Genomic DNA, 139,804 nt, shown 5'->3' with positions numbered 1-139,804 from the left:
GGATAGAAGGCGGGGGTGGATGCATAGAAGGGAAGGAGAGAGGAAGGGAGTAATGGAAAGCAGGGAAGGATGGTTGGGAGGGAGGGACAGAGGAAGGCAGGGATGGATGGATGGATGGATGGATGGATGGATGGATGGATGGATGGATGGATGGATGGGAGGCAGAGAGGGATAGATGATAGGGATGGATGGAAAGGAGAGAGAGAGGGAAGGCAGGGAAGGAGGGATAGTAGGGATGGATGGTAGGGAGGAAGGGAGGGAGGGAAAGAGGGAAAGAGGGAGGGAGTAATGGAATGCAGGGAGGGATGGATGGTAGGGTAGGAAGGCAGGGAGGGAGGAATAGAAGGCAGGGAGGGAAGGATGGGGAGGGAGGGAGAGAGGAAGAGAGTAACAGAAAGCAGGGAGGGATGGTTAGTAGGGAGGGAAGGCGGCAGGGAGGTATGGTAGGGATGGATGAGAGGGAGGGAGAGGGAGAAGGAAGGAGAGAGGGAGTAATGGAATGCAGGAAGGGATGGATGGTAGGGAGGGAGGAAGGAAGGCAGGGATGGATGGATGGATGGATGGATGGATGGATGGATGGATGGATGGATGGATGGATGGATGGGAGAGAGAGGGAGGGATGTGTGGCAGCGAGGGATGGGTGGAGGATGGGGAGCCCCCGCGCCGGCCCTCGCCCCCTCCCCGTCCCTCCGCCCCCGCGGCCGTGCGGGAACCGTCCGGGCTGCACGTTTCCAGCCGCATTACGCGAACAAACGGCGGGGGCGCAGCCAAGCCCAGCCAGCGGGGCTTGTGTAACTTTGCGAGCGTGCCAGCAAGTTTAAAGCCCCTGGTCTCTCCTCCTCCTCCTCCTCCTCCTTCTCCTCCTCCTCCTTCCCTCGCTTCCAGACGCCCGCGCGGGCCGGAGGGCGATGAGAGGCTGATTGTTTGCTCCGGCTCCCACTCGCATCCCCCCTCGCCTATAAATACCGCGGAGGAGAAAAGCCGCTCCCGCCGCCTCCCCTTGGGCCGGGCTTCCCTCTCGACCTGCCCGATGGCACCGCCCGGGTCCTGCAGCTCCTGAGACCCGCTGCCAGCCCGACCCTCCCAGCGCCGCATCCCGCATCCCGGCAGGAGGAGGACCACCCCCCTCACCCCCCCAACCCCGGCCCCAGCCGTCGAGGTCTCTTCTTCGCCTGTTTTCTCTCCGTCGCCGGCGCTCACAGGGAAGCGAGGTGGGGGGGAAGATGCGTTTCTCCCCGCCGGCTCTCCTGCTCGCCCAGCTCCACGCCTGCCTCTTCTGGAGCTGCCTGCGCCCCGCCGGCGGCCAGCAGCCCCCCGGCCGGGGGCCCCCGCCGCCCCCCGCCGCCTGGAGGCAGCGCATCCAGTGGGAGAACAACGGGCAGGTGTACAGCCTGCTCAGCCTGGGCTCCCAGTACCAGCCCCCCCGCCGCAGGCAGCCGGCGCCCGGCGGCCCCATCGTGCTGCTGCGGAACAACGCCACGCAGCCCCGGGGGGCCGCCGCCCGCGCCCCGCAGCCTCAGCCCTCAGGGGCGCAGCCTCAGCCCTCAGGGGCGCAGCCTCAGCCCGCAGGATCGCAGCCCCAGCCCGCAGCCGGCAGCCGCAGGGGCTCCGGAGCTCGGCGCTGGTTCCAGGCTGGCTACCAGGCTCCCCCCGCGGGCAGCCGGCCGGCCGGGGCGCAGCGGAGCCAGGGCTCGACGGGGGCCCCGCCGCCCTCTGGCCCCGACGGCGGCCGGAGCGGGGCGGGGGCGGGCGGGATGCGGCCCCCCGGCGGCCTCGGGGCCCGGCGCGAGGATGTGATGGTGGGGGACGAGGCCTACAGCCCCTACAAGTACACGGACGATAACCCCTACTACAACTACTACGACACCTACGAGAGGCCCCGGCAGGGCAGCAGGTACAGGCCCGGCTACGGCACCGGCTACTTCCAGTACGGTAAGAGCCCTCCTTCTCCCTCCTTCTCCCTCCTTCTCCCTCCTTCTCCCTCCTTCTCCCTCCTTCTCCCTCCCTCTCCCTCCCTCTCCCTCCCTCTCCCTCCCTCTCCCTCCCTCTCCCTCCCTCTCCCTCCCTCTCCCTCCCTCTCCCTCCCTCTCCCTCCCTCTCCCTCCCTCTCCCTCCCTCTCCCTCCCTCTCTCCTCTCCTCCCTCTCCTCCCTCCTCCCTCTCCTCCCTCTCCTCTCCTCCCTCTCCTCTCCTCCCTCTCCTCTCCTCCCTCTCCTCTCCTCCCTCTCCTCTCCTCCCTCTCCTCTCCCCCCTCTCCTCTCCCCCCTCTCCCCCCTCTCCCCCCTCTCCTCTCCCCCCTCTCCTCTCCCCCCTCTCCCCCCTCTCCCCCCTCTCCCCCCTCTCCCCCCTCTCCCCCCTCTCCCCCCTCTCCCCCCTCTCCCCCCTCTCCCCCTCCCTCTCTTCCCTCTCTCCCCCTCCCTCTCTTCCCTCTCTTCCCTCCCTCTCTTCCCTCCCTCTCCCTCTCTTCCCTCCCTCTCCCTCTCTTCCCTCCCTCTCCCTCTCTTCCCTCCCTTCCCTCCCTTCCAGCCCCATCCTCTCCCCGCGGAGCCAGCGCAGCGCATCCCGTGGGATGCAGGGCAGGGGGGGAGGTCGAGGCAAACCGCTGCCTGAGACCAGAAGTTGGTACTTGTGCAGAAAGTGGAACATTTTTTCATCTAAGGAGAGTTAGGTTTCATCTAAGTAGTGCTGTTCTTTGAAAGTGAGAGATCGCGTCAATAGCACTTTTTCTTTTAAAATGGTGTTTTTTTCCGGACGCTTTGGAGATGATAACAATGGTAACGTCTTGGGTTCAGTGTGATCCTTGCTGAACAGATGTCTCTTCATCTGTAATCGCCTCTGTTTGCAGTATTTTCTGTCTTAAAGACAAGGTCACGCAGAGCTGGAGCCGGCTACATATTAGCAAGAGTTTTAACTGTTGTGAAGCTTCGTAATAACATTAAAACTGGTCCTTGGAAATGAATAGAGTGACATTTCTGAGAAAATTTATAGCCATGCGTCTAAGTGGGAAGTATATTCTGTCCCAGCTCTTGTCTGGCTGCACACGATGGATGGAGATCGCTCCCTCGTGTTGACCAGCCCTGATAAAGGATGCTTGCTTCCCAACACTCCAAAACAAGTCTTAAGAGTTTCATTTGCCGTCACTTTCATGCCTGCCCCGCTCTCGGGACAAAACCTTTGTCGTGCAGGCGCTTGCTTGGCTCCTGGGGGGGGCGGTGGGATGGGATGTGGTCTTTGGAAAAGCCGAAGGGTCTGGGATGGAAGCCGAGTATTTGCAGACGTGTCCTGGGTTGATCTTGCTGTTGTGTGGTTGGTTTGATGAACTGCAGGTCTCCCTGACTTAGTCCCGGATCCCTATTACATCCAGGCGTCCACGTATGTCCAGAGGATGTCCATGTATAACTTGAGATGTGCTGCCGAGGAGAACTGCCTGGCAAGGTAGGCATCACCCTGGCTTTTGCCTGCTCGCTGTGGGTTCTTACACTCCTGCACCCATCACAGAGGACTTGAGGACACGATGAAGAGTGGAGAAGCGAGGCTGGAGACCCCCAGGGACCCCAGCCCAGTTCGTAGCCTTCTCCTACGCGTGTGGCAGCGGGTAGCATGGGCACATAAGATAAATGATATAGCCATATTAGAGAGACAAACTGTACGTGCTCCGAAGCACCTACATTATGTGAGAAGTTTCATTGCACATTCTATTATCAGACCTATTTAAACATATCTGAATTTTGCAAAATGGAGGCGCCTGAAGTAACCACTTGAGTCTGGTGATTTTCATCTCTCTCCTCAGATTCAGGCAGATTATATTCTGTTTCATTTGAGATAAAAAAACCAACCAAACCCTATTGCTAGCACAAGTTACCACTAAAATTATAACACGCTAATTGTTTCTGGGCCTATGCCTTGTAGTGTCTCATCAGACTAAAATCTCCCTGAAAAGTGCTTGAAAGTCTTTTAACGGGTTGAAATAAAGGCTTTGCTATGAAGTTAGGTCCTGCCCAGCTGGCAGAGAGGGATTTTTCCTGTTTTGTTTGGAACGAAATCAACATAGCTGTTTTTAACCATTTTAACTTGCTTGATACCTTATCATGCAAAACAGATTTATTTATTTACCACCATCATTAATTGAAGTCAGACTTTCCAGGGTTATGCTCTTTCTTCATTTGCTGTAAAAAGAAAACATGACAGTACTTTTTATGCTAACTTTACAGTGAAGACTAATTGAAATATTCTTACTGGCATCTGTTGATTAAAATGTTCCAGTATTTGAAAGACTGTAATAACAGCTATATGAAAAAGGAAAACACAGCCTGAGGCATCTATTTATTCATTTTTTTTGCAACAGAAACAAACATCTGTTGTGTGATCTTACATACAGAGTAAGTTATTTTGGTTAACAGCAACTAGTGTAATTGTATTTTTGGTACCAGTCTAATTGTACAGCTAAGCTGTGATCTGTTTCAGAGACAGAGGCAGAAAGTCAGTGGTCAAACTCCTGCTTATGTTATTAGAGGCAGATTGGAATCTTACTCAGGTCTTGGTGTGACACCAGGCACTTCTGAGCATGACATGTGGAGTTCTTGTGCGTCTCTAATGGATGAGCTTTAAGATCTGTGCTGTCAGTTACTTCTGAGTCAATGTGTTTTGTTTTTTTTTAATGATGTATTTCATGCATGTACTTATGGCTCTTTTTTGCATTATTACAGTTCAGCTTACCGAGCAGATGTTAGAGACTATGACAATCGGGTGCTCCTGAGATTCCCCCAAAGAGTGAAAAATCAAGGCACGTCAGATTTTCTGCCCAGCAGACCTCGTTATTCATGGGAGTGGCACAGCTGTCACCAGTGAGTGAAGTGCTCAGTATGGTACCTTCTAATTACCTTTTCCACTAAGAAATTGTCACTTATAAGGTGATATTTTCTAAAACTGCATTGAAGCAGGGAGAACCCATGGGGGAACTGTGCTTTGATCAATTTTATGGTAGTGGTAATTACTCTTTATATTGCTACAAGAAACCAAATGAATATGAAGCTTATCTATAAATATAAACTCTTGGGAGTATAGACTCATCGTAAATACAAGTCTCAAATCAGTTTTGACAGTGACACTTTCTCTCTTTATTTTACGTAGGTTATAGTCCAGTTACATTTTAGTAGAAACAGTAAGTGAAAGTCCCCGTCATGTTAAATTAACTGTGCAAACCCTAAAAATGTACATTTACTAGCACGTTCTCTATATCCATCATTGTAAACAATGACCCGTACTTCCTGTCCTGAATTTCCTGGGTTAGCTCTTGAACAAGGAATAGTCTGATTGATGTGGAAAAGGGAAGATACTGAGTTGACTGATCTTATTATCAACATCCTTATCATATCGTGATACTTCCACATAGCAGTATTGCTTTAGAAATAGCAAAATTGCTGGAAACATGGCAAGGCAAATGTTCTACATTTTCAGCATTTTGGGAGCAGGTAAGACTGAAAACTTGTACCTTTTCAGAGAATTCACATGCGTCAATTTGCAAGTCTGTTCCAGCTGTAAAATAGTATAAATCTTACCTTCCTTCCACTTTACTTAAAATACAGCCCTGCTGTTATGGGTACATAAGTGATAACTTAATATTATTCTACTAAAAATTATATGAAGTGTAGGTTTGATGTAAAGGCCCTTGGAGTCAATGGAATATTTCTCTCTAGCTTCAAAGGCTTTAAGCTTTCAATTAAAAATAAGTATTATCAAACAAATCTTTAAAAAAAAAGACTGATATGACAAGTTTGTTAATCTGGTAAGGATTAAAATGCTAAAACAAAATCAAAACTAACAAAAATAGCCTCCTGCTTTAGTTACTCCCCACCCCTGAAAAAAACCCCATCACCACTACTAAAAAACCCCAGCTCTGCTGCTTACAAAGTTAATAAGTGGATGAAATTGATAGAAAGCAACTGAAATTTTCCATTTGTAGAAAAGCCCTTTCTTTCTCTACCATGATAGCCCAGCTGTTGTTATCCAGATGCAAAGCGTCTCTGATGTTGATTCAGTTCTTGGAGAGAAAATACGTTGCCTACAAAAAAAATGCATTTCTCATGATCATTTCCATGACAGTGGAACAAGCTCGTTTGGAAGTGAACTATAACTGCCTATTAGTTTGGTCAGCCATCAGGCTTAAGTGTTAGTCATCATCATCTGTGGACCAGTTTTACTGTTCTTGGCATGCATGCTTGTGAGACTTGTGCGCTCCTCTTCGTTCTCACAGTATGTTTAAGTTCTGTTTAATTATATCTTTTTCATACATTTTTTGAGCTGAAAGCATTCATAAGTAACACCAGCGAAACCCTGCACAAGGTGCAGGGATGTACTACAAATTTAGCCTTCCACGTTTGGAAAAAATGAAATTAAAGGAATAACAGGTGTTCAAGTCCACAGCAAAGATAGAACTCGCATTGTGTGATTGCAAGAAAAATGCATCATTGTGTACAGATCAAAAGCATATGCACTTTTTAAAAGGGACTACATTAAGTATAGACTACAAAAAGTTGACATGAGACAATATCTGCATTACCTATACGCGGAAGCTGATTTTTTTACAAAGACTTTGTTTTCACTAATGTTGTGAATGTGTTAGTTTGATTGAGGGCCATGGACATGTGAAAGTAAATGGTTGGCATTTTGCTAGCAAGGAGCAAACTTCCCTGGAATTTATAGTATGTAAGGTAAGCATTCCTAGTGCAACTCTAGCTAAAGGCGGTTATTAGATGTACAATTCAAATATGAACTATTTAATACTTGCTATTGTTATTGGAAAAGAGCTGAAACAGGAAATTTTGGAAAAACAGCACTGCTATGGAGCCTTTCCCTTAACAAATTGAAATCTATTATTCATTCTTAGAAGATGGCATTCTTATAGTCATTGAAAAGTAGAATATTGAAAATAAAACTTAATTGAATGGCCAGTAATAGGAAAGTAAAAAATAAAGTCTGGCCAGATCTAACAGAAGGTAGGTCAAATAGGAAGATGTTCAAATCTTATTGACAAGATCTGGTCTTTGCTAACATACCTATGGTTTAACAGACATTATCACAGCATGGATGAATTCAGCCACTACGACTTGTTGGATGCGAGTTCACACAGAAAAGTTGCGGAAGGACACAAAGCGAGTTTCTGTCTTGAAGATACCTCCTGTGATTATGGATATTACAGACGGTACGCGTGTACAGCACATACGCAGGTAAGAATTTTAGAGACAACCAAGTTTCTTTTTCCCCTTTATTCATCTTTTGATTTTTTTCTACCAATCATCTGATGACCTAAGTTATTTGATACGCTAACCAGCTCTGAAATTCTCCGTCACAGAGACCATGAAAGCAAGTTGAAGACTTATAATTCACCCAGGTGCTGCTAAATGTGGGTGTCATTAGCCTAGCATCACGGATAACTGATATTAAAACACACCACAAGTTCTTGTGGCTATATGACTGGTCAAATGAGTTAAACAGAACTCAGGACAGACTCAGCGAAGAAGTAGTTTTCAGTATTCATTCCTCCCAGGTCAGTGATGTCCTTGTTGGTCCCAGAGTTCAAAGTGAGTAGTTTATTCCCTTGCAGAGCATGTGGCTGCAAGGTGCTGGATTCTCTTGATGCTTATAGCTGCTGGCAGGCAGTTCAATGCAGAAAACTTACAGCATAGTTTTATGCATGTATAGAATGGTGTTAAAGAGAACGGCAGCCGTGTGAACATTATGATGGGTCATAAACAAAAGTAAAGCAAGGTGTTAGGGCTTATTAAGAGAATAGATAAATAATAGAATGTGCCATTATGACATTATACAAATCCAAAATAGACTCCTACCTTGAATATTGCATGGAGTTCTGGTTGCCATCTCTCAAAACTGCTACAGAAAAGCTTAAAAACCCAAACCAAACAACCCCAGGAAAAGAAGGATGATCAGCAGTGCAGTATGGCTGCCACACTAAGAGACTTTATAGACTATTCTGTTTGGAAAACCAGAAATACTACCGAATCTTGAATGGTTCTGGATGGAAAGAAGAATTTGTTGATATAAACTGTTTCTCACAGTACAAGAATTTAAGGATATCCAAAAGAGCTGTCAGTAAACCACTTTAAAACAAAAAGGAGTGCTCTTTTGATGTGAATAAAGTATCCTTGCCATAGGATGTTGCAGAGTCCAAAAATCTGATAGTATCCCATGCCTAAACACAGTTAAATGCCTGGTGGAAGGAATTTGCCTGGCTGGAAGGCATTACACATCCCATTTCCTATTTTCTTTTCTCCTCAAGCATCTGCTGCTGACCACTATCATAGGCACGACACTGAGTTTGATGGATCTGTGGTTTTACTCAATGTGGCCATACTTATACATAAACTTGTATCCCTTATTCTGCAGTTTGTAATACAGGAGGTAGTTATTTTATTACAGAGAAATGACAGCTATGCTTCACTGGATGACGTGTCCATGTTTGAATTTTAAATATAATGAATGATCTGCAATGCATAAAGGCTTTGAAGAGGTTTTATAAATATCTTTTCCCCTTTTGTAGACCAAGACATCTAACTAAGCAACATACATATTTCACAGCTGGAGTATTTGTGTCACTAGAATCATGGCTGTGTCAGCGTTTCCGCTCAAAGCCCATATTTCAGGGGTTTGTAATAGGACTGTAAAACTTTCCTCCAGCCTCAGACTTGGCACATACTTGTGAGAGTCTTAGCTGATCACCAGCTGGGTCAAGAGGGAATTCCTGCAGGACTTGGGTTTTGTGCGCTCTGTGTGTCGCCAGAACGGATCAGCTCTGCCTAGAGCAATCTGTATTGGTTAAAGGCACCAGATTTGAACCACTGATACGTTCATATATATGGGGATTCTTAGTAGTGTTATTCACAGAATCACTAGGTTGGAAAAGACCCACAGGGTCATCGATCATATTAACAGCAAATAAATTTTCAGAAAGGATTCATCTGGAAGAAAGACTAAATTTTCAGTTCTCTCCAATTCTTGTGTCACTATTTGCATGAAGAGATGCCATTTCTGTGCAAAATGCAATGTGAAAATGGCCCTAGACTCAGTTATTCAAAGATGTCACTTTAAGAGAACATCTCTAGCAAAAAATTGCATCACTCCTAAGGGCAGAGACAGGTTCCAACACAGAGATCAGGTTGGTACTGAAGGACCTCAGAAACTATTTACTTGAGGTCTGCAGGTATCTAGGTTCAATCTTTGTTCAGTTTTCATTTTATTTTCACCTTTTGTAAATAAGAGTGACTGACAGCAGCATCTGTATTTACATAAAAGGAGTACTGTAACAAATGATAATAAATTACAGATAAAATACAAGTATCTTAGTATAGGTGTTTCTTATGCAGTAGTAACACAGTGCTGTCTGTAAAAGTGGTAAGTCAGATTTGTGTGTTTTAGTTTAGATAGTCAAATAAAATGCCATTAAAAGATAAGCTTCATTTCCTGAGGTAATTTTCTTAGTGAAATGCGATAGTAAATTTCAGTCTGTGTGTCCTTAATGTCTACAGTGCTACTATTCCTAATAAATTTTTGACATCCATTGTAACTCCATTTCTAAGGGACTGAGCCCTGGCTGCTACGACACTTACAATGCTGATATAGATTGCCAGTGGATTGATATTACAGATGTAAAACCTGGAAATTACATTCTGAAGGTAAGGGTATTGGGAGTAGGGAGGTTTGGGTTTTGTTATATTGTTTTTTTAAAGAAGCAAATCATACACATATATCCTTTTGAATATAAGTTGTCAACTCAAACCTGGAAGTAGACAACATTGTGCTTTCTCCTCTTAAGGTGAGCGTAAACCCCAGCTATTTGGTGCCTGAATCTGATTACTCCAACAATATAGTACGCTGCGATATACGCTATACAGGCCACCATGCATATGCCTCTGGATGTACAATTTCACCGTAAGTGCATTCCTTTGTCTTTGGAAATGTTTTATATTCATAGTACTAAAGGCAACAGATTTATAAAACTAAGAGGTTTACTTTATATTGAAAAAGTTAACTTCCCACCATTAATTCTAGTGATATCAGTACCTTTAGTATGTTGTTCTTGGGTTTCCGATCTTGCGAATTCAAAATTCAGATGCTACTTTTCAAAGGTCTTTTTTGGCAGGAGTGATGGGAACAGTTGCTTTGCTGTTGATAGCCGTGTAGCTTTCAAATCTTGACCTCCAGTAATTAAACTATGTCCATAAGGCTAGCATAGATTTTCAAAAATTATTTAGGCTTGGAAAACAATTCTGAGTGAGAATTTTGCTCTTGCAGCCATGCCATCAGGATTTTTATAGCAGTATGAAAACTGCTGCTACTGTCCGCATTGTTAGATAACTACCTCTGGCTCACGTCATCTTTGTATTTGCACTAAAGCCTTTCTGTGCTCATTCAGTACCCACATGTAGCATCCACACAGAACTGTTGAGCAGTTACAAAGCTCTTGAAGCAATCTGCAAAATCCCACACGTGTGTGTTACTTTGTTGCTGCTGCTGACCCAGCAGCAGTTCTTCCAGACACACTCCATCTACAATTGAGTTCTTTTAAAGCTTAAACAATGCCACAATTATGCCTTTCCCCCCAGCTCCAGGAAGGTAAATTAATTTAATTAATTGTCTGTTGCAGCTTAGCATCTGTGAAACACACACACATAAAGCAATCAGGCTTCTGTAAGACAGAGGTGTGCAATTCTTGGTTCAATATATTAGTTGCTCATACAAAATCTTTATCAAGTGGTTTCATTTGGATTGCATAATGAATGAGCGTTATAGAGGTTCATGTGAAAGAAATTCCAGAGCAGTAAATGAAAAGTAGAAGAAATGACCAGTATAGTCAATTATAACAGAATCAGTGAAACAAACATACTGCATTAATGTGACTATTGCTTAATTAGCCTTCAAAATATGAGTTCCTGACTTCATATTAGGAAACAGGTAGTTAAGTGAGGCTAAAATGAGAAACATTTTTTTATGCCAATGTGGAGATCTGTATTTATAATCACACTTTGGTCAGAGACACATTAAGTTAAATGGCTTCAGCAAAATCCTCTGTTTATTCTCGCTGTGTGGTGGTCAGACTTGCAACAAAGAAATGAACGGGCATCTTGCAGCATGTGAGTGAATCTGTGGTAGGAGCTTTTAAAGCATTTCTTTGTAAAAGGACTGACTACTTCATATTTCAAGGAACGCCGTTCCTGCTTATGTTTGCGTGGATAGAAATCTATGCTTTGTGCCTTTTACTTCTGTTCTCCCCGTCTTAGCTCTGTAAATGTAGCAGGAAAATATATTCTTGCAGGAATTATCAGGTAAATATATTCATGAAGGGTGAGGACACAAAATCTCTGTTATTGTTTGTTGTTGACCTGCACCTTCAAGCTGCCAAAAGGGTATTCAGCAGATAACCCTTTTTTTATCAGCTTGGTTGCCTCCATAACATTGTTTCTTTTCTTTCCACAGATATTGAGAAAGACGCAAGAAAATGGATGAGACTGTGCCAAATGTTTTGAACTGAAGTACCATTATATAAACTTCAATAGGATGTAAACACTATAGAAACAAAACTAAGGAACATACACACATACACCCACACACCTTATGTGATTTTGAAGCACTTCTGCTGCTTCTCAACCAAATCTGTAACTGGATTTTAAGCATTTAAATTGGCATTACTTTTGTTGTTATTGAAATGTGTGGAACTGGTGATTCATGCACAGATACTTTAAATTTTGAAAATCTAACTAACTCGTAAAAACATGAGCATTTCTTAACGCCTTAAAATTTGGAGTTTAGATGATAATAGTGGGAATACTACTGGTGAATGAGTTGAACATATTTTAAAAGGTAGCAAAAATTTATGTAAAATTAATTAAATAATGCAATAGAAAGTACTAATGTCAGCTATCTCAGAAAATACCAGAATGAAAAAACAGTTTAAGAGTAATGCTCCAGTATCATTAAAATAAAACTTGCTAGGACACGTTAATATGAATTAGAAAAGTATGTTCAGTTTTCAAGGAATATTAACATATAGCAGAGAAATACATATATCTATATATCTATCAGTTATACCCCTGCAAGAAAAGTTACGTTTACATTTTTAATACGTTAGAAGTTCTTCCATTTTCTTAAGTAAAAAGCAGATGGGGTTTTGAAGGAAGACTTCCATCTGTGGAAATGAATTAAAGAACTTAATCCACCTTTCTATGTTCAAGAGATTTTTCAAGGTGGGGCTTTTAAAAGACTTCTGCAAACTTAGTGTGGATAAAAATAAATACCTGTCAAGAAAAGGGCTCTTGGAAACGATGAAGAGACCCTGATGTAGTCATCTGTGAAAAACATCCAACTTGAAGAGATTAACCATCAAAATAATACAGACGATTAACTCAGGTGGCACCACAAACAGAAGTAGGTGAATCTCTAGCAAAGTACTTTTATCGTGAAAAAGCCTATTACCTGCTTCCCCCTGAAGTACTGTATTTGACTTTTTAAATTTATATCTCGCTATTCAGCCAGTGAAGTTGAAAATATACTATCTACAGAAGGGAGAACAAAAATAAATGTATTTAACATCCTACTTTAGGCTGTTCAGGAAACAAATACACCATTTTCAAGGGGAAAATCTTCCTGCCTGAATTAAAACTTTTGCTGAACTGCTTATCTGGTGCTGGGTATTCCGCTCCTCCTCCCATCCCCAAATTATTTTGCTTTTGCAGTGCACCCTGCTGTAGGCTACAGTAGCTGTGATTTTTCTTTTCATTTTTTTAAAACTGTGAAATAACATATCACAAGGGGATCTGGTGGTTTGTTTCAGAAGATTTCTGATAATGTAAAATGAAGGATCTACTTTTGAAACAGGGGGAGCCTAGAAATATTGATTGGTATTGGTTAAGTTTAATCAGCAGTTCAAAACACCTAATGAAATGTGGAAAGCTCGGTGTGTTTTTTTTAAAAAAATTGAAACTAGATGTGCTATTCAATATAGTTAAGAACTGAAAAATCTGAGGAGTACGGAGAGGTTTTATTATCACTTGAGAATAGTTCAGGCAGTATGGGTTTAATTTGGAAGTTGTATGAATTATCGTAATATCCTTTAGAGATGAGCTGTTTCTTTACTACATGTATTTAAGCTTATTTCACGGTTATGAAGTATTTCCACCTTAATGATAACTTGGTTACAAATTTGCACAACTGTCTCGGTAACCCAGTGACTTCTACCCACCACTGGGAGTGGTGCAGAATGAAAACCATTTATTCCTGCAGATCCCTTTTAGTTTGCTGAGAGATGCATTTTAGCAGTCAGTCGCCAGTATGGGCAACGAACAGAAGCAATATTTGGAAATTAGATTTATTAGAAAGCCATTTATTACATATGTCTGCAAAAAAAAAAAAAAAAAAATCAGGGTCTGTTTTAAAGTCTAGGCTTCTGAAATCTCAGCCCAAATAGTTTCTAAGATTAAAAGGTCTTAAGGGATGCGAGCGCATTCACCTTTCTACAGACTTAGGTCAAAACTAGGGTGAAAGTCCTGACAGCAGCTTGGGCAATGGACACAAAAGCTACTGTAGTGGAAGCTCGGCTGCGGGCACGGGCTGCTTCCCGGGTGAGAGATTGTGTGCTCATACCTCGCTGTGCCTGATGCTGAATGTGGGGTAAGAGAGGACTAACTGGACACACAGCAGGCACAGGAATTGAGCTTATCCTTCTGGTTATGAGGCAGTAACCTGCTCACGTGTCTATACCCAAACTCCTTGCAGAACTCCACTGAAGTCAGCGAGAAGGCAGAGGACCTTGGGCATCTGTGTAGGGAGAACGAGTTCTAGTAGTGGACTTAGTCCTTTCAGTGGGAATGGCCTGGTTCGGAAAGGTGTTGAACGCCATAATATTGGGGATATTGTAGCTACAAAAATGTAGCTTTTTTTTTCCGTAGCAAAATATTGTATTTGTTTTGAAATGTTTGTTAAGCAACATGACAGTGATGTAAAATAGCACAAAAATTGCCTAAGATAACATGATAACATGAACAGTCTATTTTAAAAAAGAAAGGATTTTAGGATTAAAAAAAATGAAGGAATGTGACTCTTAACTTCCCCTGTTCAACTATAGTAAATCATTATGCAGTAGAAGTAGAAGAGTTTATTATATAGCATGTGTAGTAGTTCTAAATAGGGGAGTGCCAACCAGTATTTTCAGTATCTTGGTTCTGCAGTTTTGACCCAGACACTTTAACTTACTTTTTTCATACTGGAATATATTTACGGGATTACGTGCATTTTTGTTGGAAAAAAATTTATAAAACCCGTTTTGGTAAAAGCATGTTTTATACAGCAAATTATTGTTTAGAATACTTTTTTAGCAGACATTGGGCTTATTCCCATCACATTTGAAAGGCATCTTACCATTGGTCTTGGTGGGAGCAAAATCAGATCTAAATTTTTTGAGAACCTTAGTACCAATTTGCTGTTTTGGAGTGTCAAATTTTGCTTTGAAAAGCCAAATTGTAAAAATGTGTGTGAAGCAATTACCTCCCACATTTCAGATCTTTAGATAAAATTGCACATAAGGAACATATCGTATGCCAGGCTCATTACAGGAGGGGTTTGTTATGTATTTTTTTTAATCCTGAAATACATTTGATATTTGCATATTTCTAGACAAAAGCATAACAAAAATGACAGATTGGTCACCAGTGGAACCAACATATTGTGTAGATGATGTTTTTGTGTTAGTAAAAGTCTACTCGTTTTCTCTCTGCTCCAAAGTTTACTATGCAGCGTTGAATGAGTGCAAACACCAAGTGTACCTTCCTATAGTCATTCATGCATTGTCTGTGGTGTACTCATTCAAAACCAGCAGGGTGAATTTCATAAATGAGACATCGAAAGGTGGTTTATCCTGTGTCTCAAGTCTATGCCAATATGGCATTTTCATTTTCTCCAAATCCTAAAAGGTGCTGAAAGATTTTAACTTGAATTAAAACCAAAGAGTATGTTATTGGGAGGTTTTTATTATGCAAGTAAATGCTACAGATACAGTGAAAAGCCACTTGTTTTGCAACTTTTTTGAAGGTTTTTCAGTATTTCCTACTCTTTTCTTTCAAGAGTCTTAATTTCAATAACTTTTCATCTTTATCTGAAGAGCTCTAATTTATAATATTCAGGCACTAGCTTTGTATTCTTCATTGCACTTTCATATTCTTGTGTTACATGCCCGTATTATGGTTGCAAGTTTATGTGAAAATGACTTGAATAAAATGTTTCAAGCGTTCTACTTGTCGAAGTAGTATACTTAAGGTGTAGGCCAGATCCATCTCTCAGTGCAAAAGCTGAAATTAAAGTTATTTTATCTACATGAAAATAAGGAAGATTCTGTTGTGCTGACATGGTCTTGGAAAAAATGTCATGAGTTAGAAACAAAGAAAAAATTGCAAAGCATGATAAATTACCTGTCACATTACACAAGGGTTCAACACGTGGAGGCCTAACAGGATGAGTTATGCTTCACCTGGATAAAGATTTTCTTATATCATTCCGGTAGGAACAGGAACTTGGAAACAACTTTCAGAATTTTTGCACCAAAACCTTTACTTTCATGAAAAGAGCATTGGATCAGTCCATGGTAGAACGTCTATGCACTCTAGAAAGTTGACTTACACATTTCATGCTCTGTTGCTCCAAAAGCATTTTATCCTTTGCTCTTTACATTCCCTGAGTACAAACCAGTGTCCTGCTACCTCTTCAATCTGTATGCTAAACTGATGAAAAGGCTGAATTGTGAAGCATCTCTCGCCCTTTACTGGGGATTAATTCAGAACAGCACAGTTAAGAACTTCACAATTTTCACTCTAGTAACAGTTTGTCAATGGCACTCTTGACTTTGAGAAATGCAGTCAAAAGTGATACAATTATCTTTTAATACCCATAAATGTAGGAATATTTTAGATAGAATCAATGTTGTCATGATGTTTCTATATTTTAACAGAATTATTCCTATATTATTGCATATTAGAGCTAAGAGCTTCAAGCTGAGAATTCCTGCAAGGGCTATCCCTACAGCACAGAATGTAGTGTGGATCAGAATCAATGCAAATACAAAAAGGCAGTAAAAATGCATAGTTATTGCAGAAAGTATGTTCAAATTTATTGAAAATAAAGCATCTCCTACTTTCCAAGTACCTTCTACCTGCTATACTACTGTCTTATATTCACATTAGATCACCTGCCTAGTATTACAAATGTACTTTCTGTTTACAGAGTAGTCTGTAACTGAATTTTCATTCAAGCCTGATTTCTCCTGACCTAATCTATCCATAAAAACAATCTACTGATGAGGATCCAGCTCTTGTAGTGTATCAATTCCAACTGACTTCCAATCTATAGTGTCTGGTTTCACCCCAGAGAACAGCAATTAACATAATCACATTTATATCCACTTTATCCCTCACCCTAAGCATCATCATAACCATATTAAACTTTTGGTTTGCCCAAATCAACCCTGACTCAGAAAAACTTTCCCCACATGAACGTGGCTTCGTTCCCCTTTTATTCCTTTTTTTTTAAAGATCACATTTAAATTAATATTGACTCTCTTAAAAGATAGTGAAAAATCTGAGATTATTTTACCAGTAATTCTGAAGTGACCATCTGAAAGTGGTCTAGTAGGATCTGAGGGTATCTGCCCTTACTGAGAACATTTCTTCTATGGTACTAACCTGGAAAGCATTGTTCTCAGAGTTTATTTTTTATATCTAATCACCACTGCATGAAATAACTTTCCCTATCACTATAAAAATAAATTGGTAGTGCTTTGTGAGAGGTCTCTGTCTAAACAGTATTACAGATACGAGTTAACGTTCTGCATATACTGAAAACATTGTTACAACGAGGAAAAAATATTCTGAGCTTTATCAACAACCTTCAGGCAAGTTCATTTGGCTTATCAGTTCACAAAAATTTGCCAAGTTGCACATAAAAAACATTATCAAATCTCAACCATCACTACTTGTTTTATCGTGCTTTAAGGCTGCGATCCAGGTGAGTCACTAAGCACCAGCTAGAAGTAGTAGTAACCCATTAAAAAAATGAAGCAATGCCAGTAAGCTAATCTCTTTGCTCTCATTCATGTTCAGCCTGTGTTATCTTTTTTCCTTTCTTCAAAGCAAGAGCTCAGAAGTGTTTCTGAAGATGAAAAAAACATGTTTTGATAAGTCAGGCTTCCTTCAGAAGAATTTTGTGGCCACAAATTGCAGCAGTAAGAATGGAGTAGGAAACTTGATCAAGTGCCAGGATAAACCAATGCTCCTAGATCTCCAAGCACATGCAAAGAAGTACTTCAGAACATAAGCTCTTAAGAGTTGGTTTTTTTTTTTCCCAACCTGCTTGAAATCTTTAATTTTCTGGTCTTTAATGTGAATCAACTGTTAAAAATGTGTGCTTATCCACTAAAAAAAAAAGATAAGCTGTTCATGAAAAACTACTATAGCTGATGATACCAACTGAAATAAATTTTTCTTGCCTTTTACTGGAACCAGAGAAGCCGCATACCAAACGGTTGTGTGGCATAGTGTTTGGCTAGAATTTACTTATTTAGTTGATTTCATTGAATCCTAGAGTGATTTGGGGTGGATTTGGGATGGAAGGGACCTTAATGATCATCCAGTTCCAAACCTCCCACTAGGTCAAGCTGCTCAAGGCTCCATCCAATCTGGCCTTGAACACCTCCAGGGATGGGGCAGCCATCACTTCTCTGAGCAGCCTGTGCCAGTACCTCCCAACCCTCATCAAGAATAATTTCTTCTAAATGTCTAATCTAAATCTACCCCCTTCCAATTTAAAGCCATTCCCCCTTGTTCTATCACTCCATGCCCTTATTAAAAGTCCCTCCCCAGCCCTCTTGTAGCTCCTTTCAGGTTCTGGAAGGCTGCAATAAGGTCTCCCCAAAGCTTCCTCTTCTCCAGGCTGAACAAGCCGGACTGCCTCAGCCTGTCCTCATATGGGAGGTGCTCCAGACCTCAGATCAGCTTCATGGCTCTCTTCTGGACCTGTTCCAACTGTTCTGTATTCTTCTTATGTTAAGGATTCCAGAACTGGACACAATGCTCCAGATCAGGTCTCATAAGAGAGGAATAGAGGGGCAGAAGCACCTCCCTCACCCTGCTGGCCACGCTGCTTTTGATGCAGCCCAGGACACAGTTGGCCTTATGGGCTGTGAGTGCACGCTGCCAGCTCGTGTCGAGCTTCTCATTATCCAGCACCCCCAAGTCCTTCTCTGCAGGGCAGCTCTCAATCACATCATCCCCCATCTTGTACTGAAATTGGGGATTGCCCTGACCCAGCTGTAGGGCCTTGCACTTGGCCTTGTTGAACCTCATGAGGCTCTCACAGCCCCACTTCTCCACCCTGTCCAGGTCCTTCTGGATAACATCCCATCCTTCCACAGTAGCAACTGCCCCACTCAGCTTGGTGTCATCTGCAGACTTGCTGAGGGTGCACTGAATCTTGCTGTCAGTATCATTGATGAAGATATTATATGGCACTGGTCCCAGTATGGACCCCTAAGGGACACCAGTAGTCACAGATCTCCATCTGGACTTCAAGCCATTGACAATAGTCTTTGAATACGACCATCCAACCAGTTTCTTATCCACCAAACCATCCACTCATCAAACCCGTATCTCTCTAATTTAGAGAGAAGGTTGTTGTGGGAAACCATGTCAAAGGGTTTACAGAAGTCTAGATAGATCACACTCATCGGTTTACCCGAGTCCACTGCTGTGGTTACCCCATCACAGAAAGCCACTAAGTTGGTGAAGCCGTGCTGGCTGCCATCAATCACCTCCACGTCCTCCATGTGCTTTAGCAGAGCTTTTAGGAGGATCTGTTCCATTATCCTCTCTGGCACAGAGGTGAGGCTGACAGGTTGGTAGTTCCCAGGGTCGTCTTTTCTACTTCTTTTAAAAATAGGCACAATTTTACCATTGCCATGACTTTTCAAATATCATGGAGAGTGGCTTGGCAGCCACACCAGCCAATTCCCTCAGCACTCTGGAATGCATCTCATCAGATCCCATAGACTTACGTATGTTCAGGTTCCTCAGGTGGTCAGGAACCAGATCCTCCTCTACTGTGGGAGAGGCTTTACTCTCCTGGTCATCATCTTGCTGTCTCATGACCCAGGAGGGGTGAGGAGAGCGGTTAGCAGTGAAGACTGAGGCAAAAAGTTGTTAAGTACCTCAGCCTTGTCCTCGTCTGTTGATACGAGGTCACCATTCCCAGCCATCAGTGGGGGTATGTTCTCTTTAACCTTCCTCTTCTGGCTGACGTACCTGTAGAAGCCCTCCTCGTTGGTCTTCACTTCCCTTGCCAAATTCAGCTCAAGCTGCACCTTGTCCCTCCTGACCTCATCCCTACACAAACGCGCAGTGTCCCTACACATCTCCCAGGTTCCCCGTCCCTGCATGCACTGCCTGGGCAGTTCCCTCTTCTTCTTTAGTTTAACCAGTAGGTCTCGACTCAGCCACACTGGTCTCTTCCCTTTCCTGTCTTATTTCCTGCATCAGGGGACTGAGTGCTCTTGTGCTTTATGGAAAGCATCCTTAAATATTTTCCTGCTCTGTTCCACTTCCTTGTCCCCAAGGACTATGTCCCAGGCGGTCCTACTGAGTAACTCCCTGAAGAATTGAAAGTCTGCTTTCCTGAAATTTAGGGTCCTGGCTATACTCTTCGCCTTTCCCATGTCCCTCAGGACACTGAACTCCACGAGTGCGTGGTCACTGCAGCCCAGGCAACCTACGATCCTATTGTCACTGGTTTTACCTCACACCCCAATAAAAGGAACTCAGAAAGGCACTTAGAAGTCAAATATTTTTTAATGGACAAAGACTTTTCAGTTTTCAGCATTCTTCCAGAAAGTGCAAGGCAGACATGTTGCAGCACCCAGATGTATCCTGCAGGACAGCAGTATTAAAAGACACTTTCTCAGTTCTTCAGACTGGCAGTATTATCAAAGGACAGAGATCACAATTTAACAGAACAATATTTTATTGCTCTCCAGAAAATTTCATAGCATGCATACTACTGATTAGCTGATAACACATTAATGAATTACTGAATTCTACTCAAGTTTAAGAACCTCTCACTTTTTCTTAGCTGAGATGTAGTTGAAAATGCAGTCCTAGGATTATCACCTCAGTATTTTGTATTCTCCCCTTTCTCTTGACGTCCAAGTCCTTATGTGGTGTGAAGTACATTTTTAGACAGAAAAGTGCTCCAAATAATCTGAACTATTCCTACAGGGCACAAATGACAATCCTAAAACCAATTCATTCACTGTAGGGTGTATTTCATAAATGATGGCACTACACAATGGGACTTATGAACCAACACCCATAGAACCATACATTAAGCAACAGACAGCACAATGAATAAATGAAGCAATTTTCACTATTAACAGCTTTTAAGTTTCAGCAGTTGCTATTTTATAGGTTGCAAAGGGTTAAGGACAGTGTAACAAAAATACTGAAACAGCAGTTGTTACTTCATAAGAAAACAGCATAGGATGCAAATCTGCAAAAAATCCTTTTAAAAAAATCTTAATTTACATATACTCTAGTCATCAAACTTGATCTTTTTCCCTTGGAATGCTGTAATTTGAGACATTTGTTTCCGGCGCCTCCTGCTTGCTTCCCATGATGGATGAAGAGGCTGCTCTGAATATGCTTTCTTATTGTCGTATTTCGTACCTGCAGCTTTTGCAAATGGTTGCTTCTTGAGCTGTGGTTCCTTTTTAAGAAGAGCTGTGCAAGAGGTAAAAAACAAAGCATTACCTACATCATCAACCTACATGACAACATGCTAAAACTACCTTGAAATTGCAGATATTTACAATAATTTCTTAATTAGTAATGGGAAACACATTAATCTGAATGTTCACAGCAAGATTTCCTCATCTTGCAGCCTAGTAAATTGTCTCTTGGTAGACTGCAGATAGTTAAGATTTATTATTACTGACCACATTCAAAATTTGTGTAGACAAATATTCAGCACAATTTACATTTTTTTCTACACAATTAACCAATGAGATATTACAAAATGTAACCCAATATGACTGAAATTATATTCTTGATCCAAAACGGAACCATATGCTAGAAATGAAGGAATTACTCATGAGATAAATTACTTGTTAAATATCATGATCTGACACCTTTACCTGTGTACAGGTAACACTAACAAGAAGACTGATGGAAAAGCATTATCTTGTGTAAATCCTACTTTAAGTATTTCTACCATTCAAAAATAGGGAATAGCAGACAATATCCACATACTACTATGAAAGGTCAATAATTTGACCATTTTAACAACGAATGCCACAAATAGGTGCCACAAAACTGAAATGAAACAAAATCAGCCTATCATGATTAGACTGCAGAAGCAACAAAATCTGAAGAGGTTTTTACTCTTGCAATTTTGCCATGTTAAGTAATACATACCTGTTCTTCCATTTTTGGGAGGCTGGTCTTTAGTATTTCTAAAAATAAAAAGAGAATTTCAGATTTTTCAAGAAACTTGTACGAAGACAAAAACACAAGAATAAAGAATTGTCATCACCAAAGCACTTGTGCAATGACTTTTCAGGCATAATGTGCAGAACCATTACATAGTTTCCTATTTGTTAATAGTGAAGTAAAAATAGAAGCAATTAGGAGTGATTTAATTTGGTTGCAGGTCTGGTTAGGAATCCTAAGTGTATTTAATTGCTAAAGTGAATATGAAAAATAAACGTCAAGAAAGCACAAGAAGATTGCAGAGTAGTTCATGTGAAAATGTTCTAAGCTGTAATTGGCTGAAATACTCCTTGTTTGGTAAAGGCTACTAAAATCACAACAATTTCCATTACTGGGAAGGATGGAGAGAAAGGAGAACATAACAAAGGGAAAAGGTTTACCTTCTGTTTTGAGATTTCTGATTAGAGGTAGACAAAGAACTGCAGAACACCGATTCCAGCTTGCTTGCTTTTGCCTGTGGCTTTCCTTCTTTCCTGATCAAATCTTGTGCTATCCCAGGCACTACATCCTTTTCTTTCATCACTGTGTTCTTCTGAAGTGTGTCCTTTTCTTCTGTTGAAGGAACATCACTAACTGCTGATGGTTTTTTATTTCTTTTTACTTTCCCAATGAAGAAATCATCATTGCTGTCACTGTCAGAATCTGAGGACTGGTTATAAAACCTCTCTTCAGTACTGTCATCAAAGTACTCCTCTTCATTAGATTGTTCCAGGTCACTATCATCCATGGTTTCTTTTATTGCATTTAATTTGTTCATGCTCATATTTTCTTTCCTTTTTTGATAGCCAGGTTTCTTTCTGGTTTTATTCTGAGTGACTGCTTGCATTTCTACTGCAGGAAATGAAGATTCTTCTGGCCCATACGCTCTCTCCATTTCCACAGTTTTCTGCCCAGATTTACTCTCACAAAGTTCTTCAGCCACCCTGTCAGCTTCTGTTCTCACATTCTTTTTTGTTCTGTGTTCACATCTTTTCTGGTTTTGAGCTAGTTTAAGAGTTTGGTCATCCAAATTGCTGTTGAAATGTTGCTCTGACTTAGGCTGTTCTTCTGACTTGGCCTTTTTTGAAGAAGTTTCTTTGGCCGAGTTCTTTCTTGCATCCTTGAAAGCTTTTACAGCAGCTACCCAAAAGGCAGAAGAAAAATCTTTTGTTGCAGCTACACTGAGTTTACATCAGTTAATATAATAAAACATTTCTGCAAGTAAATATGTTGTAGAAGTAAATATATTTTGAATGTCCTTACCTATCATTTACTAAACACACAGGACAAGAAATATCTTAGAGTACTTGACAGGAGTGAAGAAATAATCTGAAATTATTACCAACTGCATACACTGTGCAACTTGCGTTTAACTGAGGACTTCTCTTTCGGCAAATAATCTGCAGCTGATAATCCTGATAATTTAGGGCACCACTTTGTAAAAACTTCAAACAAATAGTAAATTGGTCAGATACACTTAAATGGGTATTTGACATACTCTGTTATTAATGAAGTAATTTTCTGACATTATTACTACAACTTGATCCATTTTAATATCAATCTTAGTTGGAAGATCTGAGTTTAACGAGAACAAGAGGTAACCTAAAGAACAAGGATAGATTTCCTAAGCATTCTGGAGACAGTTTACAGGGAATTTTAAGGGAGTAATTTCCAACTGACTTTACATTTGCCTTTGGAAAATCAGTTGCAATACTCCTTTTACCTTTTTATCTGCAGCATCATGCTCATTGACAGTTCGTTCCTATTGAGTTTACAGATACTCCATTATATCAATTCAACTTCTGGAGTTCTCCCTGTGGAGATGGACCTGGAGGTCCCAGTGGATGAGAAGTTGAACATAAGCTGGCGATCTGCACTTGCAGCCCAGAAAGTCAACCACATCTTGGGCTGCAAGTGTTGCCAGCAGGTCAAGGGAGGTGATTCTACCCCTCTGCTCTTCTCAGGTGAGACCTCACCTGGAATACTGCATCCAGCTCTGCATCCTGCAGCACAGGGCAGACATGGATCTGTTGGAGCAGGTCCAGAGGAGGGCCACTAAAATGATCAAAGGCTTGCAACACCTCCCCTGTGAAGAGAGGCTAGGAGAGTTGCGGTTGTCCAGTTTGGAGAAAGAAGAGTCCAGGGAGACCTTATTGCAGCCTTTCAATACTTTAATTAGTTTATAAGAAGATGGGGAAAAACTTTTTAGCAGGGCTTGTATCAAAAGGAGAAGGGGTAACAGTTTAAACTAAACCAGGAGATTTTTATACTAGGTTTTAGGAAGAAATTACTTCCACTGAAGGTGGTGAGGCACTGGAACAGGCTACCCAGAGAGGTGGTGGATGCCCCCTCCCTGGAAACATTCGAGATCAGGTTGTATGGGGCTCTAAGCAACCTGATCCAGTGGAAGATGTCCCTGCTCACTGCAGGGGGGTTGGACTAGGTAGTTGTCATGGTCCCTTCCAATCCAAACCATTCTATGACTATGACTCTGAGCCCTGTTTGTCTTACATGCTGTATCTTACAACGTCATATGGGATGTTGTCACATATAAGCCCATTTCAACCAATATAAATGGCTACAAGCTCATGACGCTTGATTCACTGTAGGTAGTTAAGGTAAATTACAGGATCATTTTGGGTTTTTATTTACTTTTCTTTTTATACTGATTGTTCATATTAGGAATATAGCAGAACAAGGTAACACATCAGTAAGCTACTAAAGTAATGAACAAGTTAATATATTTCATACCTTTAAGTTCAACAAATTTGGGTTTCAAGATGGGATGTGTTGCAAGTCTCGCAATGGCTCGCTCAGTTGCAGTACAGTCTGACTATACAAAATAAATTCAAAGGTATGAAGTCAGTAGAACAGTGAATACTTATACAGACCTCTGTCACTTATGATACAATGCATATAATGTGATTCTGGGCTATTAACTGAACAAGAAGAAAAGCTTGAGACACCATAATATTTGAATATTTCTTATTTTATCATGTGTTACTATCATCCTAAAAAAGGAAAAATCTGATTGCCCAAACACTGACAGAAACTAACAGACATGTAAATCTGCTATTTCCCAGGTACCTAAAAGAGATAAGAAGAATTTTGTTTTAAAAGCACACTAGATAACATCTTTCAGAGCTAATACACTGATTTGAGATTAATAATTTCTTACATGTGCAAAGGAAATTCACGAACACCCTGAACATTGTATTGAGAGAAGGCATTCTGCATGAAGGAATAAAGCAGCTTGCAAGGTGAGCAGTACTGATGCCAAAAAAGTAGTCAAAATACATAGCAGATATTGAAGGAATATACATTAGATGTGGCTAAGAGACAAAGTCCAACCTGACCTTAATGACAAACAACCTTGGTTTTGATGAGGTAGAGTACTGGAATTCTGCAGATTAATTCAAAGAACAATTATGATCTTCATGCTTTAATTTTATGAAGACAGAAGAAAATAGTAATTACTTCCATTTCTGACTTCCTTTTTTATATCTTAGAAGTCACGGGCATGACATATTGTAAAAAGCATCTCATTTTCAGGTTCTTGTCATCACTCTGCTTAAAGAACAAAATGAGGGCCATAAAAGATTTTTTGAAAGACAGATTTCTTTTTTTTTTTTTTTTAAGGGAGGGAAACGGGGTTTAACAGGCTTGTAAAATACAAATTTAGCAAGAAGATTTCTTAAAGCCTATAGTGGAATTCTCTGGGAGAAAGGAGAAAAGACACACCTTCTTCCCTTCCTCATAGCAGTACTGTAATGGATAGATGACTAACTTGTTGCTATCTGTGATATGAGCTGTATGCTACAAGAATTACTGTAGCAGAAGCCACCCAAACCAATAGACGATGAGCTGAGCCTTGTAAAGAAGCAGGCAGGTGCCTTGTGACCCAGCCTGAGTTGGTTCAGGTGCCCAACAACTCCAGACAACACACTGCCTCTGCTGTCCTGGCAACGGATGAAGCCCAAGTCACAGGTACGTAAATGGTAGGATAATATGGGTGGAGACCGTACTGTCTCTGCCCTGGGATAGAATTTACTTTCTCCATAGCATCCAAGATGGTGCTGTGTGGTGGACTTGTGACTAAAACATTTCAGACGTGGTAATGGACCAACATTAGTCACTGCTGAGCAGTGCTTGCACAGCATCATCGCCTTCTCTGTATTATCAAGGCCGCTCTGCTGTCCCGACAAGTAGGCAAGAGGGATGGGCAAGAGGTTGGGAAGGAAACACATCTGGGAAGGCAGAACCAAGTTGACCAAAAGCATATTCCACACCATATCAAGTCATGCTCAGCAACAAAAGTTCATGGAAAGGATAAGGAAGGGCAGGAAGTTTGGTTATGGCATTTGTCTTTCCAAGTAACCATCAGATGAAATGAAGCCCTGCTTTCCACAACATGGCTAAGCATCTGCCTGCTGATGGGAAGCATTAAATACACTCCTGATTCTCCTTTGCCTGCACACACAGCTTTGCTTCACTTGCTGAAGTGTATTTATGTCAAGCCATGACTTTTCCCCACTCCTGCTCTTTTGATGCTATCCCCATCCAGTGTCCGTGGGGTGAGTGAGCAGCTGCCAGGTGCTTAGTTGCTGGCTGGGCTCAAAATGTGGCAAAGACGCTACTTAATGCATCAGCAACGCATGTTTAAAGTACCTGATTTGCTTGATGTAAGAGTGCTCAGTGAGGAATCTTTATTTTTTTGTATGCATATTTTTTTCCAGCAGAATTATGCTACTTGGCATAAACAGTTATGTATTCATTGGACTGAGACAGATGGACACTTGATGCTAACTACAAGTGCAAGAAAGTAATTTTCAGTGCTTCGGTCTGAGAGAAACAGAGCAGAAGACAACACTACAGCTACAGCAGAGCCAGTACTTCTAAACACAGAAACATTAAAGCTGTTTTGCAAAACATAAATCTTGTTCCTCAGCCAATGTAAAGCAAATCCCATTTCTATTTTTTTTTTGCTGTAGTTCTAAAGCTTACAAAGTATACTCTGGGTATGTGTCTGCTCATATTTCGTGCTTGAAGTGCAGAACATCTGGGAATTCTAGTTCTTTCCTTTCTCCTCAAGTCTCTGCTATTACAATGTTATTTCTTGAGGTCAAGAACAACTGGAAAAATGTTTTCTCTATAGACCATCTACAGAACTATGAACACTGGCCATAGGAGATGGGTCAAAAGACTGGTCCATTTCCAAGGGCCACAGGCTGTCTTACTTTCAGGCCAGCCTAGCTCAGAGCACTCAAAATTTGAATTTTGATCCCCATGTGACAGTGCTGCATGCTGCCACCAGATTCCTGGGACAGCAAGCTCCCATTTCTGAAGATCAAACACTATTTTCTTTGGAGGTTTTCCTATAGCTGGAAAATCTATTTCTGAACTTAATTAATACACTTTTTCCCTCAGCTACTTCCTGTGGCTTTTGAAAGAATATACCATGAAGTTCAGAAAGCAGCAGCAGCTTCTGTGCAACATCTGGTGTCCTTTAATTCAACTATTTATAGAAAGGGTTTAAGCACATACATGCCGATCCATATGGAATAACCACATTTTTTCCTTATAGCAAAATGCTTCACAAACACTACTCACTGATAGACAGTAGCCATCAAACATATAATACTACATTCACATTCTTTACAATTCCCCATTTTCTGTTTTTTTTTTGGCTTATGAGCACATGCAATGCCCAATTTATTTTTCCTTAAGTATTTTCCAGTATATAAAATCTTGGCAGAAAATAAAACTTAACAAAAAACCATCAACGTTCCAGCAAGAATACCCTTTCCCCCTCCTCATAATATGTCGAATTATGCAGACAATGGAATTGTACACATCTATTCTAACATGTTCATGCTGCTACTTGTATTAGATTGTACATTCATTTTTTCATGCCAGAATGCCCTAATACTTTCCATAGGAATACTATTCCTCATTCAGTTTATAACTGAGGCACTACAAAGTGAACAAAACAACTGAGATGGTTGTAGTCACATTTTTCAGTTGAGAAACAGAGTCTCCACAAACTTTTTATTTTGGTAGGTGGAGCATTATTTTCTGTTTAGAGTATTAAGGACATCTATCGATCATCACTGCCATGTTTCATTAAACTTCATGTGGACATTTAAGTGAATTAACTGTACTAATCTCTATATTTTCATATCTCTTAAAATAAAAAGAAACCCAGATTGCATAAACAAGCATTCTTTATCCTCAACAGGATGGACAGATAAATGCACAAATGTAAAAACATAACTAGTCAGTTAGAGCATAATAAAACAGCAGTTGTATAACTTACACACCTGCAAACACACACGCATGCAGCACACAAGGGAGACAAACTTTGAACAATGTGGCAACAACTGGGTAGAGAATGGGTATTATGATGCTTGCCAAGATAAAACCAGATTCACAATGGCGTTTCCAGATGTGCTGGAATAGGGGTAAGAAGAAATATGAAATGGCTTTGAGAGCTGGGTAAAAAAACAAAAGTCAGGGAGAAGCTGTGTGGGTAGCACCTGGTTCATACAATGCAGGTAATAGACTAAGAATGAGAAGCCGAGTGTCTCAGGACTTCGAGGGAGATGCGATTGCAGGAGTTGAAAGGGATACCTTGTTAGCATACCTGAGACAGTAGAGCTTTGGGAAGAATTACAGGGCAGAAACCTGGGATTAATTCAGGAATATGAAATGGTAGGCTTCTGAACACTGTTTCATCCTGATTATTCTTCCTGCTCAAGTCTCCTTTTGTTTGTACTCACTCTGCTAAAATTATAATCCGTAAAAGGAAAGAAAGAGGTCTTACTTCTGTTCTTCCAATTGACATTTTCACAGAAGGAGATTGCCTTGATACAGGTCTCACCAGAAGAAAAGAGGCTGCTGCTGGAAGAGTATACTACTACAATGACTACTACTAGAATTTCACTGGAGTCAAGGAACAGTGCTCCTAAAATGGTAATGTTCGGTGATCCTGCACCTTTCACTTTAGATCATCTCTTATTTACTTACAATAATGACATTCAAACGGAGAGAGTTGGAAACCCCAATGACAAGTATGCAGTGCACTGCAAAAGCCATGACACAAAAAGTAACCTTGAAGTATACTGTACTCAAGTTTCTAAACTAACTGGAAGTGCAGTTTATCATAAAGTGTAACAACAGCCTGATTTTAAGGAAAAAAAACGGCAGAGATAATACTAACTAGGGCACGCACAAAAAAAAATTTAAACCAACAACCCCCAGATTCTGGGCCAAACCAAGATGTCATACTTTGCAGCAGCTCAGTAGAAGAGCCATCTCTCCACTAAAAAAACCCAGACAACCTGCTAATCCACACGTTCTTCCAAGGGCTCTAACTAGTTACAGCTGTCCTTTGTAATAGCAGATGTGGTTAATATGGAGTCACAGGGAGGCTGAAGGTGCCAGATCACGGCTGTCACCCAAGTCCATCCCATGACCTCATACTGCTTTGGACTAAGACTCTCCAGAAAACTTACTTCAGACTCTGAAAAGCTGCTAGTTCTCCCTCTTCCTTTATGTCCGAGATACATACAGTGTGTGATTTGCAGCCACCAGACATGAAGATTGTAGTAGGAGAGTCAATCGAAGTTTCCAGATGACACTAAGCTGGGTGGAAGTGTGGATCTGCTGGAGGGTCGGGAGGCTCCAAAGGGATCTGAACAGGCTGGACCGCTGGGCAGAGTCAAATGGCATGAGGTTTAACAAGGCCAAATGCCGGGTCCTGCACTTGGGGCACAACAACCCTGTGCAGCTACAGACTAGGAGAAGTCTGTCTAGAAAGCTGCCTGGAGGAGAAGGACCTGGGGGTGTTGGTTGACAGCGACTGAACAGGAACCAGCAGTGGCCCAGGTGGCCAAGAAGGCCAATGGCATCTTGGCTTGTATCAGAAACGGCGTGACCAGCAGGTCCAGGGAGGTTCTTCTCCCTCTGGACTCGGCACTGGGGAGACCGCTCCTCGAATCCTGTGTTCAGTTCTGGGCCCCTCACCATAAGAAGGATGTTGAGGCTCTGGAGCGAGTCCAGAGAAGAGCAACAAAGCTGGTGAGGGGGCTGGAGAGCAGGTCTTACGAGAAGCGGCTGAGAGAGCTGGGGGTGTTTAGCCTGGAGAAAAGGAGGCTGAGGGGAGACCTCATTGCTCTCTACAACTACCTGAAAGGAGGTTGTAGAGAGGAGGGAGCTGGCCTCTTCTCCCAAGTGACAGGGGACAGGACAAGAGGGAACGGCCTCAAGTTCCGCCAGGGGAGGTTTAAGCTGGACATTAGGAAAAAATTCTTTACAGAAAGGGTCATTGGACACCTCCCTGGCTACACAGGGAGGTGGTTGATTCACCTTCCCTGGAGGGATTTAAGGCACGGGTGGACGAGGTGCTAAGGGACATGGTTTAGTGTTTGATAGGAATGGTTGGACTCGATGATCCGGTGGGTCTTTTCCAACCTGATGATTCTATGACTTTATGATTATTGGTAGCCTTTGTGGCAGCAATACTGTCTCTCAGCTCCTGACAGCAAGGACTGTTGACTCTGTCTCACCATGATAACAGGAGGATGGATCAACTAGGGGATGCAGCAAACAAGTCGCTGCTGGATGTGGCAAGAGCTTAAAGGGAGTGGTTTTCTCAAATACAAAAATAATAGACATCACACAGTATCCAAAGGGTAGAAATATCAGCGCTAAATGCTTTAGACTCTGCTCAGGAAATAGATTGCCAATACTTGTCAGATATATAATCAACTTTTACACAGTTTTCACTCAAGCTTTTCCAATTTTCCATGTAGCATCAATATGCTGGCACAGGTGTTATAAAGAAGTAGCTAGTGAAGCTTAATAGCAAGACAGGTGAGAAGTTCTTACGCCAATTTCTTCTGTATTGATCTTAGTAAATCATGCAAGTTCTGAACAGATTTTTTTTTATTAGACTATATAATTTGTTTAAAATATACTGATAATGAATTTCCAAATAGAGCTAAAACCTATGTCCTAATAGATCTAAAACCTTTGGGAAAATCCCTCAGCGGGATGATGTCATGTAACAGAACGATAAAAAAAAAACCCTAACAATTTCTTACACGATATCAAGATACACAAGCAAACCTGAGGTCTCCCTTGGCTTCTGGTTTATTTTTTATATTCTTTTCAACACTTGCCACAGCTTATATTAGTTTACATTGTTTTAGGTTATTGTGGTAATTCAACCATGGAAATATATGGATATTGACTTTATTTATCTTGCAAACATTATGGAAGCTGGAGACTTGTAGCTACATGGGGTACTCTGAACAATCTCTTTGCACATCTGCAGAACCGCAAACAATGGAAGGCAGAGGTCTGGAGAATCTGCTGACGCTTGCACTGATGGCAGTAGCACTACTTTCAACTCATTACTGACTTCTGCAGACTCTTCAAACCAGAATCAGGGAGAAGCGTGAGATTCTTCTAAATACCACCATGGTGTTTACACTGCCCTAAATTCATGTGTACGTCTGGACTAAAGCTGTTCTTTTCCCCATAATTTGTTCACTTAGATTTACCTTCACTCCTACATCCAGCTTGGCCCAACTTTTACCAAAAAGGAGTATGGAGTATGTACTTGGATCTATCGTTGTCTCCTTTTCTTTTAAAATGAAAATTTCAAAATAGGCCATAAATTCAACCAAAACCAGACTTCTTGCTGGTCTTTGCTGCATGCATGATAAAAAATATCTACTATCCAAGTATCTGAAAAAAATTAAAGGCTCTAAGAAGCCTAGCACTTTAAAAATGTTAGAAAACCATAACTTTATTATAGAAGCATCAGTTGGGCTTCTCTGTATTAACCTGTCCCAACTAATTTAGCTAACTATACAAGTGTAAGGTGCATGCTTATTTTCCAGACTGTGAAAAGGTCAAAGAGAAATGGAGTGTTTCATCTCAAACTACCACAGTGATCTACAGCAGAGTTTGGCATAAACCCCAGACCTGCCCAAGTACAAATTACATACTTAATCTTCTACTAGTGCTTTCCTTCTTCTCTTTATGCATAAAATAATTCTTATGATTGTTTCAATAAAGAAAAGTCAGAGTAAAAAAATCCATGATAAATCAGGCATGGATTTTTAATTATCTCCTTATGGAGAACAGGGTCAACTCTAGGTGTAAGTCAAGACAGCAAGACAGTAGGAAAACTCAAAAGCTGCAAACTCTCCTTCACTTCTTCCAGGGCTAGTAAGAATATGCATCTATAATCTCCTCAGTTTGGCACTGCACACAAACAATGCACAAATTTTTTAAGACAGAGGACGTAAAGTGAGCACTATGCCAACTTTCCCCTCCCCCAAGTCGTGGCATTCTAACTTACTATGAAAACCAACACTGAGAACTTTGATGGCCTTTGAGAAAACATAGAAAGATGCTGAACATTACTTTATGCTGCGGACAAATGTGTCTATAATGCAGATGAATTCCCAGTGGAAAGCAGTTATGTAGAGTGTAACCCCCATATTAGATTCTAGATAGACCTATTAAGAAGTATCTGTAATGTAAAAATATTACACAGTTTGAATTACACAGGCAGTACATTTAACCACTATAAAATATGCAGAGTTCTGACTGACAACAATGTAAAGTCCAGTACATAAAACATAACAGTATGAACGTTACATGACTTTGCTTTTTATATATAGCTTTGTATAAAATTTATGCTTTTCATAACTTTTGACATTTGCGCAGTTGAGGCACAGTATCACTATGACACATATGCACCTTGCCAAACCGAACAGAAAAAATTTGGCGCATAGCACAGTAAAATAAAAGGCACTAAGAAAAAAGAACACTAACCAAAATGACACCAAAAACCCCAAACCAAACACTGTCCCCACAACCAACATCAGGCAAAAGACAATCACATTAAGAAAGTAAACTGGAAAGCAAAATATGATTAAATAGAAACCCTGGAGCAAAATATGTACTTTGGGGGAACAGAAACAAAATGCATCTTGATTAACAGGCAGTGGCTGTGAACAATACAACAAGAAAAGTCTTTGCCACAAAATTCACATAGACTTCTTCAGAGAGTATAGTGACATTTAGAGGAAAGGTCATATATAAATTAATCTGACAAACACTATACACCAGAACTGAAAATACAACTGATTTTTGAGAAAAGTTACGTTGGTAGATTTTTTGCTCATAACTGGCCATGTAGAATGAGCATCTGGAGACTCAGAATAGCCAGAACAGGGAGTTAAGCTGGCCAATGTCAAAATGAAATTTGAAACAACCACTACTTGAGAAAACAAAAATTAAAAAAAAAATTATTATTTATCCTTACTTGTTACAGAAACGAGCGCAGAAACACAAAAGTAACCAACAAACAGAACTGTCCGAGTTCACTACAACCTGACTGCATCTGAGCTCTCAAGATTCAACAGTGCATCATGGACATGTCTGAAGGCAGAAGAGAAGCAGATGGTAGCAAATACACTTGCAAGATATAGGGATAAGCTCTACATTACTGCAACTATTTAATGGGCCAAGAAATTCACAATATTTAGTCTTTCTGGACTGAGATATCCACCTGTCTCCTTATGAAGCCAATTTCTTGACGGAACTCTGTACTGAAGTTTGAGGGATGCGCTTTGAGACATCCACAACTTCTCACTGTAAAACTAATAATTATCGCTTGTCAGACGCACCCTGATACAACACTATATGTATTAGCACACATGAAAGACAATTTATAACAATGAATGCAGGCACAGTTCAGGTCTTTAAATTTAAAATGGATGTGAAGCTTCAAAACTAGGTAACATTTGATAAACAAGCTCCAGTTCAATTGGGACTATTTCTGATAATGTATAAAGTAAAGGTAAATGATTTATCCCTGCCAACAAACCCTGTATTGTTCAGGCCTTCACATTTACAAGTGCTACTGCTAGGGAACACACTTATATAAAATTAAAGTATTGTCAGGTCAATGTCTCCAGATAAAACATATTTATGTTCAGAGCACTGCTGAAGGAACTAAATATGAGAGCCAAGCACTTGGAGGCACAGATGACTTAAAGACTTGATGAACACAGCACTCACTGATCAGCGTAGTCCATGTTATAATATGTTATTCAAAACAAGACAGAATTTCTTGGCATACCATGCTGCAATTTTTGTGCACAATTGAAAACAGATTTCTTTTAATCTATATATTTTCAGCCACTCTCTGAAAAAGACAATGGAAATACAAATTCAGTTAACTGAAAAACTATTAAAACATCTGAGATAATCATACCAGTTCTTTGGCATCAAAATGCACATTTTCCATCATTAAGTCTATTGAGGGAATATATGTATTCAAAACTTAGTCTAATGACAAACACATGTCAGATATACAAGGAAGCCCTGATATTACTTGAGCATATCAGCAGACGATAGATGTAAAAATAAATGGAAATCCTAGATGTTCACATTTTATAGCAGCTATTTCACCATATTGCACACAGAACAGTCACCTCTATGCTTAGAGGCTCTCAGGCATCTTCTAGGCCATTACAGAGCACCTCCCATACCAGGACTGGGTGAGAGAGTTGGGATTGTTCATACTGGAGAAGAGAAGGCTCCAGGGAGACCTTATAATGAAATTTCAGTACCTGAAGGGGGCCTACAAGAACGCTAGGGGGGGACTTTTTACAAAGGCTTGCAGTAATAGGACTAGGGGTAATGGCTATAATGGCTAAACTGGAGAGGGGCAGATTTACAATAAATGGAAGAATTTCTTCACTATGAGAGTAGTAAGGACATGGCCCAGGTTGCCCAGGGCAGTTGTGGCTGCCCCATCCTGGAGGTGTTCAAGGCCTGGTTGGAAGGGGCTTTCAGCAGTCTAGTCTGGTGGGATGTGTCAGTGCCCATGGCAGGGTGGCTGGAATTGGATGATCTTTAAGGTTGCTTCCAACCAAAACTGCTCTACGCTTCCCATACTTTCTCTTGCCCAGTAATCTTGCCATAAAGGGGCAATATGCTGTAAACTTATGCTCTCATTTCAACAAGCTGGAACTTTTCAACGTAGCTGGTCTTAGCACCTACAATCATTGAAATCTCAACAAATGAGGTATTTTTTTTCAAAAAGAATTCAAAAAATTCAAGAACTACTGATTTTTTCCTTCTACAGCTGAGTTTTAAGAAGTTCAATCAATAATGCCTCCAGCACTTTTCATCTAATTTTCCAGTGTTAACAGACTCAGAGGCTTCAGACTGAGCTGTAAGAGCCCTTCTAATTCTATATCTTCTTTTTGTATGTTTGTTTTTATTTTTATAAACCTCAACTCCTTAGTTCTGATTTGGAGCACTTTAGAAACCAATTTGGGTAGGAAAAGGAGGAAGAAAAAGGAATGGTTTTGTACTTTATTTTTATATGATATATAATAAAAAACTGATAGACTTTCATTTGCAAAAATAAAAGGAGCAAAAGACAACAGCAGCTGTTTTTCATTTTTGAAAATATCAGGAATGTCAAATTTATTCTTTTCTGATTTTGTAATGCAATTCTGAGTCACACTTCAAAGCATATATGCAGAAAGAGCTTTTCCAGTTAGTAATGTGAGTCGCTGTCAGTCTTTAACAGAAGTGATTACAATTGTTTATATAACATTAAAGACATCTTAACACTTTGAGTTCTCTAAACAATCAAATTAATGAAAGATTCCAGCTGATGTATGTTCTACCTTACGTTCTCCATCCTTGCACATTTCTTCTGTGTCAACTTTATGGTGCTCCTCAAAACAAGCCCAAGAGGTAATGAATTATGGCCACCTATTCCTCAGTGCTACAAGGATCTTGGTTTCTCACACGCAAAACAACCTCATTTGAAGTCAATGCTTTTAAAACTGCTTCCACTAATCTTGGTTGAAATTGCTCAATGGGTACCAAGAGGATTAGCAGATAGACAGATGTCAAGACAGGGAAAATATTTTGTTTTCTCATTTCGTTAATCATATCCTTCTCCTTGGTCCTTCATGTGGATCAGCTTTATAAACAGATACATAAACAGTACAATTAAAAGATTCTGTCTTTAGTATCCAAATGAATCAAGGGTAGCTGAAAACTCTCACTATTAATAATATGTCCTAAATCTGCAGCTTCTCTACTCTCATTTAGCATTTTCTGTTCAGCATCATCATTCTGACTCAAGGCTGTACCACATTGCTGGTACCAAACTTTTATGACAGTTAGAACTTCCATTGAAAATGTTTCTTAGAGCTTTTCTTTTCCTGCAATATACTTGTGTTGTTAGACTTAAAATATAGTGCTTCGCAACACAGTACCACTCTTACACACATCCATCCTACTCAATTATCCTTGTAAAGATAGTACCTTTCATTAATTATCTTGAAGACTTGGGGGAAAGAAGACATCTAATTGTGATGATGTTATACACCAGATATTCTACTTTCCTCCCTTTAATTTTTTTTTCTGTTCAAGGATTGGTATGGAAGCATTCATAATTTACACCCTTTCTAGCTTAGTATTGGTGCTGCCAATCAACTGGCACTGTAGGCCATCTGATTTACCTTCACTATTTATTGGATCAAGCTGTTCCCGCCCCGACTTTTAAGAGACATCCTGAAAAGCAGCCACATGCCCCCTGTTGGTCACATCATTGTGATTTAGATATTCCTCCATGCATATCATCTTCCCTCTGCTTTTAGTTTAAGTATTCTTTTATATCCTGTAAAATTTCCAGTGCCAGTAGCCTGATAGAATTTTAGTTATGATGCAGCTTATCGTTCCTATCTAGCTTACTCATGTCCCAGCGGTTCCCCAAACATGTAAATCTCTCCTTTCTATACCATGCTCTTACCCATACATTGAGATTCTGTACCTCTGTTTGCCTCTCATGAATTGTATGCAAGACTGAACAGTATTTTGGAGGATACCAAGGAGATTCTGGGCATCAGTAACTTCTTCCTTTATTAAAAAAAAAAAGCCACACCAACCAGCATTCCTTGAGAACCTCTTGAAACATCACATGTTTTCCTGCATGTTCTTCAAGGAAAGCATAAACCCAAGACTTGTAGCACTGTCATCTATTGATCCCATTACAGCTCATATCCAGTAAGATATTTATACACATCACATACTAATTTAAAACAGGAATGGAAGTTTAGAGTTGCTTGTCTTTTATGACTACTGTGATACAAATCTTTCTGGAATTGTGCATGTGAAGCACCATGTATCAGAGCATCACTACCACAGGCATATCTGAATGCAAAAACACTGCTCTTCCCCATCCACCCCTTTGTCGATTTATGCTGTCACGTGTCAATTCACGTGTCTGAATCATCTAGATAATCCAGGCCTAATATTGCATACAAAAATGTGAATCAACTCCTTCTGAGCTCTATTGGATTGCTCACATCCTGGCCTAACACAAAATAAATGAAATGGGCATGTTCAATTCAAAAGTGATCACGTCACTTTTGAGATCGAGCCTTGCCAAAGGACAGGAATACACTTCAATAATCTTGAACCATCAGTTCAGTCAGGCAACAAAACTAAGTAATACAGCTTCACAGAATGCAAATGAGTGGTAGAAATACCCTTTTTTTGTGTCAGATATAAACAGAATACCTCTGTGAAAAATTTTCAAAGTTACTAGCAGTTTACTTCAGTACTGAGCTTTAAAAAGGATTCTTTCCAGAATGGACAAAATCCAAGCTATAATTAAACTGTGATCACTGCAATTGCTACGCTGCTATTGAAGATGACAGTGACCTTGGTCTAGTCCATCTCCTTTCTCTCAAACGGTGACCCTACTGACGCATACATTGTGGTAGCCTAGTTTGAATACCAACAGGTTAATGGAGAAGAGATTTCCAAACTAGGCTGGAGAAAATAAGGAGAAGAGAGAGAGAGAGAGAGAGAGAGAGAGAGAGAGAGAGAGAGAGAGAGAGAGAGAGAGAGAGAGAGAGAGAGAGTGTGTGTGTGTGTGTGTGTGTGTGTGTAAAATGAATGGCTAATCAAAGGTGGGAGGGCAATAAGCAGAACATTGAACAGGCAGGAGCCTGAACTCTCCCACTGGAAACCTGGGAAGGGACTCATACTCTGGGCTAGCAGACAGATGGACAATTTGTGGGGAAGCATGTGAGAGAAGCAAGAAGAGTTGTCAAAAATCAATAGACTTTGTTTCATACTTAATTTGCAGTTATAGCAGTGGATTCTAGGCTCTGAAATGTAGAGGAGTACATATAAAGACATGCTAAACAGCTCACAGTTCAAGAGATCAAATCTGGAAGATGAAGAACCTTCAGGAAAAGAAAACAAAAAACAGCCACACAGAGAAAGCATTTACGCCTGAATGTGACATTCATCACTGAATGCAAAATTCTTCACTTCATCAGTAGTCTTAGGAAGACCACAGACATTCCTGTTTAAAGTTAACATCTGGTGTTTGACATGGAAAAGTCTCAGGAAACAGTGGTTTCATACATTCAGTGTAACTTCCATTCAAACAGAGTCAAAACACTCAGGACAAAAAGAATTCAACCCTGCAACACTGATTCCCAGCATCAAGCCAATTATTTTAGCCTGTGTTACAGGAAATTGTAATATGAAATTAATGCAACACATTTCCAAAAACTGAAGAAGTTGACAGATGCAACTATTACATAGAGAAAAGTATATATGGTATCAACTATGCAAATGAATACCTTTATTTCTATACTGAAATAAGAAAGGAACAGAATTTTAATATGTAGGAAAATAAATGAAGTATTATTTATTATTCTCAGCATAAACACATTGTTAGAGAATGGAAATACCTTTATATGTACAAGGCAATACATTCATTCTGATGCAAAAATACAATAAAGTTTATAATAGTGTTTCCAATAATTAATACTTAGAAAGAGGGGCGAGGAGGAGAAAAGAGACGGAGATTATTAAGATAACAGATAGGTGGTCATTAAACTACTAAATTATCACATATTCTTCTTATAATTATGCTCTATCATGTAATTTTAAGATAAGTGCAACAATCAGAATTTAGATTAAAAAAAAAAAAGCGCGTTAAGTTTTTCAAGGATGCCTTAAAAACACCAGCCATTTGCCCTCACATTGCAAAAATCTAACACCAAAACAACAAAGTGCAAAGAATTAACAAGGATATTACACAAAGCTGATGGACTATCACATCAGTATTACACAAAAGACTGATTCATACAGTAGTCTCTCCCTATGGTTTATGGATTGCAAACAAAATATTTTCATAAGCAAAGAATGTTAAAAATCCACATAAGTAATTATGTGGTTATGTTGCTATTAAAGACACCAGCATCAGAAACAGAAGTTTTATATCAATTAGAACATCTATCCTAATCAGAATGTTTTTGTAGTAAGCTGAATTCTTCAGGGGGACTTTGGGGAGGGAGGGGAAGAGAAGGGAGGAGGTTGTGGAAAAATCCCCCAAAGCCCAAATGAAATACAGCAAGTATTCTGAGCTTGATCCAAAGCCTTTGAAGTTAACAGAGTCTTCAATTAAACTGCAAGAGACTTTGCATCAGGCCCCTTCTAAGATTTAATGCATTTCCTCAGATTAAATCCACAGAGAATACAGAAGTTTTGCTTTTATGTATTTTCCACTATAAAGTAAATTCTAGAATTCAACTAAGGCACAAATGCACATTTAGGATTGTCAGCTAAATTATATACCTTTATATTTTTCAAAGCTAGAAAATACAGAATGACTGTTCCTCCTGGGATGCAGATGTGTTTTATCTAAAGATCTACTCAATTCAGAAATTACACTTTCCTTTCTTTCCCTGTCACACAGTTGAATAGTATTAGCAGTATCAAGTTTAGAATTTCCTTAATAAATACGTGTATTCACTACAATAGATGTTACACATTCATTTGTTGTGTAACCACACCTCGTATGTTTTAGTGTCTTGCAATAAAAGATTACCATCTAGTGATGGACTCCAAGGAACCTGATGCTCCAAATAATTACTTAACGACTATTGTTAATTAATGCCTCAAAGTAGGTACCCTTTCATAAACTGTCTTTTAAAGATTGTTAGTGTAAAATATATATGCAGTGTAAATCTACAAGCAAGAACACGGAACAACACAAGCACTGTGACTATCCTATCCTTGCACTGTAGACTGATAAGCAGACTAATCTCAGGCCATCAACTGCATAGCTTAAAATGAAACTGAGAAGTATTATTTTCACAACAACAACTTCAATAACATCTTCATCCTTTTTGTTCCTGTCTCTCCTGGGAAGAAATACCTTTCTACTCCTTTCTCATGTCCTTCCTTAACCCTACACCAGAGATTCAGTGAATTCATGGAGAAGCTTGAGAGGTGAAACGTGTGAAACAGCAGAACTCTCATTTGATAAATTAAAGAAACCCTTTCCTTATAACTGTTAGTATTTTAGTGTGTTCCGCAAGCCCAAATTCATTTCAGCCACACAGGTGAAGAGCCATAGATTCTGAATTCACTCACCCCTGAAATAACCCCTGGACTTTAGCTGCAGCATAACTGCCTTTGGGTATCTGTTAAACATAACTGGACCTGAAGCTAGACAGCACAAATATCATCCCTCCAAAATCGTGTTAAGTACATCAGGCAGCTTAGACTTTTAATGATCAAAATCATACCGTGCACCAGGCTGCTCAGTCAAACTCTGGCATATCTGTCTATAGCTATACATGAGCTGCCTGAGATCCTGTTTCTAAAGTCTTTGAATTCCTCTTAAATTCCAAACAAGACAAAGTTGGTTCCTGAACATGAAGCAATCCAAAATAAGCTCACCAGGACTTACATTAGCAACAAATGCTTCTAAGAGCTAGTAATTGCTTACATTTCTGGTCTGGAAGAAATTTCTCAACATACTTAAAAGTTGTGGCAAGCTTTTCAGTAATCTTGAGACTCAGAGGGATGTGGCATGGCCCCAAGAAACTTTTACGGTCACAACATACTCAAAATTTGCCACGCAGAATCCTCTTTGCAGGCAAGCATCTACATAATAAGTACAACAGGGCTGAAGTAACAGGTGAAAATACAGAACTAAGTAGGAAAAGGTGGTGCTTTTCTCAAGGACCACAGATTAGAGCTCAATGCAAAAAAGCGGAAAGCATGCTACTAAATGCGAAGATTGTATCTGGAGGCAAAAAATTGAGGATATATTTATCACCTGTGAGTACTTCTGTGAGTATTTGTTGGTATTTCTGCAAGTCAAACATGCTGACAATAATGTATACTGGAACTCTATTCTTCACTCGAAGAAGAATGCAGTAGTTCTTTCCAGTTTCCATTCCACTCCAACCCAAAATGTGAAAGTCACTGATTTTGAAGAATAGAAGCCATATTATTTAGGGTGAAAAAGATGTATTTTAACTTAAGGAGAGATGGCACTCCAGATTGTTGCTTGTAGTAGAGAGTTCCATTATGCTGGACCAGAATTCTGCTATTCTCAGTGTTTAAAACACAGTTGTTGTTTTTCTCTCATGTCCTATATGGCAAGTACTTACTGGAAGAAAAACTAAATGAGATGCTACAAGAAGGTAGTCAGTAGCTGTTAGCACTCGTGCAAAGGTAACAAAACTAACCACAGTTATGATGAAGGTGCACGCAGGCAGATCAATGTCTCATTTTCTGGACAAAAGCACAGATGAGACATAATTTCTCTAGCACCATAAAAATATCAATGCTTATTAATTAACCTATCTACCCTGCCGATGTTAACCAGCCTATTTCACCCTAAACCTAGGTCAGCAATAAGTTGAAGATAACAGTTAAAAACTTTGTCAGTTTCTAAGTCTGGTTCCTGCTTGTAACACACAGCATTTTTAGGATTAGCTTCTGATTTATAACTTTGGTGGGCTGGAGCACAACACTAACAAACCAAGCCTCTCATAACAGTTCAGGTACATATGCTGTAAGGAACACTTCAAAACGCAATCACAGCTGGAAATACCAATTTAAAATAACATTAAACAAGAAAGCTGTCACATTTTCTAAAACGTTACTAATGTTTTGTTGCCAACAGTACACAACTGCGTACAGAAAGTACACAAAAACTTAGTCAAAACCTAGAAAATGCAAGTTTCATTTTTCAACAGCTGTAACTAAGCACTAACAATATAAAGTCTAGTTAAAGTTGCATGGCAACATTCTTTACAATTTTTACAACAGAATTTATCACCTATTGTTAGCAATAGTGCCAGTAAAATTAAACCGAATTAAAAATACAAGAGGAGGCTGAGGGGAGATCTCATTGCACTCTACAACTACCTGAAAGGAGGTTGTGGAGAGGAGGGAGCTGGCCTCTTCTTCCAAGTGACAGGGGACAGGACGAGAGGGAATGGCCTCAAGCTCCGCCAGGGGAGGTTTAGGCTGGACATTAGGAAAAAATTCTTCACAGAAAGGGTTATTGGGCACTGGCAGAGGCTGCCCAGGGAGGGGGTTGAGTCACCTTCCCTGGAGGTGTTTAAGGCACGGGTGGATGAGGTGCTAAGGGATATGGTTTAGTGTTTGATGGGAACGGTTGGACTCAATGATCCGGTGGGTCTCTTCCAACCTGGTTATTCTATGATTCCATGATACTTCAGCAGAGGTGCACTGACTAGATCACCTTTAAAGGCCATTTCCAACTCAAACCATTCTATGATCTAAAGAAGAACCTATCACTGCCTTACTTACAGTAACGTGGTAAGCTCCAGAAGATCTTTATACATTAGAAAAGGAAGACGTTTTGTCATGAAGCTGATAACTTGCGAATTCACTTTGCAACTATCATAAACTTAATTGCTTATTAGCAACCATCTGTATAGTAATATTGACAGTTGAATCATAAGAACTCAAGTTAAGAGTGCCACCTGCTAAACACTTGTACAATTTTATTGATGCGACTGAAATCTATGAAAACTGTTCTTAAAAAGTATGCTTACCTTATTCTGAAAAATATATGGGGAAACATAGCAATGAAACATAAAATCTCAGTCGGCAGAAAGAATTAAACAAATATCTTGACTACATGTCCACTATGCAAAACTAATATTCAGCATTCCACAGTGAATTAAAAACAGATTGCTTTTTACCAATGAAAACAAACCTATTCTGAAAATGAAAACAGCCACAGGATGTTTTCCTTCAAATATTTTGAAATTCAAGTTAATGAAAAGGTAAACAGTGTGGTCTGCATTTCATGTGACCTACAGAATATTGCTAAGGATAGAAAATAAATTATTTTTTTAATTGTATGTTTAATAACTACCTCTGGAAAAAGAAGAATATATTGGAAAACGAACGTTTGCTAAAACACAGAAAGGACGCCTTCTTGATTTGGGCATAGGCTATGGCCAGCAATTAGCAACCAATAAGTTACGATGGCTTAGCCACCGCTTGTCAAAAATACTGTAATAATTAATGAACATGTTCTATTATAATAAGGCTAAAAATCCTCTATGGGTTTAAAAAAGCACCCATCCATAAACTTGATTTGGAACACGGGATCCACTCACTACAAGGTGCATAATTAACTGAAAAACAGAATCATCTGCAGAAAGTAACAGAAATAACAACAGTGCAAAACCTCCAAAAAATTCCAAACAGATATTACCTGTTTTCAAGAATTATTGCTAAATGAAAACCTATTTGAAGCAAATACGTAAAACACACAGTGAGTCATGACTATGAATACATAAAAAATAATGTGACAAAACAAACTAGTAAGATTAATAATATTCCTTCTATATTCTTGGCAATGAGCTTGTCCTCTTAAAAAATAAAATTCCAATTGTAAACTTGTAAAATTCTTTAAAACAATAGCATTATTTCATTTTGGGGCTACTATACTTTATGCCCCCACATTTGCATGAGGCATTTGAATTCTTGGCAGAAGAATCTCCTAAAGGAAGTGACAAAATGTCTTAGCGTTTGAATTTAGCATCCCTCTTCAAGCATGAAATCCCTCTTCATGCATCCTCACACATCCAGAACCTTTACTTCAGCACCATTCTAACGTAACAGTAACCAGTTCATGACTAACTCACCTTCAGACTGGAAAATCTTGGTCAAATAAATTTAAAAGAAAAATGCTGCTTTTCAGCTACATGTCTGTATTTCCATGACTTCTTCATTACACTGCTCTATCATTGAAAGAAGGAAACACAGTAAGATGCTTCCATCCAAACACTGCTCCAGCAATGCCAAATTCCTATGATATTTTCCTATTAACTTCATTATGCTCAGATGAAGCACAGAAATCCTGGTGCACACTACGCTAATAACTGAAGCATATCATACAGAACTGTGCTTTGCAACAGCATAGTTATATTGCAAACTAATGATGCCATTATAGAAGGAAAAGACACAATTCCACCTTAAAACTTGGACTTTCAACATTTTAGGTTTCAGACTCCCTCTGTGGACCCCTGCATGAACTTAGAATAATGTGGAAGAAAAAATACAATTCCCATGTATTGATATTTTTGATTCAGAATTGCTTTCTGGCACCACTTCTGCTCTGCATCTCTTAAAACAGTACTTCACTCTTCTTTTAGTGTTCTGTCTGGTCTCAACCTCGACTGTTTATTTCAGCAAGTACCCTCCCATTTGTATGCCTTTATTCAATCTTTTACAGACATCACTAGTTAGAGATTTAATGTTTAATAATGGAACATTAGTGGGCTTCAGAGGAAACACTGCACTGAAATTAATGAGCCACGGGGGTGTTAAAATTCCACCCTTATTTCAGGCTTATGTTTGTTATGTTTTATTAACATGTGGAAACTTCTTTCTGCATCTAAAAGCATTTAGAGCCTTTTTCCAACTGTTGTTGAAACCTCAGATTATTTATACTAACTGAACCACGTATATGTACACATATATAAACAAAACAAATCTATTTATAAAGACTCTAAACCAACTAGATGCTTCCTGGTATTCCACTCCAGTTACAAGGGATTAAGCCCACCAGCCTAGGTGACAAGCCTGTTCTACTGAACAGATACATATTTGTTTTGTAGATACGTCCTAGTGAATAAATTTTCTTAGAAAAGCAAGCGTGGTCTGTAATGAAGACAAAATATAACATACAGAATATGCTGTGCAAATGCATGTATTCCCATTCAAATACACACCTTATCCTAAAGAGTGCTCTCTCACTCACATAAACAGAGGAAACACAAAAAGTAACAGGCTTTACCTTTCTGCAGACACTTTCAAAATTAACTTCTGTCCTAAGAGCAAGTCTGGTAACTTCATCCGGCTTTATTTCCTGTGGACAAAAGATGTATTTATTCTTCTTATGATGACACTTTATGAAATCTTTCTAAGGTTCACCTTCCTCATAAACATTCTAACTTCATGGTATCTCCATCTTCTTAAAGGAAGAAAAACAGTTTGATATCTAGAGAGGTTTTTAATGTGTGTACGTGAATGCCACATTTACTGACTTCCAAAACATTACTTACACCTAATCTGACTGTATGCACTACTATGCAGGGGAGCAGAGATTTTCAACAGTAAAGTATGCAGAAGGGTGGGCTTATATAGAGAAATGTTTAAATTGCCTGTATTGTTGTGCTACGAATAAAACTTTGAGATGTTTGAAATGCTCCACTTATCTTAGACTCTGAAATTACATCAGAACTTTCCAACATACGTGCATATATAAGTTTAAGGCAATGAAAATGAAGTTGAGAAGACAAAAAGAAATTCCCTTTTCTGAGGAGACTGACTACACATGCAATTTTTCATTCCTGGACTCAAGCGTTTCCACTGGCAGCTGTTAGAGAGGAATGAAAATCCTGGACAAATGGATTTTGTTAAAAGTTGAATATTCTATGAAACACGCTCTCATGACAGATTTCTCATTATTTTAAAATACATACTTTATACATGCTGTAGTACAAAGTGCCGTATTAAGCTTATCAATTGAATGCATTGAATATTGGCTTTCTCCTCCTAGGGTACTGCATTAAATAAATCATGTTACTTACCAGTTGTTTGCCAGATGGCCATTTTAAAAGCAGTTTAACTTCTATTATGTGGAGCCCAAATAAGTTCCACACACTCACCATCCTGAAAAACGACAAACTTCGTACAAAGAAACCTAGTTATTCCAATAGCTTTCAGCTAGATCTAGCCTATATCAAAATGCTGGTGGCTTTGACACCTAAAGAAAACTATCTGTTTGCTAGTTTCTAAAATTCCAGGAAAGGAGATGACTTAAATATAAAATAATTTTGCAACACTTGTGGTCAATAAAGAAGAAAAAAAATGAAATTGGAAGTGCTCATGCAAGTATTATGGTTTGAGGAAATCAGACATGTCCAGGTGTTTGGGCTGCACCTGTAGTTAAAATTATGCTCAGATCTGGACAAGAAAGGTGCTAAATGACAATGCTTAAAAGCAACTAGTGTGACTGCTGGCTTATAATAGTCAGAGAGTTAGCAAGGATTCAAATGCAAATCAAATTATGGGAGACATGATAATTTACAAGTGTCTAGCAAAAAAATAGTACTATACAATAGGGAAAGACTTTCATATTCCACAGTTAAATTATACTTGTTCCTTTCTCCCTGCTTGATCATTCGTGATAAGTACCTCAACATTTTCATTTAACATCCTGCTCCATTGTTAAGTTTCCACATTCTATCCTGGTATGTCCTAAATCTGGAGTAGTATACGTAATTTCAGGAAGAACCAAGGAGCTTACTTTCTTACAGAGGGTCATACTTTGCATTTCAAACCTTGTGTTCTCCCTCCTTCTATGTGTTCAATACCTTACAGAGAGTGCATCTTACCTAGATCTCTAGGTTGTTGCATAAATTGCATATGTCTTAAAACCACAAGCAAACATGTAGTAATGGGAATAAAGTAACAGAACAAAACTAAATTCACAAAAAAAATATATCTTTTTGTGAATGTCAGAAAAGCTTCCTGACAATGAGGTCTAGAAGTCTACAAAATTGTCTCCCAAAGGTATTGGTGGGAGCCCAATCACTTGGAGGACAGAATCCAGACTGGAAAAACACTGGTGGATGTAGGAAACAATCTTCTACTGGCAGATGGACAGTTGGATGATTTAATAGAATCTAGAGATGGAAAAGACCTATGATTCAGTTTTCCATGACCTTCCAAAGCATTTCACAGATGGTGAAAGTAGGACACAGTGGTTAAGTGACATGCTTACTGTCACATAGTCAGTTGGGGGCTATGAGTGAAGCTCTGAAACCCAATACTACTCAGAAAATCAAGCTGTTGCTTTATTTAAGAAAAAAAAATATACATGATCTTCATCCCAAATAATACTACCTATTTCCTTTCCCACTAGGATTTAAACACAGCAGTCTGGTTTGGAGGGGAGGCAGGTAAGCTTCAGCAATCCCTATACTAGAACATCAAAGGTTTAGTTTTTAATGACAATATTGCAGAATTCCCTTAACACTGCAGAATTGCGCATAGTAATGGAGAAAGAATTCCAGTTTGGAATGTGAAATCATTAATGGAGCTTCACTGAAATGCTTAGTACACAGAGTGAGAACAAGAACCTCCTGTTAAGGCTTAACACCCAAAATTTATAAAGCTTCTCTTTCACTTCTCTTAGATTTAAGACAAAAACTGCATTTTTTACTTATTTTTTACTTCTACTTCAACAGCACCCTGGTTTTGTAAAAGCAGCTATATAAGTCAAGTTATTGGAATAACTAGACTCTTATTCTGTGTCTGTTAATATTTAGCAGCAAACAGGAAAATAGAAGAAGAACATAGTGATATTTTTCCTAGCACAGTTCTGTCAGCTTTGAGATGAACATAGCTCAAGAATTCCTAACTCACAAAAAAACCTTCTGTATTGAATGACTATTATGAAATCTTTCACAAATTATGTTGAGGGTTGTTTACGTACTGTCAGTCAAGACTGAATCCTCATTTTCACCTGGTCAGGATTGAAGCTCACTATTGACAGGATGCCCTCCTTCACGACCTCTAGATTCCTAAGCACGTGCATATTCATGTATCCCCACATACTCTCAGGTCCCTCTTAATCACCAACCAGTACAGTCCCTTTACCCACTGGATGCCCGTGCCAGACCTAGCATCCCTCACTTGCTGACAGATCAAGTTGAAGTCTGCTAGTGAATTAAACAAGCCGAAGAGATACATACATGGTGCCAAGGTGGCAACCCAGACCACCAGGTACGGTGAAAATACAGACACTCCACTCACGCCTTCATCAGTAGGTGCCAGGCACATGTAACCTGCAGTACGAGTCCAGGTGCTACACGAAAAGCCTCTCTTAAACTGCCCCAGTCTCACTTGTAGCTGTGCTCAGGACGCACACTGCTCCTGCTCTGCCAGCTGGGACATGTGCTGCTCCTGCTCTTGTGGTTGGAGGTGAGACCCTCATCAGCTTCTGCTGCTGACACCATGGGCTCAGGTCACCTACAATCACCGTCTGACTCCAGTTGCTAGCCCTGTATCTGCCCATGTTGGTCCTCCTAGTAGCTGGCAACTAGTTCTTACAGCATCCCCCTCCCAGGATAAAGATCAGGATTACATGGAGAGTTAAGATTTATAAAAAGATGACAGACTGTGGTTACCAGACACAGGGGTTGGTCAGGTAAGCATACTCACTGGGCACTGGCCCCTCTACCCCCTGCCCCCCTGTAAACATTGCTTAACAAGTTTCATATATTCCATGTCTCCATATATTACAACATATTTACAATATATTACATATATTACCCTGATATTCATCTCGTCTCACCTTCTTATAGGTTATAAAATCCAGGCTGGCCTTCCCCAAAGCAACAGCAATAGTTTCTTAATGGCCTGTTACTTAGTGACTGGAGGCATTTTGTCTCTGTCACAGTCTCTGTTACCCTTTGTCCACCAGCTCTGTTCCTCTCTGGTTTTTTGTTCACCTTTTCCCCCTTTATTTATTATCCCCTTAGTATTGAACGGGCCCATGACTGGAGGCTTGTAGTGGTCCACTCACCACCTTCCATGTGCCCTTACAAATTATAGCTGCTTTCCAAAAGCATGCTAATGCTTGGTATCATAACATCCTATGCTAGCATGTTTCCAAGATTAATGAGGTGTTGTGTTCTAAGCTAAGTGGGAATACAAAAAGTGGGAACTAGATAAGTATGCTACTCAATGAAATTATCCAGTCCACAATAATCCCAGATGAGATAAATACAACCAAAGCCCCTCTACTAACCAAGACACACACTCTCCTCTCCTTGAAAATAATCTCTGACAAACACGCTAAGAAAAAAAAAGCCTTAAAAATAAGGTGTTGAAGTACTGACTGCCTCTTGAGGATTGATGTAAAACAACTGTTGGGATCAGTAATTTTGGTGAATATTTAGAGATTTTGGAGGCCAGAGCTTTTCATCAGTCTAGAGAGCATCTGCAGCAATCCTTGGTGAAGAACAATGTTTTAATTATCAGAAATTATTTCCACTGACATAAAACAGGCTCTGTATATGTGCACGCTGGCCATGTTTTCTCTTGTAGAAAAATTACTACAATTACAACAAGAGCTCCTGACTTTCAGATACAGTGCCAGCACTGATGGTACCAGTGCCCTAGATTGCAAATGCTGGCAGACCAATGGATAATAGGTGGTAAACAACAAAGGGAGGAGATTGTTTTAATTACTCACTGCATACCTATCATGCCTCTGTCACAAAACCCTTTTAGAGACAGGGAAGTGAGCAAAGGAAGGCTGCAGGCTCATGCACATGACACAAAACACAATGGTGTAGCTCTGGTAGTCCTGGTGCCGGAGCTGAGCCAACAACTGCCACAGCAACAACCACGATGAGACTGAAGGAGGTGGTAAAAGCAACAGAGTGGCAGCAGCAGGACCGGCCTGACTCTCAGAGCTGAGATTTACACAATTTTAAAACAATTTTCACAGCGTGGGGACTGAGGCTCCTCTGGGCGTTTGCCACTCAAGCAGCTGCTCTGTGCTCTACCAGGGGGACTTCAGCTGAACACACTCATCAGGCATTTGGACCTTTCAAGGTTGCGGGCAGATAACTAGACCTTGGCCTTGAGATTAAGCAAAATGCAGAGGATGTGAAAAACGACTGGACACGACACAAGAAAATTGCTGGATGTGACAAATAATGCAGGATGTTGACAGAGTGGCTGGATTTTACAGGGAGTGTTACAGGAGAAACAGACAAGCTCCATGGAAAGCTGAACAGAAGTACAGGGCAGCTTTTGGGAAGGGACAACTTGCAAGGCTGACAGTACTGGTAAGAGCACACAAAGCCAAGACCACCTACAAAATTACACTGAAACACCAGATGTGGGGGAAAAAGTAACTATGGGTGGGAAAAGACTAACCTAGGGCTAAGAAAAAGGAGCACTGAGGTACGGGTAGGGATATGGCATAGACAGGATAGGGCACGGATAGGGATATGGCATCATGCAGCAGGGATGGCTGAGGGGCAGCCACGTATCTCTGCTGAATTCAGTCCCAATCCAGAGGCAGAGCACTCACTCCACTACTTACAGAAACCTAGAACAGCAGAGTTTGGCTCTTGTTTTGTAAATGATGAATTTATTTAAATACACTTTAACTGTCTTATACAGGAAGGCAAGACTATATTGAGCAGAAGTACATCAAGCATAAATGGCATCTGAAAATATAATTTCATGCTGACATTGACTGTGGTTGCTCTGACCACACCTTGTCCAATGACACTGCGAAAGATAGTTTGTCACTTTTTTTTTTCTTTTTTCTCACAAAAATACCTATCAGATGAGGCTTCAGCACATCCCAGAAATGCAAGATCATTCACATAAAATGTGTTCCCGGCTACGCTGTCTAAGGCAGTTTTAGATGACTCAGGAAAAAAAAAAAAGCTTGCCAGCAGTGGCCTGTGGAAGCAATTTAGGAATCCTTACACCATCAGAAACTACCCAATTCAATTTTCTTTTGATTAGCGTTTTCCTTTTACCTTTATAATGCAATTCACTTATTTTCCTCATTTTTTTTTTTCACATTTTCTTGGTTGTACAAACATTTTGTATTTCCTTAAGAAATGGCTCGTATACAACATCCTTGTAAGATGATTTTTGCCTTAAAATGGATTAATTCCTATATGAATTAAGTCACAGTATCAGTGCACGTAATTCAATTAGATAACAGAACACCCTTGCCAAAAATCAAATATTACATTTCTGCTGGAATCTCCTCTACAGTTTGTTACCCAGTACAGCACTTACAACTTTTAAAACATTACTATAATTTTTACTCTTTCACAGGTATTTGAGACTACTTTCTTGTAAAGTTTCTTATATTTTTCCACAGCATTCAGTCTCACTTTGCTTTTTCCTGTCATTTTTCTAGGTTCCTTCAGTGAGGAAACGGGGACAGGGAAAAAAATCCACTTCAAGACAGGTCTTCAGCATCTTTCTTCTGTAATTTAATAACTGCATGGCTTCCTGTTATAACCAATTTCTTCCCCTAAGTCTGTAAAACTCCAGTATTTTTGTCATTCAGAGCAAAAGTAGTCTTTGATTCTTAGTGTAAATACTACTACTGTGTAAGCGCACAAAGACAGGATGATGCACTTCGAAGCAGCGTATCTAGAAGTGAAATAAATCAGCCATGGTTCACCTGAAAGTTTATATGCCTCTCAAAAATAAACTGAATCCATGATAAAAATACTAGTTTGTCACAGCTGTGAGGGTGAGCTTTCAAGAAAAGCAGTACTCTATATACCAAACTGATTATAAAGAAAAAAATGACACCGGTTTCCCCTGACAGTTTACAAATCCAAATCCTTTGTCAGTAGCTGTGACCCAAATACAGACACACACAGGAGTTTATACAGATGTAAGTCTCATTAGTGGACCACCATAACAAACTAAATGGCATCCTGCCTATGTCAAAAATAAAATAAATCCACCCCTCAAACTATATCCCCCCAAACTCCAGTGTTTCCAGATGTGAAGCCAAGATGAATAGTATTGCCAGGAAGGGAATTAGGATAAAATTAATAAACAGAACAGTGGGACAGAAAATTTCAACTGGTAAGTAAAAATCTTACACTCTCTAGTTGAGTGTGGCTTAAGCTTATTAATAAGTTTGTGAAACAGAAGTGCTACACTGAAATATCTGCTTTATTATAAAATCAGCAGGCAATTTTATCAACAGACAAAATTACGCACTTTTGAGTAGCTGGTTCCTTCCTCCCAGCACTTACAAAATATTACCAAGTTACCTCTCAAGCCCCCTTTTGAGTAATTAAATTTCCTGAACTTGATCGACCACAGAATAAAAATTCGTATATATCTAACCTCTGCAAGTCTTTTTTGTATTTGGTCTCATTTTTAACTACTATTTTAAAAATAGGAATAAAATGGGATGCAGTATCTGTCTTGGTAATATCATGCAGAAGAGAATTCTCATTCTAGACAATGAGCCTGTAGTCTTCCTTACTCCTGGAAATTTAATCTTCCATTTGGCTTTACTTTTTTTCCTTTACTGAATCCAGGCAATCCAGGACGCTCATCTTTATCCATCACCTTTAAATGTCATAAAATCCTTCCAGAGAGGTCTACTGATCTGTCTCAAATTCCCCTAACTGCAACCTGATGTTAGGTAAACACGAATGCTTGCTGCTTGTTTGTGACTGCACCTTCTGCAGTAAAGCTTTAGACACCTAGAGACTCAGACTTTTGTTTTAATGATTTCCTGCTTTGTTGACGGTGACAAGCAATCCTGAAAACCCATTTATCTCCTCTGGCCCAATGACAACGTGGGCACGCCCAAATGATGCAACTGCACCATTTATTTTACAAGAAATAGATCAGATATTCATTAAAATGTTCCATTCCTCATCAACAAAAATATAAACTGACACATTAATTTAAATGGATCTAGTAGTACCACTTTGACACTAAAAATTCTATTGCTAGCAGTCCCTAGAAATCTCCAGTCTTTGTATGCATATATTTCTACTAAAAACACAGCACAATCTGTCTCCCAAGCCACACTCAGCTCACGTTAGATTTACATAAAATGCAGTAAAAAGCATTTATTTCTAATACTTGAAACAGATATAGAAACATTTATAAAAGGCTTAAGTAAAGAAATAAAAGACATGATATGATTCCTCTACCGATACCAAGGTTAAAGAACTCTCTGCCTTGCTCACGTTGACTTGCTATTCTTCCTGGCAAGCCAGCATCAGGTTTTTCAATGTTTAGGTGCATTTATGCCCCCACTTCTGAGACAGAGAAAGTGAAGGAGTCTTATTTGGGAGCTACCGCTATGGTTTCTTTGGTGACTCACTGGCATCTCACCAGCATAAACTGTTGCTTTTTAAATTACAGATGGACACAAAATCTAAGTTTGTAAAAATACACAGTACTCAGCTGGATACTAGGAGAGACTGTAAAAGACAGTCATTAAGTGTAGGTTAGAAGTGTTTGGGAAGATGGGACACCCAATCCTTTAAATCTAGTAAAATGTAATATACTGATAAAGGCTTCATGTTGAGGAATAAGTGCACTCAAAATTAATACAAACAAGACAAACAAATCCGTATATTGCTAATGTATTCTTTCTTTTTCTGTGAAAATTACATGTGACATTACAACGTGTGGTATGGATGTCTTTCCAATTGGCCATGCTCTGCATGTTTTGGTAACTTCTAATTATTAAACTGCTTTCATACTATCAGTCTTACAAATATTTACTAATATTGTTTGAATAAACACTATTATTTCAGAAGTCTGCACATTTTCAGGACTGATGCTTTCTTTTAATAAATGGCTTCAAGAAGTTAAACCTTTGCTAAGCTTATAACCAATGTTTAAGTCTGAGAAAAGTCCAAATCATGTAGATGCACAGATTTAGCTTCCCATAGAAGTCAAGTTTTACAGTAAATACCTGTGTCATAAAGAACAGACAACTACAGGAAAGCAAAGCCACAACAAACAAAGATCCCATAGATCTTTTTTTGTTACATCAGACTAGCCAACAAAGCTTTTCCCGGCAACCTGACTGAATGACTTGATTCTATATCATCACATGCTGAAACCAGAGGTTTTATCCGGTAGAAATTAAGACATTTTCTCTCTAATTGCAGACAAATCGAGTGAATTATAATTTAAATACAATCCCCTGTATCATTAGGGTTTAAGTTTATTATTATGTCCTACAGTAATTATAGTATTTTCCACTTATCAAATACCTAGATTCTGTATTACAAAAAGGAAGGAAGGAAAGCATAAAAAGAAAGTGTCTACAGCTGCTCATTCTCCTAAAGTATACACTAAAGAAAATGTCATGTATTTTCAATGACTGCGTGCTTCATCGGTTGCCTTACATTTTTAAAAGCTTTATAAAATTCAATGTTGTTTCAACTTGCCTTTTATTTTAATATATGCCTTCTCAAAATAAAAAAACCAATCTTCCTTGAAATCACTAATTTTCAGCCTTGATGGATTAATAACAACTCGGTCAGGAATACTAAAGAATAGATCAAGAAAAAAATAGGAAAAGTTAATTCTCATTTTAAAATAACAAAACTAAAGAAGTCACTAGAGGAAATTATCAGAATAGAACTTCCAAAACAAGTCAAAGCTGTATAACCATCTCACTTTAGATGAACATATGGCATTTGACTTTGATGGGAATTAACTATTACTAACCGGTTAAAAAAACACTCCAAAATTACAGTTAATCATTGGGAATGCAAGAATGTATTTAAAGTGGAGCTTGTCTAGCAATTGTTCTTTTTGTGAACTACGCTGGTGTCAGGTTTTTGCTGGCACCAATTTTAAACATTACTAAATGTCTACAGTATTGCTGTCTCAGTTTAGATCCAAGTGAAATTCTGTGTCAACCTGCAAGTTTTCCCCTACTAAGTTTCACACTGCTAGATTTCTGGTTTTTATTGTTTTTCTGGAAAAATAAAGTTATTAAAATACTCATCAAACAAAAGTATACAATATTCCTGTAAATATAGTTTTGTCCAACTGGTTCCCTTCTTCTAGCTAAATAGCCTCATTCTGCTCTGCTGTACAAACTCTCTCAAAAGCAGAGCTTGCGGTTGAGGCAAAGATTACTTATTCATGCAGCTTAGTAACAAAGCAAAATGAAAAAACAACTCCTCAAAAGAAGAGTTAACAAGGCTAGTTTGTTTAAGCTCTTGTAAAATACCCAAACTTTATTTGGCAAGTATAGGCTGCTCTTTTCTGCCACGTTTATAAACTAATTTAATATTTCAAGAGGTATGCAAGTCAAATGCCAGCAATTACATCAGTCTACTGAGATGAACACTGTGAACTTGGCATTTTGCTTTAGTCAATTACATTAAATGAATTGTTTAATTTTGGAGATTCCCGTCTTATTCAGTAGCCACATTCAGGGAGCAGCAGTGACTGTTTTTACCAGAGGATTGAAAAAAAAAGTTATTAGATCTATAATCTTGAGACAATTTCAGAAGTAGGAGGTGTTATTAAAGTAAACTACAATTACAAGCATTCCAAAGAAAAGTTGCAAAAGAGAAAAAAACATGTTCAGTGGATTATTCAACACAGCAAGCACAATGATGCCAAAATTATCGTTATTTGAATATTCTTCAAACATCTTTTAGTTCTGAATATCAGTGTTCACTTCGACTGGTACAATCTGTAATTTCACACTGTACTGGCAATTTGTTCCACACTGCTTCTCTAATATTAAAATAACAACCACATGCAATTTCAGGGTTAACGTATTTCCAAGCAGTCCTGTGTTGGCTGGAACTATAATTGGTTTTGAATTACTATTCCCGGTATTCACAACCGTTGCCAGTATTGCCAGTTGCCAGATGAACCGTTTTTATAAAAATTAAAGAAAAACACTGCTTCCTGCCAGAAGGGGACGCTATGGACAACTAGCAGAAAGCTGCCTCTTTCTCAGTTTAGCCTCTTTTCTCTCAGCAGGAGCTTGAGCCAGCAAGGCTGCCACCAAGGCAGCCAGAAAAAGGATGTGCTATATAATCACAGTGTTCCCAATGGAGACAATGGGTGCAATCCAGGTAATAATCCCCACCTGCTTGATTCTGGTTTGAAATAGATGCAGAAACAGAAATGAATAATGAAGACTGAAAATCCTGGAGAGAGGCAGAAGGAGTAAGGTAGAAGAGTGTGAATATACAGATCCATACATACAGTTCCTTCGTCTGCTTCCAGAGGGCATGAAAGGGGTTCAAAAGATTACACACAAGAAAGAATTCAGTTTTCCATTCCCTTTCCCAGTATGCACTACCTACAGGAAAAGTATACCCCTTCCAGTCTTTTCTTAAAGCACCACAGGGAAGGAAACAAATTACTTTTTGTCCTTTCCTAGATATCTTGAATATTCTGCAAAACAAGCCTGCTATCTCATTTACCCAAGGTAAGAAGAAAAGGTGAGAAGAAGAGATCTGGCAACAAAACAATTTTTTTTCAGTACCTGCAGATTTCCAAACTGGCTGCTAAAAGCTCCTCAGCAAAATCTTGGTATATAATATGCAAAACAATTACCCAGGACAAATATACAAATTGTATAAACCTCCAACATCTGCAGTTCACCTTGTATCCTGCAGAGTCCTGTTCCAATTTTGTTACACTGCCTGTACATGTTATGCCATATCTCTGATCATCTTTGACAGTTTTCTTTATATTTTACTAATTTTATTTTATTTTAAATACATGAATAAGGCTTATGTGCTACACGGTAAAACAACTGATTTAAATAGATAGAGATTGTCTTCTGTCTAAAGACATCAAAAAGCAATACGGCGTTTTCAAACAGGTATGTATGGTAACTCCAATATCCACCTCCTGACTGCTAATTACCAATTTCAACCCAGTTAAAATGAACCACTGGGAAATTAATTCTCATCAGTAACACATGCATTACTTTGCATTTAGCATTACCAAATTTTATTGCTCAGTTAGTTGTTTTTGTAATATTATTCTGCAGTGTCTTGGGTGTCAGTATCTTCACTACCCTGAAATCTCAGGTCATCAAGCTCCAGCATTCATTCTTTTTTTTCTGAATCATTTCCAGCACTAATTCCCACAGAATTCCACTGCTAGCTTCCCAGCACTATGAAAGCTAACCATCTATTTCTCTGTCACACTTACTAAGTTTAACTTTGTGACTAAAAGAATATCCATGAGCAGCTTTTTTTAAATACCTCTCCCCCCAAACCTCAAACCTGAAAAAAAAAAATCCAGAGGCTTTGATGCAAGCTGGACAATAGCTTTTTGGAAATTTAAAGCAATATACAGACTCAATCAGCAACATCCAGTACATGGAGTTATTCCTTCAAAGAACTCCCACTGATTTGCAAGGCATGACTTTCATTTCCTAAACGTACAATTATTCTGCCTTACCCTAGTCATCCAGATGTTCACTCACTCCATTCTATAATAAACATATACATTTTGTTTTGTCTTTGTAAGCAGGAGGCAACCATGGGGGAAATAAGATTTTACACACCAAAGCATCAACTGGGATAAGGAGACATAACAGCTGCAGTCACCATTCTGAATTAATTAGTTTCCAAGTGACTATAAAGATATTTACAGTAGGTCTCCAGTTTCTTACGTCTCTTCTCCCCTCCCAGCTCCTCCAATAAGAAGAAAAAAGAATAAAACCTTTATTCAAGAATAATTTCTTTTACATCTGTGAGGAACAAAAGACCTAATTTCTCCTGGGAAATGTCTTCAGAAGAGGGAGTACCCAAAAGTACAGTTGATTAGCATCCTGAGACAGTTTAATACTGCTTCACCATACTAAACAGATTCACTGCTTACTGAAGACATTCATATCTTCTCCAGAACAAATGAAATGCTAGTATTCAGCAAGAAATTAACTAGAATTGCCCTCAAGATCTCACAAGGACCATCTTATTCGGCAGCTATTAGTACACCGCAGCATGGGATGGCCAGAATGGAAAGAAAAGGTGTGCAATGCTTACAGAAACATTCTTTTCATTCTCAGGTTCAGATGAATTATGAAGGTTGACAAAGAGGCCCAAGTTGGTGCACTAAAGTGAAATACATGTTGCAATGATGAAAGAAGTCAACAACAACAACAAAAAGTATCTGTTTGGAATATACATAAATATTTTTAAAATAAGCACAGAAACATGCTGACATTTCTGTCATTACTTTGAATAATAGTAACAATAAGTGTTTTGGTTTGCTGTCACTGCTCAATTTTCAAATAAATTAAGGCATATGGGTTGCATTAATTTGTTTTTCGTACTACTGCAAAGGTTGCCTCTTTATTAAAATAAACAATAAAAATACTTATGCAGAATTCAGAAAGGACATGGAGTCTCATCTGCAAGCCATATTTTTAAAAAAGTGAAAATATCTTATTTTGCACCCCCCCAAAAAAAAGGGTAGTAAAATTCTTATGCAAGACTCAAGAGGAAAAAGCTTCATCTGCAAGCCATATTTTTAAGATACTTGACAATCTCTACTGAGAACCTGCTTTAGCATTTTCTTTAAGTTGTCTCAAATCCAACAAAAAGCTGCCTTTGTGATCTGTTTTCACTTTGTAACTAAGAATCTAGTGTATAAGAAAAAAAACAACCCATAACTGCTTCCATTCAAGTACCTTGTCAACAATGAAGTCTCAAAAATGAAGATGGTGATATTTTTACTGACTTATTTATGTAAGAAATGCAGCCCATCTTTTTTTTATCTGCTCCAAAGCAGTATTTGGTGTAAAAATCCCATTACATCCATTATCATAAAGAAATCATAGTAGGAAAAATGAAATGAATAATGAAATAAAACAGTAGGAATGGCTGTCAGTTGTTTTCTCATTACAAATTAAGACTGTACAGCACAAGATTCCCCTCTCCCCTTTTCCTCTGTTTTTCTTACAAGTCTAATTTATGCTTGTTATCTAGATAAAAAGAAGTGTACCACACTCTACAGCTTTCTCATGCTGAGATTGTTAAGCTTGCTTAGTTAAGACATTCTTACCCTGCAAGAGCAAATAGGAGACTTACTTGGGAAAGCAGTTATATTTAATACACTAAAAAGTGAAACACCATAAACATGAATGGAAGCAACGTATCAGCGAAAATAATACAAAATGCGGTCAAGATTAAACACAGAACAGAACTCATTCTGTGAATACACCAGTCTGCTTTCTCACTATTTTAAGAATCATGTCAGAAAAAGGTGGTAGGTAGGAACGTTCAAGGAAAGCGAGTATAGTGAGGGGATACGGTTACATAGTCACCTGCCTCACCCTTATTAATCAAGAATATCAACAGCCAAGCCACAGACCCCACAAACACTTGTACATAGCCAAGACGTTGCAGGGGCTTCCTTTGTTCCCTTTGAGGGGCTGAGGCAAGTCCTTGCACCGGGGTCAGATGGAGTTTGTGATGGTAGGAGGCAAGGGCAGGAGGAGGCAGGCAGGGCACTGATCCAGATGATAGGAGGAGAGGCAATGGCCTCAAGTTGTGCCAGGGGAAGGTTAGACTGGAAATTAGGAAAAAAATTCTTCACTGGAAGGGTTGTCCAGCATTGGAACAGGCTGCCCAGGGAAGTGGCAGAGTCACCAGCCCAAGAGGTATTTAAAATATGTGTAGACACAGCTCTAACATGGTGGACTTGACAGTGCTATGTTTACAATTGGACTTGTTAGATAATCAGTTATTTTTGTATGAAGAATGTTCTTAAAATATCATAGCTTGCTAAATAGGGTAAGAAGTACTCTACAATGGACAATTAATCCACTTTGTCAGTATTACCATGCCTGATGAACCAGTAAAAAAATCTTGTAGTATATAAAATTTTGTATTTTAAAAAAGTAGTATAATAGTAGAAAGACTAGAAAGGATCATACTGTTCTTCTTTCCCCATCTTTCATGAATTGTTAAATAAATATTTTATACGGTTTTGGCAAAATGAAATCGAAGAACTCAAATAACAGCATACTAGCCCAATAGCTTTGAGAACTCCTGCAATCAATTAAACCAGTTTCTACATCCACAAAGCTGGAGTTTTTAACTGCTCTCACTTCCCACAATGTTTACTTCTGATTGTTGTGCTTGAGAAATCATTAATAATATTTGCAAATGAAGTTATTTTTAATCTCCAGCTCTAACGCTGAACATCTATAGAATGAAAAACTAAATGTCATTCCAACAGCACCACAACAATATATGCTATTTGCAAATCCAAATAACAGAAAGCTTAATACAGCCCACCCAGCATCAACACTTCTTGGGTTTTCAATAAATGCAGAACTGTGCATGTGTGAGTACACAGAGTATATAAACATTGTAGACACACCCACAGTATTTAACCTTAAAAGTGAGCATCTAATGATGTCCTTCTCCTAGGAAACTGTATATTAACAGTGAAACTATGTCAGCTATATCAGTTTAGAGTCCATCTGAAGACAGGAGAAAGGACTCAAAGACTTAGTGACAAAACAAGAGTTATGAAATAACAGCAAGCAAATTCTCCTTCCTATGATACCAGATTGTAATTAGTAAGGATCCACACTCGAAAGAGAAGTTAAAATCTTGTAACTGAAAGTTCACATTTCTATTGTTGAGAAGGACAGCAACCCTTACTATTCCTGCTGAGCTGCAGGCAGCCACCCTCTAACAACAGATGCATCATCAGACAATTTATTTACTTTTTTTTTGTGACAGTCTGGATGAAAGATAACAGTTGTCTCACGAAGTGGCATCAGTCATATTGAAACACTGTGCTGGCCAAGAAACAAGATTCCCCACCTAAATGAACTAGTACAAAATGTTGGCGGGTTTAAAGGAAGCTGCATGAAGAAATGAAATTCTTAAGAAGGCAATGAATTATCCCTTATTGAGGTCTCAATCCCTCACATTGTTTTCCCAAGTAAGAGAAAATTAAGCCATCACATTAAAAACTTCAGTGAAGACAGACAACTGTGTCAAGGTCCTGGAACTTCATTCTGTTTTCTCTGATCTTGAAACAAACTACCTGTGAGATGGAATCCTCCTCTCATGCCTTGTGAGGTCATCAGGATAAATGGGAGTTGTTCACAAAAGACCCTGTTTTTAACCCCTGGATATGTAGTAGGGAAAAGGTGGTCTGAGTCTGTTCTTGAGTGATTCAAATTGAGAAAGAGGTGTGCAGTCTGGCAACTGGGAAAAACTAAAAAAAAATTGTATTATTGTAATTTTCTTTCAAAAATGTATAGAATCATAGAATCACCAGGTTGGAAGAGACCCACCAGATCATCGAGTCCAACCATTCCTATCAAACACTAAACCATGTCCCTCAGCACCTCATCCACCCGCACCTTAAACACCTCCAGGGAAGGCGAGTCAACCAGCTCCCTGGGCAGACCATTCCATTGCCTAATGACCCTTTCTGTGAAGAATTTTTCCTTATGTTGAGCCTGAACCTCCCCTGGCGGAGCCTGAGGCCATTCCCTCTTGTCCTGTCCCCTGTCACTTGGGAGAAGAGCCCAGCACCCTCCTCTCCACAACCTCCCTTCAGGTAGTTGTAGAGAGCAGTGAGGTCTCCCCTCAGCCTCCTCTTCTCCAGGCTAAACACCCCCAGCTCTCTCAGCCGTTCCTCATAAGGCCTGTTCTCCAGGCCCCTCACCAGCTTTGTTGCTCTTCTCTGGACTCACTCCAGAGCCTCAACATCCTTCTTGTGGTGAGGGGCCCAGAACTGAACACAGGATTCGAGGAGCGGTCTCACCAGTGCCGAATACAGAGGGAGAATAACCTCCCTGGACCTGCTGGTCACACCGTTTCTGAAACACGCCAAGATGCCATTGGCCTTCTTGGCCACCTGGGCCACTGCTGGCTCATGTTCAGTCGCTGTCAACCAACACCCCCAGGTCCTTCTCCTCCAGGCAGCTTGCTAGCCACTCTTCTCCTATCATGTAGCACTGCTCAGGGTTGTTGTGCCCCAAGTGCAGGACCCGGCATTTGGCCTTGTTAAACCTCATGCCATCGGACTCTGCCCAGCGGTCCAGCCTGTTCAGATCCCTTTGGAGCCTCCTGACCCGCCAGTAGATCGACAATTCCATCCAGCTTAGTGTCATCCGCAAACTTGCACTCGATGCCGTCATCCAGGTCATTGATAAAGACATTGAACAGGGCTGGACCCAGCACTGAGCCCTGGGGAACCCCACTTGTCACTGGCCTCCAGCTGGAGTAAACTCCATTTATCAGTCTAGAGCAACTCTTCATGTCTTTGTCCAACCAATAAAGAAGTTCTACCTTTCAGAAGCAGCCATCTCAATAAATATTTTCATCTGAAAATACACGTGTCAGACTTTGATGTAGCATCAACTTTCTGACTCCAAACCATTTCAGCTGGTGTCATTATTTTTGCTTTTTGTCTTTTCAATTAAACTGTTCTTTGTAGCCTGCTATACTCCTCATTCAGTAAGAGAGAAGGCAGACATTTCTTCCTACATAAAACATATAAGTAGAAGTTTATGGACTTTTTCCCTCAATCTTGCAGCTGACAGATGGGTGGCTGGGTGGTGCACAGCCGCACTAGGTCCAGCAGCCTGCTGAGTTTGTGAGGGCACTACTCCGCTGATCTATCTCCCTCTCACACTCCCTGATAGCCCTTAGTCTAGTTACCTCCTCCCTCAGCTCTGCCACCAAGTGCAGGAGTTCCCCCATGTGAGCACAGCTTCCACAAGTGAAACCAGTACTGGTGGCATGAGAATGTGTGAGAGGGGGGCACTGCCTGCAGCCCAGAGTCTGGGTAGCTGCATGTGTCCACTGAAGCTCCGTCTGGGTGGCTACATCCATCCTGGCTGCTGCAGCACCCGGAACAGCTTTAATTTTATGCCAGGTGGCCACGGTCCGTGGTCCCTTGTGGCTGGCCTCCAGCCCCTCTCTGTGACCTCCCTACTCATCCTGCCCACGTGAACTGCCACTCAAACCGCCCCGTTTTACTAACACTCCCCACACCTGTTTGCCACAGTCGTGTTCGTGGTGCTCCCTTGGGAGTGTTTAAATCTCCCATGGTACCCACTGGGACTGCCCCCTTCCATCAGGCACTGCGTGGGAATGGCCACTGCCGGGTGTCAGGAGCCCAGAGCTGCCCATCCCGCTCCCGCCTGGATTTTCCTGGGCATTCCCTGGCTCTGGGAAGTGCCCCACTTTGTAGACCTCTTAGCAATTTACCTTATTAACCATTTCTATCCCATCCATTCCTTCCTAAAAATTCTAAAATATTCATTGGGGTTATGCTAAAAGTCCTTTATGAAATCCTAGGATAAATAGCTTAAGACAAAAGGTTGCCGGGAGTGACATTTCACCAACAGAAGATGCCCCACTACCTCAAATAATATCAACGATTTCTGCAAAAGCTGTCTTGTCACTGTTTCATGTTGAACGAGGAATATTTCTACGCCAATTCTAAAAAGCACTTTTAGTCTAGAAATCAACAGTGGTGAAAAATATGTAAACAACTAGTGCCTTTTAGGCCGTGATTCATAAGAAAAAGGAATTCTTCTTTCATCTAAGAAACAAATGCACTGTAAAGCCAGAAAATGTCTACCTCTTCATTTTTAAATAAAGAAAAACAAGAAAAACAAGCTTTCTGCTATAAAAATGTTATTGAGTGCTTTTTTTTAAAAGACCATCTACAGCACAATTTCAGAAAACTGAGTGCACTTACTAGCTCTTTACCAGAGAGGTAGGAAAGCTTTTCCTCTCTCAGCTGCTTACTTGGAAGGTTCTTCTCTTTCTATAAACTATTTCAAAGCAAAATTTGTTTGCCTTAACTCTCCAGATGACAAACTTATCCTCCCCTAACAACTGCTTTTAACATTAACACTAACAAGTCCTGCACTGATTAACACCAACTGAAGAAAAAGCTTGAATGTACTTGGCCAAGACAGTCCTGAGTGCAGGCAGCCTTTACAATGTCTGCATGAGCCAATCCTGGAAGGAAAAGCACAATGTTGATGAAACGAATGCTTCTGGGAGGTGTGTGCAGAATGGATCTTGCAGTGAAACCCTCTCAGTAGTGTTCTCAGAAGCCCCATAAAACACGCATGGACTTGTGAGCTCAGTGCTGCATCACAACTGACCACTTTATACGTAGTCTTACAAACTAAGAGATGTTTCTATAATCTTCCTCATGCTCCAGTACACATGTATGTCTAAAAAAAATAAGAGAGCAATCATAAGACCACATTTAAGACTGATGGCAAGCAACAGAAGCAAAATGCCTTAATATGACCGTCATGGTGCTTGATTGGCGCTTTACCTTTAACACAGTGCTGCCCATTTTCTTTTCCCTTTCAGAAATTTGTGAGTACCATGCTAAAAAACCCAATGATTCCACCTGATGAATCTGGCACACAGCACATCTGAGTAGGTCAATGAAGCCTTTCCAGCTACCAGATTTTTAGAAGACCAAGATCTGTGCAAGGATCAGGAAAGATCCAGGGAAAGCAAACAAAGCCATTCTACATGAAAACAAGTTTCTTTGCCTGTAGAGGTCTCTTGTGCTCAAGCCTTATGACTAGAATTTATACCTTATTTCAACACACAACTGAAGCAGTATTGGCTAAAATAGAGATATAACCAGTAAAAAACTATTATAAAGTTATAAAATTTCCGAAACATTTCCTGACATGTCCTAACACAGAAGAAAAACACTGTACCAATTGACAATGAGGGTGAAGATAAAAAAAAAGTCTGACTGAAGTGTTACCAGTCCTTTGCAGCGAAGATTTCCAACTACTACATAACATTACAGGCCTTACGAGGAACAGCTGAGAGAGCTGGGGGTGTTTAGCCTGGAGAAGAGGAGGCTGAGGGGAGACCTCATTGCTCTCTACAACTACCTGAAAGGAGGTTGTGGAGAGGAGGGTGCTGGCCTCTTCTCCCAAGTGACAGGGGACAGGACAAGAGGGAATGGCCTCAAGCTCCGCCAGGGGAGGTTTAGGCTGGACATTAGGAAAAAAATTTTCATGGAAAGGGTCATTGGACACCTCCCTGGCTACACAGGGAGGGGGTTGAGTCACCTTCCCTGGAGGGGTTTAAGGGACGGGGGGACAAGGTGCTGAGGGGCATGGTTTAGTGTTTGATAGGAATGGTTGGACTCAATGATCCGGTGGGTCTCTTCCAGCCTGGTTATTCTATGAGTCTATGATTGAAGTTGAAAGTAAAACACAAGTAGCATTATACTTATAGCTAAGAGAACTGGCAATGAAAGTACTGTACTGTAAAGCACACACGAAATGCCTTTGAAGAGCTTTATATACCGTAAAAACTTTAAGAATCACGCATTTCTAGACAGATTCATTTTTAGCCTAATATGCTTAAGACTCAAATTGTCCAATACTTTGCCAGATACATCAAACAAACATGGAAATATGCTAACATTCAAAATTTTCCAGTTTTGTTACAGTAATGACCAAGCTGACTCTGGAAATATGAGGTTTAACACAAAAAAAATGAGACTAACCCTATAGCTCAGGAACCAAGAAGGGGGGAAGACAAAGGGATGACTATAGAACATGTTCTAACCTGTTACAGTAAGACAGAGGTCAATCTGATCACTCCACTCAGTACGAGTGGACACACATTCAAATAGAGGTGTTTTCTTGTCCTCGGTCAGAAAATGTTGGGATGCTAAGACTGAACAGTGAGTTAACATGAAGTCTCTTGTGAAACTGAAGAAATGTGACATGGAAACTTTTCAATTATTGACTTAGGCTTACTGTGAGGAGATCCTAAAGATCCAGTCAGCGTTCAAAGGAACCTATTTTTTGTCACCAGATGTGAAAGCAAAAACAGCCCCTCAGAAAATGATCTGCCATATTGCTTTGAACATTAGCAGCACCATATGCAGCTCGGTGTCAACTCAGAAGGGAACAATTTTGAAAGTGATCATGGCTGATTTTCTTAATTTGTTAAATAAAAGGAGTTACAGGCACAGTCTCATTCTTTTGTGTACAGGCACAGTCTCATTCTTTTGTGTCAGACCTTACATTTCAGTTAAGTTTCAACACTTGCAGTTCCAGAAAGCAAGCAAAGCTTTTTTAAACCAAAATTAATTGCCTCTAATATTTAAATATCTAAGCATGATATTACCTTCATGGCATGGATTTCCTCTATTAACCTCTCAACTCGTTTCTGGTTCTTTAGTTTCAAGTCTTCTGAACCCCTGCAAATGAAGTCTGTCTTTATTAAAAAAATCTGGATTTTGCTCACTTTATTTTCCCCTGCGCTAACATTAAGTAGAAAAATAAAAATACCATAAGAGAAAGCATAAGCACATCCTCTCGTTGTTAAATGAACACTTTAGCAAACAGCTGAACGTAATCTAATGCTTCTGTTGTGACTAGAACAAACCCCAAATGATTTACCAAAATTAAGAAAGACAAGTGCTAGTTTATTAGGAAATAGTAACTACAATTCATATTGCCAATAGGTATCTCAAATACAATTAAATTTCAAGATCTGTAATATTTAACTAGAGGCGTTCATTGCGCTGTCTTCTTATTTTGCATAATTTGCTCAAATTGTGGGATACACTCAGTTTACACTTTGAACTCAGTAACAGCTGTATCTTATACTGTCTCCAGTAAGACAAGTCATAAGTTGCTTTGGGACAGCTATCTTTAAGAGCACGATCTATAAATTGTTTTTTATTTACCCAGTATTAGTACTGATTACTAAAAATTAAGAATGACCTGTGTATCTGTGCAAACTGATTTTTGTTTTCTATAGAACCTTGCAGACAACTACAGTAAGAAAAAGTTATGTTCTATCAGAAGAATAACCTAAAAGATTAAGTCTGATACTTTTAAAAGTGCTGTAAAAGGTTCTGTAAGTGAATGGAATTAGCTTCTAATACACTAAATCCCTTTAAAAATGTTATACCAATTCTGCTTTATGAAATTGCTTTTTAGTTAGCATTTTTAGTCTATTTAAGGTGATGTAAAAATAAGACAAATAGAATTTTTGGACGACAGTGCCTTAAGTTTTAAATACAACGTAAGTTTCTCTTTTCCATTTTCGGGAAAACGATTAAAACACTGCCTAATTTATAAATACACAAGCAAGAAAACTGATACTTAAAACTGACTTTTTCAACTTTAATTTCCCAATGTGTCTGGTTAGTCTGCGGATTGTCAGGACTCTGGCCTTCTTCACATCTTTTCTCATCTTCACAACCTGTCAGAAAGAGGGAAGACATTATAAAGCTTGTTTTCCTTGATTATTTTCCATATACAATACATTCATTACATTGACTTAAATTTTAGAAATTAGTTCAACACAAAGAGCCGTTTTGAAAACAGAGTGCATTCCCTTGCTAACCAAATCCCAGTTCAAATGATTTCAGATTTCATTTACAATCAAATTGCTTCCACAAACATCAAAGGAAGAACAACCAATAGTCTAAAAATGTGTCTGATGTCTAAACAGAAGACAAGACATGCCTTACTAGCAATACTTTAATATTATTCTTAGAGCTACACTGAGCTAAAGATCTGAAAATATTCACCTTTTGCCTTCACTTTGTTTATTTCTTCCCAGCATCAGTACTTTTCCATTAGTACATAACATGTAAAAGCATTTTCACTATGAAATATCTTCAAAGTTTAAGGAAAGAACCCCAAACTAAACATTATTTATTATAGAACAGAAATTGAGATATGTTAAGTATTTGAATTGACTTTCATTGAAAATAAAATCAAAGTGATTTCCAACTCACTACAATCTGTTCCATCTTACTTCCTACCCGGTACCCTGTTACCAAAATGCATTCCAAAGTAGACAGTACTAAAGAAAAATTGACAATAATGTTTTTGTCTTACTTCTCACATCAAAATAAAAGAAACATAATTCTAAATGGGCATTGGAACAGGCTGCCCAGGGAGGGGGTTGAGTCACCTTCCCTGGAGGTGTTTAAGGCACGGGTGGACAAGGTGCTAAGGGGCATGGTTTAGTGTTTGATAGGAATGGTTGGACTCGATGATCCGGAGGGTCTCTTCCAACCTGGTTATTCTATGATTCTATGAAATACTACTATACAGCTGGTACAAATGGACAAATCTTTGGATCTTCCGCTATTAAGTTCCATCATGGGAAACTTTAGACCTAGCTGTTCTTTTGTCAATAATGCACATTTTGGATATACAGGGAGTCAATAGAGTCTTATAATCTTGCTATTTCACAACTCACAAAAATGCATTATTTATTCAGGTATATCTTACCATCGGTATTAAGGTAAGTTAGAAAACACAAAATAGTAAAACAAACAAACAAACATATTCTTCCTGACAAAAAGCCAGCTTTCTCTTAAATTTATCCATGGGATAGGTTTCAAAATAAGTTGCCACCTCTTTCTCAAGGAAGTTCTCTACCTCACATTTCTATTTTATCTTCTAATTTCTCATAGATAACATAAAAATGATTACTTGATGATGACTGCACCATCAAGTCAGTACAACCAGGAATTACAATGCACCCACATCAGGCTTAACCAAAAGAAAGAAAAAATAAATCATCAAAGCTCACAGAGGAACATTTCACATTTATGATGTGAAGCCTGGCTAGTATATCATGCCTGACAAAAAATCATTAGACTAACCCTACAGCTCATGAACCAACAGCAGGAGAGAAGAAACAAAGGGATGATTATAGAACATGTTCTAACCTGTCACAGTGAGACAAGGCTTGACTTGATTGCTTCATTCAGTACAAGGGGACACATTCAAGACAGAGACATTTTCTTACCCTCAGTTGGAAAATGCTGGTGTGCACCAGTTCACAGCACTTTGTCTGTGAAGCAGTTTTTAGCTAATAATATCACTGTGTTGAGTACCCACCCTGTTCCCCTGACCTGGCTCCCTCTCCCCAGAGACCTGGCGGAGCTCAGAAGAACCATTTCTTTTGTCAGTTGCAAGTGTGAAAGGAAGAACAACAGAGATGCTCAACAGCCTTTCAGAAAATGATCTGTGGGATTGCTTTGAATATTGGCAGCACACATGCAGATGTATGTCAGCTCAGAAGGGAAGGATTTTGAAGATGATCATAGTTTATTTTTGTAATTGGTTAAAGAAAAATAGTTATGGGCATGATCTCACTCTATTTGTGTCAGACCTTGCACATGCCCTGTGCAGAGACCATAAAGGTAAAACTATATCATTAACTTCTAAAAAAACCAATGAGGAAAGCCTCCACATATTTTGCACACCTGATTATGCTCGTAGCTAGGTTACTGACACAAGCAAGCGGTTAAGTGTTGAACTGTACTCAGCAGTGGCTCTCCTGAAGGCTGAATCTGTCAGAGCAAAACAACCTCCGGAGAGGGGCATATACTGATTATCAGCCCCACCTCTGCCAGGGTAGAGAAGAAGTGTGTGGAGCTGCGCTTGCCGGAGAGGCAGGGGAGGAGAATTGTACTGGGACAATGTTACTCGCACTTGCACAGAGAAAAGGGTAAACGCAAATAGGGTTTTTAGGACATGAATGACTTAGCCTAAAGAAGAAAACGGTTCTGCTGTTCTAAAATGTGTATAGCAAAGGTCAGTAGTTAGCTCAGTTACCCTAATGAAAATAACTATGCACACAGGTCTACCTACAAGCAGTTCTACTTCAGCTAACAGAAGAAACCATGTGCCAAAAAGCACCTGTGCCAAATCTCTGCTAGGAGGCAGCAACTGCTCAAGTCTTCATGCACTATGGAAGAAACCCTTAACATCACCAGTTACCATCTGAGCATGTAAACATTTATTTTTGTAAGATACTGAATGGAAATATCATACCTCCCTATGTAACATCTTCTTATAAATGGAAGAAAATAAAGCATCGTCTGGATGAATACCTTTTGGGTATTATGCACCTGTAAAGGGTTTGGCAACTCAGATGCAAATTGGGTATACCGTCTTAGAAAGTTTGCGAAGAGGGAGTTTCTGGATTTTAGGTTTTCTTTTGTTTTTAAAAAAAACATTCACAACCTACAATCACATTTGAAATTAAATAACATAGTTTGCGTATTAGTTACACATAAATGCAAACTATATTTAACTTTCTCTCAAAAAAAATTCTGTAATGTATTTTTTAATAGAAATATTAATGCAGACACAGAATGTTTCCGGGGTTTATGAGAGCCAAAACTCAGTCTCTCCTACTGCCAGCTAACGAAGCCTGTATAGACATATGACAGCAGGAATGAGAGAAGGTATTCGCCCTTTGGCAGACTAGGAATATCAATTTACGTAACCCACAGTCACTTTTTCACACGGGACAGTATGCATCAACTGTTTTCTTGGAAGTACTCATGAAGTTCTCAAGAAAGCAAGACAGCTCCTTGGGAAAGAAATCAAGAAAAAGTTTTGGTTTAGATTTACAGTGTGCCTGAAACAATGGCGTTCAGACCAACAGAGTGGCTCCTAGGACTCACTGAACTATTCCTCTCACATATTACAAAGTCAGATAAACAACTTTCTCTTGAGTAAAAAAACCCCAAACAACAAAATACAACAAACTCCTACCAAAATCAGTACTAGATTTTGAAAAATAATCACGAATATTTACTCCAAATACAATAATATTTTTAGGTAATATTCTTCATATTTAGGTTAAGAAAAGACAACAAGAAAAGGAAGAAATCTTTGCAATGAAATTTAGAAAGGCTGCAGTATAAATCAGGGTCAGTCATTCCCAGAGATTTGTCCTCTTGTGTGGTAGTCCAATCAAGCCCTCCCCAGTCCTCAGCATGTCCAAGCCCTTCATGTGCCCAAACAGAAGGAATAAAATGAGAAAAACTGACACAAGATTGTTTAATCTTATGACTGATCTCTAATCTTCCTTCTAATTTTTTTACCCTTGCAAAAAAAACAGTTGGATTTGAACACTGATTGGTATTTCAGTCATAGTTGCAATTACCTAATTTCAACTAACAAAAATCTTGGAAGGGCTTAATCAGTGCCTGAATCAGTGCAGGACTTACTGGAAAAGGCTTCTGATGACTTGCATTATCTCTTTTAAATTGATGGGACAAGGTCTTTATATATCATACAAGACAAAACACATGACAGAAAAGAAAGTTATTTTAAGAGCCTCACATGCAATTAAGCTGTTGCAAAAATATTTTATGAAAATCTGCAAGTTTGCTGAACAGAAATCTAAGGCATTTTTAGATGAAAAAACTAAAAAAACTTATCTGGTTTACATTCTAAAACCCTAAATTACCATGGAACAGTCCTCATATTGGTGATGGCAACAAAAACACACCAAGCAATGTGGACAAAACACTATAGGTACAATTCAGATTCACATAACTAGTCAAAGGTATTTGCCTTCACATTTTCAAGACAACAGCAGCAAAGTTCTTTAAGGAACACTACACTAGAATAAAATGTTATACTTGGCCACTTCTGAAACTTGTTTTGAGGTCTGTACAGGCAACATGTCTCCAAACTAAGCTAGTGTTCAGCCAATTATAAAGAAATAAAGGAAAGTGTGAGTACAGATTTGTAGATGTATCAAGAAAGGTACGTGCCTGCTCTCGACTATAGCGTCCACTGTACTTGATCCAAAAAAAACCCCAACAAAACAACAGAAAAAGAACCCCAAACAATTCTTCAAAAAACTAAAGATTAAGAGAATAAATAAGCAATAACATGATCCTGTCCATTACTTATTTAATATATTCTATTAAGAAACATTGAAATACTAGAAGAACTGTGTAGGCTTATGATATGAAAAGTACAAAAGCTAGTACTGTACATGAAGATACCTAAAAGACCCAGGATGTCTTAAATTCTTCTTAACTCAAAGTTAATTAAAGTTTACTTATGCATTCAGTCTAAGCTATCCAAAATGCATGCACATCAATAAACTGAAGGCCACGTCTTTTTCCTCTGAGCAGCCTGAATCACATAGAACTGTTCTACTTGGGCGTCTGCCCATGAGGTGCAGAACACTTTGGTCCTGACCCAATAATGCACTTAAACAAATTATTAAATCCTTAAACAACCAGCACTAGACAGACTGGAGTTTCTTCATCCACTTCTGCTTTATGCCAGCACACAGTCTATTCCTAGTTCTTGTATGCATAACTAGAAAAGACAAATAATTCAGTTCTTCTCAACAAAGAACACTGCACCTCACCTCACCCAGTGAAAAAACTCACTGTAAGAGTTTACAGTATTCTGAAATATCCATAAAGCTGCACAAACACTTTGTTAAACAGAGGCCACCTTCCTCTCCCTCAACGTGGCAAAGTGTCTCTATATGAAGATGAAGTGTCTTCAAGTTCCAGATATAATTGCAAAAAAAAAACCACCAAACCAAACTTACAGTTTGAAGATATAATTCCTAACCAACGTTCTGTAATTTTACACAGAGAGACCCTAATTTAGTTTGCAATATAAGGTCTCATGTCTTTTCTACCACTTGTGCTCTCAGGATTCTACCTGACACCAAGGTCACACCTAATAGTGGGATGACAATGAGAAAATAGCATGAATCTATCTTGTAAATTCTGTTTCGGAAATTAATCTACTTTAAATATACCTGATCATATTGCTATCAAAAAATTACCACATGCCTGTACAAAACTGGGTCCAGTGAATGAACAATAGTGATAAGTGAAATTGTAGGTAGAAGCTATACCTCAGTCCTAGTGGAGCCTTTTCATGTCACGACAACCTTAAGAGGTTGAAATTAGAGTCTGATCTATTAACATCGAAATGCCTCAAAGCAAAATAAAGAAAAAGTTATTTACATGTGCCCAAAGATACACAATAGCTTATTAATTTTACTGCATTAAGAATTTTGCTTCTGAACTCCCTCAAGTTTATGCAGCACGACTAAAGCAGAGAGGGAAAAAGTCCTTAATACCACACCAAAAACAGTTGTGTAAATTGGTTAAATTATGCATTAACAAATGTCACCCAAGAAATTCAGCTTAAAAAAAAGTGAAATATATTTATGTTGAGTATTCAAGGTCTCTCCAATACCTTCAAGAAAAATGTGGAATTCAGTAATATTTCAGCTCTCAGTGACCTTCTTTCCTTCCCTCTTTTTAGGGCACACCAAAAGCATTGGTTTCATTTTATAGTTACTTGGCAGTCTTCTGACCAAGATATTACCGTGGCAACAGAATATTCTAAACGTTAATTTTTGGTGCTACTTGGCAACAGAGTTTTAAAATTCAAAACACCTGCAGGTGGATCACATATTAGCCAGAACTAACAACAGTACATAATCTTTTGAGTGAATAATGAAAGTGAAAAAATGTTTCTGGAACTTTATTACAAATATTTCTCTCTATTATCTGGAATGTTAGCTTGAAAGATCTAATGATTTTTAGAATCTTAGGAAAAGTAAGGAATTGCCAAGTTTACTTTTTTCTTTTTTAGAAAAAAGAATCACTATATTACAGTATATATTTTATACATATCAAAATACCTGGAAATAGCCAGTCTTAGACTTACTATAGTTTCATATACTTGCATTTTAAAAACATATATAAGTAGGGAGGTAAAGGGAGCAAAACCAACACAGATGCATCTATGTGACACATCAGGGTTCAGTTTTCATTTCCCAGCAGTTTTACACAAATATATATCCACAAAAAAAGAAAAACCTTGCAAATCTTGACCTTTATAAAACATGAAACAAGATGAGTTTTCAGCCAGATCAGTTCCCTGTGGTCACCTGAATGCTAGCTATTTCCAGGGCAAAAAAGCAAGGTGAGAATGTACAGAGGGAGACAGAGAGATGGGCTACAACCAAACCAGACTACAATCAATAAGCTTTCCCCTTATTTACTGTAAGGGTCAAATCCCAGCACAGAGAGCGCTGAAGAACACACAGTTTCTTCAGCTAGTGTCTGTGCCATATCACTGCAGCATTAACCTTGCTTTTGCCGTCTCCAGCTACATGCCAACAGGTTCAAACCATGTGAACTGAATTGTACCACAATACGTCTAACAATATAAAAGCAAGTTCACAAAACATGAGTCAACATGTTCTGGACTAAAATACAGCCCAAGGAAGACAGATGCACAATTGCTACCTGGAGGCACCTGCAAGGCAAAACGACTGCAGCCTCTCAGGTCTCTGGGCACGCAATCCTGCCAGGGTCCTGAGGGGGACTGCTAAAGACCAACGAGAAAAAAATCACCCTGCGCATTTGGGCGTATTTCCACCTTTCTCATGGGAAAAGTAACGCACACAGTCCTTGCAAGTTACTGTCAAACCTTTCCTCCACAGTACATCCATTCTTTCTTCGTACTTTCTCAACTAGAGCACTGAAATATGAGGTTCTTTTTTTCAATACAGCACTGTGTTTCCTCCTGCATGAAGAACAGTTGTCATTTCTAGCATTATTTCTCCAAGTGGAAACCACAATGAGTACTCGGGACTGCTAGCAAATATCATTTTCATCTAAAGGTTTTGAAAAGCAATTCCAAATATCTTGGATAGTTGGGACGGAGTAGGGCTAGTCTAGAATTACTTGCGTATTGCCAAAGACCAAAATCTAATGGATTTACTGCTTCAAAGTCGGTGTCTCATTGTATGGAGTCAGGCTCTATGTAGTACTTCAGAAAGCAGTTGAGCTATCCAGTCCAAACCAGGATCACGAGCTGGCTAGACATGTTTCTAAACCCTAAATGAACAGCAGTAGTTGTAAACGTCCAGATACGAACGAACTGTGATAAACCAGCCCAAAGACGCTATATTACACAAATTAGCACTTAGATCACCCCATGGAAAAAAAAAACCAACTCAGGTAGTCCTCTGTTTTGGAGGACTTGTGTAAGGCAATCTCTATCCCTGTATTTAACTGATCAGCTGGACAGGAGTTTGAAACCACCAGCTAGCACTTGGCTGAATGTATTTCCAGGTAATATTGCAGAGGGATGTGACCAAGGCAGTAAATACAGCCAAGCTCAAATCAATGGATTTCTATGTCTAGGAATTCTTAATTAGAACAGAGCTCTATCTAGAAGCCATATGTGAATTCCACAGCTCCTTTTACTTTGATTTCAGAGGAAGAAAGTAATAGCAGAAACTAAACAAGAATTACCAAGAACACATACGAATACATAATGAGAGTGGTGAGGGGGGTTTTCCCTTCTTCTCCTCAAAGAGTGAACTTTTAAAAAAGAAAATTAAAGAGAGCACTGCTTCTCTGGCAACACCGAGAAGCTCTACATTACCAGCATAATCTGAAACATAATAATGTACCTTGACTGTACTGACTTAAAAAAAAGAAAAAGAAAAAAACACCTGTAGTTTTTTGCATTGATTGTAAAATAGAAATATTATCCCGATTTGTAGAGTTGAACTCTGTCATTAAATGAAAACTGTGGCAAACTGGGTAAACCACCTTTCAGATAAAGTCAGAAATTCAACAATATTGTTTCCAGTATGAATTTGGAAGGTGGTGTGACTGCTTTGGCTTAGGATTGTTAATCTTTTAATATTATTATTGTTAATCTTTTAATATTATTATTGTTAATCTTTTAATAATAATTAATCTTTTTCCCCTTAAAGATACACTCATGTTGCTACACCCTCTTCTTTCATTTAAGTAAGAGGGGCACTTTCTGCAGAAACGGCGCAGTAATTTCAAAAAAAAAGACAGTAAAAAAACCTGTTTACAAACTTAAGACCCCTGTTCTCAGAATATTTTAGAAAAAAAAAATAACATGACCCAAGTTAATGTATAGCTTTTAACGATTTAACATTTTATCTAAAATCGAGCCTGAGCAACACTGTTGAGCACTGGTCACTCTTTCACTTACCACAATTCATGGACCACAGAATGGGCCTAACCAACAGCAAAGAGCTAGGACTCCTCCTCCTAACTGCCTGATACCAGGTCATCAAGTGCTTTAAACGTACATTAAATTTGGTCTGGCTGTCAGTGCCCCAAAACATTAAGGGACAGGCTTGTCTGACAGAACCTAAGTGCTGCAAGACTCCTTGCTACATAATCCAGCAAGAGGTTGATTAAGTACCAACTCCTTTGCAATAAAACGTAAAACGGAAGCATTTCAGTAGCTTCTATGATTCCATGATATCACTCCTACCTTGCAAGAAAAGCAGCAGCAGAATCATGAGTACACAGATCAGCTGAAACAACGAAACAGCGTATCTGATAATTTTCCCTTATTCTACCTCGGTTTGATTGTTTCAGTCCTTGAGGTACCAATCACTTAAAAAAGTGCATGTAGAAACTTCAATGAGAGAATGAATAAACTGTGGTAAACTGTAAATATAGCTCTGTTTCTCTTCTATTCTTCCCTACCTTCCCTCATTTACCTGTCACTTTACTTCCACATAGCACTTCACTGTTGAAAATACATAGAATCATAGAAGAGTTTGTGTTGGAAGGGATCTTCAAAGATCATCTAAGTCCAGCCACCCTGGCCATGAGATCAGGTTGCTCAGAGCCCTGTCCAACCTGACCTTGAATGTTTCCAGGGATGAAGCACCTACAGATTCTCAGTGCAACCTATTCCATTGTTTCACCAGCCTCACTGTGAAATTTTCTTCCTTATATCTAGTCTAAATCTCTCACCTTTTAATTTAAAACCCTTTGTACTATTTCTACAAGCCGTGCTAAAAAGTCTGTCCCCATCTTTATTCTAAGCCCCCTTTAAGTACTGAAAAGGCAAAATAAAGTCTCCCTGGAGCCTTCTCTTTTCTAGGCTGAACAACTCCGACTTTCTCAGTCTTTCTTCATAGGAGAGATATTCCATCCTCCTGATCATTTTTGTCACCCTCCCTTGGACCTGCTCCAATGGGCCCATGTCTTTCCTGTACCAAGCATCCGAAGTTGGATGCAGTGCTCCAAATGGGGCCTCACCAGAGAGAAGTAGAGAGGCAGAATCCTCTCCCTTGACCTACTAGCATCACTTGTTTTGATTCAGTCCACGATATGGTTGGCTTTCTGGGCTGCGAGCACACAGTGCCAGCTCATGTGCAGTTTTTTATCCACCAGTATTCCCAAGTCCTTCTTGGCAGGTCTGCTCTCAACCCCTTCATCCCCCAGGATGTATTGATACTGTGGCTTGCCTCTATGCCGATGCAGGACCTCGCACTTGGCCTTGCTGAAATTCAGGAGGTTCAAAATAACAGGCTAGGAAATTGCACTTAATCAGATGAGCACTTCCAAGAATCTTCACACCATTCTTCTAGCCAATCAGTTGTTTCCTACATAGTACAGTTCACTTCCAAGAAACTGCATGGCTTCAGCATTTGTGAATCTTTCATTCCTCATCAACAGGTCTCCAATAACCTACAGCCAAACAGTAAGCAGGTCACCTGTTTCAGTCAGATTAGCACGCGAGTGTGCTTTGTCATTAAGTAAAACATCAATATTAATTTTTGAACAACAATAAAGCTGCTCAGCTGCAGCTGTAAGACGATCAGTCTACTGTGCTAGGGTACTAATTCCAGGAGTGATAGGAATAGGCAAACAGGGCCAGTGGCAGCTGTATGCCAATTAGCCCTGCAACAATGTATGCTGCCCCTTCTTTTTGCACTGGTAGAACTCATCTGATGTTATTCATGCATTCATTTATATTGAAAGCACTTTGGACAACATCCACTGGAAGTAATTATTTGTATCCAGTAATTATTTGCATCACAGCTTATGACAGGCTTTAAAAGCAAGCAGAGAATCAGCACCTGAGCTGACTCAAAGATCAAGACAGAAGTCATGCCAGCTAAGCTGATTCTTCTATGCGTAAGTTTGCTTTATAATAGTTTATTTAGACTTGAAGTTCTTTAACCATAACATCAATTTGTGTAACTACTTTTATGTAACATGTTATGATAAATTACTTAACTAACATAGTGGTACTGACCTTCTAAGTTACCAGTGAAAAAAATCAAGAGTCCTGAGAGCCAGTATGTTACAACTTTTCTCAGCTGTCCTGAGAAAGTGGAACATTATAACTTTGTGTATTCTGGAATTAAATTTGATAATCTGGCTTCAGAGGAAATTGAGTTTGTCATCACATTGTTTGCCTGTCAGTATCCCTCCCTGGTAACTTTTAGGCTCACTAAACAGAAACCAACTTTGACAAATCAGCACAGGCCTCAGTTCCTACGTGGTTTGTGAAAAGCAGTAGCCAAGTAGGAGATAAGGACTAAAATTAGCATGCCTAGCATGGAAGAAACACACAAACAGAATTAAAATCTTTTTCACTTGGCATCTGTGGCTGCCAATTAGTACATGAATACTCATTTGCTAGCACATCTGGCTCTGAACCAGCCACAGAACACCAGTCATCTCCTGATACGCCAAACAGGTGGGAAGCATGGACTACAACTACAGTTACTGATTAGCACTCAAAGAAAGCCACTCCAAGGATAATACACTAGAAAACTTTAGACACAGAGAAATAACTGAGGATACGGGTATGAAGTTTTAAGGAATACTGACTCAAAGCTGAAAGATGCCAGGTTTCACTAGCTCTGTAACTTGAACATGCAATATATTTTACTCTTACCATATTAATCGGATTGATGTTTTTAACATGGTGAATGAAGCTTAAAGGGAAATTAGAACACTGATAGCTTCCTGAACTGGATAGAGAAGTTCATCTGTGCAAGATATTTAACGTAAAAAAAAAAATTTTTTACAGTTACTTCAATTAGTTTCAGCTTACGCTAGTCTCACATGCTAAGAATTCAGGGAATAAATGGGAAGCCTGTGCAACATTATAGCAGCACCACATCTGCCAAATATTCTTATTTCAATATTACCAGAAAATGCATTATCTATTTTAGTCAATCTGTCATTCAACGCAACCACTTACATTGTACGTAGACTCATTCACTTCAAAATTTCTATTTCAAAATCACTATGTAGTTGTTATTATGACAACACAGAGGAATAAAAAACGAAAAATGGTTTCAAGTTCATTAAACAAAGCTTAAAATCAGCTGAGGGGTGATGGTATGATGAAGCTGGAGAAAAGCGTGTGAAATAATTTCTCCATTTCTGTACAAATCTGAAGCACAAAAAAGGAACTAAGTACTATAATTTATAGATTGTCTCTATAGTATTTGTATAACTTGTTTTTGTGAAAATTAAAAGTAAACTTAGTGAATCTTACTATGATAAGAAAACTAAATGTTTCATTTAAAAAATCTAAACTACCTTTCTTCAAACTCCTCCTCAGTAAAGGTTGCCCGTGTCCGTACAGATAAGAAGAGAAATAACTACTAGAAAACCAAAAGGTAGGAAGTTTCTTTAGGTATGTGAAAACTCCCATCAAAAAGCGGAAGATCTCGACTATCAACATTTGCTAAAGTGAAACACAATATTAAGTTTAATTAGCTCTTGTATAGAAGCAAACCGTACCTCAAGTTAAATATTGCAACAGTTGAAACCAATTTTAATCATGTTAGTATCACCAATACTGCTTTGATGAATAAGCAGCTCTCCCTGTACTACAATCCCCTTGCAAGCTGAAGGAATTTCCATGGTGCATTATACCTTAACTAAATATAAAATTCCCTCCTGTCTGTAATCCGTAACTTCCATGAGTGCCTACTTTCCTGTCTGATGTTCAAATGTGATGCTTTTAAAGTTTGCATAGGACTCCCCTCCCCATAATTAGTGTCACAGTACCATGACAAAAAACATCACACAAGTAGATAGTACATCATGGAATGAGGGAGTATAAGGAATCATGTGTAGTCCAATAAAACAATCAAATAAAATTTATAGTCAGTGAAGTTCTAGAGGAAAGAAAAAAGAAAGAAAACCTAAGCAATTTTTCCACGCCTGGAAAAAAGGCTGTGGTGATAAATATGTAATAAGGATTTAACATGCGTGTTCTCAAAGGAAGAAATCCTTTGTTAAAAGAAAGAAAAGACAATAAGAAAAGAGGGAAAGAACAGAAAAGACCTGTATGTAGTTTTGCACTTTCAAAGTATTTGTTACCTTTTTATAACTTGTTACAAAACTTTCTTCTCCTTATTTTAAAAATGCTAACAAAAGCAGATTTCAGACAACTTACGCTAAAGGATTATAAATCTAGCATAAAGCTTTTCAAGTGCCCTGTGCTGCCTCTAACACCAGGTCACCTAGCATGCATACAAAGCGCACACAACACATCCAACACAAGCCCTGTTCAGACCTAGGGCACTCCAGTGACTGACAAAAGCCATGGCCTCAGGGAACACACTCTGATAACCACTGATATAAAGGAAATTCAGAGAAATCTGTGATGCAAATCTGACTTATTCACGCAGGGTGAATATTCAGCCTATGCCAAAGACTACTAAAACTGAGGTGAGCTTCTGTTGGTTTCAAACATGGTTAAATATTATTGCACTGTCAGACTCTGAAACAGTATCCTACAAAAAAACCTGGCTTTTCCATTCAGATGATTTCTGCTATCATGCCTCCATGACAGATCTTTTCTCATGGGAACTCCTTCTCTCACACCACAGTTACAGATTAAGACAAAAAAAAATAAAGAATCTTACAAAGTGAGGTATTTTAACATCAATACTATATAATTTACTTCAGTCCTTTTTGTAAGGATGGGAAGAATTCTTTCTAGTGGGTATAGAGAATCACCTTGCTATAACAATTAGTGTTCTTTATTCCCTGAGAAGAGTTTTAAAGAAAACCAGCTTCATGACAAGAATTTTTCATGAACACAAACATGGGGAAAGTCAATGTTTGGGGAAAAAAACCCAAAACAAACCAATCAAAAAAACCCAGAAAAATCTAATAATCTGGACTCTTCCTAGAAGATTATTCACGACATACAATAAAAACGGGTGAAACAGACAAGTATGAAAAGTAGAAGGAATAAAAACTTAAAATATCCCTTCCAGATTCTGATATATACTATTATTTTGTTTAAAAACTATACCTTCAAGCAAGTAGTTTTCCATACGGCAGTTGCCAAGACACCAGATCTACAAGACGTTGTCTAACTATCCTGGTATTAGTTACTAATAACTTCGAGCAGAACTTGAGGGTTCCGGTAAAATCTCCTTTGTTGTAATAGAGTAAGTGCCCTCACATTACCTATCTATTTTAGGTATGGTATGTTTATTGTCCAGCCATTTAGAACGTCTCTCCCACACCAAGTACATATTCTGTTGGGGGATCCTCTTCTTTTACAGCCTGTTACTTTCTTCTTCAAGTATCCAGCGATACCATACTGAACACATCCTTCACCTCCTTATGAGCACTCCTCATTACTCATACTATTTTTTCTTCTCCAACACACCTCCTCAAACCCAATAATTTTTGGCTGCTGCCAGCTGGAGAGCTGGGCAATCACCAGCTTCATGAAGTTTAACAAGGGCAAGTGCCATATTTTGCACCTGGGAAACAGCAGCCCTGGTTGTCCATACACACTGGGAGCAAGATGCTAGAGAGCAGCCCTGTGGAAAGGGATCTGGGGGTTCTGGTCAATGGAAAGTTGAATGTGAGCTAACAGCATAACCTGGCAGCTAAGGGGCCAACCATGTCCTGGGGTACATCAAGGAGGGCACTGTCAGCTGATCGAGGGAGGTGATTGACTTGCTCTACTCTGCACTGGCATGGCCCCACCTGGAGAACTGCATGCAGTTTTGGGTGCCACAGTGTAATAAGGGTATCAAGCAACTGGAAAGTGGCCAGTGGAAGCAACAAAGTGGGCATGGTGGAGCCAGAAGTGGATACTGAGGAGAAATTTTACAATGTCCTCAGAAGGAGAGGAGGAGGAGCAGGCGCTGATCCCTTAATGATAGCACCCAAGGGACTGCCCGGAAGATGTGCCAGGGGAGGGTTAGGTTGGATATTAGGAAAAGGTTCTTCATTCAGAGGGTGGTGGAGCACTAGAACAGGCTCCCTAGGAAAGCAGTCACAGTTCCAAGCCTGACAATATTCCAGAAGCATTTGAACAATGCCATCAGACACATGGTGTGAATGTTAGGGTTGTCCTACACAAAAACAGGACATGGACTCTATAGTTCTTGCAGGTCCTTTCCAACTCTAGTCATTCTATTCTATTCTATGAATATTAAAAGAGTTACCAGTTAACATTCTCCTCCCTTCCTTCCATCATTCTCGTTATTGCATAGAGTTATAGAATGGTTTGGGTCAGAAGGGATCTTAAAGATCATCCAGTTCTAATCATCCTGCCCTGGGCAGGGACTCCTGCCAGAGTCCAGATTGCTCAAAGCCTCATCCAGTCTGGCCTTGAACACCTCCAGGAGTGGGGAAGCCACAACCTCTCTGGGCTGGGGCCTCCTCACCCTCACAGGAAAAAGCTTCTTCCTAATATCTCATCTAAATCTCCTCTCTTTCAGCTTAAAACCATACCCTCTCATGCTATGCCTGCGCTCCTTTATAAAGAGTGTCTCCCCCAGCTCTGCTGCAGGCCTCCTTTCAGTACCAGAAAGCTGCTCTAAGGTCTCCTCAGAGCCTTCTCTACTCCAGGCTAAACAATCCCAACTCTTTCAGCCTATCTTTACACGGGAGGCACTCCAGCTCTTGGATCACATTTGAGGTCTCCTCTGGAGTCACTCTGATGGATCCACATCCTTCCTGTGCTGAGGACTCAGAACTGGACACAGTACCCCATTCCTACAGTGAGTGGTGGCATTTCTGAAATGCCCCATGAGCAAGCAATCACCTTAATTGTCCTTTTGCTTTCTATCATCTGGAATTCCTACGTAATCATGCAACTGAGTGCAAGTTACACTCTCCTGCTCCTATGCTACTCATTTCCTTTGCAGCAGTGCCACGATGATTTTTGCCTCTGGATGAAATCCTTTATTCATTCCTTTGAACCTGCTGCTTTTCAAAACAATTCTTACCAGCTTCTCATGCAACCAGTCTCTACTTGCTCGTGTCTTCCTACATTAGCATATCTGCACATGACCACAGATATTTTGTAATGTGCTCCCACAAAACAGCAAAGACAAACCATAGAATCATTTAGGTTGGAAAAGACTTTTAGAATGGAATCCAGCCGCAGACCTAACACAGGTATCAGGTCTACCATTAAACTATGTTCCCAAGCACCACATCTTTTAAATAGCCCCAGGGAGTTCAGGGACTCAACCACTTTCCAGGGCAGCAGGTTCCAGTGCTCCAGAATGGATGTTAGGAAAGACTTTTTCATCAGAAGCAATCTAAACATCCCATTGTGCAGCCTGAGGACATTTGCTCTCACTCTAACACATACTGCTTCGGAGAAGAGAGGAACACCCACCTTGCTACAACCTCCCTTCAGGTAGCTCTAGATGTTATTTGGTCACACTCCAGCAGCTCAATGCCTTCCTTCTAGTAAGGGGCCCACAACTGAGCACAGGATTCCAGGAGCTGCCTTACGAATACTGAGTACAAGGACCATCACCTCTCTGATCCTGCCAGCCACGCTCTTCTGATCCAAGCCACAATGCTTCTTGGCCACCTGGGCAAACCGCTGGCTCGTATTCAGCCAACTGTCAACCAATACTCCCCGGTCCTTTTCTACCAGGCAGCTTTCCAGCCACTTGTCCTCAAGCCTGGAATGTCACATGGGGTTGTTGTGGCCCAAGTGCAGGACCCGACACTTAGCCATGTTGGCCTTGGCCCAGTCTGTCCAGATCCCTCTGTACAGCCTTCCTTCCCTCAAGCAGATCAAAACTCTCATCTATCTGCAAACTTACAGAGGAAGCACTCAATCCCCTCATCCAGATCACTTATAAAAATATTAAACAGAACTGGCCCCAACACTGAGCCCTGGGGAACACTGCTTGCAGCCAGCTGCCAATTGGATTTAACTCTATTCACCGCAACTCTTTGGGCCCAGCCATCCAGCCAGGTTTTTAACCCAGCAAAGAGTATGCCTGCCCAAGCCATGTGCAACCAGTTTCTCCAGGAGAATGCTGGGAAACAGGGAAGTGGCATCAAAAATTTTACTAGGCAGTCAACATCCACAGCCTTTCCCTCATCCATTAAGCAGGTCACCTTGTCACAGAAAGAGATCAGGCTGGTCAGGCAGGACCTGCCTGTCCTTGACCCATGCTGACTGGGCCCTATCACTTAGCTATCTTATAGGTGCTGTGTGATAGCACTCAAGATTATCTGCTCCATAACCTCCCCTAGCACTGAGGTCAGGCTGATAGGCGTGTAGTTCCTCAGATCCCATTTCCAGCCCTTACTGTATGCAGGCTTTGTCTTTGCTAATTTCCAGCCAAGCGAGACCACCCCAGTTAGCCAGGACTGCTGATAAATAATGGAAAGTGGCTTGCTGAGCACTTCTGCTGGTTCCTTCAGTACCCTTGAGTGGATCCCAAGAGTACAGCTGATTCTGAAAATGACAAAGAACGCCTGTTACCTCAGTAAAACACTTGACATGCCATCTACCTGATACATCATAAATGCTATACATTTAATGGAAGATGTCCCCCCAACCACTTAAAGAGTCAGTTATCTTTACTTTCCTTCTACTGGTTGCTCTATGCAAGTGATATACTGTATGCACAGGCCAAATGCTGGGTCCTGGACTTGGGGCACAACAACCCTGGGCAGTGCTACATGATAGGAGAAGAGTGGCTAGCAAGCTGCCTGGAGGAGAAGGACCTGGGGGTGTTGGTTGACAGCGACTGAACATGAGCCAGCAGTGGCCCAGGTGGCCAAGAAGGCCAATGACATCTTGGCTTGGATCAGAAACGGTGTGACCAGCAGGTCCAGGGAGGTTCTTCTCCCTCTGGACTCGGCACTGGTGAGACCGCTCCTCAAATCCTGTGTTCAGTTCTGGGCCCCTCACCACAAGAAGGATGTCGAGGCTCTGGAGCGAGTCCAGAGAAGAGCAACAAAGCTGGTGAAGGGGCTGGAGAACAGGCGTGATGAGGAACGGCTGAGAGAGCTGGGGGTGTTTAGCCTGGAGAAAAGGAGGCTGAGGGGAGACCTCATTGTTCTCTACAACTACCTGAAAGGAGGTTGTGGAGAGGAGGGAGCTGAGCTCTTCTCCCAAATGACAGGGGACAGGACAAAGGGGAATGGTCTCAAGCTGCATCAGGGGAGGTTCAGACTAGATATCAGAAAGAAATTTTTCACAGAAAGGGTCACTGGGCCCTGGCACAGGCTGCCCAGGGAGGGGTTGAGTCACTATCCCTGGAGGGGTTTAAAAGACAGGCAGATGAGGTGCTCAAGGCCATGGTTTAAGGTTAGATAAGAATGATTGGACTTGATGATCCAAGATGTCTTTTTTAACCTGGCGATTCTATGATTCTATGTACTGATTATACAAAATGTCATTTCTCTTTGCCCTGCTGCGCTCATTAGCTTGATTATTATTGTTTTTAAAAGGAATGGGCCTTCTTTCAATAGAAAATAAATGTTACTTCAATATTTTTAGTTTAAAAAGTACTAAAACTCATATCCTGAGGAATAAGCTTTGTTTTCCATTGGTCAATTTCATTTTGCTGGTTAGTTTTCAAACTCCATTGAAATTATAAAGGTCAGAATATAGGGAACTGAGCTAAGGAGTCCTGAACTACAGGAATAAGTAAGAGAATAGATATAGTGAAAGAATAAACACAATTTTATAGCTATTTTAATGCACATTTAGAGATATTTATTTGAAACTGGATTACTCGTATTATTATAGTTACTTGGAAAACAAGTAAGTCAAATCATAAGATGGCACTCTTTTTCTAAAATAGCTTTCAAACAAACAGCTATTCCAAATTTGCTGCTTCCATTTGCACCTTACCTCAACATGGAGTATCTTTCAGGAGAAAGACAAGCACCAATTCCAACATTTGACTCATGAAAAATGGCAAACAAAGTCCCTCACATCTTACTGCTCACTTTGAGCTCCTGCTTCTACCGAAATATTACTCAATTCTGCTCCTAATCAGGGCAATGAATTTTTGAGATCGAACTTATTACCATGTACCAGTACATAAAAGGTGTCTACCAAGATGATGGAGACTCCTATTTTATGAGGAGTCACAAGGTAAAGACAACGGGTAATGGGTATAAATTGCTCCTGGGAAGATTCCAATTGGATTACAGAAGAGAATTTTTCACCATGAGAAGAATTAAACATTGGAATCATCTTCCCAAGGAAGTGACGGATTCTTCTACACTGGACACTTCTAAGGCTCAGCCTGACAGGGTTCTGAGCACTCTCATTTAAACTATATACCACCTAAAAAGGTTGGACCAGACGATCCCCGAAGTCCCTTCCAACCTGGCATTCTGAAATTCTGTGAACTCTCCAAATGTATCAATTCTAAATACTTTGCAATCTAACTTCTCACCCTATCAAACAGCTCTACAATATATTTCATTGACAGCTATCCAATTCAACTGTTGAATGCCACTTTATAAACTATGTTTGCTGGACCACAGATAAGAAGAGTTTAAAGAATCTACGAACACATGATAAACTAGCTTCCAACACAACTGAATGAATCCATGCAGATCTCCAGATAGTATGCTCCAGTTTATGAGTTAGAGCCCCTATCTAATTTTTGGTTTCATAGAGATCTCAGTATCAAGCTTACTAACAACTTAAAAAGTTCTTCAACAGCCACCACACAAATACTCTGCTGGACCCAATTTTGACCTATTTAATCAACAAAGAATTAGATTCATGCTTTTCTGTTCCATAAGTCAAGTGACTATATACCAGAAAACACTCCAGAATAAAAACCAAATAAAATATTTGCATCCTAAAAATAAGATAATTGATTTACATTCTAACTAACCAGTTTTGAGTATACGCATACACACTGCATTAGGTATTAAATACCATACGAATAAGCTTGTATCATTGTGACCTGGTTATTCTGTGATTCTGTGATTCTGTGACCCATTTTTGCAATGGAAATAATGTAATGGTATTTTTTTCATATAAAATCATAGAATCATAGAGTCACTAGGTTGGAAAGGACCCACTGGATCATCAAGTCCAACCATTCCTATCAATCACTAAACCATGTCCCTCAGCCCCTCATCCACCCATCTTTTAAACACCTCCAGAGAAGCTGACTCAACCCCCTCCCTGGGTAGCCTGTTCCAGTGCCCAATGACCTCTTCCGTGAAAAATTGTTTCCTGATGTCGACCCTGAGCCTCCCCAGTTGGAGCTTGAGGCCACTCCCCATTCAATACAAGAATTTTAAATCCCTTTCTCTTATATGACTTACAGGACAATCAAAGAAATCACTGAATTTAGTAGGTGGCTACTTTTGTGCTGACAACTCCAACTAAAAAACTCTTCCCTCAATTGCTCTTCACTGACCTCTACAGCGCAAGACAAACCGTAAGAAATTTTTATCATTGCCATACCAATTGGCAACTTGTAATGAATTCACAATTGATTGCTTTCTCCTTCTAGGAACACCTCCTCCCACTAGCCTGCACATTCTGTTAGGAAAAAAAACCCAACATCACCCCTTCTACACACATTTCAGCCTTGCTTCCTTCTTCATTTGACAGGAAGCTTCAGGCCCAGCAATGCAAGGGTTGCAGAAAGATGTCTGCAATGACAGCAGAAAGCAATTAAGCACATTCACTGTAACGGAATTCTTTAAAAACATTATTTTATCAATGCGTATATACCCATAAATTACAGCTGATAGAAGACTACACTGCATACTGCAAGTTATTCACAGTTCCTCTAAAATAAAAGTTACAAAGTTTCACATGACTGTGTTTGCATGTTTTTTTCATTATTGCACACTACCACACCAAGCAACCGCAGATGTTTTGTTTTATGAGAGCATCTTCCTAGTCTACGTGGCCTACCACACACACTTTATATAAACCACTTGAGCTACGGAAAAGTTTTCATTTCTGCCTGGAAGTACAGTAGTTTGATAATGCCTGTATACAGTATTGCCAGAAGCAAAAATATGCACAGTTTACCATGTTTAATTGCTTTGATAATCTGCTGAAACAGAATCTGTGTGAACAGCAGAACAGAATTTGCTGTTAATATTAGCATAACTGATGATGTGGCAACTCTAGAAACTTTAGACACAGCTGCTGTCACAGTTCCTAGGAAAAAAAAAAAGCCACAGTTCCTCAGAATTCTATCGCACAGAGTATAAGTTTAGAAATTTCATAAGCTTTCAAAAGACCTTTTCCTTAGGACATTTACATGGTTTGTTAAAGAATGTCAGTAATTTAACACTTGAACTGTTTTAAGCAGAATGCAAGCCCAATCTAGCACAATTTTCTTCAAGAAACTGTTGTGCTTAGATTTATTAGTAACACAAGTAATACAAGATTTTTTACATACATTTCCACAGAGCTGAAATCATTGCTGCCAAGTATTCCAGAGTTTGAAAAGCAAGTCCTGTTTGCTTTGTAACTTTTCACAGACTTGTAATTTACAGCAAAAAGCAATGATTTGCCAGCATACTAAGAAATAAACTCATGGAACAGATTAGCTATTAGGTTTTGAATTATGTAGGAATTCATTTTTTTTTTCTGTTCTTACAGCTTGTTTATAGACCTCTCCAAGACTTTAGACCAATTTCAGTGACATATGATTGTATGACCAGCTTCAAGGAAGTATTTAAGACCACATGCAAGTCAGGGATATGCAGATCTTGGTAGCGCCAGAATTCAGCCACAGCTTCAATTCTGACCACAGAGTACTTGTACTTTTTCAAAAGCACCTAAGTGCTGACCACTTCACCTTAAGAATAACTTTGAAGTGGCCACAGATGAACCTAAAACTGACTTAAGTCACCCAGAGACAGCATCACTCTGATACAGCTTAACCATACTGACAATTAGCTCAGAACAGTACCAGCACTGCTGTCCACCACCTGAAGAACAGTCTGGACATTGGGGCACTTAACAGAACTGCAAAGCCTAAAACTACAGACCTTCTTCAATGTAAGACAGTCTAGGTCAAATGCTTCTACTTCAAGAGAGCGGCCTGGCCAGCAGGATGGATAGATGCTGGAAAAAAACAAGGCTTTTAAACCAGAAACAAAACAGCAAAACCGAATTCAACCATCGACCAGCAAGAGGAACTTCCTCAGTGGTAAAGAGTTCCGAGTCGCAGTACTAGGTTTGGGAAATGTATTTTAGGTTAATTGTTGGATAAACAGCCTTTGGAGCATTGCCATGGACTTTTCCTAAGGAAATGCTCTCATAAGATATAAGCAGGCTCCCCTCACTCCATAAAATCTACCTTCTTTGCTGGATAGTAGCCTAGCATAAGTACTTGTTCATATTTGTGATTACTGCACTCTGCAGGTCATTGAGATCACAAGATTCAACGCATCTCAAACTGAATGAACTTATACACCAGATTTCTCAAATACTTGAAAGTTTTCTACCAACTAAGCCATTAAACAAAGAAGTACAGCATAATCCACATCAGACAGAGGTGTGACTTAGAAGAAGGCACGATGTTTTGAATTATGAGTAATAAGGCAACTCACAGCTCAGTCCAATACCAGATAACTGGTCAGATACCTCACCTCCCCTTTAGACAGCTATAAAGTCAGTACACAGGAATATTAAATCACCCTAAAGGAACTCGTGGATTCCCACACGGCCCAGGGGACAGCACGTGAAACAGATCTTTGGGGGTAGCTACTTTAGTTCAAAGAGAAGTCTGGATCACCACACTGGGCTAGCTGCCCAGTGTTTCAGACTGCTTTAAACACTGTAATGCCTATAGCACTCAGTCTCTGTTATTTTGAAAGTTTCCATCTAGGACTCTCTTTAGTCACTGGCAAAGAAGGTCCAGGAATGCACTTGAACATATCATAACTTTCTTTAGGTAACACTAGCCACTTGGATATAATACACTAAAAACCTGAATGTTCACCTCAGCTTGTTCGTAATAGTGAAAAGCAATTTTAAAGACAACCCAAGAAAGACCTAAGTGTGCATTTCTCTGATGGGAAATAAGAGTGCTGAAAATTACATTTTGCTTTACTTATTACTGGATAGCAGCTTGTTTTAATAGTTCTTTTGCAACAGGTAAGATCAGGCCCTTGATAGACCTCTGGTTACGTTTCCCAAAAATAAATATAAACTTGATTAAGTATAACAGTGAGTTTATAAGAGTCTTATTTCAAACTGTTTGTAACTACTTTCCAATGAACTCATCATGTAATATTATCAAGATCAGACAAATACAAGGGCTCCTTTGGCTTCCTCTTTGAAGCTTTTAGCTCTTCTGTCCTGATAACCTTACCACTAGCTAATTTCTATAACAGAAACATCTGCCAGACAACACAATTGCACATCCTATATCATCCTAACTATTTTAGGTTTTGCTGGTTGAATGCTCTCCCCAAATCTTATGGTATTTTGCAGAAATACCACTGTCTAAAGATAAATCCTTATCTGAGATGAAGAACAGCATAGATCTATCAGCCCTCCAAGCCAAATGAACAACTCACTGTGGTGGGAAGGGGGACAGGCCGTCTCCAGTTCTTCTCCACTCCCTGCCCACACATTCCTGCTGCTCTCACTCCCTGTAAGATCCTGCTGCCATGATCAGTAGAAGAAAACTACCCTAGTGAAAAATTTACTCTGCTCACAGAAAAGGGATGCAGGACCATGGAGCTGGAATGGGTGAGGAGCAAGTAGGAATGAGAAGCCCCAACTTCAGAAGCAATGAGTCTAGGCGAGACTACAGTCAAAGAATCACACTTTAATGGACATAGTGCATGTCTGAGACAGCACACACTGAAGAGCAAAGCAATTCTACACAAAAAACCCCTTATGTGGAAGGCCTGTTACAGTTTCTGTAGTCTAAAATGGAGAGAGAAGTAATTAAAAAACAAAATCTTGAATTAGATGTCTAAATTTTAATCGTAAGTCAATGAAAACACACAAGTGTGACATCTGAATGATGCTGCAGTCATAATGGTGAAGAAGCCTGAAAATAAGTAGTATCTTACATAACCATGGTGAAGTCTCAAACTCACTTTGTATAGAAAGTTTCTCTTCAAAAACAGTCATCATTAAATGACAGAAAACTTTGAAGTTAATTCCATTTCAGATCAATTTAAAGCTGGCATTTGTATAAGCATTCTGGACCTACTGTATTAATAACAGAAATACATAAAGGACTAGCACAGGTGAGTAATCAGGTTTTTCACATTTAATGCACATTAAAATAATTATGATGCAGTTCCTGGCCACACAAAGTCAATTCAGCTTCAGGAGGCATGCATAACCCTCTCAAATTCCTCTTCCCCATGCTTTAATAATTCCACCTTTTTTCACTGCTATACAAAAACTTTGGTCACCAAAAGTGACTTACTTTTAAAAGCATATATTTGCCTCTCAGCAGTTTGTGAGTGAAGGCATATATAAATGCAAGTTCAGTAACCGATTTTCTATTTACTCATGTTATCTTAGCTGTGCCTGACTACCTTTTGACAAATCCCACACTCACCTATGCTACACCAGGCCAACCCCACCTTTACATTAGCATCTCCAAATACACACGCACTTCTAGTTGCCCTGTGGTAAGAGATCCAAGTTTCACAGAATTACAGACACAACTCACACCACTTTCAGACTTGCAGAGACTATATATCAGTCTTTCTCTGCAAGTTAAGGTTATTTCCCATGGCTTTTTGTCCGATTTTTTCCATAATCAGCCAAGCTATCCATCTTTGGCTTTGCTGTACGCCAGTCTAAATCTGTAGTCACACATCCAGATTACTTTCTAAACATGTCATTCATCTAAATTGCAGTGTGGATAACTCAGAGTTCAAGATGTCAGTTCTAAATCTAAAGAAAATAAGGGCCTGAGCATTGCCACATTGGGCATCACAACATACAGTGCTGGGACTCAAAACACTACTGAATGGCATCTACAACTTTCATTACTAAGGTCCCTACATAGCATTTTTAAAATCTGCACTTTCTTTAGCAGACTGAAAAATGTGTGTGCACACCTCGTACTCTGAAGATACACTTTTACCTTGAATGTGCTTTTCACGAAGAAAAAAGAACACTTCAATCATGGATGACAAGCATAATGTAGACATCAGCTTTTATTACCTAAAAATCACAGCTTTGTAAATAAAGCTCAATCTTCTCTAATTCAGTAAAGGGTACTTAATATTTTTATAAAGAGGCATCATTTTGGATACTTGCAATTGGTTATTAAACACAAATTTAAGAGAAAAAAAAGTCACTTGATACCCAATTTTCCATGTTCAAACAAGTCTGACAAATTCAATTCATACGACCCATGGACAGAAACAACTCTGAGAAGATATAACATGATGCCTTACTAAGATCCAGTATCAGTTTTTAGAGCGCTCATCTTGGAATACATATAAGACCACTAATTTTTAAAACAATTCACAGACATCATTTGTATTAAATTCATGGGGTTTTTGCAGCTTAATTCTTTGAGGTAGTTGTAAGCAGAATTTAATTTCAAAACAGAAAAAAAGAGCAGAGGGATAACTATTTCTTGTAATAATATGATATTGGCAGCAAAGTACAACTCTAAGAGCAGAACAGCACAATTTAAGAATCACGGATTCTGAAAAAAACACAAATCTAGATTGGTTCCTGTTCAAAAGCTTCAGTTTCATACTATTGTATATTGCTGATCAACAACAACCATTTTTCACATTAAACATGGGCTAACTCCCTTTAAAATTGTCCTTGTCTGTGGCAGTTGATGATTATGTGCTGCCATCTAGCAAATGTTTCCAGAAAAGTTTAACTTTGGAAGTTATACTGTGACAAGACATCTGAAAATTCTTAGAAAGAACATATACAAGAAAAAATACAAGACAGTGACAGGTTTTTAAAATATTCCTCCAGCCTGCATGCCTATTAAATTTAACATAAGATGAAAGTACAACTGGGCTTAGTACAAACTCTCCAAAAGAATGATCTTTTGCAGTTGATACATAATTCCTGCAAGCTTGAACTTTTTCATTCTATGAGTTGTTTTCCCTTGTATAAAAAACCATAATGAATAGAAAATGGTAAACACAGCATACTCCTCTTCTTTCTCAGAAACTGTCTACACTGTTTCACTTTGTTCTGACTTTTTGTAGCCTTTAATTCCCTTGCCTTTCCTCCCACCCTCGACCTCTTCCCCTTTCTTCTTTGGGCACAGAAATTAAAATGCAATAATCCCATACAAGAATTAGATGTTTGAATTACAGAAACATTTCTGGTTTTTTTAACTCTTTTCGATCTTAATTTTTCAGCCATGCAGTCACACTAAAACTGTACCACTATGTTGCCAGTAGCAAGCTGGCAAGCTTCTTAATATTGCTGTACATTGCTAATTGTTGGTTCTCGAAAGATACTGCTTTTTGCTGTTATTGTCTAGGTGTATATGTAATTAGAGAACTTTGGCACAATACCCACTTATTAACATGGAAATAGCATGAATTTCTGAAGCTGTTGCACTGCTACAAATGACTTTATATAAAAATAAAATAAATTATGAACAGAACGTCTAATTACTTTGTGAACAGCTGTGTAATTATGACTGTTTTCTTATCTTTTTCTGTGCTATTTCACCTAATTGTAGCTACTGTAATTCCCTTTTATTTTCACCCATGATCCTTACCACTGTACAGCAACTTCAGATCCTATTCATAAAATCACCTAAACAATGCAACATTTTCATTCTTTCTTCCTTATCAGATCAGATTATTGGGAGCATGTAATTTCTTGGGGGCATTATTCTTTAACCAAATGATAATTCTAAAAAAACCCAAACTTTTGAGGTCTCAATTCTTTTCCAAACTCTCTGGAATTTGCCTGTGAATTCAAAACATGGCAAGAAAGAAGAAACATATTACAGTCTGATTTGTTTCGACTCCTTGGAGGATTAGGTTTTCATAATAATAATAATATTCAACTTTAAAGTTTCTTTGGTGATAAGAAGTTAAATCGTCACCCAATTAAGTGTTCTTTAATTTCAAATTACATATAAGCTTTACTTCATTATAATAATGGAACAAAAGGCTTGATTTTTACACTTTACTAACAAAACATTCCTTTAAGAGTGTGAAGGGTTTTTTTTTTTTTTTGTTTTCACCAGACCAACTGCAGACATTGAATTATACTTAACTCAGAAGTTTTTGGATATTGATAACTTTCTGCTTTGTTAGCTACTAGTATCAAACATGTAACAGGAAGTAATGAAACTGAAAGTCAATTAACATTAAGAAAGGTATCAGTTACCAAGAAACACTGTGGTTACACTATTTGTTCTTCCTGTAAACAAAACATCAGCTAGTGAAAAAAATAAAAATTGAAACCTATCATCCCGCCATTTCTTGAGAATTCTTCATTTAGCTTTACAATTTATGGTATCAGTTAACAGCAGAACTCTGCCTTTGCCAGAGTAAAATCCTGTAATATATAAATGCAATGCAGCTGAATTTACAAGGGTTTACACAGAACTACCATAAATCCAGCTAAGACAAACAGGTTTATCTGCTATATAAGGGTCACAAAGCTCTTTCTTCGACAACTACCACCACACCTCTTTGATATAGCCAAAATGGGGGAAGAAATTTGTACAATCCCTAGCACTGGCTGACAGCAGAATGACAAATGTGCTTTGTAATTACAGGAAAGCTTACCCGTAGCAATTTGGAAGAATGCAGAAGAAATATTTAATAGTTTAAAATATTAGACTTCCTAAAATCATAACCTTATTCATGATCAAATCCTATCATTCCACCTTTATTAGAGCAAAATGAATATTCCACCAGTTTTTACAAGAGCATCTCAGTAACTGTGTTTATTAAAATACTCAGAGGATATCCAAATACTGGTACTGGAAACATTTAATTCAGATTTTATGAGTAGCCACTACAGTAATTAATACAGGTTTGATGCTCATGAAAAGGCGTATGTACAGAAATGGAAAAAATCATTTAATCTACTCACACCAGGTCTCCATCCTTCTTTTAGCCAATCTGACTTTGTGTCCCTTTTGATGAGACAGCATCCGGGATTTCAGTCTCTATACTACCTTACATCTCAGATGGACCTGTTATTAGAGAGTGACTATTTTTTGTCTGAGTTCTGATAAAAGCTCCCACCTCCATAAAATCTAAGAACTTACTGTGAGTTTCCTCATAGGATAGGGTGATATTTGAACTATAAGAAGGAACAGCATCCCCAGTGTCCTCACTGAAAATTTTCAATCTTTTGTACAGAAACTCACTACATTCTTTTTTTTGAAGAACTGATTGGTCATTCCTCAGTCAAATAACGCTTCTTTTTTCATCCCTTGTTATACAAATATCTCTTTGGTGAATTACCACCTGAACTCAAACAATCAAAAAAATTCCTACTTCAACAACAAATGAAATACTCTCTTTTTTCTTTGGTGATTCACTGGCATATTTCTATACGAAATTGCTCACACTTGACATGATATTTGTTATTAGCAAGGACCAAAAGCCTGCAAAATATTAGTGAGGAAATACCTGTATTTTATGTAATATCAAGCTACATTTTTACTGGCAGCCTAACTCATGAAACTCTTGACCTGCAAATCAACCTCCCTCAGGGTCACTACATACTTAGAACATAAAACTTAATTTAAACACAAGCATAATCTGAGGATGCTTTCCTTAGCTGTCATTTAGGTTCTGCAAATGAGAAATAGTAACTTTAACCACAATGAATTATCTAGCAATCCTTTAAGTGCACAATGCAGCTGCAGAAGCCGACACAAGATATGCAAAGCAAAATTGTCAGCTACTGTTTAGGTGCTGTAACAACAGTTTAAATAAAGTTAACATAACTAAATCAGCCTATCATACATAACTATTTGTAAGTGTAGTCAAAAGTCATCAGAGGTGAAACTCATCTAATATAACTCATGCTCTAGAGCAGAAAGAAATCTATAAGAAATATGAAACGTCAAGCTTCTCACAGAAAAGGAACAATATAGCTCTAACTCATTAGTTTCTAATTCGCAGCTCCTACACCTCCAAAAAAAGGCAACATCATATCTTTGCTAGACAGGAGACAGACAGCTTAAACTTTGGTAGGTCTGCTAAGTAACCTGCAAAACTTCAGAGGGAACACAAGCACAGTAAAACATGACAAAAAAAGATGATGTTGTGACAGTCAATGACAGAATGCTGAACAGACGAATATGTGTCAACAACTGGTGGGCAACCCCCTAAAGGTGGCTGACCTTTGCAAGGCAGACCTTCACTTTTATAGTATCATCGACTGGGTCTGGCTGGAAGGGGCCTATACAGCTCATCTAGCCCAACTTTGCTGCAGAAGTAGGGACATCTTTAACTCAATAAGGTTGCCCAGAGGCCCATCTGACCTTAAATATTTCCAGGGATGAAGCACATACCACCTCCCTGGTCAACTCCTGCCAGTGTTTCACTGTAAAAAATTTCTTCCTTATATCCAGTCTAAATCAGAGAATGTTTTGGGTAGGAAGAGACCTTAAAGTACATCCAATTCCAACCCTCCTGTCATGGGCAGGGACACCTCCCAGCACACCAGGCTGCTCAAGGCCCCATCCAACTTGGCCCTGAACACCTCCAGCAGTGAGGCAGCCACAACTTCCCTGGGCAACCTGTGCAAGTGCCTCACTACTCTCATTGTGAAGAATTTCTTCCTAACAGCTAACCTAAATCTTCCTCCTTCCAATTTAAAGCCATTCCCCCTCCCTTAGTTTAAAACCAATACTCCTCGTCCTATTGATAGTGAAAACACCAGAAAATAAGCTTGGAGCTTTAGAAAACAAGCAATATTTATCAGGCCTGAGCAACATAAGGGAGTGAACTCCATCAATCATGTGCAGCAAGACAAGAGCTGGGGACAGAATATATTTCCCACTTAAATGCATATGTATAATTTTTTTTTCCTGAAATCTTATGCATATTTTATTATTTTCCATGGACTAACGTTATTGTTATTATGAACTTTACAACAGTTTAAACGCTTGCTAATTTGGAGCTGGCTCCAGCTCTGCTGACCTAGTATTTGAGATAGGGGAAGACTGCAAACACACGTGATTACCAAAGAAGAGACATCTGTGCAGTACAGATGAAATTTCACACAAGATGTTACAATCAACAACAAATGAACAGTGTGTGGAAAAACACTGTTTGAAAGAAAACATATTGTCAGAGGATCATTTTTGTCTAACTTTCAAAAAATACAATTACTTACATGAAACTTAACGCAACTTTAGCTTAAATAAAAAATATCCCACTTTCTGTAACAGTAACTACTTCTTCTGTTATTTAAAGATGAGTCTTAGACAGTTTACTTGATGGCATTTTTTTGTATAATTTCAGGTACTGGAGGGTTGCTATCAGGCCTACCCTGAGCCTTCTCCAAGCTGAACAACTCCAACTCTCTCAGCCTGTCCTCACAGCAGAGGTGCTTCAGTCCTTGGATCATCTTCATAGCCCTCCTAAGGACCCATTGTAATAGCTCCGTATCTTTTTCACATTGGGGACAATATGCATGTAAGTGGGAAATACATTCTGTAACCATCTCTTGTCTCACTGTACATCACTGATGGACATTGCTCCCTTGTATTGCCCAAGCATGATATCGGATGCTTACTTTCTGAAACTCTGAAACAAGTCTTAGAGACTTTATTTCCCAGAATATTACTTCACAATGAGGGCAGTAAGGCACTGAAAAAGGTTGCCCAGCAGAGCTGTGGATGCCCCAAACCTGGAAGTCTTCAAGGCCAAGTTGGATGGGGCCTTGAGCAGCCTGGTATGGTGGGAGGTGTCCCTTCCCATGGTAAGGGGAGTGGAACTGGATGGGCTCTAAGATCCCTTACAACTGAAACCATTCTATGATTCTATGATATTCATTACCACAAACAATGAACAGTATGTGGAAAAACACTGTCTGAAAGAAAACATGGTATCAGAGGGATGATCAGTCTAATTTTCCTACGCTTGGATAAGGGCAATCCCCAATTTCAGGGCAGGATGGGGGACGATGTGATTAAGAGCTGCCCTGCAGAGCAGGACTTGGGGCTGGTGGTGGATGAGAAGCTCGACATAAGCCAGCAATGTGTGCTTGCAGCCCAGAAGGCCAACTGTATCCTGGGCTGCATCAAAAGAAGCGTGGCCAGCAGGTTGAGGGAGGGGGATTCTGCCCCTCTATTCCTCTCCTGTGAGACCTGGACTATCGTGTCCAGTTCTGGAATCCTCAAAGTAAGAAGGAGATGGAGCTGTTGGAATGGGTCCAGAGAAGGGCTACAAAGATGATCAGAGGGCTGGAACTGCTCCTGTATGAGAACAAGCTGAGAGAGTTGGGGTTGTTAAGCCTTGAGAAGGCTCTGAGGAGATCTTATAGCGACCCTCCAGTACCTGAAAGGGGCTACAAGAAAGCTGGAAAGGGACTATTCATAAAAGCTTGTAGTGATAGGACATGGGGCAATGGGTACAAACTGGAGAAGGGCACATTAAGGAATTAGGAAGAATATCTTCACTATGAGAGTGGTGAGGCCCTGGCCCAGGCTACCCAGGGAAGCTGTGGCTGCCCCATCCCTGGAGGTGCTCAAGGCAGTGTAGGATGCGACTTTGAGCAGCCTGATCCAGTGGGAGGTGTCCCTGCCCACGGCAGGGGGGTTGGAACTGAATGATGTTTCAGGTTCCTTCCAACCCAAACTATTCCGCGATTCTACGAATGCAACCATTCAGATAAAACTCGACTCCACCTCAGCTTCAATCAAAACCACCACACTCTTTACAACACTAACTCCTTTCTGTACCGCTGCCCTCCCACCGAGGGCCACCAGGGCACGGCGGCACCGCCTGGGGCCACAGCCACGGCCCCCTCGGCCCCTCCCGACCCTGTGGGAGCTGTGGCTGTGGCCCGAGCTGTGGCCCCGGCCCCCGTTCCCCGTCGGCTCACCTCGTTGTTGAGGTTCAGCACGGGCGCCATGGCCGGGCCGGGCCGGGTCGGGCCTTCTCCTCCTCCTCCTCCTCCTTCTCTTCCTCCTCCCGCGCCGCCGCCTCGCGCAGCCCACGCCGTCGCACGGGGCAGCGGGAAGCGAAACCACGCGCGTGCGCAGAGGCGCGCGGCTCGTCTCGTCCCGTCTCGGTGGTAGCGGCGCTCTAGGCCGGTCGTGTGGCAACTCGAATGCTCCGTTCGTTGAATCGATAGCGCTGGGGACTTGGGGGGGCGGGGCCGGGGTGGATGATCAGAGGGCTGGAGGACCTCCCCTATGAGGACAGGCTGAGAGAGCTGGGGTTGTGCAGCCTGGAGAGGAGAAGGCTCCGAGATCTTATAGCGACCTTCCAGTACCTGAAAGGGCTACAAGAAAGCTGGGGAGGGACTGTTCACAAAGGCTTGTGGTCATAGGACAACAGGGAAACGGGTATAAACTGGAGAGGGGCAGATTTAGACCAGACATAAAATCATAGAATAACCAGGTTGGAAGAGACCCACCGGATCATCAAGTCCACCCGTGCCTTAAACACCTCCAGGGAAGGTGAATCAACCCCCTCCCTGGGCAGCCTCTGCCAGTGCCCAATGACCCTTTCTGTGAAAAATTTTTTCCTAATGTCCAGCCTAAACCTCCCCTGGCGGAGCTTGAGGCCATTCCCTCTTGTCCTGTCCCCTGTCACTTGGGAGAAGAGCCCAGCTCCCTCCTCTCCACAACCTCCTTTCAGGGAGTTGTAGAGAGCAATGAGGTCTCCCCTCAGCCTCCCCTTCTCCAGGCTAAACACCCCCAGCTCTCTCAGCCGTTCCTCATAAGGCCTGTTCTCCAGCCCCTTCACCAGCTTTGTTTCTCTTCTCTGGACTCGCTCCAGAGCCTCAACATCCTTCTTGTGGGGAGGGGCCCAGAACTGAACACAGGATTCGAGGAGCGGTCTCCCCAGTGCCGAGTCCAGAGGGAGGATAACCTCCCTGGACCTGCTGGTCACGCCGTTTCTGATCCAAGCCAAGATGCCATTGGCCTTCTTGGCCACCTGGGCCACTGCTGGCTCATGTTCAGTCGCTGTCAACCAACACCCCCAGGTCCCTCTCCTCCAGGCAGTTTCCAGCCAGACTTCTCCTAGTCTGTAGCACTGCCCAGGGTTGTTGTGCCCCAAGTGCAGGACCCGGCATTTGGCCTTGTTAAACCTCCTGCCATTGGTCTCAGCCCAGTGGTCCAGCCTGTTCAGATCCCTTTGGAGCCTCCTGACCCTCCAGCAGATCCACACTTCCACCCAGCTTAGTGTCGTCCGCAAACTTGCTAAGGGTGCACTCGATGCCTTCCTCCAGGTCATTGATAAAGACCTTGAACAGGGCTGGACCCAGCACTGAGCCCTGGGGAACCCCACTTGTCACTGGCCTCCAGCTGGATTTCACACCATTTCCCACCACTCTCTGGGCCCAGCCATCCAACCTGACATAACAGGGAATTTCTTCACGATGAGACCAGTGAGGCCCTGGCCCAGGTTGCCCAGGTTGCTGTGGCTGCTCCATCTCTGGAGGTGTTCAAGGCGGTGTAGGATGAGACTTTGTGCAGCCTGATCCTGTGGGAGGTGTCCCTGCCCATGGCAGGGGGTTGGAACTGGATGGGCTTTGAGGTTTCTTCCAATTCAAACTGTTATAGAATCATAGAATCACCAGGTTAGAAAAGACCCACTGGATCCTCGAGTCCAACCATTCCTATCAAATACTGAACCATGCCCCTCAGCACCTCGTCCACCTGCTACAGTTCTACAGTTCCGCTGAAAACGTGATATGAGCAATCGGTGAACAGTGCTGCACTTCAAAGCTTTGCTTTATCCTCTTCCTTCCCTGCCTTGCCCTACAACACAATACTGTTTTAAACTGCTTTAACATTTTCAGATTGATTTCTCCATCTGTGCAGAGGGCAGAACGTGAGTTGTGCAGAAATAAAGTTGTCTGAAGCTTTACCTCTGTAAACTTTTATATACACATTCAGTTTTAAGTCAAGATAGTTAAGTAAGGCCAAGCCTATATCTCAAACCTTTGCAAGATCTCTGCCTGAAAAGTTTTGCCAAGTTTAATCAGAACTTTTTCTCTTTACTTCCAGTTTATTGTGCTAGAAGGAATTGTTGATTTAAATTTTTACAGATATTTTTCTCTTTTACTGAAACATGACTTTTACAAACCTCATGCCTAAATGCAGACAAGTCATAGAATCATAGAATCATAGAATAACCAGGTTGGAAGAGACCCACTGGATCATCGAGTCCAACCATTCCTATCAAACACGAAACCGTGCCCCTTAGCACCTCGTCCACCCGTGCCTTGAACACCTCCAGGGAAGGTGACTCAAAAGTCTTAGCGTGCCTGGAGAATTAATCAGTTATTATCTCACATTACTGTTTGTCTGTTGCAGTATTCAAAAGAACTGAGATCATATTTGAAAATTTTTTGGGACTTTTTTTTTTTAATGCAATTCCTTTTTTGTTTATACAATTGAAATCAATTTCAGGAAAATCTTTGGATATTCAACAGCAATTGGCTGGCCCCTGGATGGCGCTGTTGTGCTGGGAATTCTACTTTGAAGTATGAATATTTAAATAACTACAACTGTTGTCAGCTGTCTCTGTAATGCATTTTTTTTTTTTCCTGCAGGATCTAGCATTTAGATCTTGCAGTATTTTAGTGTTTGATATCTAATTGGTGCTCAGGCATCTCCTGTAAGTGAACTTCAGGTAAATTACCTTTGACTGAAATTTTATTCAAGTTTTACTTGCACGTGAGATCAGGAAAGGCTAGTCCTTTGAAATAAAACTTTCAAGTTCCATTTAGGATATTTCAGAAAGTAATACTGGTTTTCAGTAGCAGTCTGTGTTTCGGCTGGCTCAATAAAGAGCTCATCATAATGGGTTACAGTTATTTTGTTCAAACAGGCGCTGAATTTCAGGTTAAAAAGATAGTCGCCAAGAATGCTTTGGCTCTAGCTGTAGATGAGTGGTATTTACCACAGCTGCTCTTTGAGAATAAATTCTGGCTTAGGCAGTTACGTCAAGCCTACCTAAAGTCAACTGACTGTCGTTTTTCCTTTTTTTGTGCCACTGGTGGCAAACAGTGACAGTGTTTTCCATGAGAAGTAGCTGCATTTGATTATACCTGCCTGCAAAGTGGTCTTAGATGTGATGCACTCAATACTGTCAATATATTTTTAAAAATTAAACAACATATCTAGATTGAATTTGTATGCACCGAGTGTGAAATTGGAATCAGAATCTCAATAAGGAAAGATTTTCCATGGAAAATACAGAAGTGCTTCCCTTTATCCTGATCTTCCATGCAAAACTAATTCCTAGATATGGCAGTCTTAAATTCCATTGCATGCCTGAGCAAAGAGAAGGACAAAAATGAGACTAGGGAGCCAGCTATTTTTCTGTGACTCCAACCAGTGTCAGCCTAACCTCACATCCATTAGAGTTGTTCCCTGTCTGTGTAGCCTAGAGGGTCATAGCTTCAATTTTCCTTTCCATTTCCTCTGGATGCTGAAATAACTTTCCTTGGAAGTTTTTCGTAGACCTTGATGATGTACTTCTGTCCCTTCTTCATCCAACAATTTTGTTTTCTTCATACTTAGTCCCTGATGAAAATGTGTACTTCTATTTTTTTCATCTTTCTAAACCTCAGTGGCCTTCCAGAGTTTTGAACTGCTGTGTCTCATAGCCAGTTAATTGGCTCTTTGTCATATTGTTTTTTGACTTGAATTCATTCTAAGTCAGGATTTTCTTGTCAGCTTGTCACAGTCAGGTTGCTTTGAGGCATTGCTCCATATAACACTTTCGTACTTTGATGCTTTGTTCTGACCTTTCTTCCTTTCATGTCAGTAGTTCACTCAGATCTTTTGAACACATTTCTCAGTGTTTGAACACATTTTTCTGGGCCATCTTCTCTACTTTGAGGAAAATCTGCCTGTATGTGTGTGGCAAGGCAGCATGTGTGTGTTGCTGAATGATACAGGAGAGTCAGGGTGGTAGTTTATTTAAAGAAATAGGGGGTTTTGAGCGGGTCCCCCTTTCCTTGGCACTCTCTGGGCTTATGTGATGTGGTAGCAGCTGTACATATTATCTTGCATCCATATCTGGCCTTGATGCCAGAGGCCATGCCTTTAAGTCATATTTTTAGAGTACTTAATGAAATTTGTGGTTATTGCAGATCATATTGTACTCACATACACAATAAGGACATAATGAAATATGCACTGTGCCTGATATTGAAAACAACACTAAGTAGATCTTAGCAATTTCAATGAATTTTTCATATTTTGCGAACCAAATTTAAGAATTTTAGTAGTTTCACAGAATGAAATGTTAACCAGACACCAAGGACGGCAAAACCAGGAGGTGCTTTGTGACTTGTAGCTTGCTGTATTGCAACTTGTGCTCTGACTTTTCCCAGAGGGGCTTCTTTTTACTGATATCAAGGTTCTGGGCTTACTCCATTTCTTGCATTGTAAATTATGTATTTCTTTTCGAAACCACAATAAAAATTAAAGGATATAGCTGACATTAGAATTCCTCTTTTTGCTTAGTTCTCTACATATATTCAGTAAGAAAATGTCAGCATCACACAACAAGCAGCTGAAATAGCCATGTGAACTACTGAAACTGCTTCTTATAGAAGAAAAATGTAAGATATAGGAATTATTAAGTGATTTATGATTGGTTGCAGAAGAAAACAATGTGCATTATGCATTTAAACTTAATGTCTGAGGCTGGAGTTCACCACAAGGTCATCTTTCCAGGCTCTGTTTTTCATTTACATTAAAATATCCATTAAATTCAGAAATATTATAGAAATTTAAGTACTCACTGTGTGGGTGAACACTGAATTTATTCTAAGTAGGAAGCAATCTCAAAGTTAGTTCTGCTTCATTAATAAGGAGAAATGTGATCTTTAGAATTGAAATACATTGAATTTCACTGAAGAGCATGTTCAGGTGTGTACAAAATAAGGGTAATAGCTGGTAAGCATGTATGAAAACACAAAAACTTTCAGAGCTGAAGAAAGTAATGATAAAAATAAGTCTGTGATCATAGAATCATTGAATCATAGAATGGTTTGGACTGGAAGGGACCTTAATGCCCATCCAGTTTCAACACCCCTACCATGGGCAGGGACACCTCCCACTGGATCAGGCTGCTCAAAGCCCCATCCAACCTGGGCTTGAACACCTCCAGGGATAGGGCAACCACAACTTCCCTGGACAATCTGTGCCAGTGCCTCACTACTCGTTGTGAAGAATTTCTTCCTAAGGTCTAATCTAAATCTTCCACCTTCTGATTTAAAACCATTCTCCTTTGTCCTATCACTACATGCCCTTGGAAGAAGTCCCTCCCCAGCTATCCTGTACCCGCCTTCCAGTAGTGGAAAACTGCTTTAAGGTCACCCTGGGGCTTTTTTTTCAACAGGCTGAACAACCCTAACTGTCTCAGCTTGTCCTTCTTAAAGTCAAACCAACTTATTTCATAAAACATTCTTATAGACTGCCAAAGAATTTTATATATTTTTTCAATCTTGTTCTTACATAAATAAAAACTCATATTTCTATATGATAAATAAAATATTAACCAGATTTTCTGGCTATCCATATATGACTTGTTCTTGTGTTAAAAACAAGGTCCCTTGCATTTTCTGACTAATCTTTTTCTAAAGAGCATGTTGACTGGGGTTGTTTAGCCTGGAGAAGAGGAGGCTGAGGGGAGACCTCATTGCTCTCTACAACTACCTGAAAGGAGGTTGTAGAGAGGAGGGTGCTGGCCTCTTCTCCCAAGTGACAGGGGACAGAACAAGAGGGAATGGCCTCAAGTTCCACCAGGGGAGATTTAGGCTGGACATCAGGAAAAAATTCTTCACAGAAATGGTCATTGGGCACTGGCAGAGGCTGCCCAGGGAGGTGTTTGATTCACCTTCCCTGGAGGTGTTTAAGGCACGGGTGGATGAGGTGCTGAGGGACATGGTTTCGTGTTTGATAGGAATGGTTGGACTCAGTGATCTGGTGAGTCTCTTCCACCCTGGTTATTCTATGATTCTATGATTCTATGACTGGATTTTTGGTGTGAATTAATAGCATTAAATTACTCATATTATGGCGACTGTGTAGCGTTCAAAAAACACACCTATATGGAAATAATGCCATGGTAGATTCTGTGTGTTAAGAATATAATGGAAGAAACTGAAATGGAAAGCATTTCATGTTAAGCATAACCTTATTTTTTTTTTAATATAATGGGCTAGACTTTGTAAAAATTTAAAATATTAAATACAGGAAAATTTATAGTCACTCCACCAGAGGAGTAACTTCATCTAGTATAGCACTTTTTGCAGATGTTTTGGAAGTAGTCTGTACTGTAAATATATCCAACTGAAATACCTCTTTTCAGATATTCCAGAACTGTAGCAATAATTGCAAAAGGATAGGGCAAAACCTCTTAAAGAAAGATACTGGCATTTTAATAAGGAGTCTAAGACAGTATAAGGCCTATTTTAAAATATATTAAATATGCTTTTTCAAATAATACTAAGAAATAAAGATTCTTTCTAGTGCAAAGGTAGTATGACATTTAACAGGGAAAAAAGAGCATATAATAGTTTGGTTTCTGCAATTGATTATTGCTGTCTTGCATTTCCTAGTTTAATGCAATTTTAGTGTATCTTTGTCCTCCTTTTCATACTACCTTGTAAATACCTAATACATTGTGAACTGACACAAAAGCGCTCTTCTCCCATTTCAAATACTGTTTGCTTGTATTCAAAGCAGACACAAATTCGTTTTGCTCTGCCTTGTCCAGAAGCCACATGAATGTGAACTTTTTGGCACTGTTATTTGCTTGCACTACTGAGCAGCACTAAGAGGCCATCCTCCGATTTGATGCTGCTTACCCTCTCATCTCACTCATAAATGTCTTTCATGACTGTTTATACACATTTTCTGTTGACGCCAGTAGTGTCTGGGAAAGAATATTAAGATCTTGAAAGGGAAGATAGGAAGTTTGTGCTTAATGCATAAGGAAGGCTGCAAAGAGAAGGGTGAAAAACAATTTCTAGGAAAGTGATAGGCTCATGCAGTCCAAAACTGTATTTGCCAATGTGGCAATAATTGTAATACAAAAGTGGTAACAGAAACCTGGATGACAATATCATCTCCATGAGTGGATAGGAGTAAATGGGCTCTGGTGCCCAGTACATGTCTATTGAAAAAATGGTGCTGCTGTTATTGTTGATTCAAGAAGGATGTGGGAGAAATGGTTGGAGGGCAAAGTCAGGGTAGTAGCCTAGTTGATGATGAGACCTGACAAGATAGCAGGAAGACAGGCTGAAATATGAGTTTGACTGAGGGGCAAATTTGGAGTAGGAAGCTACATCTGTATGTTTCAGTTCAGATATAACTGCTTAATTTGTGATAGCAGAAGAGATTAGTCAAAGAGAAGGTTGAGAGGGAGATAAGGACAAAAGACCAAGCTCTCTCCAATCCCTTGCAGAAGGATCACTTCAAAGTTAACTGCAGAAGCACTCTAAAGTTCTTACGAGCAGAAGCTATGTAAGTGTGCAATATCAAGTTTAACAGTGGGTCTTTATCACAGCACACAAACACTGGAACACAGGGAGAGACAAGAGCGGAGAAGTGGTCTGATTCCCAGTCAGAGATAGGTTGTTGGAATTTGAAGTAAAAGATGCACTTAGAGTTCATATGGCATCGAGGGTGAAAGCTATATAGGAAGAGACCTAGTACGAATTCCTTGGAAGGGAATTCAGAATTGAGTGATAGACCTTGGAGGTATAGAGGAAAAGGGCCTATGCATTAGTGACAGGAGGGACTGATGGGATTAGTGGTGCTGTCTGCTGACTATTGGAAAGAAAAAGATGCAGATAATGAGAGGGCAAGGAAAGAATTGTGGCATTAAATTGAAAGTAAGTGGGGTCAGGACTAGCATGGAGTCATTAGTGAAAATGCAACTGTGTGAATAATGAGTAGATGAGAAACTTATTGGCTAAAACAGAGGAGAACTGAACAATCATAGAATAATATTAGTTAGTTACATGAAAATATAAATCAAAGCATCATGGTTTAATTATATTCTGACAATTCAGAAATCATTTTATTCCAGAATTTAAATTTTGTAAACACAAGTTTTCTGTATAGAAAAATCTGAAGGCCAAAGTTCATTACACCAAATGCTAGGTTTTTAAATAGGATGTTTAATCAGGAGTCAAATCAGCATCAATTGTCTTTCACATTCACTTCAGTGGGGGACAAAGGGATACTTCCAGAGAGCATTTAGGCTTATCTAAGATCTTGATACTGAGAGTAATAGGAGTTAAGTGTCACTAAATTCTTGACTTCAATGCCTCAGGTAAAGATTAGTTAGGTGGAATGAATCTTAGTATGCTTATCATTGTAGCTGTGAAGAAAAGATCAACAATGTGAAGAGTGCAGATGTTATTTACTGTGTACCTAAATCTGAATTTAGGAACAGATGTAATTTAGTCCAGATATCACAAGTTGTTTCTTGAGTACCCTTAGTGGTAATTAAAAGTCAGTATTTGTGTCAGTGTCAACTTTCATCAGCTTCAATGTACAAAAGCAGGTGGGGGATTGGAATCTCATAGAGTATTCCAAGGGATATCTGACTGTTAAAGTTCACCCTCTGCTTTTGTTCCTCTTTAAAACTGATCTAGGGGACACGTGTGAAGCTGAGCAGAATTCAGCCAGAATTCCTCTCTCAAAGTAGTTGAGTCAAAGGAACTCTTCAAACTTAACAGACCAGAAGGTGACTTAAAGCTGCCTGGTCAAGCCTGCTCACTTTTTAAGCTAAGCCTTTAGTTTGGTAACTCAAATGATTTGAATTTTTCATAATCAGAGTTTGGGAGAGTACTGCTTTGGAATTGTGTATTTGCACAATATTGTTAGTTGGTGATTAATGAGAATCCTGTTTCAGCATTGTTACTAATGATAGTTTTGCTATATTGAGAAAGATAAGAGACACGCAAGCACAAATTTACAACGGTGTAAAGTCTTTTAATTTCTTTCAACCTACTAATTAACAGTTATTTTAATCAAAATGTACAAGGACTGTGGCATTTTAACCTAATCTTCTTAAAGGGACTTTTTCATCATGTCCTGTGAAGAAAGTTTATACTACAGCTTCCCCCTATTTATTTTCAAGTAAAATCACTGAATCACAGAATCACAGAATAACCAGGTTGGAAGAGACCCACCGGATCATCGAGTCCAACCGTTCCCATCAAAATGTAAACAAAAGCCTAGAACGTACTACAACTCCTAAAGTAATTAGTTATTTGCAGCTGTTCTTGGAATGATCAAGTTTTCTGTCACAGGTCTAGCTTAAAAGAAACAGCTGTTGGTATTTATGTTATAAGCATAATAATCTCAGAATTTAAGGAGGTTCTAAAAAGATTGGGTAGCTAGCAACATGAGTAAAAGTATTAGGGGCATATTGTATTTCATGTTCTTATTATTATTTCATAATCTGCCCTTATATGTCTTCACCCAGCCATCTTGTACAATTCTGAGCAGAGAAGAACTGTAGCAACTTCAAAGCAGTAGGTTCTACTTGTAAGCATGTGAGTCCCATCAATGGATACTCATTTCTAGTAACAATTTTTCAAAGAGAAATTCATAATTTCATTTGCATTCATACGCATATATAAACAAAAGTTTAAAACTAGGTCTTCAGCAATCTGTCTTCAAAATGTGGTTTATGAAAAAGGCTGTTTTTTCTTTTAAAAAAATTACATGAATAAAAGAAGTATGAGATTTTATGGTTTTTTTTTGTTTTTGTTTTTTTTCTAAAGTGGGCCTGGCTTAGAAAAAGTTTATAATTAGTCGAAGAAAGTAATCTGAAGTTGATGAGCTGTTGTTAGTACTTAAACACAATTTTTCAAGGTAGCTTTGAGAGTAAAAGTATGATGAATATGTAACTGCGATAGTTTTAGCAGAATCATGTTTCGAGTTTTTTATAAATAGAGTTAAAAAAATATGAAAAATTAGTAAGTCTGAATTTACAAGGCTGTCGAACCAGCAAAAAGGGTATAATTTGAAAGCACTTTGTACCATTGCATGAGTATGTTACATGATATACCTCGAGGTTGTTTAACATGTGATCCTTTGGCAAAGATTAAACTTACTGAGCTTCCAAGCCACAAAATGATGGAAAAAATCTGCAGTCTTACCAGTGTCAGAGTAATTGCTGAACATTTGCTGTGAAACCAGTAGAATCCAGACATAATATTCTGAATACTGGATTACAGCAGTATTTCAAAGTAACATCAATGGCTACACACTAGTTTCTACATTCAGTTTGAAGAGAAATATTTTTTTCATGAAGGTGATTGTAAGGGAATCAGGGCTGAACTATTTGTGCTACAGACACTGACATTCCTTATTTTTGGGCTTCCAGAAATTTAATGGTGCTGACTTCATGTTTCAGATTTGTTGTGTTTTCACTGAAAAAATTTATTCTTTGTGGGAATTTATATACAAAATTCCTTGCAATAAACAACTTCTATTTCTTAATCCGTTCCACTGATTAGTTTTAATTTGTGAGATAAATAAATGTTTTGGTTATAATTTTCTTTGGGATTTGACTACTTTTGAAAATCTAGCAAAATCATGCAGTAGCAAAATCACTGCACTTTTAACTCAATTTCAATATTACCAGAAGAATCTGAAACCTCAAGAATTCTTTTAAAAATAATATTTCAGAAATTTCTAATTAATAAGAAAAAACCATTATTTTTTAATACCAGAAAGAGAAATATGCTAGCATTCGTGAACATTCATGAACATTGGTGTCCCCAGGTGGTCTCATCCCAGTACCAACTGCTCCCACCCCTGCTTAGCTTTCAAGGAGTGGAGTTACCTCACTATCTGCTGCAGTGGCATAAACACCAGTCGTCAAGTAATTGAGAAGATTTTTGGAGAGCATTGATGATAACTCTTAACACAGAGGACTGAGGAACTAATGAGCAGAACATCTCCTGTCCTGCTGGACCTGATACATACAGACAAGGAAGAACTGGTCAATAGAATGAAGGTGAGGTGCAGCACTGCTAGCAGTGACCCCAAGATGGTAGAATTCAGGGTGCTGACAGAAAGGAACAATAACAACAAAAAAGCAGAATTGCAGCCCTGGGCTTGAGGAGAGCAGAAGTTGGCCTTCTGAGGCAGCTGCTTGGAAGGATGCCATGGGGGTCCGGTCCTGAAGGGGAATCATAGAATCGTAGAATAACCAGGGTGGAAGAGACCCACCGGATCATCGAGTCCAACCATTCCTATCAAACACTAAATCATGCCCCTCAGCACCTTGTCCACCCGTGCCTTAAACACCTCCAGGGAAGGTGGCTCAACCACCTCCCTGGGCAGCCTCTGCCAGGGCCCAATGACCCTTTCTGTGAAAAATTTTTTCCTAATGTCCAGCCTAAATCTCCCCGGAGGAACTTGAGGCCATTCCCTCTTGTCCTGTCCCCTGTCACCTGGAAGAAGAGCCCTGCTCCCTCCTCTCCACAACCTCCTTTCAGGTAGTTGTAGAGAGCAATGAGGTCTCCCCTCAGCCTCCTCTTCTCCAGGCTAAACACCCCCAGCTCTCTCAGCCGTTCCTCATAAGGCCTGTTCTCCAGCCCCCTCACCAGCTTCGTTGCTCTTCTCTGGACTCGCTCCAGAGCCTCAACATCCTTCTTGTGGTGAGGGGCCCAGAACTGAACACAGGATTCGAGGAGCGGTCTCACCAGTGCCGAGTCCAGAGGGAGGATAACCTCCCTGGACCTGCTGGTCACGCCGTGTCTGATCCAAGCCAAGATGCCATTGGCCTTCTTGGCCACCTGGGCCACTGCTGGCTCATGTTCAGTCGCTGTCAACCAACACCCCCAGGTCCCTCTCCTCCAGGCAGCTTTCCAGCCAGACTTCTCCTAGTCTGTAGCTGCTCAGGGTTGTTGTGCCCCAAGTGCAGGACCCGGCACTTGGCCTTGTTAAACTTCAAAGACTCCAGGAGAGGCTGATTTTTCAGATATCACCATCTCCAACCTCAAGACTGAACCCTGCACCACAAAGGAAGTCGAGTAAAGGCAGCAGGCGGCCTGCAGGGTGACCAAGGAGATCATGACCAACTCAGACATCAAAGGGAAGCATACAAGGTGGAAATGGAGACAGGGATGGCCAAGGAGGAGTACAGGGCCACTGTCTGAGTGAGCCGTGTAGCTGAGAATGGTGAGGGAAATGAAGGGCTTCTGCAGGCCTATCAGCAGCCAAAGGAAGATTAGGACAATGTGAGCCCACTGGACAGGAGATTTCTGATGAAGGAGCTAAAAAAGGCCAAGGTACTCAGTCATGCTTTTTTGCAGTCTTTACTGTTAAGAGCAGCCTTCAGGAATCCTGGATGTCTGAAACTAGTGGGTAAGCCCAGACCAAGGGAGACTTCCTTGGTGGAGGAGGATCAGAGCACATTTAAACAAAGTGGATGTGTGCAAGTCCATGGGACCTTGTTACTATGCTAGAACTCTTTTTTTATACAAGTTAATTTCAGCTTTCTTGTTAAAGCTCACTAATTAAGATTGTTCTAGAGTCTTGAGTGATTTGGGAGGGACAGAAGGTTAGTCTCATTATAATGATCTGACCGATGCGGATTTTTCTTCTACCTCTAGGAGGTATGTCTTTTAGAGATGATGAGTTTGTTTCTGATACCATTAAAATGAAAAATAGGTGAAAGAGACCTGAAGCCAATTTCCACACTGCTTTTTGAATGATTATACAGTCATTAATGTAATATGTGAGCCTCCAAGGACTATACACTTATAGCAAAAGAAATGAGGAGATTCACCTTGCATGCACAGACTGAAAAATGCTGTATGAATAATTTATTTTTATGGCCTGGTGTCAAACTTGGAAACTTGAAGGAAAAAAGTTCAAAATTACCTGATTATTAATTTAAAATAGTGGTCATTGACAGCAATTTTGCATTTCCCACTTGAACCACATCTGTCCTATTTTGTAGAACAGCATTTGGAAGAGTTTCTAGAAGAGAATAATATTTCTTGCTACACCTTTCTTTGCATTATTGTCTGTCAAAGTATTGAAAAGTTATCAGTAAATTACCACTGCTTTATTCAAATAATTTCCTGTATAGTCTTTGTTTTACCATGTTGCTTTCTCAATGGATATCTGAATGGTTAATAATCCCCAGTTACTGCCATGTGTGATGCATTGGGTGATTCTATTATTGACTCTTAAAATGCCTGCTCCATCTGAGGTCCCTAATTTCACTTGTCTGTGGTAGATTACTCTTGTAACATTGTCACAACTGAGTGATAAAATATAATTTTCTGATTTTATAAAAAATGTAAATCTTTCCAGCAGGATTTCTTCTGCATCCTGAGCATCAGAGAAAGCACGTTTGTTTTTGATACACAGAAAATATCCCCTGACACCCTTAATTGATATCACTATCAATATATCGACATCAATATTAATATTAAAATCAATATAAATATAAACTATGGTATAGATATAAACATCAACATAAAATAATATGAATAATATAATATATAATATAATAATAGAATAGTTTGGTTTGGAAGGGACCTTAAAGATCACCCAGTTCCAACCCCCCTGCCATGGACAGGGACATCCCACTATATCAGGCTGCCCAAAGCCCCATCCAGCCTGGCTTTGAACACCTCCAGGGATGGGACAGCCACAACTTCCCTGGGCAACCTGTGCCAGAGCCTCATCACCATCATGATGAAGAAATTCCTCATTATGTCTGGTCTAAATCTGCCCCTTTCCAGTTTATACCCATTGCCCTTCGTCCTGTCACTTCAAGCCTTTGCGCACAGTACCTCCCCAGCTTTCTTGTAGCCCCTTCAGGTACTGGAAGGTCGCTATAAGGTCTCCTCAGAACCTTCTCTTCTCCAGGCTGAACAAGCCCAACTCTCTTAGCCTGTCCTTGTATGGGAGGTGCTCCAGCCTTCATTTCAACTTTGTAGCCTCCTCTGGATCCGTTCCAACAGCTCCATCTCCTTCTTATGTTGAGTATTCGAGACGTGGACACAATCCTCCAGGTGAGGTCTCACAAGAGAGGAATAGAGGGGCAGAATCACTTCCCTCACCCTGCTGACCACGCTGCTTTTGATGCAGCCCAGGATACAGTTGGGCTTCTGGGCTATGAGTGCACATTGTGGGCTCATGTTGAGCTTCCCATTGACCAGCACCCCCAAGTCCTCCTACACAGGTCTGCTCACAATCTCATCATCCCCATCTTGTATTGAAATTAGAGATTGCCCCAACCCAGATGTAGGACCTTGCACTTGGCCTTGTTGAACCTCATGAGGTTCTCCCAGCCCCACTTCTCCAGCCTGTCCAGGTCCATCTGGATGACATCCCATCCTTCTGGTGTGGCAACAGCACCACTCAGCTTGGTGTCATCTGCAAGCTTGCTGAGGGCGCACTCAGTCTTGCTGTCAGTATCATTGATGAAGTTATTAAACAGCACTAGTCCCAGTACGGACTCCTGAGGGACACCCCTTGTGATAGACCTCCATCTGGACTTTAAGCCATTGACTACTACGCTTTGAATATGACCATCCAAACAGTCCAAACAGTCCACCCATCAAATACATATCTCTCCAATTTGGAGAGAAGGGTATTGTGGGGGACAATGTCAAAGGTTTTACAGAAGTCTAGATAGATCACATCTGTCCATTTACCCGTGACCACTGCTGCAGTTACCCCATCATAGAAAGCCACTAAGTTGGTCATACGGGATTTGCCCCAGGTGGAGCTGTGGTGGCTGCCACTAGTCATCCCCCTGTACTCCACATGCTTTAGCAGAGCTTCTAGGAGGATCTGTTCCATGATCTTCCCCAGCACAGAGGTGAGGCTGACAGGTCAGTAGTTCTCAGGGTTGTCTTTTCTATCCTTTCTAAAAATGGACAGAATGTTACCCTTCTTCCAGTCACCAGGGAGTTCTCCTGACTGCCAGGACTTTTCAGATATCACGGAGAGTGGCTCAGCAACCACATCTTCCAATTCCCTCCAGACCCTGAGATACATCTCATCAGGTCCCATAGACTTACATATGTTCAGGTTCCTTAGGTGGTCATGAACCTGATCCTCCTCTACAGTGGGAGGGGCTATACCCCCGTAGTCACCATCATGTTGTCCCATGACCCAGGAGGGGTAAGGAGAGCAGTTTCAGTGAAGACTGAGGCAAAAAGTTTTTGAGTACCTTGGCCTTCTCCCCATCTGTTGATACTAGGTCACCATTTCCAGCCATCAGTTAGGGTATGTTCTCTTTGACCTTCCTTTTCTGGCTGATGTACCTGTGGAAGCCCTTCTTGTTAGTCTTCACTTCCCTTGCCAAGTTCCACTCCAGCTGCACCTTGGTCTTCCTGACCTCATCCCTACACAACCAGCCAGCGTCCCTATATACTTCCCAGGTTACCTGTCTCTTCTTGCACTGCCTGGGGAGGTCCCTCTTATTCTTGAGTTTGACTAGCAGGTCTTGACTCAGCACTCTGGTCTCTTCCCTTCCCTGCCTGATTTCCTACATCTGAAGACTGAGCAATCTTGTGCTTTATGGAAAGCATCCTTAAATATTTGCCAGCCCCGCTCTGCTGCCTTGTCCCCGAGGACCATGTCCCAGGGAGTCCTACTGACTAACTCCCTGAAGATCTGAAAGTCTGCTTTCCTGAAATTTAGTGTCCTGACTATACTCCTCACTTGCCCCGTATCCCTCAGGACCTTGGTCTCCACCAGTGCATGATCACTGCAGACCAGGCTGCCTCCACTCCTAATGTCACTGATGGGTTAGTGACCATTAGTTTCAGTATTGCATCCCCTCGAGTGGGGTCTCTATCAGCTGGACTTAGAAATTATATTCAATAGACTCCAGGAGTCTCCTGGATTGTCTGCAGCTTGCCATGCTACTTTTCCAGCATATGTTGGGGTGCTTGAAGTCCCTGAATTGATGAGAGCTTGCAAGTGTGAAGCCTCTTGTGACTAGAGGAAGAAGACTTCATCGGTTGGCTCTCCTTGATCAGGTGGCCTGTAGTATACACCAACTGCAAGGTTCCAGTTGGTTCCTCAGTCTTTTATTCTGAACCTACAAGCGTTCAGCCTGTTCATGGCTACTCTTCAATGACGTATTGTATATTAATATGTAATATCAATATTAATAACATCAATATTCCATTCATTTGAATATTTTCATCTAGGCTGTTATAGGAACTTAATTTTCCATTTTGACATGCACTAGGGGCTGCAGTTTCAGTTGATTTGGCCTTGTAGTTCTTGTGTATGAACTTCTAAGCTATTATTCTATGAATCAATCACATATCTGCCTTCTGAAGCTATACAAATTTGCTGTTCAGTACATAAAGGTGTAGAGTCCGTGTTTTGGTATTCTTTAGGACTCTTACACTTTCTCTGTCTCTGCAACCCAATAAAATTGTTTATGGATCAACTTCAAAAAGAAAAAAATCTACATTGGCATATACTCTAAATATGATTTTTAGAATAGTATCATAAGGAATGGATGCTCTGGTGCTTGTGGTGAAGGATAATGTAGAAATAGACCCAACCACTGGCCTTTAAGTGAACGATACAATCTCTTCCCCCTTGTTTTCTGAATTGTAATTTCTATTCCTCCATTTTTCTTCCTGAAATGAGTAAGTTTAACACTATTTTTTTCCTAATAGATCTGAGTTGGTTATAGCTGGATATGTCAGCACATAATTTGTTAATGTTTGCTCGTCACTGCAGCGTATCGTTTAGAGCCTCTGTAAATAAATCTCTTTCATTGTTATGTGTGTCAGTTCAAGGCAAGAACCGTTAAATGCATTTTGAACATGTTCAGTCAGTTGAGGAATGATTGTACTGGCAGCAGAAGTCAGTACTTCCCCTAATTGTTTGAAAGCTGAAAAAATGCACAAATCTTGCAAAATGATTATTTTAGATGACTCTCAGGAGGCCAATTTGCAATAAAGGTATTGCTTCTAGATGAAGAAATCCTACAGAGTTTTTTATTCTCTGTTATTCAGTAGGAGGCCCCAGACCCACAGGTGTTCATTTACGTGTATGTTCAGGTAAATTTCGTAGCATATTTATTGATACTTTGATAGAATGGATTTTCAGTCTGCTTAAGTCAGCAGAGAGAAAGTAGTTTATAATAATTTCAAAGTGATACTGGTCAAATTTTGTCTTCTTTGGGCATACAAATCCATGAAAGCGCTTGTAGAAATATGGTGAGCAGCTGTTATGTCACGTATCTGATGTGTGGTAATTCTGCATGGAAGGAATAAGAGCCTGTAAAAACAAGCACACAATGTGGCTGTGGGGCACACCATATGCATTGGAAGAGTATGTGTTTTCTTTGTCTTTCAAGGAAAAATGTAAAGCTGCTATTTCTAACTTTATGTTATATAACTACTAATTAAGATGGAGAGGGAAGGAGAAATTCTTCATCTCTTAATATCACCAAGCAATGCCTTCAGACATCACTCAAAAGTCAGATCTAATCATGTAGTACAGCTGTTCTTAAGATTTTGCCCAATAAGAAATAAATAGACTGTCTTCTACAACCAAAACCTGAAACACCTTTGAGACGTATTTATGGATCAAAGAAGACTTCTAGTTGTTTATAAGTATGTGTATACTACCTTTTGTTGTGCCGATGCTGAAATCCTTTTATTTTCATCTATAAGAAATAAATTAAGCTATGGCTGGAGTTATTCAAGGACTCAGCATTGCTAGGAGGGACAGCTTTCTAAAAGTTCACACTATTTTTCTGAAAGTTCACAGTGTTCAAGAGAATTTTTTTTTTCTGTCTACAAGGGAAATCTTGGCAGGGAGGATGAGATGCAGAGAGTTCAGGTCATGAGAAATCCCTTTTCCAAGATAACAAATCTCATAACACTTGTGTGTTGTTAGCTGGTGTTACTGCCCTACAGTTTTTTCTCTTAACTGTGTTTAATACCTGAGTAAATATCCAAGTAAATTAAAAATGTATGAACAATTTTTTGAAAGTTGAATTCAACCACAAGATCCTTGATATTACTTAAAGTTACGAGAAACCAATTAGGGGTTTTTACTTTGTTTTGAGAGTAAATATTCTCTAGTATTAAAAGTTTAATATCTGTTCTTCCAAAATTTAGGCTATGATTTGTTTAGAATATGTAATCTTTGTGTATAGTATACATGCATGGCATATATAGTAGATATATATCACATAAATAGAAAATACATATGTACCTGTAATATAATGCTTAGATGTGATCTTGACTGTATGGATGTATTTCACAGTTTTTATGAATGGGGAGGGACTTAATTGTAAAAATGCTTTCTTTCTTCTAGACTTTGTTTATTGGTAGAAACCAGTGTTGTATGTTCACCCTTCAATCCTATGCCTCCTTGGAAATATAAAATTTTCTTTAAAATAGAGTCCACCACGGTTTGTCTAAAGGTTACTTTAATATTCACCTCTTTATCAGTAAATATAAATTGGAGTTAGAACTTTGGGATTTTTCTCAAATATATAAAATTGATTGTTCTGTCTATAACCCACAGCCAAGTTTAGACATAAACATCGCCTCATGTATGTAATCTCTAGTTCCCAACAGAACAAGAAATGTGAGAAGCAGAATTGTGCTAATAGTAATGTTACTGTTGATTCACTCCAGATTGCTCGATAACACGATGATTATTACAGCATCCTTCTGTAGGAGAGCTGCCATTACAAATTGTTGCTGTGATTTGTGGCACATAAAATATGATTTGTGGCACAAAATACGATAAGATGAAAGTAAAATTGCATCATCAAATTACAGCCATTGATGTTAGAGAGTGGAGTTTAACAATCACTCAAATGTTTGAACTCTTAGAAAAGGCCTCCTCACTACTACAGAAATGGCAGCAAAACTCAAGCTTTGTAATTTATGAAGTAGTGAGAAAGACATGCTAATACAGCTCAAACAGTATAATAAATATATGAATATTCCTATGAAGCAATCAGGTATAAACGCAAATATAGCTCAACCAATGTAAGTTTTTCCTTTTGACTTCTTTACAAGATATGATAGTAAGCAGTAATAGGACTGAGGTGGCATTCTGTTCAGAAAAATAAAACTGCGCAAAGTGCCCTTGAAAACCCCATAGACAGGCTAACCAACCACCCACAGTCACCTGGATGCAACATAATATAACAGAGACCTGTTGCAGGGCAAAAAAATGAAGGAGCAAATATTCCATGAGGCATATTCTCTTCCTGAACTCATGTATTGTATGGAGCAGGAGGTACTAGTATGATAGAAAAAACAGTGGGATAGAAAAGCTGTCTCGCTATACATGCTCTGAGATCCTCCCTGGAGATGTCACTGTTAATATGACTAAAAAGTGCAGTTAGCTTGCCTGTGGAAGTGAAAAGGGTGTATGAATAGCCGTAGCTGAATCAGTCTGCGTTGTGACTTTTGAAATAAAATAGGGCTTTCAGTTCAGAAAAAACTTCATGGTCATTAGTGATTTAATATTGTGGCATTTAGTTTAGCCTGCAGGTATGAAAACCATGGCAATCACAAAAGCTCCTGCTGGAGCTGCTGGAAAGTTAGCATTTCATTGCTAACTCTCATTTTAGTTATGTGTTTGCCTATGAATTTAATTTCAGAATAATTCACTAATAACTTACAAAATTGTATTACCAAGTTTTGTACTGTTAACTTATGTAATTATGTAAATAATAAGTTAAATAGACCATAAATAATTAGTTAAATATGGGATACTGTTTTCAGTACTTTTACTTTATAAGGTTACTTTTAAAAGCTAATGTGTTATTAATTTCCATCATGGTAACAATATATGCTTTGTTATATTTTCATGATCTTGGGGTGTTCAGGGTGCTAAAACAAATAGTGGGTGGGACATTGAATATTGTTTCAACAATTTTTCCCAGCATCTGTTTCATATTTGAACTTTCTGTTCTCCCTTATTTTCCTGCCCCATCTGGGCCTCACTATGAAATGGACATGCCAAAAGGAAAAAGAAATTTATTGTTCCCTGAAACTGTGGTCAGGCAACGATGATCTACAATGTTTTGTTTTTACACCACCAGAAATGTGAATGTACACTTACCTTTGTTCTACATTTTTTCTGTCAGGAAAAACTTTAGCAAACTTTATGATGAAAAAAGGTAGCAAAAAAAGGGACTGGTAGAAGATTCTCATGTTCCAAGAGATGTTTTAGAGATTACAGTCTGCAAATAGATCCACCAGTCTATTGATCTAAGTCATCCTTCACAGGAAAATCACTTACTAGGACTCAGTGGGCAGCAATCCGTCTTTTGAGAGTGCTTACCTCAAAAGAGCCAAGATGCTCCAAAGAGTTGTTAGGACGTGGCTCTCTGCTAGAGCTTATCCAGGTTTCACTGACAAGAACATGCAGTGCTACCCATTTCCCACCTCATCAAATATTCAGTGAAAACATTTTAGGAACATCTTGTTTCTTAAGGGGACCTAGTGAAACTGACATGTCTCTGGAGTTTCCTAAAAAAAAAACAAAACAAGAAGCTGATTAATATTGTCAGAACATTCTAAAGAATTTTGGCACGTAAATGTATAGGATATTTTTCTAGATGACTGAAAAGTTTTCTTAAAATTCTGTGAAGCTGAAGTTTCGCTACAGTACGTTGTTAGGTCACATACGGACTGTCAAGAAGGACTCTGACACTGCGAGTCTGATACGAACTGCTCTGATACAACAAATACACTTAATTGTGTTTGTTCTGTGGTACAACACAGAAAGTGAAATCTGTGTTAGGAATAAAAGCAGTGTGTTATTCACAAATGGTGGTGAAAGAAGGTTAATGGAAGTTAGCATCTGTTTTCTCCAGAGGGTTCACGCAGACACTGCTTTGAGAGATACCAATCAGCTCTCAGCCTTTTTTTTTTTTTTTTTGACTACTACATGTTGGCATTTCAGTGTTCCAGTTGTCAACAAAGGAAGGAAAGGCTGACTTAACCACATTATGCAGTACCTTTGCATCCAGGGTCTTTTCTGTTTTCCAGTTCCTTCTACAATGAATGAAAATGTTTTTCTCATGTAACAGCAGCCAACTTGAACTGAGCTCACAGGAACTTGCACTGTTTGCTAGTAAAGGCCTCTAAGACCCTGGGTGTTGATAAGGAAGGAGCTCGTTCAGAGACATTCACTGACAAGGGAATGCTGGAATGTGAGCAACAGCAGAAAGCCGACTGCATCCTGCTCTGCGGTTCTGGAGCTGGACCAGGATGAGACTGCGCCTGCGTGCAGATTGAGTTCAGGGATCATTCATGAGGAAGACGAAGGCTACTTCATCCCTGAGACCCCAGGCCAGAGCCATCAGGAGACACTCCGCCTGTGCCAGTATGGGAGAAGCTTCTAGAATCTAATTATAATAGGAAGCAGGGAAAGATCATGAATATATAATAGGCGTTTATGAATAGGCCTGTCTTTAAACTATAACTATCTGCTTGTTAGACAATACGGTGTGTGAGTTAGGAGGATTACCCCCTCGCACCCGCTGGCAAATAAACACATACCTATTTATAACCCTTAATTGAGTTATAGAGTTTTATTCCGCAAAACAGAGCTAGGGAAAGAAATTTAGGAGTATCATCTAGAATTTCTCCTAGGAACTGACAGCCCTGTGAAGTGTCTGCGTAAAAATATACTGCTGATGCTAGCCAAATATAGTCTTTTTATTCAGAGAACCTAGGGTTTGTGATTTATTGTTAAGAAAAATAAGTGGCAAAAGGAGATTGCCCTCTATTTTGTTCCTGTGCATTTAATGAACATCCAAGTACCACCAAAGCAATTCTTTTGGAATTGGGCTAGACTATGGTATAGATCCAAAGGAAGCTTTTAGATATTACATACTGTAGCATTACAGATACATGATATAATTTTTTATACTGATCAAGATTTTAAGTGGGAATTTTCATAGAAAGCTGTCGAATTTGTAGAAAGTCTAGCAAAGAACAGCTCCCCATGGGCTCAGAGTTTTAAAAAGCTTAAGCATTGTTTGTCTTATTAACTTCCTCAAGTGCTTGATTGTTCTTTGCCTGTGTTGGAGAACTTTTCAGTTCAGCTAAGGACTCTGAACTGTTGCCTGAGTAACAATAACTTACAGGAGCTTTTGAAGACTTCCACATGAACAGTTACGTGGTTGTGGCAACTGTTGAAGACCACTTTTCACTTCCCCCTCCACTGGTGCATAATGACCAAAGTCAGAAAGCCAATTATATAGTTAGGAACCAATTTAAAAAAAAATTAAGAGAGATGCAATACTCTCTTATAGTTACTCTTAGGCTGCCTGCTTGTGCTGGTTCCCTGAAAAAAATCCTTTCATCTAGGAGACATTACTGTAAAGTTTAGGCAGGTTCTATTGTTTCTGATGATGTGTCATTAGTAGCTTCAAACAAGCACAAGTTAAAAAGTATTGAATCAGTTTTAACATGCTTCTAAACTCTTTTGCTTCCTCTCTCAGAGATGCACCAAAATGCAGGACTAATAAAAGCAGAATCAGAACTTTGTAATTCCTAAACAGATTATAAATCAAAAGCCCAACACTTAGAATGAGTGCTTCTTCTGAAGTGTCAAAGATTTCTTGTATTTCAAGAAAAACAGGAAATTGTGCTGCGTGATTTTTCTGCCGTATCAAGAAGAACTCTCCTATGTCGCTGTGCATTGAGGTAGATGTCATCAAGTCAGTGGCTAGGAGATGTAAAACTTTTTCTACACAGACTCCTATAAACAATTTGATGATATAGAAATAGTAATACATTAGAAAAGATGATAGACTTATAAAGCATTAAAAGAGAGGAAATTTTGGGGCCATGTAGCTCTTTTATTATAATATGTTGAAGTGCCAAAGTAGAGATATGATACAAATTTTTTCCTGTCATAATATGTCATAGAGAGTACCTTGTCAGTTTTAGCTAATTACCATTGCCAGTAGTCCGAGTAAGACACTACTTTTTAAAAAGAGCTGATGATCTCATGGATAACAGAGAATTAAACTTCCCTGCTGCTCTATTTTTTCCATCTATCTACATGCAATTTGTAAGAAAAAAAAAAATCCTGTAATCTAGTCTTCTCTGAGTTAGTAGACTCTGCATGTGTTACACAGGGAATGCACTTAAGCTGTGAAGCAACTGTTGCCTTTTCCTTCTTATTTTGAAATGGTAAATTCTGATTATTTTTAGATGTTTCTTGACAGTCTTTACTGAGAGATTAATTTAGCCTTTGTTCTACTTTTATTGTCATGTATAAAATCTAATGAAAGAATCACTCCTTCCAAAGAACACCTTTCTATAGAAGGTAAATCCACTAGATGTTTTCCCCTCTATACTTTGATTAATTTGAATTATCTTTTTTAACTGACTACTGCAAAAAGCAAACGTATTATTAAAACACAATCAAACATTATTTTGCATTAAAATGGAGCTTTCTCACTCTGAAGGGAAGTAATAAAAGAAAGACCATTATGTGGAGCAGCCGCTCAGTAGCTAACGGGAAAACTGAATCTGGAACACCAGCTTTCTCTGTTTGTGTCGAACCTGAGCCAAGAAATTAATTGCTACCTAAATAGAACTTTGTAAAATAATATTAAACAGTTTCAAAGTAAAAAATACAAACAAACAAACAAAACCCCAAACAAGTGAAATGGGTTAAAATGAAAGAACAAAGGTAGAAGTTAAGAAATGACATCCCATTGCCAATGAACTTATATTTAAAGTGCAAATGAGTAAAAGGAAGGAGTTGTTAACAATTCAAGGTGAAATCTAAATTAAATTGAAGGAGGTAGTAAAAAATTACACGGTTACAGTATTAAATCTAATTTTTCCCAGAGGGAAAACTTGATGAAACCATACTGGCTTTATGGTTAATAAAGCATAGATGATAAAGAACGCACGCTGAAACACAGTAACATAAATGTCAGTAAACGTACATACTTTTTGAAACTGGTGGATTTTTTAGAAAGTACATGTGTACACTTTTGGAATAAAAGACTAACATTTTAGCCTTGCTTACTATGATTTAATTTTAGAAGGTAAGAAAAAATGAGTCATGGTAAGAATATCACCTAGGGAAAGCATAAGACAGAATAACTTTCCCACTTTCTTAATATTCATCCTGAATAAAAGACTGCAAAACATTAGTGGGTTAAATTCACATTTTGTGAAACTGTACAGATTTATGCAACGAGTCATTGTTTATCAGTAGTTACAGAGGTTCAGATACAAAAGGTAGGTAGGTTAGAAAACAGCTTAACCCTTTCATATCTATACCCAAATTGAGAATTAAATGCTGATTAAAGCCAATTGAAGTGAGTGTTAAATTTGGCATTCTATCTCACTACACATTTAATAAGTTCTCAAGACCTCAAAAAAGCCCATAGTAAATAATCACAGTCAGCATATCTGTGAAGGGCTACTATAAATGGCACTTTCATCAACATGAGTAGGGTCTGTGTTTACTGTTCCAAAGATTTTGCAATTTACACAAGACATGAGAAGTGACAATGTAACTCAGAACAACAATGAACATGGTGATGTGCATTCAGTTTCTAAGGTACAGGATAACGTGCTGACTATTCTAGGTGTTTGAAGCACAGATTTGCCATCTGGCAGATTTAAAATATGCAGAATGTTTTTAATAGCCAGTTGTCATGCACCGACAAATATAGATCATTTATATACTGTTGCACCCACTTGTCTGAAATGGCATTTTCCAGTTGGTTAGTACTGGTGTTGCAGCAGCTATCTGTGCGCAAATCTGTTAACGCTGAAGAATTGGTAAAATAGTGAGGTAACCGGGGAAAAACAAACAGGAAAGGAAATTAAGGACTGTAACAGGCTTATGAGAAGTCAGAAATTGTATCACAAGAGATAGGAGGCCAATAAACAGATAAAATTGAAGATATTCTGTGTTTTTTTAAGTGTGAAAGATGATTCTGACGGTGACTTTTTAAACTGAAAAAGGAGAAACAAAGGTAATAATAACCTCCACAAGTGGCAGTACAATTGCTATAGAAGAAGGCCAACACCTAGCAAAGAGTTTTAATCATAGAGATTAAAAAATATGCTGAAGCTTGAGGAATCAAACAAAAGCAGACTGGATGCAGGAGAGGAGAGAGCAAAAAAGATTGCAGTTATGGAGCTCCACAGATAAGCTCTATTGACTAGTGAAGCGTATTAAAACTCTCTGTTTGAATTAGGCATAACACTGCAGACTCTTCTTGTATACTGACTACATACTGTCATATATTTGATATTTTGTGGAGGTGAGACCTTTGCAGAGCTCAAGGAGAGCTGATTAAGATAAAAAGCTGTATAAACAACAAAGTAATGAGAACAACCAATTATCATAGAAGCAAATGTTTCCTGGGGTTAGCTGCCAAAATTGATAAAGCTGAACAGTCTCTTTACTATTTACATAGCTTATTATAATGCTTTAATAGTTCAAGGCAGGAGATAAATACGAACTTCTTTTCCAGTCAGACAGGAATTTTCTTGGGTGACAGTGTAGTGACATTTTGTGGTACAATGTTCAATTAAATCTTCGTGAAATTATGATTGATATTCATCTCATTTGCATTATTTGACCTTTATTGCATTTGTGGAGCTTTTTTGCCTACAAGGATACTGAGCTTTTTATATTCTTCTTCCAAGATCTAGTATCCTGGCCCAGCTGTGACATCATGATTCTGAAAATAGTTGCTCATCCAGTTTGAGTAGCTGAGTTTCATGAGTGAAAATGTGAACTGAGTGAGAGTACATGAAGTACACAGATAATTCTGGCTCATTATCATTTGGTATTTTGCCAGATTTTGAGTTCTGGAATAGTGTAGATTAAGGAAAACAATCTTGAGTTAAAGGTATAGTTAAGTTTGACAGTGCCATAGAAAAATTACACAGCTTGCTTAAGAAGTTCCTGTGACTATTTTGGGTTTTGAGTCCTCACTTATTTCATTATAGTGGCTTTATTATAGTGGCTTTCATTATAGTGGCAGCTAAAAACCAGTTAAGCAAACATGCTGAATTTCTGAGCCACCGGGGCCTTTTCTATTCTTATTATTGTAGATACTGAAAGTGTGGACTAATTGAAATTGTGCACAATTTTTCTGTGGACTGCAGGCCTGTATTTGATGTTGACATATAAGAGATTAATTTAAATCCATGTACTCACAGCATGTGGTTTTGGTATTTATCCTGATGTCTTATTTTTAACAGTCATAAATAAAAAATCTGTGCCTAACTGCTTTTGAACATGTAAGACCAGATCTGCTTTGAATGCAGATATCAAGCAGCAAAATAGCAGGCAGCTCCACAAGGATGAGGATGCTGGCACCAACAAGGACACAGCCCACCGCACCCTAGTGAGGAGAGCACCGTGGTGCCAGGACAGTGACGGAGACACAAGGGACCCATGACCACCACACCATCCTCAGCCATGGGCTTTTCTGAAGCCAAGACAGTGGGTCGGGGTCAACAAGGTGAAACTTGCGAGGTTGAGAACAAGCAGGCAGAGGGTAAGGACATGAGCTGGTATACATCTGAGTGAAGTCAGGGAAGCCCCAGGGAGGTTCCTCATAGGTTCTGGTCCCCCAGCTCTTTCCTAGCAGGCTGACGCAAGGTCACAGGGCTGCACCTCACTGGGGCCAGCCATAAGCATGAATCCATGGAAGAGGGTAGAGCCTGCTCTGCACCTCACCCTGGATGTGACAACGCAACCTGAAGAAATTCAGGTAAGTCTTCAGTTTTTTTTCACTTTACTAATGTCACGTGTGAATTTAGACAGATATCCCAAGGGGAAATGTAGAGTGCAAGCTGTTTCTGTTGAAATATGGACTGGTAAGTTTTCATCATTGATGTTTCTGCAAGTTGCTTCAGTTTCCATTTGCAGTTCTCACATGTTCACACGTTTCATACTCAACTCCCAGGTCTTTTTCTGCTCCAGCAGCCATAATTCCCATTAGACATTGTAGAGAACCCTCTGCTGAATAAACCTGATTTAAATAGGAACTTGCAATTGTGTAATTGAATGGAACTCCTCATATGAACAAAGCATTATTAGCTCAATTTTGAGTAGATTTAATTATACTTCTGCTCTAAATTAAGCCTCAGTAAAGCAATGTTTTTTATTATCTGTGTGAATTCTAAGGTTTGTCTCATCAACAGATACAGAAGTTTTTTAAATGTTTGCTAAAAATACATAGTTAGAACTACAGGAAAGTGGTCTGGAGTGATGTGGATCTGCGAATATGTTTGTATTTCATTTTAGGTATTGACTAACTTTCTGTTGCAGGATGGTCACTTTGCAGCAGGCAGACCTTGCAGCAAACCTGTTTTGCTTTAAAGTGCATCTCAGTTAGGTTATATTATTGCTGTTGATTAGAAAGAATGAAAGTGTAGTTTGCAGTGGAACAGGACTGAATTTTAACTTTACCTTTCAAAGTAATACCATTAGGATAGAATAAGGAAACAAAGAAGTGACTAGAAACAAATTTCCTTATTTCTTGTAAGCAGCTGATGAAACCAGTGCATTCAACTCATATTTCTAGAGAAATGAGTCCTGCTTGTATCCTCTCATCTTGCAGAACAGTACATTTTGCACCCAATTTATATTTATATATCGAAATATTGGAAAAATTTTAGTCCTTGAGATGATTTATACATTTTAGATTGGTGTGATTATCAGAGCTGTGGATATGCTATTTACTCAAATAGTTACAGCTATGATCCCAAGTATGACTGCAGTGCTTTGTCCCATGTATTCTGAGAATATGTATTCCCTCAGAAAACCTTTCATACCGTAAAACTGTGCTGATATATTGGCAGATATTCCTTTCCCAGCTATGATAGAACTGCTGTGTCACTGTGGTGTTTGTCAATTAAAACAGTGGTGACTGCTTATGCAAATACTAAAATATGATTGATAAGTAGATACTGCCTATTAGTGTGTTCGCTGGCAAGGAACATCCTGAGTCAGTTATTTTGGATAGACAATATCAACTCTTAAACTGCAGGTCATTGACATTCTTGTGTTTATGGAGAGTAATATATTGTCCTGATTTCATCTATCAAATGTTTATGGTTGTACAAATTTTAGTTGTACTGGAATCTAATTAGAAGCTGTATGTGTGTCGATCTGGCAAAATCACTGATTTAATAATAAAATTGCAGCTTCAGGAATAATCACATCACTAGGCAGGAGTTGTTAAGAATCAAATTTCTAAGACTGATATGTAATTTTATGCAGCCTGAAGGAGAAATATTGTTGTATTTGGTTCTTTTGTTCATCACAAATTGACATACCAAAATCCTCCACAAAACCAGCATTAAATAATTTGTATTATATTCTCAATTTGTCTTTCGCTGAGGGTATAATTGTCCCAGTTATCTGCTGAAGCTGTTTTGCACATTCTTGAAATGTCTACTGCTCTTTGATTATGTATTTACACAAACAGTATTGTGTCAAGCCACCTTAATGTAGTTTTTTAGATAGCCATTGAAGAGTATTAACAGTTGATTATCATCATAAGTCACCATGACTGAATGTTGACTAATGCATAAATGTTGAATTCAGATTAGTTAATCACATTTTTCAAAGCAAACATTTCACTAGGAAGGTGTACATCACCCACATTGTTTAATTTGTTTAAGCACACATAGATAAATCTCTCTCAAATGTAGAACAAGGCAAATTCAACTGTAATTTCTTCTTATGTATCAGAAACAAGGAAGCATGAATAACTTCTTGCAGAAGAACTCCTTAGGCTGTGTGTTCCTAAATGAGCATACCAGACTCATGGTAAAGTATTGACAATATTTTCTGTATGGGACACATAGATTTGGTTGTAACCAGGATCAGAGCAAAAGGAGCAAATGTTTAACCCTCCTTACTTCATACGTGCTGTTCCCCCAACAGCCAGGTCAGGTATAGTTAAAAAATAGCACAGTTTTTGTTAGGTGTGAGTTGAAAAATGTAAATGCTTGCTCTTTGGAGAACAAGGAAGACAGAAGACTTACAAGTATAATGCCACAAGATAGATCTAACAGCACAAGGTGATGCTCCTCTTGCCTTCACTGTTATCTTCCTTCTGATACCAATCACGTCTTCCCATCCCCACCTTCACTAAGTAGTCAACAAAGTCAGTTTTTTTAATTGCCATTCAGCTAAGTTGCCAGGTAGTGAACTTAGCTACAGAGATGGTGGAAGGGAGATGGCCAGGAGCAAGAGGGGAAGGAGACAAGAGAGGATAGATGGGTAGAGCCCTCTTGGGGTCTGGATGCAAAAGGTCAAACATGGAGGCAAGGTGGGCACCAGACCTATTTCTTCATTTGGATTTAGACTTATGCTTTTAGTTTCTTCTAACTGTGATTGGGGGAATCCACATCTAATGTCTTCTGTTGGGCATTATCTGATTGCCTGCTTCCAAATTAGAGAAAGTCTCCATCCTTAGACTATCAGATGCCTGGCTGTGTGGGAGCATTTCTCTCGTTAACAGGAGTCCAGCAAACTGGAACAGCTAATAGTGAGTTTAACAGTGAAAGTGAATGTAAAGGGCACTAGAAACTGCTTCAGACAGCATAGGACTGCTGGACACTGTGCAGTGATGCAGAGGTGATGTGCCAGCATGATCCCAGAACCTGTTAGAGGATTTGTGCTGGTACATCAGAGGCACTGACCTAGCTGGACCTCTGGAAGTTGCTTTCCAGGTCTTGGGCTTCAGGAATTACCTGTTGCCTATCCTTCTCTGAAGGAGATTGTTGTCCTGGTTGAGTTGCAGAGGAAGAAACTGTGGAAGACGTGAACAGGCTGTGTAGCGGCAGGGTGGGCAATGAGGAGGCTGACAGGATCTTGAGTTTCCTTCTAACTAGAATGACCCTCGTACAAACCCCATCCATTTTTGTTTGCTTTGGTAAGGCACAAAGGCAAGGTAAAACAACAAGAAGGATAAATTCTTTAAGCCAGAGCTTATATAAGAGTGAGGAATCATAGGTAAAAGAGAGAGTGTAGACGGGTCTGACAAACTTGCTATGTTATTTGGAGTCAGCTTCCAGGAACACATTGCCAAGAGGGATGCCTGCCTTCCTGCTCAGTGAGGTGCCCTGCAGCATTATCATATGAAATTCTAGGCTGCATCTTTGAACATCATCTGCTTTCACTGGCCTTACTTGAAGAATGTTAATTATTTCTGAAAAGTCTCTATAGATTTTAAATAACTGAGGTGAAAGAACATGAAACTATTTTTCCAAAGTAGCTGGAATTCTGGAGGATAGGGATATAGCAATATTTCTATGGTGGCATTCTCCCCCCTGCATCCTCTCCCTTGTTTTATGCTTCTAAATGACTATTAGAAATATTGACATTTCACCTCTAACAACATGTGAGTAAAGAGAGGTTTGTAAAAGACTGCAAAAAGTTTATACAATCTCTGCAAATAGATCTTGAGCAGACTGGATCTATTAAATGGGGACTTAAATGAGCCTGATGCGTGATATTCCTACATTATTCAGTGTTCAGTCAGCCTGGTAGAGTTATGATGCTAATAATGGTATTAATTTGTTATATACTTGTCAGTTTTCAAAAGCAAAGACAAAGGAGACAAATTATGTTCAGTTGGAACAGCGCTGTTTTTTGAGAATACTGGAGACTACACTTGGGTCCTCTGGGGATTTTGAGGTCAGTATCACTTTGGTCAGCTCTGGCAAGTAAACAGAAATGCTCCCAGAATTATTCCCCTACTTATGAAATATTATATAAAGTAAAAGTTTTATAGATTGTTACATAAATCGACAAGAATTAAAATTACTATTGGCACTGAAATTCTGCTACATGTTTCTTGAAAAACCCTTACATCTCAGCAGCTGTGAATTTGTCAATATGTGTGTAGTAGAATGGAAAATATGAAGATATTTACAATCTATTCCTTAGACCACTAGCTTAAAAGCCTGCCTGCTATGATACAGTTGGATAGGTTTAGTTATTAAGGCGTGGAAAGCAATTGTCAAATCAGAATCAAATCAATTTAAGAGAACAAAGTGTAGTGTTATTGACCTCTCCAAAGAGTACTTTGCATTTCAGTATACTGTAAAGGAAAAAGTAATACAATAATGTGCTTTTCACTAATATAGTTTGGATAAATGCCACTCTGAAATAATTTAGCAAATTGCTGTTTTCTAAATGAACTCCATTATTCATTCAGCTGCTATTTCAGAATTTCATAAAGGTCTACTAAACAGAATAACAACTAAATGATTAGTCATTAATTCCTATTTTTCTAAAAGTATTTATTATTGCCAAGAGGTTGAATAGATGGAAAATTGGAAACAAGAAGACAATGTTATGTTATTTGGGTGCTTCAGATCTGATTTGGAGGAGATATTATGTGGCCTGCTAATATGTAACAGTGTTGATCAGATCTCATTGACTTAGCAGAGGCTGCTCAATGATCTATATGCTGCTAGTAGTTCTTTCCAGACTGTGGTACAGGTGAAAACATAATTTCTCAGAATTGGTTTTGGATCTCATGTTGGATCCCATGCTGGAAAAATTCTGCTGGCTTGATCATATGAAGAAAACTTTGTAAGTACTTCAACTGAAATAAGCAGTATGTGGCACGGGTACTATTCATGGGAAATAAGACTAGAAAAAGACTGCTGGGTCATCAGTCTTCATTATAGAATCATGACCACCTGAGGAACCTGAACATATATAAGTCTATGGGACTTGATGAGATGCACCCCAGAGTCCAGAGGGAATTGGCTGATGTTGTTGCTGAGCTACTCTCCATGATATTTGAAAAGTCATGGCAATCAGGAGAAGTCCCTGGTGACTGGAAGAAGGGTAACTTTGTCCCCATTTTGTAAAAGGGTAGAAAAGACGACCCAGAGAACTACCAACCTGTCAGCCTCACCTCTGTATCTGGGAAGGTCATGGGACAGATCCTCGTAGAAGCTCTGCTAAAGCCCATGGAGGACATGGAGGTTATTAATGGCAGCCAGCACGGCTTCACCAGGGGCAAATCCTGTATGACCAACTTAGTGGCTTTCTGTGATGGGGTAACCACAGCAGTGGAAATGGGAAAACCAATGGATGTGATCTATCTAGACTTCTGTAAAGCCTTTGACACAGTCCCCCACAATATCTTTCTCTCTAAATTGGAGAGATATGGATTTGGTGAGTGGACAGTTCAGTGGATAAGAAACTGTTTGGATGGTCATATTCAAAGAGCAGTGGTCAATGGCTCAAAATCCAGATGGATATCCATGACAAGTGGTGTCCCTCAAGGGTCCATACTGGGACTGGTGCTGTTTAATATCTTCATTAATGATATTGACAGCGAGATTGAGTGCACCCTCAGCAAGTCTGCAGATGACATCAAGTTGAGAGATGCAGTTGCCACTGTAGAAGGATGGGATGTCATCCAGATGGACCTGGACAGGCTGGAGAAGTGGGGCTGTGAGAACCTTATGAGGCTTAACAAGGCCAAGTGCAAGGTCCTATACCTGGGACGGGGCAATCCCTGATTTCAACATGAGATGGGGGATGATGTGATGGAGAGCAGCCCTGTGGAGAAGGACTTGGGGGTGCTGGTCGACGAGAAGCTCAACATGAGCTGGCAATGTGCGTTTGCAGCCCAGAAGCCACAACCATATCCTGGGCTGCATCAAAAGAAGCTTGGCCAGCAGGTTGAGGGAAGTGACTCTGCCCCTCTATTCCTCTCTTGTGAGACCTCATCTGGAGTGTTGTGTCCAGTTCTGGACAATGTAAAGATATGGGGCTGTTGGAACGGGTCCAGAGGAGGTGACAAAGATGCTGAGCACCTCTTGTAGAAGGACAGGCTGAGAGAGTTGGGGTTGTTCAGCCTGGAGAAGAGAAGACTCCGAGGAGACCTCATAGTGACCTTCCAGTACCTGAAGGGGCTACAAGAGAGCTGGGCAGGGACTGTTTACAAAAGCTCCTAATGACAGGACTCTGCGCAATGGGCATAAACTGGAGAAGGGCAGATTTAAACTAGACATAATGAGGAATTTCTTCACTATGAGAGTGGTGAGACACTGGAACAAGTTGCCCAGCGAAGTTGTGGATGCCCTGTCCGTGAAGGTGTTCAAGGCCAGGTTGGATGTGCCTTGGGCAGTCTGCCAATTGCATCTCTGCTAATTGCAGGGAGTTTAGAGCTAGATGATCTTTAAGGTCCCTTACAACATAAATTATTCTATGATTCTACTCTTGGAGTCGTTAAGGTTGGAAAAGACCTCTAAGATCATCCAGCCCAACTGTCAGTCCAATTCCGCTTTGCCTACTAAACCATGTCATGAATTGCCACATTTACATGTTTATTGAACACCTTCAGGGATGGTAACTTCACCACTTCCCTGGGCTGCTTGTTCTAATTCTTGACCACTCTTTTGGCAAAGATTTTTTTCCTAATATCCAGCCTAAACCTCCCATGGTGCAACTTGAGGCCATTTCCTCTTATTCTATCACTTGTTACTTGGGAGGAGACATGCTGCTTGGGAGAAGTCAGTGTAAACACTAGGATTTGGATCCTTGTGCAGACTCATCTTTATACTTTCTCTTTATTATTGGTCAGACTCAGATTTACTTGCAGAATTGTCTAACAGTATTGAAGCATAAACAATCACAACCTATTTTAAAAATTTCTTTTAATACTGTGTATTGTGAATTGGACTTTTTTTGTGTGTTTGTTTGTTTGTTTGTTTACCAATTAACTTTCTTCGTAGCAGTCCTTATGGTACTGTGTTTTGGATTTGTTACCAAAAGAGTGTTGAGAACACTGATGGTTGGCTATTGCTGAGAAGGGCTGGCACAGTTTCGAGACCTCCTCAGTGCCTCACTTTACCCAACCAGTGAGTAATTTGGGAATAGGCAAGTGTTTGAGAGGGGACACAGCTGGAAGAGCTGACCTGACATATCCAAAAGGATATTATGTACCATATTAAAACATAAGCATCATTAAAACTGGAGAGGAGATGGGCTTTGTGTAGGTAGGTATTGCTTGGGGACTAATTGATCATCATCCTACTTGTGAGAGGTGTTGAGTGCCGTTTGTTCCACTCTTTTGGTTTTTTACTTTTTTTTTCTCTTTTCTTTCTTCTCTTTTCCTTCTCTTATTGAAGTGTCCTTAACTTACTTATGGGTTTCCAGTTCTCTCCTGTATCTTGCTGAGGAGGAAGTGAGTATCTGATGGGATAGGAGCTTACGTGCCAACCAGGGTCAACCCAACACATAGTATTTTGCTGAATATGACTGCTATTTTGAGAAATGAAGTGGTAGTAGACCTCTGTTTTCACTATACAACATTTAGTGTAGTGTTCAGAACTTAACCGAATTTCAGGTATTCCATTGCCAATAGTTTTGGGTTTTTTTTTCCTTTTTAGTTTTGATTATTGGTCAAGGCAACAGTGCAAATGTAAAAACTTATCTATCAAAACACACACATATATATATATTTCACTTCAAACCTAGCCAATACACTCACAAATTACTTGAGGATTAATATTTGATTCAATAAGAGTGGAATTACTCAAAAAGTTAAGAGTGCAGTTCAATCTTTTCCTGGATTAGCACTGTACAGCATGTGCTGTATCCAATATCCAATTAGTGAATCTACAAATAAGAAGGTCACTTTGAAGTAGATATACTTACAGGAGTGAAAGGACGAATTTTAAGAAACCAGGTGTATTTAACATTAATTTGCTGAAAATGATAAAATGAATAAGACTGTCTCCATGCAGTTATATCCACTTGACTAGGTTGCAAATGACTGTCTGGCTGAGATCCATATCTCTTTTCATTACAATTTCAGCACTGTGGGATAGTTAAAGAGTAAAGGAGAAATAGTGCGTGATTAAAATAATGTTGCTTATATTGCTGCTTAGCCAAGGAATTAATAGCTGGCCTCTAGGGAACATGGTTGGCATCTGTTTCATAGCACGATTGAGAGCACTAGCGCAGAAGCTAGAATACTAGTTATCTTATTAATAAGTTGCTCTCGTGTGCATGTTTATTACGTACTAGATCTTCTGTCAGTACTATTCCTCCTGTGCAGAAGCTTTATTTATGGCTCTAATTCCTTTTGCATTATTTATCTACAGTGGCCAAAGATGAACACTGAAAGGTAGATATGCTATATAAAATAATGCCTGGCTGATTGACTGACTGAATCAATATTCATATTTACGCTGCATATATCACCCAAAGTCCCCTCAGGCCTTTCCTGTAATTATGAGAAGTAATAAAATATTGCCTTAAAGAGCCAAGGTAAATCCTAAATCCTGAATTTATTACCCTGAGAACTCTGCATCAGCACTCTCCAATCTTAAAAGTGCCAAAGCAAAAAACTTTCCACACATCTCCCAGTTTAGAAACAGCAACCAGGGATTTTTAACAATCTGGTGAAAAGATAGCATGGGAAAGATAGATGTATGGAGAGAAAATAGTAATACGACTTTACTTCAGTTTTAATTTGCTGCCAAGAGGAATATTTTTATGGCTTCGTTTTCATCACAGCTCTCACCCCTGCACATGCTGTCACAGCAAGTCATGGGATGTTGTTGCCATAGTGACAGCAAATGGGGGGAAAAAGACTGCTTTTTGCAAAATGAGACTAACATTGACCACGATCATGTAGAAATCATTGGTTTAACTCTAACACAACTGCGTCACTGTAAATCAGATTCAATTTCTCTGAAGCTAATAAAGTTGTGCTGCTCAAAAATTAGTCAAAATAGGATCACACTAGATCCAAAAATTAAAAGATTGGAAGGGTTAGAAGTAGGCCTAGATAAATCATGTGTAATGGTGGGGTAGGCTGCATAATGACAATGAATTGAAAATGATATCTTGAGTCAGAAGTTCATATCCAAACTCACATTTTATAGGTATTCACATTTTCTTCAGTGGTCCCACTGGAAGGTGTGGATCTGGACACCGTCAGTCAGTACAGCTGAGCTGCCTCTCCAGTGCAGATCTGGGAGCTTTGGTCTGTTGCCTCAAATACCAACTTCTTTAGAAGAAAGGAATATAAATGGTATAATAGTGAAAAAATAGCAAGTTTTTGTGGGCTCAGAACTGCAGATATAGTTTTAAATAACCTGCTTCAGACAAGTTTATGTGCTACTAACAAGTTATTTCTGTGACTGACTGGCTGGAGATTTTTTGTATTATCAACAAATGAAATACTTGGGGTGCTCTGCTGTAATTGTAGATTTTTCAGTGTAGTTACTACCATTTTTATCAACACGAAGTCTTAGATTCTACTTTACATTAAATTCTACTGCTTTTCTTGTTTTCCAAAGTTTATCCTGCCCTGTATTGAATTAATGGTGTTTATTCTAACTTTTTTATGGCTTTGAAAGATGCATGCAGCTTTCAACTGATTGCTTCATGTTGCAGAAGCGGTGACAGAAGCGTCTGAATGGAGCGATTAAGCAGAGGTAGGAGTGTGCTACAGGCTCGCCCTCATAAACATAATTTTCTACAGGCATACATACAGCCCTTGAAAATTTGTAATGCTCAATGTGGAGAGCTGCCAAGCTATGTCTAACATGCCCACTGGGGCTTTTGCAGCCCAATGGGCATGGTATTTCTAGCTGAAAAATCACTGGATCTCTGATCAAACTGTCAAATTGTATACAACCAGTTTCATTGAAGAAGAAAGCAATTAGCTCAAATAGAACCTCAAATAGCTCTAGCGTTGGCAGCAAAGGTGATAGAATGAAGGATTAGTTTGTAAATTAATGAATTAAGATGCTAGCATTCAGCACTGAATATAAAAGCTGTTTGGTGATAACAGGTTTGCTCTGAGACTGAGAACTCTGCAAGAATTGTCACCTTTAACCACAGTTAAAGGGAGACAGCAGTGGGGAGTGTGTTTTATTGGCCATTCTGTCCCATACTGTATTTGTTATTCTTAGTATATTTTACTATTTCACTATATAATTTTTCATTTTTCTTAAAAGAGGTAAAGTTCTCTTAACTGTTAGCTACTCTTATCCATCAAGTGATGTCTAAAGCTGGATATTAAACTCCTACATTGTCTGCTTCTAAATGTATCAACCACAACCAGTGTTTGTTATACTGATACGGAATGACAAGTTTACAAGGGTGTGAGCACTAGATTGCCACACAAATTTATTTTGAGTAAGCTATAAACACATAGGAGATAATCAAGATATTACAAATGATGTGGGACAAATTTAACAGTAGCATGTTTCCAAACTACATCCAATACTAAAATCAATAACCTGTAAATATGTGCAAAGGCTAGTATAGAAGACCTTGAAGGTATTTTTTTCTGATGTCAGATCTTCGAGAACAATGTTACATACACAATGGCAGAGAAGAGTGAACAGAGCAACAGTGAAACTTCAAGTAATTTCAGGCACATGAGAGAATAAATGGGAAATCATTTGCTGTTGATAGATATGTCAGAGCTATAATGATTTCTTGGACAGAAAGCAGCTAATAAGAACAGTACTTTTCTGAGCATTCCTTTAGGTAACACTTATAATCTCTTCAAGAGGACATTTTTATTCCTTAAATAATTCTTAGTAATCTTTCGTTAAACATGAATAAATTTAAGGATTATTTCTCTAGCATAACTTCAAAAACCCCATAAAGATTTGATGTCAATTTACACAAAGACTTGATCCCACTGAAGCGGTTGTGATTTTTTCCATTTGTCTTACTCTGGTAACCAGAGTCCTGCCAAAATAGATCTTCTTGCTGTACACACAGGACTGGATACAAGCTGATCTATGCTATGTCTTATTTGTTTCTGTGATTAATTAACCTCCTCCTCAGTATTTTTATTATTCATGTTCAATGCATTTTTTAAATTTAAAAATGTAACTAAAGGTCAGACTTTCAAGTAATAAATAAGGAAAGAACAATAGGGATGAGACATCTTACAGTAAAATAAAAGATGAGCTAATTAATGTCTAGAAAAAAAAATTTAAAGTATAATCACTATTTATCATTTTCTACCCTCTGCAGAAGGTAGTCTTTTAATAGTGACGACACAGTTCGTACTACTATACTGCAGCTTAAGAGAGTTTTCCCAGTTTTTGATGTATGATAACAAAAATGTGAAGTAAGCTGTTTCTATATTAGTATATTTCTTTAAATAATTTTGTGCCTGTATGCTGTTTTGGCAGGTATAAGAAATGCTTAAAAATTAAAGGGAAGAAAAGCTGTTTTCAGAAATGTTAAAGCTTTATTAACTTCAGTTGTGAGAAGCTTTTTAATAAAGATTCCAGGATGGTTTACCTAACATAAAATTTTTCTATTATTTGGAAAATATGTAAAATATTATATGTCAATATATTTAATAAAAACAAGCAGATATATCTGTATTGCTATTTGTAGCATCTGAGTGATTAGAAAATCCCTTTATGTTCATATGAGATTATCTATTTCACCTTTGACTTCAACATACAAAGGAATTGACATGAAGCGGCAAAGGAACACAAGTTTCCAAACATTTGATCTCAAAACTACAAATATAGCTAGCTGCACCCATTTCTGAGTTTTGAAAAGAAATGGGCTTAGTAATTTCTTTCTAGATTTGCAATTAATGGACTTAAAAGTTTATTTTTTTAACATAATCAATCAATCAATCAATCAAACACATCAACCAGGATGTGCCTAAAAGATGAAAATTTTGATTTTGTGAGCTCTTAAAACAAATACATCAATGATTAAAAGAAAAGGCAAGAGAAACATTAATGGCTTACATTTTTATGACCTTATTTTTTGGAGTCATGCTCTTGTAATTAAATGGAAATAGATGATGGTGCATTCTTTTTAGGAGTGTTTTTCTTTGTTTTAAAATCTAATACATTAATGTTCTCTGATTTTTTTTTTCAAAATTAACGCTCAGTGGTTATATATACCTTTTGCTATAACTAGTAAGAGTTTTTTCAATAGGTAGTCAGTGTTGTGAGTGATCACAAGAATTGCACAGGAACCCAATAGCGTGGCATATAGATTAAAGAAGTTACTGTGTAGTTTCTGTGAGTCTGTGTTGGAACGGATGCTTACTCTTGACTGGGTAATGATTTACTTGAAATTGCACTGAAGGTTGGATGATAAGCAGACCGTCACTGAACCAAAATGAATTAAATGAAATCTTGGTTGAAATTCGTATTACAATATACAAATGTTTTAAAGAATTTGTTTATGCAAAACTTCAGAAGAGTTATGGTGTATAAAACTTTGCTGTATAATTTTAGACAAAATAAATGAGCAAAGGGCAGAATACTGTCATGGTACTCTTAATTAAAATATGCAAACTAGATTTTCCTTTCGTAGTGCTGAAAGTATTTTAAGGAGGAGAATTTTTTTGTCAGTATCTGTTAAAAAATTTAAGGTCATATTTTTAAGATTTACAAACAATTACTGGATATTGTAATTGCCTTCTTTATCCCAGATAATTATACTGTTAATGTATTGTTAATGGTAGAAGTGATGCATGATTTTGTTGTGCATCATTGCTCTGCCACTAGGGTATATGAACCATTTTAATGAATCTTGCCTTTGTTGTATCTCCACATAGTAAATTCAAAATACAGGTTAGTCCCAAATCTGAACTTCATGGCCCAGTTCATCACCGTGTGGTTTTTCTGAAAGTAAATGTCAGAATTATGAGAAGTCTTGGCATATATTAAAGTAGATTTCAGAAGAAGTTGCAGTTAATTTCTTATTACATATGTCCTGCTGGGCATCATTACATGGACACATGCAGCATGTGAGAGAGAAGTATTTGTCAAGGCGATTCTTATTAATGGCAATAGGCAGAACTTTCCACATTAAAACTTCAGCAGTTCATAGCCTTTAGCATCAGCTAATTCATGTTTTTTAATCACAAAACTACACAGAATAATTTAGTATCCAGTGCTTCTAGTCATGCCTATTTATCTCAAATTTTGTCTTCTTTAATCAAGTGAAAAACTTTCTGCAAATGTCACTTCAGTCTCTGAATGGCCTTCATGTTATTGTTTTTGTTAGCTAGTTGGCTCTAGTTGCACAGAGTTGATCATAAAGTATTCAACTCACATTTATCAGGGCAACACCGATAGGGCATCTAAGCTGACAGCTTACACAGTAACATTTCCCTCTGCCACATGAAATAACAGCACTTCGAAAAACATTTGGCCACCTCCTCAGCTTTAAATTCGTTCAGTTACATGCACACCAACTGTATAAGTCTAAATCAATGTTAACAGAGAAGTTTTTCTAATAAAATGAACATAATCTTTCTGAAATCAAATGAAGAGCCCTAATACGGGGTTTGTGCTTGTAAGATCTATTCTCACTTGGTTCATGCTCTGTCCTTATGTAAGAGTCTACTGAAACAAAGCTCGGTAGCTAGTGAGAGGAAGTCTCACCATGAAGAACGTGGTGGGAAACATCTTAGCAGAGATGTATGGAAGCATGGCTTTTGCACTGGTGAAAGAGAACTTCTGACTGTCAGAGACAGAGGATATCTTTCTGTGTTCAGTTCTGGGCCCCTCACTACAAGAAGGATGTTGAGGCTCTGGAGCGAGTCCAGAGAAGAGCAACAAAGCTGGTGAAAGGGCTGGAGAACAGGCCTTATGAGGAACGGCTGAGAGAGCTGGGGGTGTTTAGCCTGGAGAAGAGGAGGCTGAGGGGAGACCTCATTGCTCTCTACAACTACCTGAAAGGAACTTGTGGAGAGGAGGGAGCTGGGCTCTTCTCCCAAGTGACAGGGGACAGGACAAGAGGGAATGGCCTCAAGCTCCACCAGGGGAGGTTCAGGCTGGACATTAGGAAAAAATTTTTCATGGAAAGGGTCATTGGACCCTGGCAGAGGCTGCCCAGGGAGGGGGTTGATTCACCTTCCCTTGAGGTGTTTAAGGGACAGGTGGACAAGGCGCTGAGGGACATGGTTTAGTGTTTGATAGGAATGGTTGGACTCAATGATCCGGTAGGTCTCTTCCAACCTGGTTATTCTGTGATTCTGTGATTCTCTGGTAAACTATTTGGTCTCCTGACTCCTTACTGTAACTGTGTCCTCCCAGTAGCAGAGATTTCACAAGAAGGAGATTCAGGATTTCAGATACTGTCATGTTTACAGATGAATCTGAAACAGGACAAGCACATTGAATTTCCACATCTGTAGGAGCCAAAAAACCACCCTAACACTTGCAGACAGCTTGATGCCATCTCACCA

The 139,804-nt window shown here is 39.5% G+C and overlaps 2 protein-coding genes across 4 annotated transcripts; one reads left to right on the top strand and one right to left on the bottom strand.

The window, feature by feature from the left end:
* The first annotated feature begins 783 nt into the window (after nucleotides 1-783).
* LOX (lysyl oxidase) lies at nucleotides 784-9,948 on the top strand. The gene is made up of 6 exons (XM_069880481.1): nucleotides 784-1,932; nucleotides 3,326-3,434; nucleotides 4,706-4,843; nucleotides 7,069-7,225; nucleotides 9,593-9,688; nucleotides 9,829-9,948. Exons 1-6 carry the CDS (start codon nucleotides 1,224-1,226, stop codon nucleotides 9,946-9,948), a joined length of 1,329 nt encoding a protein of 442 aa, XP_069736582.1. The 5' UTR covers nucleotides 784-1,223.
* Nucleotides 9,949-20,048: 10,100 nt separating this feature from the next.
* SRFBP1 (serum response factor binding protein 1) lies at nucleotides 20,049-98,556 on the bottom strand. 3 transcript variants are annotated; one of them, XM_069880483.1, is made up of 9 exons: nucleotides 98,454-98,488; nucleotides 87,477-87,608; nucleotides 66,701-66,789; nucleotides 65,704-65,776; nucleotides 44,787-44,858; nucleotides 24,320-24,401; nucleotides 21,970-22,708; nucleotides 21,515-21,552; nucleotides 20,049-20,821 (listed from the first exon to the last, which is right to left on the bottom strand). In XM_069880483.1, exons 2-9 carry the CDS (start codon nucleotides 87,477-87,479, stop codon nucleotides 20,634-20,636), a joined length of 1,284 nt encoding a protein of 427 aa, XP_069736584.1. In that variant the 5' UTR covers nucleotides 87,480-87,608; nucleotides 98,454-98,488; the 3' UTR covers nucleotides 20,049-20,633. The 3 variants fall into 3 exon arrangements, with proteins under 3 accessions (XP_069736584.1, XP_069736583.1, XP_069736585.1); XM_069880482.1 differs by lacking the exon at nucleotides 87,477-87,608 and having other exon boundaries at nucleotides 98,454-98,556; XM_069880484.1 differs by lacking the exons at nucleotides 44,787-44,858; nucleotides 87,477-87,608 and having other exon boundaries at nucleotides 98,454-98,556.
* Nucleotides 98,557-139,804: the final 41,248 nt, after the last annotated feature.

This window comes from Phaenicophaeus curvirostris, chromosome Z, assembly GCF_032191515.1.
Source record: "Phaenicophaeus curvirostris isolate KB17595 chromosome Z, BPBGC_Pcur_1.0, whole genome shotgun sequence".
NCBI lineage: Eukaryota > Metazoa > Chordata > Aves > Cuculiformes > Cuculidae > Phaenicophaeus > Phaenicophaeus curvirostris.
Note: the sequence above shows the minus strand (reverse complement) of the source record. Positions and strands in the feature narration are given on the sequence as shown.

Bases quoted from the DNA above. Each gene is read 5' to 3' on its own strand.
- LOX (XM_069880481.1), top strand. From the start codon at position 1,224: ATGCGTTTCTCCCCGCCGGCTCTCCTGCTCGCCCAGCTCCACGCCTGC. The intron at 1,933-3,325 runs GTAAGAGCCCTC...GATGAACTGCAG, and splicing joins CACCGGCTACTTCCAGTACG to GTCTCCCTGACTTAGTCCCG. The intron at 7,226-9,592 runs GTAAGAATTTTA...TCCATTTCTAAG, and splicing joins CGTGTACAGCACATACGCAG to GGACTGAGCCCTGGCTGCTA.
- SRFBP1 (XM_069880482.1), bottom strand. From the start codon at position 98,483: ATGGCGCCCGTGCTGAACCTCAACAACGAG. The intron at 21,553-21,969 runs GTAAACCTTTTC...TTTTATTTTTAG, and splicing joins CAGAAATCTCAAAACAGAAG to AAATACTAAAGACCAGCCTC. The intron at 20,822-21,514 runs GTATGTATTACT...CCTCTTGCACAG, and splicing joins TCCCAAAAATGGAAGAACAG to CTCTTCTTAAAAAGGAACCA.